The following is a 119,785-nucleotide window of genomic DNA, read 5'->3' as shown; positions in this document are numbered from 1 at the left end:
AATACTTTTTAAGTTATATGTCTTTTTAAGGTGTGGGGCTGCTTTGATCACATACAAATGCTACAAATTAATAATTTTAAGCGCTTTATTAGATTATTTACTTATTATAACGTAAGAACTTGACTTATCATCGCACTTAGCAACAGATTTTCGAATTGCAAGCTTTTCAGTATCAGTAAATTTGGTCCGTGCGCGGGTTTTTGATATATTATGTTGCCCTTTACTTTATACTTATTGTATAATGTTCTATAAGGAACCTTATATGCTTGCGATGCAGCAGGAATAGATTTTGTGCTCGCCATTATATCTGCGAGTGCATCATTGAGTAGTTCTTTTTGATCAATTTCACCACATATAGGTGATCAAAGAAATCGCGAGCCATGGATTCCTCGACTACGTGCGCATGTAGGTATAGATTGTCGAATTTTTGATATTTTTTTTTCAAACTTACGAATAAATACTGATTAACGTAAGATACCATAAAATAACATTGTAATAATTATTGACACAAGTACAGTCAAAGTTTTTCAGCTAATAAAATCAGCTAGAAAAGCGTACTCATTTTTATGTTTTTTTTTCTAAACAATATAATAGTACACGCACATCCCACGACCACGGCATTATGACCACGGCACCGCTTTACCTGTGCTTAGTTTTTCGCTCTCTAAGGTTACAATAAGCGGAAAATTAATTAGATTTGTGTTTAATTAGATGCTCAAGGGTACCAGTTATCAATTTAATCACATATTTTTAAGCCACTTGGATTGTTGCTACTGGCACAGGTACCCAAAAATGAGGCATGAAATAAAATGCAAATTTTTAGCTTACATTCTAAGTAAACGGATCAGAAATCGTTTTTATTCCAGTAAAATATTAATGAAATATATTTTATTAGGATTTGGTATGTATGGTTAATCCGATGATACATATGTACTATTAAATTATGATATCAGGTTTTGTACATAGCATGAGAAAAGTTGCCGGTGCCATACGGCACCCCTAGGCGCTTATGTAGTCTTATGAGATGACATGTGTTACATATACTATGTTTGATTTTCCCGTATTTCATTGCGTTTTAATCATGATTTTGGAATGTTATAGGGTTATTTAAATATCTCAAGTATAATTACTCTTAAATAAGTAAGAATTTTGAGTTTTGTTGCAATGATGAACCTCTAGTGCATACAATTCATCAAGGTTTATCAACCCACTTTGTTGGGTGTCTCTTCATTGGTAACATCGCTGGTTGTTATTAAATAACATGATATAATTCCAAAATCAAGGAAAAACATCAGTAAACACGGGATGACATTTTATTTTACACGCAACATACAACGTTAACGTCTGACGGTGCCGTTACATCACCCGTTTTTTTTTTCAAAAGTATTATCTTCACTAAAAGTTATTTAAAATGTACTCTAGATTCATTAGTAATAATATATTCAACAATTATCCAATTCTGCGAATATAAAATAATTCAGGCGCTAACTGGTTCAGACTACTTATTAGCCTAGCGGTGCCATATGGTTGGCACCCATTGTTTTTTCCAGAAGTAATAAATCAATTCAACTTTTAACGGTCAACAATGACTAAGGGGATATATAACTACAATATAACCAAAAATCATCAGTTTCTGGGATCCTAAAATAATTCAGGTCATAATGGGTTAAGTATCAATAAGTAATCAGTTCAATATACTTCGACCCGTCATTATGAAACAGAAAGACAAGTTTTACAAATTCGAATCGAACCCGGTACTTTGATGGATTGTGTATGTAGCAGAAATATAATGTAGGATACTTGAAGCAAGACTATTGGGATTATTTATTACTTATCTACACTTTTTTTACTTGCACAGGTCGATATATAAAGGACAGTAAGTTGCACAAAGTCATTGGAGAATATTATAGAATTTATAAGAAAAGCACAACTGCAGCTCAGGTGGAAAGTCAAACACTTACGGCCAAAAGTCTCCTGTGATGCCCTACAGTACATCCGTACATTTTTCCGTACCAAAAAGGTACAAATAAAATGGGAACCCCTAAGGTGCGACTCTGTCCGTCCGTCAGTCTGTCTGTCACGTTGACAATATCTTGAGAACTCCTTAAGCTATCGATTTGAAATTTGGAACAGTTTTAAACAACGCTAACCCAGACACATTGAAAGTGATATTTATTTATTTAATTTTTACTAATTATGAAAAATCCTGAACTTTAATTACACCCCAAGCAAACTACAACTTGGCACCCATCACCCATATAGTTCTCAATTATTTTTTCGGCGAAGTCAACAACGACGAATAGGTATTATTAATCCGACTGAACATCTAGCGACCTTCACCAAGGAGGAGTTTTGGCCGAAGGGTGTCAAGTTTCGGCGGTTCCGCGGCCGGTTCCCTGACACTGCGGGGTTGCGTAATGCATCGCAATCATAATGTGTTTTTTAGTGTTTACGAGGGGCGTTCAAAATATTCTCGGTATTGATATCTTACGACCTCTTCTAAAATTTCTTTCGTTACTGGCCGCTAAGGTTTATTCATTGACATTAAAAAAAAGTATAATTCGAACCGAGATAGTCTTTTGTTTTTCTGCAATTGCTGAACAAACATGAACATCCTGTGCGAATTGACAATGTTAACTAAATAAGAACATCGATGCGTGATAAAATTCTTGACAAAACAGGGTAAAAATCAAAAAACCATAAAAGAGGAAATGGATTGTGTTTACCGTGAGTCTGCTCCTTCTTTATCTACCATTCAAAAGTGGTCAAGCGAGTTTAAACGCGGAAGGGAGAGTATTGAAGATGACCCTAGACCTGGCCGGCCTGTAGTAGCTACTTCACAAGAAAATATTGATAAAGTGGAAAAACTTATATTGGAAGATGGTCGAGTGAAGGTAAAATCTATAGCACAAGTAACCAATCTCTCTATTGGTACCGTACATGATATTATACATGACCATCTTAATATGTCAAAAGTAAGTGCAAGATGGGTTCCGCGAATGCTGACTCGGCTTCAAAAAGACATGCGTGTAGCTTGTTGTTCCGATTTTATTGACCTGTGCGGTGAAAATCCTGATGAGGTGCTGCAAAGAATAGTTACTGGAGATGAAACCTGGGTTCATCATTATGACCCAGAGAGTAAACAAGAGTCCATGCAGTGGCACATTAAGGGTTCAGCTCATCCCAAGAAGTTGAAGGTCATCCCTTCAGCTGGCAAGGTCATGGCCACGATATTTTGGGATTGTGAAGGAGTATTACTAATCGATTATAAAGAAAAAGGTGTAAATATCACAGGACAGTACTACGCTAACATTCTACGTCAATTAAAGGATGTAATTAAAGAAAAGAGGCGAGGAAAGTTAACCAAAGGTATTCTGCTTCTGCATGACAACGCCCCCGTCCATACTGCTCATATTGCCAAGGCAGCTATTGTTGAACGTGGGTTTAAAACTGTTACTCACCCACCGTATAGTCCGGACTTAGCCCCCAGCGACTTCTTTTTGCTCCCCAATCTTAAAAAGGATCTGCGTGGAAATAAATTTTCTGACGATGAAGCATTGAAGGCGGCAGTGGAGGAGCATTTTTACACGAAAGATAAAAAATATTTTTACGAGGGATTAAAAAAAATAATTGATCGATCTTTTAAGTGTATGAACATAGGGGGGGAGTATATTGAAAAATAAAAATATCAAACTTTTCGTACTTGTTTGTTTTCATTCTCATACCGAGAATATTTTGAATACCCCTCGTAGTTATATTTTTATAATATGTATGCTAGTTTTAAGGTATTTATGTATGGGCCACTAGTTGCCTGAAATAAACGATTTCATTTCATTAATATGGAACTTGGCTCTCATTTCACATTTATGTTTTTGATGGGATATAATAATAATAATAATAAATAAATAAAATAAATAAATAAATATTATAGGACATTATTACACAAATTGACTAAGCCCCACGGTAAGCTCAAGAAAGCTTGTGTTGTGGGTACTCAGACAACGATATATATAATATACAAATACTTAAATACATAGAAAACAACCATGACTCAGGAACAAATATCTGTGCTCATCGCACAAATAAATGCCCTTACTGGGATTCGAACCCAGGACCGCGGCTTCACAGGCAGGGTCACTACCCACTAGGCCAGACCGGTCGTCAAGGATATAAATATTACCTACTGGAAAAATATAATTACACCTCTATCTTGATAAAATTTTTTAATTATCAAAACAAATTTTCTTGCGGGTACTTGACACTTTTATTACAACACCAACTTTCAAACAAATCATTTTTTAAATTAAAGAATTATACCTTAAAAACCAACATACATACAGGTCGCGCAAATTAATTAGCCAATTTGCCGATAGATGGCGCTGTACACAGTTATGCATAGTTAGTATACTCTTGGTCAAGTCTTTCGTGTGTTTTTATACGTACTTAACCTTTTCGACGCCGTGTCAAACACAAAAGCTGTCACGCTGACGCCACGTCACCGAAGTGTCAAAACTGAAATTGAACTTTATGCATATGCACGTAGGTCTATGTTGCTCTGTGATATGTGACCGATTAATCGGTCTTTGGCGTTGAACCTACGGTGCGGATATATCGGTCATTGGCGTCCAAAAGGTTAATGGCATCTGTCCAGTGGGGCAATTTTTATAGTGTCAAAGTTGGAAGATTAAAAGAGTTAGACCAAGATAAGTCTGCAACGATTTTGATAGCACACGCAGTGCAGGTTTTATTTATACGTCATATCATATATCATTGAAGTTTGACGTTTAAAATAACACTTGGACTGCATGTGCTATCAAAATCGTTGCAAACTTGTCTTGGTCTCCGACTCTATCAATTTCGCCAATAACAGGATGTGTTTAGCAAAAATGTGTCAACCCACATTGATTTTGCAATAAATTGTCAACTTTAAGCGTCAATTTTTTGAGTTGACATCTTTTTGCGAAATGAATGTGGGTTGACACATTTTTGCTAAACACCATCCAATTTACAAAAGTGTGTCCATAGAGTGTGACGTTCTGCGGTAATTGCTCTTAGTAAACTAGTATACAGGGTGTCCCAAGAAGTAGTGATATACTAAAGCTGGGAGGTAGAGGACCTAGAGGGCTATCTGAATCACCCCCATGTATGTTCCGCGATTTTTCGTATTTTCGGAGTTATGATTTTTTTTCATTTTTCACCTATCGCCGAGTACGATGAGATTTTTATTTATGGTGACGTGAATTATTGCGGTAGATGCTTGATTTTGTTTGTGTGCTAAGCTAATAGATAGGCCAATTCAGTATGGTAACATTTACTATCGTTAGATCTTTGAATGGAATTAAAAAAAAATTTAATGCCAAGAAAGATAAAATTACCCAGTATGTTTTATTTTTTTAAGCGCCCTTGAAGTTGTGAACATACTGGGTAATTTTATCTTTCTTGGCATTAATTTTTTTTTTATTCCATTCAAAGATCTAACGATAGTAAATGTTACCATACTGAATTGGCCTATCTATCAGCTTAGCACACAAAAAAAATCAAGCATCTACCGCAATAATTCACGTCACCATAAATAAAAATCTCATCGTACTCGGCGATAGGTGAAAAATTAAAAAAAATCATAACTTCGAAAATACGAAAAATCGCGGAACATACATGGGGGTGATTCAGATAGCCCTCTAGGTCCTCTACCTCCCAGCTTCAGTATATCACTACTTCTTGGGACACCCTGTATAATAGCTGGACTCACAAATAGCCACGATGGATTGCCGGGCGTTGTCTAAAGAATGGTTAAACGCGTTTCAAGAGTAGAGATTAAGTAGGTATTCTACACATTCCACACCACAGTTCTGCAGTTCCACATTAATATCCTGCATGAAAAGCTATCATTATTACACCCTAAACCACATAAATGAGCAAAAAAAAACTCAATGACTAGTCCAAAATGTCTGCAGCACTATGTATAATTGACCTATCCTCCTTTCTATTAAAAAACTCTAGTTCCGAAATTGCTGGTCAGTGAGCTTGTTTAAAATTCGAAATTCAAATTTGTAGCGTTAATTGTTTAAAATTCGAATAGAAATTGTAAAGTTACCTTACAGGCCTCGGATCTAAATATATTTGGTCATGATATTTTGAGTTTTATTCACCAGTACTGGAGTTCACTTTTATTAGCGATCTCATCAAGATGTAGCTTTATTGAATTATGTCATTGAGTTTTCCTTTATTGATTTAAATGCCATCTAAATGAGTGGCCATCTAAACCTTACGGTCTTATCTTATCTTATTGTTTTCGGGGGCCCTTGCGGATACACTTCGACCCATAGGGATCTTTTGTGCAATTACCGCCTAGAAAAGATCCGTCAACTACTCAAGAGCTTTTCCCGCCATATCCATGTGTCGGATGATGGAGCTCATGGGTAGTGTTTTAAAGTCCTTTGGTTCCAGATATCCTGCTTCAAAGTCCTTCATTCTTTGTCTCCACACATACGACAATCGGTGTTGTCAGAATGTCCCATCTTGGGCTCTTGGCCAAAATTCCTTTGACCCCGTAATGGCCAGTAAACACCCCCGTTATGATTTGGAGTTGTCTTTTGCTAAGTTTCCAAAGGTGTTTGCTCCAGCCGGAGTCTACTCCTTGCATAAAGAGCTTTGCATGCTTTAGACCCGTCAGACTGTCCCATTCTTCCTGATGTTTGGTCTTGGTATGGTCTTTAATAGCCGTTGTGATGGTTCCCTGTGAGAGCCCCACGAATGGTTCCGGACCTATAAGATTATTTACAGATCCGGTTCTGGCAAGTTCATCAGCATTTTCATTGCCTATGAATCCCTCGTACCCTGGGATCCATACCAGTTGCACTCTGTTTTGCCTTCCAAGCTGGTTCAGAGCTTGGATGCCATTGTATACCAGTCTAGAGTCCACTCTGGGCGCTTCAAGCACTTTGAGTGCAGCCTGACTGTCGCTGAGTATATAGATATTCTTCCCTTGGATTTGCCTAACTATATTCTCATGCACACAGGCAATAATAGCGAATGTCTCGGCTTGGAAGACAGTGGCGTAATTGCCCATGCTTGTACTACTACTAAAGTCATTGGCATAAATGCCTGCCCCCGTACCAAATTCTGTCTTAGACCCGTCTGTATATGTATACCATATGATGTCGTTTTCATCAGAGATTGGTGCTTCTAGACCTTCGGTCCATTCAGCCCTTGTTGGAATTTTAACGTTAAAATTCTTATGGAACACAAACTTGGGTTGCATCTTATCGCAGCCCATATTCGTAATCCCTTTCATGAAATTGTCACATTCCATGTTTGTGTGTTTGGTCTTTGGCTTGCTATCGCTCCAGAGGCCTGTTAGGGCCAACCTGTGTAACGATTTCCGCACCTCAGATTGTATCACTAGGTGTAGCGGCGGGAGGTCTAGCACTTCTAGCAGGCCGCGCAGCCAAAGTACCAATTACTAACGCTCCGTAGCGATCGAAACGCAACTGTCCCTGTCGCACTAATATGGAAGAGTGATAGAGAGACCCAAAGCGATTCGATAGCGAAGCGATAGCGATTGTCACCTTGGGTAGGCCGCCTGTACCTCCATCGCCGCGGTTAGCGTCGTTCTAAACGCGCCAGTAATAGCCACGCATGCCGTTCTTTGTATTTTCATAAGGGCATCCCTGCATGTGCTCTTTAGTGTCCTTGGCCACCATGCCAGGCATCCGTACAAGATGATTGGTCTTACCATCATGGTATAGATCCATCTTAGTACCTTTGGGTTTAGACCCCAAGTTTTGCCATAAGCCGATCTACACATTCCAACCACCCTAAGTGCCTTGGTGATTGTAAGTTCGACATGCTTTCCCCAGTTCAGTTCTTTATCTAGTGTAACGCCTAGATATTTCACTTCATTGGACATTTCCAGTACCCTTCCATAAAGCTTCAGCTGCTTCATGCCATTAAGGGTCTTTTTCCTGGTAAACGGTATTACCACTGTTTTGCCTGGGTTTATGGAGAGTTGATGACAGTTGCACCATCTCTCCACTTGCTTCAGTGCTTTATTCATGATTTCCGATACTGTTCCCGGGAATTTCCCGTTTACAAGAATCACTAAATCATCTGCATACCCTACCGTATGTATTGGGCCTTTGTTTAGTTCTTCCAACAGTGAGTTAACTACCAGACTCCAGAGAGTTGGTGAGAGAACCCCACCCTGTGGGCAACCCTTCGTGGCCGTAGCTAATATTTCATCTCCCATAAGGGAGGATTTTATTAGTCGGCTATTTAGCATAGTACCAATCCATCTACAGATTGTCGGCTCTATGCCATGTTTAGATGCTGCAATACTGATTGCCTGATACGTGGTGCGGTCGAATGCCCCCTCCACGTTTAGAAAAGTGGCCAGACATAGTTCTTTGTTCTCTATCGCCTGTTCCGCTCTGGTTGTCACCAGGTGTAGTGCCGTTTCAGTCGATTTACCCGGCTGGTACGCACACTGCAATTGGTGCAGCGGATGCCTCTTAAGAAGACCATCCCTTATGTGTCTGTCTACCAGTTTCTCCAGTGTTTTGAGGAAAAACGATAACAGACTTATCGGCCTGTATGATTTGGCTTCTGTGTAATCTGCTTTGCCTGGTTTAGGCAAGTACGTTACCTTTACCATCCTCCACACACGCGGCACGTGTCCGAAAGCTATACACGCTCTGTACAGTCTACCTAAGTGCGGTATTAGTACATTGGCGCCCTCTTGTAGTAGTATGGGGTAGATTCCATCTGGCCCCGGGGCTTTGTATGGTTGAAATGTGGATAGTGCCCATTTTATCTTATCGTGATCCTTTTTAGACGTGTCCCAGTTGTGCTAATGGATTGTTCCATGGCACTGGTTGCTACATCGTCCGTTACGCTCTGATGTATTATAAAGCCTGGGAAGTGTGTGTTACACATAACTAGTGATGTGCCGTTACCGTAAATTACGAGAACAGAGAGAATCGTCGGGTAACTTTCGCGGTAACGTTCTCCGTACGGGTAATTATCGAGTAAGTGGTCTAAGTTTAAATTTTTTTTAACTTTTTGTTACAGAATTGATTCTTATTTAGGTAATACAATCTGTATAGAAATTTTCAAAATAATCTGTCAAGAGGAACCAGTTTATTACCAAAATTACCGTAAATTACCGCCGTAAATTACGGGCAATCTTCCCCGCGAATGTTCTCGGGTAATTTTTCTAAGAGAAATTTTAACTTTTATCAATGAATTCAATGATGTAGGATGTAATTAGATGTTAGAGATTAAATACACAATAATATTACATTATTTTACTAATGTTTAATAAGTTTCGTTTGATGTGCGTTTTAAGTGTTTTTAATGAAAGTAGGTTGAATCAAACTTGCCTAACGAAAAATAATGTGAGTTCTTTATTATTATGACAGTGATTTTAAATACCTAATTCAAAATGTTGTGTAATCTAAAAAAAACATATCTTATACCTTTAAACGAGCAATACTTATATATTTATTTATATATATTTCGGGGATCTCGGAAACGGTTCTAACGATTTTGATGAAATTTGCTATATGGGGGTTTTCAGGGGCGAAAAATCGATCTAGCTAGGTCTTATTTCTGGGAAAACGCTGATTTTTGAGCGTTTATATGTGTTCCGAGCAAAGCTGCTCGGTCTCCCAGATATTATATTTCAATGTCATATGTAAGCAAGCATTGATACGTAAGGTAAAGTTTGGTTTGTAATGACTTCCATTACAACAAGTGTGTTTTAAGATACAATTTTATTACGTCGCGTGTTTATTTTAAGTTAAGTAGGCTGTTATATTGTAAACAGGTAAACGCTTATCAGCTGGGTTTTCAATGTACCCAGTTACCGCAGTAAAAATAAAACACGTGGAAAGTGCATTTTTGTACTGTGTGTACCCACACAGATTAAAATAGTTCCTGATGGCCCTCAAGATCCTGCATTTATAGCGTTCGACTTTTCTATGTCCTGTTACTTGTCTCGATAGCGCAATGAGCACGTGAGAGGATCTTTCAGAGTGGTCCTTTATTTATGACAAACTAAAAGAACTAAGCCTTCTTTTAGTTTGTCATTAATAAAGGACCGGTCCGGCCACATGAAACGTTTGATAGTTTGCCAGTTAAATCTCTTAAACATCCCCACAAAACACGAAGTCCACACAGTCTGCAGCCATTCATGCCCTTCAGGGCATGCTAAACCTTCCATCGCTTCACTACACATACAGCAAGAGGCCATCCCCCTCAGCGGACATCCCCAAACAGACAGTGAGTCGGACTCTGGAACCTTCTCAGAAGACCTGAACGTGTCCATTACCACTCCGCTAGGAGCCCATAACTCATATTCCAAGTTGAGTGCATGGGCATCATCAATGCGGCGGCTGCCATCACTGCAAGGAGGGTAGTAGGATCCTCCATCCACATGCTATCCGACAGTAGAGCACTCTTAATCGCCCTGAGCCATATAATTACATCAAAACGCATCAGGTGCCGAGGCGATTGGCCCGGAAACGATTCTCCCGATCCACTTTAGCAAGGTACGCTCACTGCTGCTAGAACGTACAAAGAAACAGCACACTGGCTAAACCAGGGTGGAGGCCGAAAGGCCATGCCTGGTATTAATGAAAGACTCACGAAGTCGCTCTTTCAGGATCCAGCAGGAGGAAGGGTGACCCTTCCTTTTGAGGGGTTGGGTTGGCTGGACTAGCCCCCACCCCCCGTCATGAAAAAAAGGCGCCCGTCGTCGAGTTACGGAAATCTGCCCGTGCTACAATACAGTACAATATCCTCACAACATTCCTGGGAAGACGAAGACCTCCCGGCACATGGTAGTTCAATATCAAGAGGGAGATGAAAGCCCAGAACCTAAACCCTATGGTAACATTGGTAACCCAGAATAAACCGGTTTGGCTCCGCCGCCGTACACAGAAGCCCAGATAGAGCTGGGACTAATATAAGGAGAAATAAGACTAGAAATGATTATACCAATCAACCACGTGTCAGATAACATAAAAATAATAATAACACAGAATAATAATATTGTAAAAAACATTTAAATACTTTTTTCTACTCCAGCACTCAAATGTGTCAATTAAATGACTGACAGTGATATCTAAAGCAATGTCATTTGAATGCTTTGTCTATAGGCTCATAAGATGACTGCTAGCAGTCATCTTATGAGTATAATACAACTGCTTTATTTTTTTTAAAGATACAAGTTCCGATCATCTTGATTGAAAGAGGTATGTTTTCATTTACAATAATAACTCTTTTTTTTTTAAATAATAACTCTTTTTTATTTTAAATAATAACTCAATTTTTTTTAAATAACAACTCTTTTTTTTAATAATAACTCTTTTTTTTAATAATCTCTTTTTTTTTAATAATAACTCCTTTTTTTTTTTTTTTTTTTTTTTTTTTTTTTTTTTTTTTGCTGCAGCTGTCATAGAAAAAGTAATGTATGCAACAGCTCATAATTGGTTCTTAAAATTCTCGGGTCTTTTTTTACAAAACTCGACTACGTCTCGTTTTGTAACTTCGACCCTTGAATTTTAAGAACCCTTATTATATCACTGTTGCATAAACTACTATAAAACCACAAAACTTGTAAGCAAAATTCAATCCTAATTTAATATACTTCATGGGTAAGTTACCGTAAATTCTCGGTAATTTACGGTAATTTTCACTAATGAGAATTACGGTAAGTGCGTAATTTCTCGGCGGCACATCACTACACATAACTTTAAGGGTTTCTAGCCCCGTTTCAGTCATTCCTCCGTCACTTCTTCTAATGGAAGTAAGTGGAACTGACTTCGTTGCGGCTAGTGCCTTTGTAAGTCTCATGCCTTCCGGTATGGACCTGATTTGATCGCAATGGTTCATTCATGCTTTCCTTTTTGCTTTCCTCACGGCTTTGCTGTATTCCGTGAGTTTCTGCGCGTAATGCTCAAAGTCATTGGTCCTTTTAGCATCATTGAAGACAGCCTTGGTTTCCTTCCGTAGTTTTGCAATCTCCGGGTTCCACCAAGGCACCTTCTTCGCCAGGATTTTCTTTTCCGGGCAGTTGTTTGACCAAGCTGTGTAGACAGCTTGTGCTATTCTGTCTGTTTCAAGTTCTATGTCAATAATAGAATTTAACTTGCCTTTAGGGTCTCCCAGTTCCACCTTCAGGTCGCTTTTGAACGCTAACCAGTTGGTGTTTCTGGGATTACGTTTGCGTATAGGTTCTAATTGGAGTTTAGTCTTATAGCTGAAGCATATATGTATATCTGTGGTCCGATAAAGAAATCTCCCCAGAGACATGGCATGAGCTAATCTTATTACTCGCGTTGTTGGACGCTAGCGTTATATCAATAACCTCACCCCGCCTTAATTGCATTGACGAATGTCGGTTCATTGCCTTTATTCAATATTTGTAAAGGTCACGTGATTGCCTTACGCTGTCTCGAGTTTATCATTTTTTTCCCACATCAAAAAGTGCCCAGCGCCGCTTAAGAAGTTTTCACTTCAAAAAACTCGAGACTCCTTTGACATTTAGAAGTTTAACCAGAAAATCTTCCCGTGATTAATATTATATGCGAGACACACTTGACACACAGTCTCTAACTAAACGATGGCCATTATAATAATAAACCTATACCCTATACCTAACCATACATACCTTCATCGATCGTTTTTCCTAACGAAGTATTTTTAATTTTTAACCAAAAGTAATCTTATCTTATCTTATATGTATCTATCTATCTAATACCTAATACGAGCAATTCTTGTTTTTGTTATTTATTTATATGTATATTTATTTATATATATATTTCGGGGATCTCGGAAACGGCTCTAACGATTACGATAAAATTGGCTAAATGGGGGTTTTCGGGGGCGAAAAATCGTTCTAGCTAGGTCTTATCTCCGGGAAAACGCATTTTTTTTTAGTTTTTGTTTTCCGAACAAAGCTCGGTCTCCCAGATATTAAAGTTTTAACGAGAACAATGCCACTGGGTTGCATTGCCTGCCGGTTTACTGGCAAAGGTATGTTTATTTCGTGGTTTATTTCGAGTTTAACACATTATATTAACCAACTCAAGGCTGGCGTGGCGTCTCCTCTGCCACTGTACGTCGTGCCACAATATTCTAACAGATGGCGTTAGCACGTTCTACATCGCGCTTAAGGAGTTTCGATTGTCAGTTACTAGGTATAAATACAACGCCTGACCGACTCTCAGTGGACTTCTGTCCCCAGGCGCAACACCCGGTTGCCGCTCTCCAGGAGTCCACTTTCCACAATTTATTAAGCCATCACCATCATCAAACTAGCATAGAATATTTAAGCACTCAGATTTTTTTAGGGTTCCGTACCTCAAAAGAAAATAAAACCGGCCAAGTGCGAGTCCACTCGCGCACGAAGGGTTCCGTACCATTACGCAAAAAACTGCAAAAAAGGTCTCGTCTTCGGGAGCCCCACTTAAAAACAGAATATTATAGCGGCAACAGATAAACATCATCTGCGAAGATTCCAACTGTCTAGCTAGCACAGTTCATGAGATGAGTACAGTCTGGTGGCTGACAGACGGACAGTGGAGTCTTAGATTACTAAGTCCCGTGTCTTTGGGTACGGAACCCTTATAGGATCACTCCTGCGTCTGTCTGTCTGTCTGGCACAGCCTATTTTCTCCGAAACTACTGGACCAATTACGTTGAAATTTGGTACACACATGTAAGATTGTGACCCAAAGACGGACATTTAACGTAAACAAATTAATTTTAAATATGGGGCCACATTTCGGGGGTAAATGAGAAAATTAAAACAAAGTTTTTCAAACTTGAACCTATTACATACGTATATATCAAGTGAAAGAGCGCCTTGTGAGAATCTCAAATATATTTTTTTATAATTTTCAGGCAATAAATTTAGAAGTTATTCAAGAAAATAGGCAAACATTTAATAGGAAAGGTGCAGTCAAGCATAAGTCGGACTTAATTACTTAGGTTTTGATCCGAACCCTTCGGGTTTTTAAAGACATTTAATTTAACTCACGTTTCACACAATAAAATACATTGTTAAAAAACATTGCATAATATACGGAACCCTTGGAACGCGAGTCCGACTCGCACTTGGCCGGTTTTTCTCTCATTGCACGAATAACCATTGTTTACTTACAGCAAAAAAGATTTATACGGATTCTGTGAAAAGAGAATAGGACCACGACCACCTTATTAATATTTCTGCTACTACCTAAAGGACAAGGGGCAACTGGGGCCGGTTGAGCTAACAGAAAATAAAAAGAAGATTACGCTACCGTACTGCGGTTTTACTTAGACCCCACTCTGCACTCCGTATAATATTTGTATTTTTTAGCAATCAAATATAGTTCAATTCAATGATATTAATAACTAAAGATACTCAGGTACCTACAAATTAGGTACAAATTGTACAAGTTGCATTTATATAGTCGCGTCTGGGCAAACGAGAAATGTGCACGTTCTAACGGGCTCCTGCGCACCGAAAGAGAAAGAGACGAGTCTATGTTTAACAACGTGTATGACAAAGATGAATGGAATACTAGGTAAACATAATCAATAATAACAATTTCTTCGGACAATAAATATGGAATGATTTCTTGTGCCCCTTATTTATGAGTATAACCTACCTAGCTATAGTTATATTTATATAATATCATTTTGGAATATAATTTTTTACAGTACATTAATGGTGCTAATTTACCACCTAGTACTTACGGTAATTACAAATTAATACAATACGTGCCTACTTATGTCAAAAATTTAAAGGCCATATGTACTGTAAAACGTTGTACAATATATACGTGCGAAATAGTAGTTTATGCAACAGTGATATAATAAGGGTTCTTAAAATTCAAGGGTCGAAGTTACAAAACGAGACGTAGTCGAGTTTTGTAAAAAAAGACCCGAGAATTTTAAGAACCAATTATGAGCTGTTGCATACATTACTTTTTCTATGACAGCTGCAGCAAAAAAAAAAAAAAAAAAAAAAAAAAAAAAAAAAAAAAAAAAAAGTTATTATTAAAAAAAAGAGTTATTATTAAAAAAAAGAGTTATTATTAAAAAAAAGAGTTATTATTTAAAAAAAATTGAGTTATTATTTAAAAAAAAAAAGTTATTATTAAAAAAAAAAAAAGAGTTATTATTGTAAATGAAAACATACCTCTTTCAATCAAGATGATCGGAACTTGTATCTTTAAAAAAAATAAAGCAGTTGTATTATACTCATAAGATGACTGCTAGCAGTCATCTTATGAGCCTATAGACAAAGCATTCAAATGACATTGCTTTAGATATCACTGTCAGTCATTTAATTGACACATTTAAGTGCTGGAGTAGAAAAAGGTAATTTGCCACTCGTTGCCAGTTAATTAATATTGAGCACATTTTTTAGGTAGGGTAACTTGTAGATCAATGAAACACTAAAAGTTCAAGCCTTCCTATCTCTGGTGTTTTTAAAGTTATTAGTGTGATATTTCGTATGAAGATAAAGAATTTAGTTGGCTATCGTATGGCATGCTTGGTTATTACATATCTTTAACAGTTTCGGTATTATAAACCTTTTTTCAAAAAATGAGTTTTGTTTTATTGTGTACCTGTGCATGTTTTCAATGAAACACTCTCATTTTAACAGTGAAGCTAGATATGAGCGCCGCGCCGGCGCGCCGCCGCCGCCGACAAAATTTTCGCGCCGCCGCCGCCGACGCTGCGTTATCGGCGTGGCATCGGCGTGACCTTGGTAGTTACTACTACTTTCAGAATCAGATAATATATTTTTAATCGAATTTAGATCATTAACGGCGCCACTTCGAATAGTTTATTGGCATTCAGAAGCTGTTTTAGGCCCATATAATTCAAAAATATCGAAGGCAAATGCAAACTTATCTGTCTAGTAACCGCGCTACTATAGTCTTGGGGAAACGAAATTATTTAATATCAATTTTAACATCAATATGCTTGTAATAAACATACTGATTTCCTTCCATTTTTATTGTGGTACGTTCCACATTACAATTTATAGATTGTATATACACACTAGACATATGTCAATCACAATGAAAAAATTAACTGTGATCAACTCTGGCTAACGTGAGACTCGAACCCACATCTTTGGATTACCGATCCAATGCATAACTAATTTTTCCAGCTAACCATCCGCCATTTACCGCGAATTTAACCATTGCAAGCATGGTTAAACGTCTTTAAAAGGTATAAAATGGGGTTAATTTTGAGATATTAAGCGTTTCCACGTCCAAATGTCCGGCCGTTGGCTTCGCACGGAAGGGCGTCGGAATCTGGTCTCAATTAAACTTGGCCACTGTTCAAATTTCAAGCTTTGCTCTCTCGCAGCTCAATCTTTGGTCTTGCATCGCTCGCGTGGAATTAAGCCACTATCTGAACCTGCAAGTTTTTGGCCCTGTTTGGAGCTCAACTTTCGGCCTGTTTTAAAACGCTTGAGCATTGGTCCTTATCCGATCTTAGCTCCATTGCAGCTCGGCCTTTGGTGTCGCACGAATGTGCCCGCAGGAAAGCTCCAGGTCTTTAACACTATGGCTTCAGTCTTTATCGGCCTGCTCCCTCGCTCTGCTCTCTTGCAGCTCGGCTTCGTACAGAAGCGCGTCTCAATCGGCGCTCCAGGCGTTCGGCCGTCAGCAAAGCTTACACTTGGCGTTCGATTCTTAGCTGTATGCTTACCTGCAGCTCATCCGCTGGCCTCGCATTGGGAGGCGTCGAAATCAAGTCTTCGATGTTACATGGAGCTCGGCGTTGGGTCTCACTTTTTGACATAAATCGGTTTGTTGGGTCGATATTGGTTAATGACGGAGCTCGATTTTCTTTGGACTGTCGACAAGACGTTTCCCTGATACAGTTAATCCGCAATTTTTAACTTAGCACAAAAGATAAGGGCCTCGCTAAGATCTTCCGGCCAGAGCCTCGCCAAGATTAAGACCGTCTCTGAGGCTCTGATGCCGCGCGATACCGCTTATCCACAGTTTATACGATATCAATTTTTTTCGTACCATTATTCAATAAATTATCCTTGAAAATAAAAAATGGATTTATTTAATAACTTTCTTACAGCAATAACATGGTTTTTCGGTAAAATTTTGGTTTAAATTCATTTTTCATTAATCGAAGGTGTTTCAAGGCCACGCCGCCGATACGCCGCCGCCGCCGACCAATTTTGACCGGCGCGCCGCCGCCGGCTAAATGCCTATTGGCGCTCATATCTAAGTGAAGCAGATGTAATAATTATAGTCTACCATGATTACCATGAAACATCAAATATACAACATGAAATATAATAAACATTGAAACGGTGTAATAAATCAGTAACTAAAGATAACACACATTATGCTTTCAATCAATTAATGAAAAAGGAAAGGAGAAAATAGTGGTAGGCTGAAATTGGTTATTTAAAAGGTTTCCGACATAAGGAATCAATATAAGATTGCTGAAATATCTAAAAGCGAAAGACTTGTTCCATTGTATACACACCTGAGTGAAACGAAAATCTGCTCGGCACGTATGGCATGCTGCGAGAAAGGTAGGTACGCCTTTTAGGTCCACGGAGCATAATCGCCAACTAGGTGGACCCGGGAGGGTTTTAAGCATCTCCATGCTGTATATCATCCACTTTCTTGCAACATAGTGTTTATAAACGACTGTTTCAATGTTAGACATGTGACCTTAACCTTACCACCAATGAAACATTCAACATATACCTGAACTATCCTCAGCCATCTCTAAAGTATCTTATATATTGTCATATGATAGACAAATTAGTATCCGTTTTCATGGTATTTTACTTTCACAAATGTCGCACATAGTCTTTAATTATTAAAAAAAAATAATGAGTTTGTTTTATTGTGTACTGGTACTGGCTTGGAGGATACAACTAAACGGAGTAGCCATTAACAGGCTTTCCCCTCTGTCGAAAATAGGCGGCCAACGGTCATACACAATGTATGGACTGACGTTTATCTGACATGGCTATTTTTACGTTACGCATACATTTGACGTTCCCCTCCCCCGCAAAAATCGGCAGACTGTTTTGTACAGAAAATTACAGACATGGCGTCTCCGTTTGATTATATCCTCCAAGGGTACTGGTGTTCAGTGAACATCATGTTTCATTGTTTACTACAAAAAAGTGTTTCATTGTGAGACTAGGGGGTGTTTATTAAAACAATTAAAAAAACTGCACCAAAGAGTGAACGAATTTTAAAAATATTTAGCTCTAAACAAACTTTAATACACATAGAACATAACAAAAAATAAATAACGTCAAACTCGATTCTATATCTTGTTAAAAAATTGTCAAACTTAAATGAAATAATTTACTTTTGTCCCACAAATTCAGAATAACGATCGTAGCAACGTGCTCCTTCTCCGAGGCGCGCTCGCGTATTGGGGAGGTGCTGGGGGTCCCTGAGCCTGCCCTTGTTTGACAGACGGCACTAGCTGGTAACATCTGGTTTCCGAGATATCGCAAAGTTTCACTGTGTACGATTGTTTCAATGTTGGACAACTGACCCTACTTACTAAATATTACCAAATACATATCTAAAGAAAAATGAGGATTTAAACGGATTTTGTTGACTTACCTCATACACCGTGTAGGTCTGGAGTGATCTGGATTGAAGCTGATAGGGATGATGACACATGTTGAATTTTATAACAAAATATAGTAAAATTGATAGCAAATGAGCAATTTATCACAATATTGTGGATAATAAAAAAAAATTGAGAGAGGCTGTGTCAGGGACACAGCCGCCATGGTTGACGTGAAACATTGGTGTGGATAGCTAATGCGAAGGCCGAGCTCCGCGTAGGGCCGAAGGCCCGAAGCGTCCAGGATGTTAGTGCTTAATCACAGAACAATAGTATAAGTGTCTAAGTGCGAAGGCCGAAGGCCGAGTTCCGCGTAGGGCCGAAGACCCGAAGCGTCCAGGATGTTAGTGCTTAATCACAGAACAATATTATAAGTGCCTAAGTGCGAAGGCCGAAGGCCGAGCTCCGCGTAGGGCCGAAGGCCCGAAGCGTCCAGGATGTCAGTGCTTAATCACAGAACAATAATATGTGTCTAAATGCGAAGGCCGAGCTCCGCGTAGGGCCGAAGGCCAGAAGCGTCCAAGATGTCACTACTTAATTACAGAACAATAATATGTGTCTAAATGCGAAGGCCGAAGGCCGAGCTCCGCGTAGGGCTGAAGGCCCGAAGCGTCCATGATGTCAGTGTTTAATCACAGAACAATAGTATAAGTGTCTAAATGTGAAGGCAGAAGGCCAAGCTCCGCGTAGGGCCAAAGGCCCGAAGCGTCCAGGATGTCAGTACTTAATCACAGAACAATAGTATACTTAAGTGTCTAAGTGCGAAGGCCGAGCTCCGCGTAGGGCCGAAGGCCCGAAGCGTCCAGGATGTTAGTGCTTAAACAAAGAACAATTGTACAAGTATCTCAATGCGAAGGCCGAAGACCGAGCTCAAAAGGCCCGAAGCGTCCAGGATGTAAATGCTTTAAACACGGAAGTCAAATCAGATATTTACAAGAATCAAAATTATTAGTTTAATCACGTTTACGTTTATACATAAATATTTATACTATTATTAATAACGGAAAATAAAACAAGCAGACCGACAAGTCGACAACAGATATATACAAATTCGCGTTCCTCTAATATTCAGGCAAGGCAGGCCATTGCCTGGTGGAGTGAAGTGACTACCTAACGGAGCAGTTCACGCGACTACGTACAAACTCACTGTCTTCAGGCAGGCCGGTGCCTAGTGGAGTGAAGTGACTACCTAACGGAGCAGTTCACGCGACTACGTACAAACTCACTGTCTTCAGGCAGGCCGTTGCCTGGTGGACTACCTATTTTAGACTACCGAATAAAAAAATAGACTTTAGCCTACTCCTGTGGTAGGTATATTTTCTTAGTTTCGTTCACTGTAGAAAAATACACGCCAGGTCTCCTTATACTTACCTTCCCTCCCTCAACGTGATTTTTTATCCCCTCTCCCGTATCGAACCTCGCGTGATTTGTGCACAAGCCTTGATATATTAAAAAAAGGTAAAAAAGCGGCCAAGTGCGAGTCGGACTCGCCCATGAAGGGTTCCGTATTTAGGGGATTTATGACAATTATGACGTATTAAAAAAAAACTACTTACTAGATCTCGTTCAAACCAATTTTCGGTCGAAGTTTGCATGGTAATGTACATTCTTTCTTCCGCGTGTACATCATATATTTTTTTTAGTTTTATCATTCTCTTATTTTAGAAGTTACCGGGGGGGACACACATTTTACCACTTTGGAAGTATCTCTCGCGCAAACTATTCAGTTAAGAAAAAAATTATATTAGAAACTAGAAACCTCAATATCATTTTTGAAGACCTATCCATAGATACCCCACACGTATGGGTTTGATGAAAAAAAAATTTTTGAGTTTGAGTTCTAAGTATGGGGAACCCCCAAAAATTTTTTTTTTTCTATTTTTGTGTCAAAATCTTAATGCGGTTCACAGAATACACCTACTTACCAAGTTTCTTAACAGTATAGTTCTTATAGTTTCGGAAAAATGTGGCTGTGACATACGGACGGACAGACAGACATGACGAATCCATAAGGGTTCCGTTTTTTGCCATTTGGCTACGGAACCCTAAAAATGGGCTAAAAACTACAAATCATTCACCTGTCCAACGATGAACACGGATATTTACTTTAAGATGATATTATGGGGCATTATCTATGAAAAGGGACCTTATTGTCGATGGCGCTTACGCCGCACAGTATTGCAGTCGCGTCGCGCGGTATTGTATTTATATCGGAGCATCGTTAGCAGAGTTAATCAAGTTGATAACGTGCTGGAATATTTGTTACTATTAGTACTATGCCTTATGGGAAACAGTAGAAGAGATAGTTCAGATCCGGAAACCACTACCAACCTTTAGTATGTTGTTGGGCATGGTATTTAGTCTCAAAAATGCCGGGAGACAGCGACGCCGGCCATCTACTTCAGCGGAATGACGTCATCAAAATGACTCCCGCTTCGTTGCGAATATTGCATATTGCACCCAAACACGTGTGGGGTAGTCAATGAAAGCCAATTAAATATACTATATTTAATTTATACAGTGTGTACCGAAATAAACGACAGTTTAAGAGAAATTTACAAAGAAATAAAAATGATGTAAAAAGATATTCGATTATTTGGGTTTTACAACCAAACCAAAAGTCGGACGTTAAATCAATGTACTACAACATTAAAGATGGCGTCTCGAGCCATATGTCGCAGTCGGATCGTATAATCCGCCGTATTACATTACGGCTAGCCGTTTTCTAAAACAGGGGCGTTTTGAAATGCGGCGGTTCGACGATTAGCCGGTTTGAATGTGGATGAATGAAAATCCGCCGGAATGTATTCGGCGCCATACGTTCTTCAACACGGCTAGCCGTAATGTAATACAGCGAGTCATTAGCCGCCGCTTTGACAGTTTTTAGTTCCCATTTTTAACACTCGTGGCGCTTCCTGACATAACAACAACAAACTATGAAAAACGCTGGGGTGTCCATGAAATCTGGAGTTCGTCGGAATATTTTTTGAAAATATCTCTTCAAATAAATAAATAAATAAATTTTATATTCAAATGGGATTACTAAAAACAATAGTTCCTCTAAAAATAAAACTTCAATATAAAAATAATTATCATAAATTGTTTAAATACTGTAGAATATTTAGTGTATATGATAAAGCAAAACTTGCTGTGATATTAGAATATAAACACTTATTGGGGCAGCTGGACAGGTATAAAAGACCCTCCCACCTCCGGACCCTAACCAATGAACCATACTTTAAAATACCTAATAGCACCAATGAATATGGGAAAAGGCTCTGGTCAATATACCTACCTAATATCCTGAACAGCTTACCCACACAAGTAGTAGAAACTTTAGAAAAATATCCTGATAAAGCAAAGAGTACACTTAAGAAAGCACTGATTAACATGAATTAATGTAAGATATAACTAGTATTAACATGTAAGCACTAACTAACTGTAACAAAACAATATAAGTTCACATATAAGGCTAAGCTTAGTTTAAATAATCTCCAAATATAGAGATTGTAACGGAGATTGATTGTACAACTAACCTCTTGATTGAAAATAAACAGATTAATTTTTTTTTTGTTCGCCACTTAACTAGACAGAGCCCCGCTTTGCGGCTTGACGGGGCTCCTATTTCTGAGGGGTTTGCCCTTCGGGTATCTGAAGCTACCTAACGAACCTAACCTACCTACCTATCAGTGGCGGCGCGTCAAACATATCCATAGGCAAGCTGGCATTGGCTTACTTACATATTTCCTATACAACTCTGCTCAAACGTCCAAAAACAGGCAAGCCGGTGGGAATCGGCTTTTATGGACGAGCCGCCACTGCTACCTATTGATTTAGTGAGACGTCCGTGAAAACATTACACTTTGGGGAAAAAGCGTAGGTAGGTAAGTAGGTTAGGTTCGTTAGGTAACTTCAGATGCCCGAAGGGCAAACCGCCCAGAAATAGGAGCCCCGCATTTGTGGGGCTCCGTCTATTTAAGTTGTGAAGAAAATGTTTTGGAAAAGAAACACATGTAGTGCGGTGGGACCATGGTAAAAATAAATTAAATTGCAAACATTGTCAAACTCCGGTTACGTAGGCAACCGAAAGAACTGGTCACTCTACAATCTAAATAGTAGATACGATGCGGCTAAACGTAGGCCGCCTTATTGAAGAACGTATCGCAATGACAATCCGGCTAATCGTCGAACCGCCGCATTTCAAAACGCCCGTTTTAGAAAACGGCTAGCCGTAATGTAATACGGCGGATTATACGATCTGACTACGACACATACACTGATATCAAAAAAATCAAAATTTGTCTAAAAATGTGGAAATTATGCAACAAAATGTAGGTATTTGTTAGTACAAATGCATTAAAGATAAAAAAATCGAAATTGCTCATTTTCAGGATAATCCGCATAAGCATCTAGTATGTTATTACTCTTATTAGCAACATGACCTGGACTCTAAAACCGCCGGGAGACCATCTCTATTGTCTCTGAGTGACTAATAATGACGTCATACAGCTAGCATTATGCTGAGTTGGGTCCATTTCGTGATGCACACTTATTGTTCTCTTCTGTTCTTGCTGTTGTTGTCTGTACATGTTCGTACATGTTTTGTGAACGTCACGAATAAAAATCTTTTATCTTTATCTTTATAATCACGACCGAAATTTGCAAAATCTAAATTGTAACTATACCATGAGTCATACATACACGTTTACATGGAACTACTGAACTGATTTTGATAAACGAGGTGCCAATCTGTTCGTCTGGTTCGTCATTGTAGCCCAGGTGACAAAAGCTACATTTTAACCGACTTTCAAAGGAGGAGATTATGAAGGAAAATAAATCGCTGTTTTGCTTATTAAGTAAATTCATTTTATTCATTATGATTCCAGTCAAAAATGTCGTTTTCATGTATTTTATGTAATGTCCTTCCATTGAATACCGGATAATTAGGACTACCTACTCTTTGCATAATATGAGCGCATTAAGGTAGAGTCTTTCACAGTTTTTATCGGAAATCTAAAATTAAAGCTGTGACGTTTAGTCGATAACTGGTTTCTTTAATATTATACGCAACATTGTTATAACGTTTTAGTTGAGCTATAAAATATGTATAAATGAACTTTTTTCATAAAAAGTGTTTTTTCTTTGTTTGTGGCTCTTAAAATATACATTATTTGTATAAATAATGTATTGACGAATCATAGTATATTTAATAATCTTTCGTTTGATGTAGCACATGTGTATGTATGACTCATGGTATAGTTATAATTCAGATTTTGCAAATTTCGGTGGTGATTATCTGTATGGCGTCATTATTCGTCACTCAGAGACAATAGAGATGGTCTCCCGGCGGTTTTAGAATTCCGGTCATGGTGCTAATAACATACTAGATGCTTATGCGGACTATCCTGAAAACGAGCAATTTCAATTTTTTTACTTTAATTTTTGTAAACCTATTTGTACTGGCAAATACCTACATTTTGTTGCATAATTTTCAAATTTTTAGACAAAAGTTTTGATTTTTTTGATATCAGTGTATGGCTCGAGACGCCATCTTTAATGTTGTAGTACTTAAATTGCTTTAACGTCCGACTTTTGGTTTGGTTGTAAAACCCAAATATAAAATATTTTTTTACATCATTTTTATTTCTTTGTAAATTTCTCTTAAACTGTCGTTTATTTCGGTACACACTGTATAAATTTAATTATATATAGTATATTTAATTGGTTTTCATTTAATACCCCACACGTGTATGTGCAATGCATAGTTTGGGTGCAATATGCAATATTCGCAACGAGGCGGGAGTCATTTTTATGACGTCATTCCGCTGAAGTAGATGGCCGGCGCCGCTGTCTCCCGGCAGTTTTGGAGACCCAATACCATGCCCAACAACATACTAAAAGTTGGAAGCGGTTTCCGGATCTGAACTATATTCCCATAAGGCAGTGCACTATATAAAACAGAACTTAAGTAGGGCAATTCGCCAGTAACTGGCCACCCTAAACTAAAACTGATTCTATTCACCTATAAACAGAATTCATTTTAGTATAAGTGGCTAGTTATTGAAGGCTACCTACTTATAGTTAGGGAGGCGAATAGGGGAATTTTCGGCAATACTCGAGCGTGGCAGTTTAAGATATGAGAGATACCTTAGACCTAATAGAACAACCTTGTAAAGTATTTAGCTCTATATGTAGTGACGCGCGCCTAGGATAGACGATCAGATTAGTAAAAAAAAATGGATAGTCTGAAATACTCGAGCGCGTCAGATTAAGATATTGGGGGTTGATTTTAGTGTTTAAAGACTAAATTTAACTAATCTGACGATAAGTCCTTGACGCCGCCGAGTTATAGGGTCAAGAACTTGTAAAAAAAAAACGTTAATCCGGCATTCTCGAGCGCGATTTTTATTTTTTTTATTTTGAAGAATATAATCTAAAACTTACTAAAAATACAAAATCTGCCGGTTTCCGCATGACCGGAAGTGTGGAGGAGCCATTTCGTCTTCCTAAGAACGCGTTGCGGCATATAAGTCGCGAACGATACATTTTACAAAAAAAAAGTTTAAATAAACAAAAAAGGTAATTTTATTTTACACAAAAAAGGTCTCTTTACATTTTTGTCCAAAGTTAAAACTTTTTGACTTGAAGCATCATAAAAACTCAAACTCCCGGTCAGATTAAGAGAACCCACCAACATTTTTGTCAGATTAAAAAAATATGCTTTCAGGATACCGAGATAAACCTCCCCTATGAAAATCTGACGCGCTCGAGTATTTCAAAAAACCTTTTTTTTTGCATTTTCAAAAATTTATCGTAACTTATCGTCACGCCGAAATCGTCAGTTTTTTTTAAAGGAAGCTTCCTTGGGGCCTACTTAACACCCCTTCCGAAAATCTGACGCGCTCGAGTAAATTTTTTTTTTTGCATTTTTGACTACTTTATATGCCTACCCCCACCACGCAAACCGGCAGATTAGTATACCGTTGTTATCAGAGGCACTCGGGGCATACGTAGTATGAATATCTGACGCGCTCGAGAATGCCCAAGTAACTGTTTTTTTTAACATTTTTGAAAAACCGTACACGCCAAACCCACCGCTAAAATGGTTTTTGCCATACGAGCTTTTCTTTTCGAAATTATTTTATCTTTCGATTTTGATAGGTCTCGACGGCGCCGTTGAATTACGCCATTTAGCTACCTCGCCTCCCTAACTATTATACTAAAATGAATTAAATATGTGTATTGGGACCGTGCACGATGGCAGCGCCGCCTAGCGTTCGCAACGTGGTCGGCGCTGTCAAATAACGAGCGCAACAAAATAAAGATTATTTCTTAAAAATATTTACTATAATGTACTTAACAATGTGCGGAATCTATTCGTATTTAATGTTAAATACAATTGGTTCTTGCTTTAGTGAAAACAGTAAGAATTATCTGTGTGTTTTATATTATTTGGTCAATTTCCTTCGTTGTTGTTTCAATGAAAAAACGCATGTTTCACTATGTTTTGATGACTCACTTAGTGGTCCTCTTCCTGGAGATACGTACGATGCTTGCAATTATAAAAACTTTGACCTTTTTCACAGGTTTTAATCAACACATTTCATGTTAAAAATTTATGTTCTCCCGCTTAATAGGCACAATGTCTGTTGTGACACTTGTGACAGACGACAGATAACCCTACATGCCAAAAGTGTGCTTTTGATGGACTTTCAACATGCTTTCAATAACTAATATTACAATCACTTAATGTTGGTACACTGTATTAGCCATACTATTTTATAAACATACAAGAAAAACTCTTGTGTTGACATAGACTAGATAAAATGTTTAGCCATTACGTTGTTAAGCCTGGAATAGTACTATATGGTATAAAAGGCTAATATCTAGCTCGGCGTTGAAAATATATAAAATTTACTATTACTGTTTCGTCCAGTATTATTGCAGTTTACCACACAATAGTTATCGTGACCCATTTTTATCGTAAGTATGATTATAAAGCTAAAATAACTGAGAAGTATGGGAATTTACAGAAACCCGGTTACCAATCTTGTCATTATTGGCCACATCAAGCGCTGCGATCGTTTCGGCTTCCCCAACCACCCGCTTTGCACGGAGCGAATAGGTGAATAGAATCAGTTTTAGTTTAGGGTGGCCAGTTACTGGCGAATTAGCCTATTATGTAATATTATGGATGACTGTTATGTAGCACTGCGAAACAGATGAGGACCTAATCGACCTTGTTCATAAAAACTTAAATCTGTTACATTTCGCCACTTTCTAACACAAATGTCAAAATGACGGGTAAGGACTCATCTCCCTCGCGTTGTCCCAGAATTCTGCCACGGCTCATGGGAGCCTGGGGTCCGCTTGGCAACTAATCCCAGTAACTGGCGTGGGCACTAGTTTTTACGAAAGCGACTTTCATCTGACCTTCCAACCCAGAGGGTAAACTAGGCCCGTATTGGGATTAGTCCGGTTTCCTCACGATGTTTTCCTTCACCGAAAAGCGACTGGTAAATATCAAATGATAATTCGTACATAAGTTCCAAAAATCCATTGGTACGAGCCGGGGTTCGAACCCGCGACCTACGGATTACAAGTCGCACGCTCTTACTGCTAGGCCACCAGCGCTTCTTAACTAGGGCTTGTTGGACTTGTGACAAGCGTTACGTCACTAAACGGTAGACTATTTTCGTAATTCATGTGTACTCGATAGGTACCCAGGCATTTTTATCCGTAGATTTAATTTTCGTTAATATGGATAATATTTGGCTGGTTTGAAGAGTTCCTCATTCTGGGTGGAATAAATAATGTAGGTATGTAACATTCCGTTAAGTTACGAAAATTCAGTGGAAGGTTTATAGACATACAGTTAAAATGCGCTTAATGTACACAATAAGAATTCTATAACCACCAAATTATATCGAAAGCAGACGAAAATTGGCCAAGAGCCTGTCGGGCCATGCTCAGTGTAGGGTTCCGTAGTTACCGTTACCATTATGTCAGAATAGGCTAAACGAGGGCTATTAGTAGAGGGACACAGTTTTTTTTCTTTCGGAGCGATTATATCCGAAAATATTCACTTTATCAAAAATGTTTGTTCAAGACCCCTACTCGTTTTGAAAGACCTATCCAACGATACCACACACAGTAGGGTTGAAGAAAAAAAATGAAACCCCGACTTTACGAGTAGGGGAGATACCCTAAAAAAATTTTTTTTCTACATTTTATTGTAAGAATTTGTCGGATTTATCGATTTAGACATCCATACCAAATTGCAGTTTTATAGCATTCACGATCACGGAGCAAAGCCTCGGACAGACAGACACACGGACATGACATGGCGATGGCATAGTTGACTACGAAACCCTAGACATCGGCACGGCCTGGGCACTTTTCATACAGGCCTTGAAGAAAAAGACACTTAGGGAGTGGCCAGTTACTGGACCAAGTGGTCATGATCACATGATACTATATATTTTAACCTTTTGTAATTTTCGAAAGATAATTTTGTGGTTTAAGAAATTGTCATTTTCAATTTTACGATTTAAATAATATTTATTTTGGTTAAATAAACTACAAAAGTATGTAGCTATAATTTTAATTCATTTTTGACACTCCCTCAAACTAGACCAACACCGGTAGTTTCATTAAGTAGACCCTTTTTTAATTGGAGAGGGATTAAATGTTTTTGTTCTAAAAACATGACGTCTAAACGATTTACTTACAGATATACAGAGCTCTGTTCCGAAGCTTAATGAATATACAAAATAGAGAAGACATTGAACAGAAGCGAAGCCGAATATAAAAATATTGTAGACCTTTATTGACCCGTGCATTATATAATTATCTTTATATGTACTTATGATTAAGTCAGCTTTAGCTAATGTAGCTTCACTAACACAAAATTACGTCACGCATCTATTAATGAGCTTCCCTTTAGTGTCGCTTACCAACGCTAACTTTAAATTTGTGTTATTTCGAGTAGAAATCCTATTACTATACAGGATGGATTTTCTTTTTGGGTCAGTGAGGGCAGCTACCAGATTTTCACGTTTTCTCCATAGTAAATGTATGGAAAAAGTTTTCTTTAATTTGTGGCTTTTTAGTACATTACCGTAAGTTGACCCCAAAGAAACTATTGATACTGGATAGGAATGGAATCGATTGGAATACAAAAATAGCATGTGAAAAATAAAAGTTTTCATTTTCATACGAATTGTATGGGAAAAGTTTTCCTCGATTTGTGGCTTTTCTAGCCCGAAATTTTTTTTTGGTTCCATACAAGCTTTTGATCCTTAATAGGAATGGGATCGATTGGCATCAAAAAAAAAGTTGGTCAAAAATTACCTTTTTCTCGCACCCTGTATGTTTTTTCCAAAATCTGTAAAAGCCAATCTTCATTAATTTGAAATCGAGGGAAGGTCTTCTTAGACCGTTTTCTCGTAGCAGCACGGGATCTGGTAGCTGCCCTCACTGACCCAAAAAGAAAATCCAACCTGTATAAAATAAAAACAGTGCCCTAGGCTGAAATCGAACCAGAGTCCTCTGCATTCGCGGCAGATGCCTAGACTGCACGGCCACCCGGGCCACGGCGGTACGGGTCGAAATTTCACAAGTAATAATCCCTTAAGAGTTTTTCGTCTTTTTGTGTTAGTAAGGCGTAACCTAAGCCTACATGTCATTATGTATACATATACCTATATTATATCAATATACTTATTTGGCATATCTAGCACACCGTAGTCTACAAGGGTTTGTGAGAATCGACCCTTTTTCAACGAAAACGGACACAATAGCCGTTCCATAAAACAGACAATTAAAATATATCTAGTCTGAATTTGAATTCGTAATCGAATAATTAATACTAATTTGCAACGTTACATTATTTTAGTAAACATTCAATCTTCAGTTTGTATGCGGTGTTCCGGTCGGTTATATAGAAGAACCGCCATTTCCCCCTAAATCAAACGTCTACAGGTTGTTCCTGGCCATTAGACAAAGCTGATATGTACATATGCATTAGGGTATTTACCACCAGTATGTATGTCACCGTAAAATTGTAAACACTCGTCATATTATAATCTCGCTAGTTACATTATAAACTGACGGTAGGGAGATTATAATCTAACCTAACCTACGTTAGATTATAAACTAACGGGTTCACAATCTTACGGTGTCAAGGTGTCATGTATATAGGTTACGGAGAAATAAACAAATTTCGATTTTTTACTTTGGAGCAGCCTGTATGTGTTAGTAGCTCCTGCGGTAATAAATAGTATGAAACCTTCTTCGACCTTTATGATTATCTTTTTTATTTATGATACTATTATGATTCTGACTTTTGACAAATGTCATCACTGCCGCACATATTCGAACAAATTGTCAAAAACACTGCTAATTATTAATACAGTATGTTCCTTATTGTTGTCGATTATTGCAAATAACTTTTCTATGAAAATTATTTTTTTATGTTTTGTTCTAATTAATAAAATATTAATGTTAGAGCATTCCTGAGAAGTAACCCTACGTGGGATTTCAGGGTTTATCCAATGGCTAAGGTCATCCTGTATACCTCTCGCGCCGAATGACGGTCCCTATGACAGTTCCTTTTTATATGGAGTACCTGTACTGTACCTAATGTAAACGTTTGTAGCAATTTTTTGAAAGTTTTACACATTAATTTATCAACAAACAAATATTTTTAGTTACTTTTTTTAAAATTAAATTCAGCCAATAGATATTTGAGAAACTGTCAGTCCGCACGAGAGGTATGACCTAACATCAGTTAAAATCAGAGATGGGCATCATTCGAATAAACTTTTATCGGAATAATCATTCGAATAAACAATAATTCAGGATTTTTTTATTCGCGGATGATTCATTCGCGAATAATTCATCCGCGGATGAATCATTCGACCACTTTTCAAATGACGAATGATTTATTCGTTATTTCATTCGAATAAATCCACGAAAAATATTTAAGTTTTTTGGCTTATTCCATTCAAATAAACAACACGAATAATAGCACTTTTCATATGACTTATTTTTACTGTATATTTGTTCAGAAGTTAAAGATTGTTAAGGGTTAAAAGATCTTCCCAGGTAGTATAATAAAAAAAGGATTAGCGTGAACAATTAATTACTCACAAAAAAGTTAGTAACTTTCTGGCCTGTCCTAGAAAGAGATAGTTGTATAATAAAAGAGTGAGAACACCAAATTTTCTTAGCAGTTGTTTGCTTCAGAGCGAATCTCACAACGCATAATTATATTTACAGTAACTATTTAGGTAGTTGCATTGCGCATCACAGTTGCCAATCTTTCTAAACCGTGAAAAATTAATAAGGTATTCGAATAAACAAATTATTCGTGGCAATTCATTCGACGAATAAATTATTCGCGAATAAATTATTCGACGAATAATTTATTCAATTAAGAATAATCATCCGACATTTTTATTCGTCAATCGCGATAAATTTTTTATTCTTATTCGTTATTCGTCATTCGAATAAATTTTGCCCATCTCTGGTTAAAATGAAATCGTGAACCAATAGGACTATTGTGCACGTATTAGATTATAAAGTCGGGATACTCATAAGTCGTAAGTGTCGTAACACTCGTAACTCAAAAGTTGTACAGTCGCCATCAGATATATCGGAGCGGCCAACACGCTCACAAATATCTGAACAGGCCTCTATTGTCAAGGCGCTAGTATGCGGGTTCAGATATTTTTGAGCACCTCGGGCGATCCGATATATGTGATGGCGACTGTACCAAAGAATTATAACTATTCAAAAAAGTAGTACAATGGAATATCAAGACATTAAACACTAAAAAAAATGTACAGTCGCCATCAGATATATCGGAGCGGCCGAAGTGCTAAAAATGCACTTTAGCGCCTTGACAGCGAGAGGCGTGTTCAGATATTTGTGACTTTTGTGAGCATCTTGGCCGCTCCGATATATCAGATAACGGAAATAAACGGGAAGAACTGATTTGAACAATATGAAACTTTATACAATATATAAAATACAGCGATTAAAGTAATAGAATATACAAAAAATAAACATAAAATGCTCCATAGACAACGCCCTTATTCATAAAACTTTACGGGCCTGATTTAGTTAAATTATGTTTTATCCGTTTCTTACAAATACATAAGTCAAAATTTCAGGTAAGGACAAACGATTATCAGCGAATATAGGGTTATAGCGCGTTTACGAATAAGAGGGTTAGTCTATATAAATGTGTGATGCATTTAAATGCATAACAAAACTTCCGTGAGACACAGGCATATTAAATACATTAAAAACGGGTCACTCACGTATTTTAAGTCGAAAAAGCTCGACATGTTTCACTCCGTGCCGTGGAGTGTCATCAGGAGCTCGCGTTGACGGCGACGGACCGGCGCAGAATGCGGGCCGCAACTCCCCGCGCCCGATGACGTGTTTGACCCGTTTTTAATCTATTTAATATGCCTATAGTATAACAATATTTAACTAAAATATTAAAAATATGAACACTAAATTGTGCTAAAATAAAAACTATATCTAATATAAAATTATTAATCCCTTTGTCACCCAGCCACGTCTCAAAAAATGTAATATGTATAAAAGTATTTATAGGCCCAGCAATTATTGACACAGATATATGGATATTTTTATAAGTATAACTAATAATGTCTGAAGTTGATCTCGCATGGTTTATCTAACATAAATACAATACTAATAATTATATTCTACAATAAAACACGTTTTTCAATTACAAAGAATCATGAATATCACTATAATTTTGTCACTGTCGAGTGTAGCGACACGACATCTCTGTTAAGGGGCCCACTGATTAACAGTCCGCCGGATGGTATCGGCCTGAACAAAATTTTGACAGTTTCGAACAACTGACAGGCCGATACCGTCCGGCGGACTGTCAGTCAGTGGGCCCCTTTACGAGCACAAACTCCCATCTTATAGTTCCGTCATCACCTTTCAATTAAAACAAATAGGCATAAAACTAAGTTAGCAGTAGGTACGACCAATACTTCAGTTTTCATCAGTTCATTACCTACAAAATTGTAACACATGTTTCTTAGCTGTCATCCTTACCACGAGTATGACACCGACATATTCGCTAGCGACGGCGTATACTAACTCACAATCGACAATCGGATCGAGTACGAGATGCGTTTAAGACCACTCATGGCACGGCACAGACAAGACATCCTCCAGGCTGAGCATAGTAGCGCTAGCCCCTCTGCCACAGATATACGGTAGTTTTACTCCATCTTCGAGTCAAAAGTGTCTTTGTGTGACGTCCGCGTCTTTGAACGGACCAATCACGGCACGGGACTCGCTCACCTCGTCCCCCGCACCCCAGTATTTTTGGCAGGATCGGTTTCATGAAATAATTGCTCTAAACTTCGTCTAGAGGATTCCTAGTCTATGTGGCACGGATACTGTTCGAATTGAGGGGGGATTTAAATTTTCTCGAGGCAAAGATCTAGGAACCAGTGTAGCTTTATTTGACGTTCATAACTTTCATAAGCGCATTGTAATATGCCTACTTGAATAAACTATCTTTTATCTGTATCTAACTTCTAAGTATACAGCTGTGAAACTTGCGTCCGTGCGTGTGATGTAGGCCGAAGGGACCCGACGGCTACCGAAGCGGACCCGAGCCGAGTCAGGCCTGTGGTGGTAGGTGACGTAAAATGGTGGGGGGAGGGGGGAGGTCGCTTTAGTCACCAACGCAACTGCCCGCAGCGCTGCGTCTCCTAGAAACGACATTATCTTACTACACGTAGTGTGGGGTCCCACACTGCCTGTTATACAGGATGGCTGAAAAATAACTGCATTCCCGTTGCCAGGGAGGTTTTGGGATTATACTGAGCCACTTTTACTATGGGACCAACCCGAAACCGCGTAAACATATTTGGCTGATTCATTCGTTGGTCCCATAGTAAACGTTGCTCAGTATAATCCCAAAACCTCCCTGGCAACGGGAATGGAGTTATTTTTTAGCCAACCTGTATAACGTTGGACCACATGATAGTATTAATAGTGTTTTATTAATAGTGTTGTCCCTGTCACACGTCCTGTATCCGTTGTATAAGGAGCGTGCATGAACTGTAGGGGGCAGCACAGGGGCCGTTTGTTTGGTGCTGTAAATGTCAACTTTAAGTTTCCAATGTAGACCACAAGATGGCAGAACCTACAATGCACATAAAAACGTACACGCGTGAAGTCACGTCTGAGTGTACTTTAGCGTCAAGTGTGTCGGCAATGTATAGTTTGATTCCGATTTAGGCCACAAGATGGCAGACCCTCCAACGCGCACTGCCTCTATAACATTTTTTAACAGCCAGTGTGACCACTAAAAACTCTAGTTACTAAATAACTAGCCCCTATACCTCGAACTTTTAGTGACGTCATTTTGCACACAGGAATTCCTATAATCTATATATATAAACGTGAAAGACCTGACTGACTGACTTAAATCAACGCACAGCCCAAACCGCTGGAACTAGAAAGTCCAAATTTGGCAAGTAGGTTCCTTATAAGGTCTAAGGGGCCACTAAGAAAGGATTTTTCAAAATTCATAAAAAAAAAACTCCTGCGCGTACTAAGCTGCGGGCAAAAGCTAGTATAATATATTATGTAGGTGACATTAGGTTACGGACAGCGGCACCCCGTACCTGTCAGCGGCCGCCAGCGCCTGGTGCGCCTCGCGCTGCGCCGAGACCTGCACCAGCTCGGCTACCGTCGCCGCCTGTTGCTCCGCTGGAACAACACAATATTCCTTTCATCACGCTTGCTCGCAAAGTATAGGGAATAGGCCCTTTGTGGAAGTGAACCGCGGACAATGACCCTAACAGACAGGAAGAGAATGGAAGCATTTGAAATGTGGTGCTGGATACGAATGGAAGACATTAGTTGGAGACCGGATAACGAAAGAGGTGTTACGAATAGTAACTGAGAGGAAAGCTATTCTATGAAAATAGAAGCGGGAAATTATTAGACAATTAATACTACACGACCATTTCTTTAAAACTGTCCTACGTATATGGCTGTACGCGCGCCCACCGCGCCTCGCACACGGCTGGCTGCTAGCGTCCGTGCCGTGCCCCTCCTATTGTACAAGTAGGGTCAACGAGGGGTAGTCACCTGACAGCGGGCGGGACAGCCGCCGCTCCAGCCGCGCCACCAGGCGCGCCCACCGCGCCTCGCACACAGCTGGCTGCTAGCGTCCGTGCCGTGCCCCTCCTATTGTACAAGTAGGGTCAACGAGGGGTAGTCACCTGACAGCGGGCGGGACAGCCGCCGCTCCAGCCGCGCCACCAGGCGCGCCCACCGCGCCTCGCACACAGCTGGCTGCTAGCGTCCGTGCCGTGCCCCTCCTATTGTACAAGTAGGGTCAACGAGGGGTAGTCACCTGACAGCGGGCGGGACAGCCGCCGCTCCAGCCGCGCCACCAGGCGCGCCCACCGCGCCTCGCACACAGCTGGCTGCTAGCGTCCGTGCCGTGCCCCTCCTATTGTACAAGTAGGGTCAACGAGGGGTAGTCACCTGACAGCGGGCGGGACAGCCGCCGCTCCAGCCGCGCCACCAGGCGCGCCCACCGCGCCTCGCACACAGCTGGCTGCTAGCGTCCGTGCCGTGCCCCTCCTATTGTACAAGTAGGGTCAACGAGGGGTAGTCACCTGACAGCGGGCGGGACAGCCGCCGCTCCAGCCGCGCCACCAGGCGCGCCCACCGCGCCTCGCACACAGCTGGCTGCTAGCGTCCGTGCCGTGCCCCTCCTATTGTACAAGTAGGGTCAACGAGGGGTAGTCACCTGACAGCGGGCGGGACAGCCGCCGCTCCAGCCGCGCCACCAGGCGCGCCCACCGCGCCTCGCACACAGCTGGCTGCTAGCGTCCGTGCCGTGCCCCTCCTATTGTACAAGTAGGGTCAACGAGGGGTAGTCACCTGACAGCGGGCGGGACAGCCGCCGCTCCAGCCGCGCCACCAGGCGCGCCCACCGCGCCTCGCACACAGCTGGCTGCTAGCGTCCGTGCCGTGCCCCTCCTATTGTACAAGTAGGGTCAACGAGGGGTAGTCACCTGACAGCGGGCGGGACAGCCGCCGCTCCAGCCGCGCGAGCCGGCCGTCGCGGCGCGGGTCGCGGGCCCGGCGCTGCGCCACCAGCCGCGCCCACCGCGCCTCGAACCACAACTGCATTGCGTCGCGCTCGTCTACGTCAGACGGCCCTGCTGTTAGTTTGGTTATGGGCGGTGAGTCTGATGAGAAAAGCGAATGTTAAAGCTATGAATTAACACCGAATCAATGATATTATATGATCGATATTAAACTTTCGTGAGACACAGTTTGATATTATATGACTATAGACATGTTCAATCATACATAAGGAGCATAAAATATACTTCCATATTTATTTCATTATATGAGTCGCAAATTTACTCGGGTAAATTCATGTCAGATTATGTGATTTTGGTATTAAGAAAAGGTAATGAAGTAAGTAGATATTTGCTGAGATGGTCGAATGGATATTCCCGAGTTTGAAGTTAAGCGACACAAATTGTATCCGTTACACTCGTTGTTGTACGTAAGCTGTCTGTTTTTGTTACGTTTTGCGGCAGCTCGTTAGCAACCCGCACATTTCTCGCTGATTTGGTGCGACTAAGGGCGCGTGTACACGGTGCCGCCTCCGCGCCGCCGCCGCACCTATGTACACGAGACGCGTAAAGCCCGCCGCCGCGCCGCGCACTTTCGCGCTATGTACACGAGACGCGTAAAGCTGGCCATACACACTAGGGTATGCTCCTTGACAGCAAATCTTAGTGTAGAGCAGGGCGGGGTCAGTTGTAACACTAGTCTCGCTCTTTCTCACTTGGCAGCTAGTTCTGCATCAACTCGCGTGAGGATGATCTTGGATAGAGTGGGGTCAGTTTTAACACTTATCTTGCCGTAAATAACTGACGGCCAGTTTGGGTACAGTATAACTATTACTTTTGGATGAAACTGGCACAGGACCGGAACAAGTGGCGTACAAGAAGAGAGGCCTATGCTCAGCAGTGGGCGACCGAAGGCTAAAGTGATGATGATGATGATGATAACTATTAAGGTGGTTCGATCTCCATACAAAAAACAATTGCGTTTTATTAATTCATTACACACTATCGTCAACCTACTTTCGAATATTCGTTTGATAGAAACCTTTGTTTTATACAAAAATCACGCAATAACCGTTATATATGTTTTTATCAACGTAACACCAAAATAACGCCTTTTGCGTGATTTCTGTATAAAACAAAGTTTTTCTATCAATTTAGCGCAGGCGAATATTCGAAAGTAGATAGATGCGCACATATTTATGAAGTAATAGTGTGTAATTACTCAATAAACGCAATTGCTTTGAACCACCTAATAGGGAAACTAAAATAGTGCCCAGATGAGATCGAACAAGCATCTGCATTTTGAGGTGTACGCCACAACCACTAGGCTACCAAAGTTATGGGTCGAAATTTATCCAGGACCTATATGCAACCGTTGACCAACTCAAGGTAGAATACATATAGTAGGTACGTGCTCTTACCACGTATCCGGAGCAACTCACATGATACCGAGATAGCGAGAGTGATGGCACTGTCTGGGGAGAATCCTGGGAGGAACGGGGTCGGTTGTGACACTAGTGTCACCTAGCAACTCTCTTGTGAGCGGGGGCGGCTGTAGCACAAGTGTAGCTGGTGAGCTGTACCGACTCACCTGGCAGCGGGCAGGGGGGACAGTAGCGCGCCGGGGGCGGCGGCACGGGAGGCGGCTCCTGCAGCGCCCCCGTCGACTTGTGGGCACTGTAGCAACTCTGTGGCGGATCCTGGGGGGAACGGGGTCAGTTGTTAGTTATTTCAGGTTGCCTTGAATTTCGAAACTTTTTTTTTTACTTTCGCATTTAACGTCGCATTTTTAGCGTTACAAATCACATATGTGACGTCCCACGGATAAAGGTACCTTAAGGCACTTGGCGCTTACGCTATTATTAACGCCGCTCCGCCGCCGCGCGCTATTATTATTGCGGCGCTATGCGACGTAAGCGCCAAGTGCCATAAGGTACCTTTTGCCGTGGAACGTCACATATTACTTACCTAAGGGTGTATTATTCTAAAATGAAATGTATAAGTACATAAAATATGGCTTTATAAAAAAACGGGTTTGGTCAAATGTAAGTTTTGCATATAAAAACATCGGGCTAAAGCTTTTCGGTCCCAATAGTTCAGTATATTTAACTAACGTCATAATCTCTACCCGCCCAGATGCCTATATAATAAAAAGGTCAACTATTCCAGACTATAATGATTTTTATTTTGACAAATCAAAATTTCATTTGGACGTAAGTAGTCGTTCCTTACTTTTTTAATAGGTATATTGTCAACCCTGTTACCCATTTTATCCCTTACAATTTTTATACAACCCCATAGCAATTAATATTAAGTACGGTCACGTTCAATTATTCACGTCACGTCAAATTAGACCGATTTTGTTACTCCAAAAATTACAAGCTTCAACCAAACATATATGTCACGTCAATTATATGTAGCCAACTGTACAAGAACAAGTACACCTACATGCAACATATAGGTACAGTCAGCTGCAGAAATAAGTGATCCCCTGCCCTACATAGAACATTGTATGCAAAGGTGCTAAGCGAATAGTATTGCTGACGGTACTTAAGCTTAAGCAAATGCACAAACAACAATAAGTAAAGTTAGTTTAACAGCCATACAACCCGCCGCCAAAAAGCACTCCCATACAATCGAATCTGCTCTCTCATTTTAAAACATGCTTAGAGGTCGTCTATTAATTACATTGACATCTCACAAATTTTAGATTGTTCAGCGAATTTTGAATATTTTGATGACATTCCCGAATGTAGTTTTAAAATGAGAGCGTAATACTTGGATCGTATGGCGGCGGCTATTAAGTTGTGTGACTTTTAAAATGATAACTATAAAAACAAGGCAAAACTATTTTTTTAAATCGTAAGCAAACAGGTACGACAGAATTGCTATATGTATTTGAAATTCAACCTAATTATGCCTGGTTTTTTTATTATTAGCAAAGACTTCAAGATCTTGACGTGCCTTGTTATCTAAGTATTTTTCAATACAGACACGTCAAGATCGCGATATAGCTTCTGCCCGCGTCTTTGTTTGCGTAATTAGTACTTTACCCACCTTTTAAAAAATCATTTTCGTTATTTTTTATGATATAGGATAGGAGGCAAGTGAGCAGACGAACCGCCTGATGGTAAGCAATTGCCGTTGCCTATGGGACACCTGCAACACCAGACGGTTGCAAGTGCAATGCTGGCATTTAAGATTAGTGTAGGTACGCTCTATTCTTGAAGGCTTGAAGGTGGTTTAAAAACTATCGTATGATATCTCCCGGGATTCAATGTATCTCGACCCCAAATCGGGACTTTTAAGCGGGATTTACATTATGAAAGTAGTTTCAATATAATGCGAATGCGAAGTAATTTCGTGAAATAATTAGGGTCGTGAAATTCACAGTAAGTATCGCAGTGACCATGGCCCCATCAGCGTCGAAACTACGCGTCAGCACAGCGCAGGCCCTTTCGCGACACTAAGTTCTCACGACACTAATTTCACCAAAAAAATCAGACAAGACAAAACAGGTATCAAGCGAATCGAGGACGTTTATTAACGCAAGTATAGCATTCCTGTGCCTACTCGTATCGACAAATTTTATTTTTCAATGTGATGCTTTGTAGTTTATTAAAATAATCATGAGGGCATTGATTGAGAAAATAACTTAAAATATTCCTTTTACATGCTAGTATAGTCCGTGTAGTGTGCATGTGTTTTCGTACCTCTGAATAGTTTTTCACACATTTAGAAAGGGATGAAGATACTTCAATACCGAAAGCGCATGCCATCACGTTCAAAGCACAACAGGTCTTATAAAAATAGGCTTAGAGTAGAAAATTGAAAGCACAGTAATGCAAGTACGAAAGAGACATTTTTTTCCGAAATTCACAAAAGCCGTGCGTTGTGTGCCACATGTTTTAACACTGAACTAACCGACGGCGAACTTTATGTGTAACAAGGCATTTTGATACGTAGATATGCGAAGACGAGTCACCACACATAGCCGCAAATTGGCATATAAACTCCTTCGAGACAAGCCAGCAAACTAGAGTACCTATGGAAGTCTGACTACAGCTAAATGTACATACCTACAGCGCGTAGTTACACAACAATTACAACGACATAGACATTTGTCGCTCACGAGTGAGTGATTTGAATGAACTATATCATTTATCTGAACTCACTTACTCTTCAACTTAGTGCAGGATTAACTCGCTCATTTCGCTCAGTAACGCATCTATCTCAGTGTTCCTTGCGCGCTCTTTGCGACTCACGATTCGAATGAGCCGACCGAGTGAGACGATGCGAATAGATTTCGGAGCGGGTCGAAAGAATTCGGAGGGTGTCGGGAAAACATCGGCGGGATCCACGGAAGAAAGAATGAGCGCGCCGTGTGGCGGGATCGTACCGCGTGATTCGCCATCTTGGTCGCACTTATGGCTGTGTATCTGATTGATTGACATCTCTCTCTACTCACTCGTGTACAATATACCTACTCTACAGATCTACTGAGCGAAATGAACGAAAAAGTGAAGCGTTTTGCGCATCTCTAAAGGGCACATACTTGTAATTGAATGCATGAGGTTTGACAAATAATTATAATTTTATTTTAGTTAAGGATGACTTACGCTAGACCGGGCCGGGGCCGGGCCGGAGCTTCCGAAGCTTTGTTTTCTATGGATAGCACCACGTGATCACTGATCAGCCGTCATAGAAAATGACGTGTCGGATGCCTCGGCCCGGGCACAAACAAGCCAATTGAAGCCTTATTGTTAAGAGTGGCCAATGATTATGTAGTGGCTAATAATTATAACAATCACCCTATACGCATTTGTGTGGTGACCGCCGTCTCATACCGTCGGTTCACATTGTGGACCTTAAGCCGTTACAACAAGGTTCACTAACGGTTAGCCAAGCGATATTTCCTTACTTGTAGTGTAAGATCCGGCTCCGAGTACCACTGTAAATGTAACTACGGTTAATCTACTGGTGTCCGTATAACTAGTGTTATATTTGTTGTGAACAGTGAGTTAAGGCTCATGTAGACGGTGCGCGAACTCGCATGCGATTTTACATTGCGGACTATTGGGGCGTTATCACAGCGATTTGCGGGCGAGTTGAAAGCGAATCGAACGCGCAGCGAGTTCCACGCGGGCGACGTGTTCGCCGCGAGCGTATAACGATGTCACCGCGCACGTGTTTGATTTCGCTGGGTACTAAGATAATGCGGGCGCAGCATGGTTCCATTTTTAATATTTTTATCGCCTGTCACTATGCCCGTCACTTTCGCACTTACCTGCGCGATCGCCTCGCTCTCACGGGTTGGCCACGACTTTACCAGAACGAACGAAAGGTCCAATCGCTGTGTCTTCCTCCAACCTATGGTTATCGGTGCCGCCGTCTTAATTCGCTCAATGTCGTGGCCGAGCCGTCAACTCGCCCGCAAATCGCCAGTGTGATAACGCCCTTAAGGTTGTATCCAAAGCACCCGACCGAGTCCGAGTTCTAAATGAGCCTTTAGACTGTAGGTAAACGAACAAATTATAAGACGTACAGAGTGGAATCCATTACTATGTATTAATGTTTGTGATAAATCAAAATGATACACAACTTTGGGAACAAATCAAATTATTTTATTCAATATTTTGATGTGTTTTTTAAGTAGTCGCTGTTGCGAACGCAACCTTTATATTTATATTTGTATAAAATCTCAATATTATATCAAATCTCTATATTCCTAATGCAGTAGCTAAACGCGGCCGTCGGGCTCGGCTAGTATTCGGAAGCTTTTTCTTAAGCACCAACAGGAGCGCTCCACATACCCTGTATCGCGGCCAATTAGAGGCACCTAAATCTAAACCATTTTGTACTGTTCAAATTATGCAAATCACTCTCTCATCAGCCTCCATACAATATCCACCACTTCTACATTTAACCGTTTTGGCAAGAACCCTTGTAACCAGTAACTTTGGAAGATTACATCAGTTTACTTTAAATCGAAGCTTTTTATTTGAGTCGTCGAGCTCCTGACCTGCACGGCGGCTACAGTCACAGCACTACTATCTTATACTCGTACCTTTAAACGAACAATTCTTGTATATTTTATATTTATATATATACATATTTATATCATTAGGCTCGTATTTAAATTCTGTATGATGTCTTGTTCCCTTGCTCCACGACCCCGAATTCCCCTGTATAATATGGGGTTGTTCCCACTAGTTACTGCCAAGTTGTCATTAGTGACAGGCCTATGGAACTCTCCGCGCGAGCTCGGATTTATACCTATGAATCTCTTCCCGTTCACGGTAATCCCGGTAGAAAGAAAAGCAAGCCACTGAGGGGCTACCGCGAAAACCGAATTTCGCAAATTGCGGGTATAGTATAAATATAAATAATAAAATAAATAACTGATCGTGATCTTGGACACGGCGCGGATAGTCCGCCGGTTCCTCTCTCTGCAGCCCTGACCACCGGCAGCTTGGGCCTTGCCCCGCTGCTGGCGGCACCCTAGGTTAGGTTTTTTTATAGTGTATTTATACAAAACAATATAAAAAAAATTTATATGCACAAAATTGTTTATATTGTTTTGTAAGTGTTTTTATATTTTAATTTTATATCCATAATATTGTAAAAAAACCCCTAACCTAAGAAGGGAAATAAATAAATAATAAATAAATAACTGTCTTGGTTCTGTTCTCTGGACTTCATTGTAAGACTCTGTAAATGAATTAGTCTGATAACTTTGTACGTCTTATTATTCTTTTGTCTATGATTCTGTTCAATTAAGAGCAGTAATATATATATTATATCATATAAGCATGTCGTGTTCGCAAATTGTCAGTAGCGGAACTTCTACTGTGTTTTAATGTATTTTTTCTACTCTCGTACTTTTATTTGTCATTTAAAGGGTCGTGCACACACCTTTGAAACCCTACCTTATAGTTGTCAAGACAAGTCTTTAGTCTATTCCCCAAAAAATAATTTGTGCATACACGCAGTATCTTTTTGGCGATTTTACGATACCTACTCCGTGTAATGACCACTTAAAACATATTGAATGAAATACAGTGTTGCCAATCTTATTTTAAATGTCATCTCTGACAAATAAGTGAACCATAGACATGTTTTTTTTTTAATTCCATTCATTCTTTTCCCACCCGTACCCTCCATTTTTGCTACTTCTTGAATTAAAAACATTTGTTAAATTTACAATTTTATTTCAAAGTAAGTGCTTGGTCGTAGAAAAAGTATTGTATGCAACGTTGCATGCAACAGGATTCTGACTCTTGGAGACCCTATACATCTCTAAGGATAATTTGATAAACTATGTTATCTTTTAGTTCTGACACTTAGAGACATATACACCTCTAAATAAGTTTAGATTTTTTTTTCCATGTATTTGTTTTGTTTTTATTTTAATATTACTATTATAGTTTTTTTTATCTAATTCGACATTAAGAGACCTTATACATCTCTAAGAAATTGTATTACGTTAGTTTGATTTGGTAGTAGCAGTTGTATTTTATAATTGTTGATGTATAATTTATTTTTTTTGCTTGTATGTAAATTCAATGTTGACGTGTAAAAGTGCCCTTGTGGCCTATTTGCTGAATAAATATTGAAGTTGAAGTTGTTTTACTGAGTCAAAAAATACTCGTGGCGTCTTTATTAACAGTTTTCGGCTTCGCCTCAAATTGTTACTCACGCCACTCGCCTTTTTTGACCTCTCTTAAACAACGGTTGCATAAAATACTATTTCATCACACTCGCTCGTAAAAGGTGTTATTGCACGTAAATAAGCGATGCGGTCCGTAAATCCTATTTTTTTACCTAGGGTTGTAATCTACTTTTACAGTACATATGGTGCTACTTTCCCGCACTAGTGCGTAAATAAGCACTTTTCGTTGCTGTGTCAAATATTTAAAGGGGCATATGTACCGTAAAACGTTGTACAATACGCGTGGGAATAGGTAATTCGCAACTCGTGTCAATTTAAAACAGTCTCTTCGGTCGTGTTTTAATTTATCGCCACTCGTTTCGAATTTCCTCTTTTCCGCACTTGTATTCGTAAATAACTATTTCATCACACTTGCTAGGCGTATATCCTAAATTTCGACCGTAATATAAATTAAATTAGGCAGAAGTTTGATTTTTTCCCCTTTTTCCTCACAAGTGTGATTAAAAACATTGTGTTTAAGCCCTCGCCTTCGGGCTTCAATTCACACTCGTTCGTAAACGCGTGTTTACCGCACTTAATACAAAACGCACTATTTACCTCTTTGTTTGCTCAACTTGGTGAAAGACGGAACACCAACGCATTTATTGTGAATGGAACGAATGCTGAATGATTGGAAATGTAAAGCCTGACCAGGAATATGATCACGCGCCATGTTGCGGAATTTCACTGGAACTATTTTTTTCATACTACATATACTGAACTGTCACCACATGAGAATAACAGCGCCCTCTTGACAATGATCATATATTACTGGTCAGGCTTTACTCTCAGGTGAGAAATGTATGGAGATAAATGTCGAATGATGGTCCCTTCGGCCGTTCCTTAAAATCTCCCTTGGGTGGTTTTAATTTTAAAATAATAGAAGAAATATGTTTTTACTGTATTTTTAATACCTACTTAAATCTTCGTTTCTTAAGTATTGTGCTAAACACCCAAAAAATGTCTGCAAGCATTTTATGTGACAGCCTACTCCATATAAAAAAACCGGATAAGTACGAGTCGGACTCGCCCACCGAGGGTTCCGTACTTTTTTAAATATTTGTTGTTATAGCGTAGCTTTTTTAATATAAATTTCAACTGTCTAGCTATCACGGTTCATGAGATAAGTACAGCCTGGTGACAGACAAATCGTTTTTTTAGCATTAGAAAAGGACTACGCGATCTTTTAATTGAATAATGCTTTTTATAAATCAGTAAAGTAACTACTATTATTTATAAAATCAAAAGAATGTAAATAATCGTATATCGTTATATAGTTACATATTTGCTGTGACCATAGAGAAATATATTAACACAAGAGTACTCACTCCATACATCAGTTTTGGTACCAAAAAGACTATTAATTTCAGTGTCTACATCTAGCATCGAGTAGCGGAACTATCAGTACTGCTACTTGACAATATATGTAGCACCGACCGGAAAGTCTTATGCTCAACAACATACTTATAACTTGTATGGAGTGAGCAATCTATGTATTTTTTTCTCTATGCCGTGACTTATTTTTCAGAAGTGTTTTCTCAATAAATAGTCAATAGGTATTGTTTATCCTCTAATGCTAAACAAACGAACCGAGATGTGCTAATCTCGGTTGGTAAAGAACTTGCGTATTCATTTACCAGTAGAAGAGAAGGTAACCGTTTTTGGGACGAGAACTAGGTTATATATTAATTGTTTATCTAATCTATCTAATACCTTTAAACGAGCAATTCTTGCATATTTATTTATTTATATATAATATTTCGGGGATCTCGGGAACGGCTCTAACGATTTCGATAAAATTTGCTATATGGGGGTTTTCGAGGGCGAAAATTCGACCTAGCTAGGTTTTATCTCTGGTAAAACGCGCATTCTTGAGTTTTCATGTTTTCCGAGCAAAGCTCGGTCTCCCAGACATTACTTATTATACCAAATACGAGTCAGCTTCACGTAGCCAAGCCTTCAAACAGACCGAAGCGAACTATTGTCAATATAATGTTAATTGTTAATATCCAGAGAGGAAAATGGGGACTACGTTTGTATGAAAAGGCGGGTCTTCCACTTTCGTCTTAAACGGTAAAACTGTAGAAACGACGATGACAGTATTATGCGCGCAACGTTTAGTTGAGTATTTGTGCGTAATAGAAATGAAAGAAATGGCTTTAATTATGCGACTTTAATTATAATAAGTAACTAACAGTAATTGACACTTAATCGAACAGAGTACAAGAGTAGAAGTGACATATACATGTCTATGCGTAGAGCGATCGTGTGCTAGGTGCAGTTTGCTCCTAGTTTCCAAGCAGGCGCTCGAGTGGTTTGTGTTTACATTCATCATCCTCTCCTGAACACAAACCCATTAAATTAGGACCCATTAGGAGCAAACTGCACCTAGCACACGATCGCTCTACGCATAGACATGTATATGTCACTTCTACTCTTGTACTCTGTTCGATTAAGTGTCAATTACTGTTAGTTACTTATTATAATTAAAGTCGCATAATTAAAGCCATTTCTTTCATTTCTATTAGGTTATGGGCGTCACGCTCAATAGTGCGTTATAAGATTTGGCTAAAAAATAAAGTGGTATTTCGAAAAGTAAAAGTACTTAACCTAAAAACACGCGGTCGCCGGAATTCTTTTCAGCATTTCAGATACCAAAATGAGTTCGCAAAACGGATTATTGTCAATTGAGAAGCTTACAGGACGAGACAATTGGTGTACATGGAGTTTTGCGGTGAAAGCATATCTACAATTGGAAGAATTATGGGATTATGTAGAAGGCACCGTCGTCGACACAAAGAAAGACTTGAAAGCTAAGTCTAAGATAATTTTATTAGTAGATCCCATGTTATACGTACACATTCAAGATGCAACTACGTCTAAACAGGTATGGGACAATCTTTCTAATGCTTTTCAAGACTCAGGATTAGTACGCAAGGTTGGTTTATTGAAAGATTTAATTAACACCACCTTAGAATCAAGTAACAGTATAGAAGAATATGTTAATAAAATTATGACATCAGCCCATAAATTAAGAAATATTAGTTTTGAAATTGATGATGAATGGCTTGGAACTTTAATGCTGGCTGGTTTGCCGGACTTGTATAAACCTATGATAATGGGCATTGAAAGCTCAGGAGTTAAAATAAGTGCAGATTTAATAAAAACAAAATTGCTTCAAGAAGTTAAATCTACATCTGCACAAGATACAACTACAGCATTTTTCTCCAAGTCTAAGTCTAAGCCATCTTATCAATCCGTACAAAATAAAAAGTCTAAGGGTCCCCGTTGTTACAACTGCAATGGCTATGGGCATTTAGGAAAGCAATGCTGGCACAAAAAGAATAATAAAACTGCAAATGATAAATCAAAATTTAATAATGGTTTCATAGCTGCTTTTTCAGCGGCTTTGTTGCAGGATCACATGAATTGGTATGTCGACTCAGGTGCAGCCAGAAATATGACTATGCACCGTGATTGGCTGGACAATATAAGACCATCACCTGTACAATCAATAAGGATTGCCGACAATACATTTCTCCGAGCTGAATGCTGCGGTGATGTGACCATAAAAGTCCCCGCTAAGGATGGATTCAACAAGATACTGGTGAGAGAAGTTCTTTATGTCCCAGACCTAGCTACCAATTTATTGTCAGTAAGCAAAATATTAAAAGCTGATTGCAAGATTGAGTTTAGTAAAGGCGGTTGTACAATATTTAACCAAATGGGCCAAGAAATAGCAAGGGCTGATGAAATAGATGACACATATAGGCTACAACTCTATAATGACACAGTAAATGCCATGTCAGCTATAACTGAAGATGATACCTACTTGTGGCACCAAAGAATGGGCCACTTGAATTTTACTGATGTAAATAAAATACCGGCATGTACTTCAGGTGTTAAATTGTCACAGAATAAAGAAAATTGCATATGTATCACTTGTATAGAAGGCAAGCAGACGAGGCAACCATTCCCGCACAATGGTTCCAGAGCTACAGAGTTATTGGAGCTAGTACATTCTGATGTATGTGGACCCATGCAGGCGGCATCTTTTAGTGGTTGCAGGTACATAGTTACTTTCATTGACGATTTTTCAAGAAAAGTATTTGTATATTTCATGAAAAGTAAATCAGAGGTACATGATAAATTTATAGAGTTTAAAAACAGAGTAGAGAATGAATTAAATAAGAAAATAAAACATTTTAGAAGTGATAATGGCACAGAATATATTAACAAAAATTTTCAAAAAACAATGAAAAAATATGGCATTTTGCATCAGACTAGTAACCCTTATACACCGGAGCAGAATGGTCTCAGCGAACGTATGAATAGAACCTTGATAGAGCGTGCTAAATGTATGATTCTCAATGCTAATTTACAGAACTGCTACTGGGCAGAGGCAGTAGCAACTGCGGCACACATCATAAACCGTTCGCCTACTCGAGCTCTCAATGACGTTACTCCGGAAGAAGTTTGGACCGGTGAGCAGCCTGACCTCAGCTATATGAAGATCTTCGGGTGCAAGGCCATGGTTCACATTCCAAAAGAACGAAGGCAAAAATTAGATGCAAAGTCACGTGAGTTAATATTCGTGGGTTACAGTGAATGTACAAAGGGCTACAGATTTATAGACCCAAAAAGCAAACAGGCCATAATGAGCAGAGATGTTGTATTCTTAGAAGCCACCGTGAAACAAAAGAAGGTCCCTCCAGCACCTGAAAAAGAAGAAAACAAATTAAATAAAAATAAAGGTGAAGATACCAACAACGAAATAAATAAAAATAAAATAAATAACTTACCATCTGACAAATGTGTACAGAAGAAAGTAGTATACTTACCAATACTGGAAGATAACGGAGCCTCCGTTGTTCAGGACACAGATGACATTGATGAATCCGATGAACAGAGCAGTTCAAGTTCTCCGAATGTTACTGTCACTGACAATTGTATTACTTCTGAATCTGAAACATATGAAGTGTGTGATGATGGAGTTGATGAAACATACATACCTAATGAAAGTGTAAATGTTACTCCACCGCGTCGAATGAACCTAAGACCACGACGACGGGAAGAGCCTGCTGAACGCGAACCTACAACATATCTTTGTATAAACGGTGAGTCAGCCATGAGTTTACTAGACAGTGATCCACAAGACCTTAATGAAGCGCTTCATAGCGACAAGGCTGAGAAGTGGATAGAAGCCATGAATGAGGAACATGAATCATTACTAAAAAACAATACATGGACTTTAGTTGACTTACCCGAGAATAAGAAAGTAATACCGTGTAAGTGGGTATTCAAAACAAAGACAGATGAAAAAGGAAATGTGACGCGACACAAGGCAAGATTAGTCATAAAAGGCTATAAGCAAGCAAGAGGTATAGACTACAATGAAATATATGCCCCTGTTGTACGGAACACTTCAATAAGATATTTGATTGGTTTGGCCGCAAAATACAAATTACAAATCCATCAAACAGATGCAATAACAGCGTTTCTACAAGGAGACATAGATAAGGAAATCTATATGTCACAACCGCCATACTTTGAAAATGGACAAAAAGTATGTAAATTAAACAAATCCATTTATGGTCTTAAACAAGCAAGCAGACAGTGGAATCTTAAATTAAATGCTGCTTTACTTGAGATAGGTATGAAAAGATCAAAATTGGATCCCTGCATATATTTTAGAATTTTAAATGAAAGTGACATATTATTTATAACTGTTTATGTTGATGACCTACTGTATTTTTTTAACAACTACAACACAGCCCTAGAAGTTAAAAATAAACTTAAAGATAAGTTCTTTATGAAAGATTTGGGCAAAGCAAAACATTGTATAGGTTACAGGATCACACAGGAAGACAACGGTGACATTTCTATTGACCAGTCGGCTTACATACAAAAAATATTGACCCGCTTTGGAATGATGAACTGCAAGCCGGTGTCGACACCATGTGAAACAAATGTTACATTTAAAAAGGCTAAAAATGAAAAAGATATTATAAGAAATAAGCCATACCAGGAAGCAGTGGGCTGCTTATTGTACCTCTCACAAGGCACACGGCCTGATATAGCCTATATAGTAAACACACTGAGCAGATTTAATAACCAACCTACAGAAGAGCATTGGATGGCTATTAAGAGAGTGCTAAGATATCTAAAGGGCACAATATACACAAAGCTTACATACAAAAGTGATCAACACAACAATATTGTTGGATATAGCGATGCTGATTGGGCCGGTGACTCTGAAGATAGACGGTCATGCACTGGATATATTTTTATTTTTCAAGGAGCCGCTTTGAGTTGGAACTCACGAAAGCAACAGACCATAGCCCTTTCGACATTGGAATCGGAATACATGTCATTAGCATCCGCTACACAAGAATGTATTTGGCTAAAACAATTACAAGAAGATTTTTGGCCTAATCTTTCAGGTATTCCTACGGTTTTATACTGTGATAACCAAAGTGCCATTAGTCTTTCAGGTAACGACATGTATCACCCGAGGAGCAAACATATTGATGTCCGCTACCATTTTCTTCGAGAGCGGATATCCACCGGACAAATATCCGTGCAGTACTTACCAACGCAGGAGATGATCGCTGATCTCCTAACTAAAGGACTACACGGACCTAAACACAAAATGTTCACTGATTTAATGGGTTTGTGTTCAGGAGAGGATGATGAATGTAAACACAAACCACTCGAGCGCCTGCTTGGAAACTAGGAGCAAACTGCACCTAGCACACGATCGCTCTACGCATAGACATGTATATGTCACTTCTACTCTTGTACTCTGTTCGATTAAGTGTCAATTACTGTTAGTTACTTATTATAATTAAAGTCGCATAATTAAAGCCATTTCTTTCATTTCTATTAGTGCGTGGCTCCTTTTAGGGCCACTTGCACCAATCACTAACCCGGGGTTAACCGGTTAAACATTGAGGTGCCATGGCTACCAGTACAATTTCACACTGAGTTAACGGTTTAACCCAGGGTTAGTGGGATGGTGCAAGTGGGCCTTACAGAGCTACTTTTACTAATAGAGCCCGCTCAGACAGCCAGCGGTCTGGAGTTCCGAGTTCTGACTCTGACCGCCTGCTGTGTGCGTTATCGTAAACACTCACGTATATTCGAAAGAACGCAGAACTCTGAACGCGGAACTGGGAACTCGGAACCGCTCTCTGTCTGCGCGGGCTAATACAGTGTATCTACGTGAATGTGTAAAAATTACAAACGTGACAGACAAGTCACGAACATGACATGACGATGTTAGGGTTAATTCGAGTAAAATTTAAATTATCAGTCTTTATTTATTATTATGTAATTAAATTTGGATTAAAAATCATTATGAATAAATCATGGTCAGGGGTTTAGAACCTTTATTCATTTACAACCAAAAACTTATAATATTTTGTGGGAGAAAAAGCGTAAAAATCTACGGGTTGATGTTTTGGTACAGTCAGCAACAAATAGAGAGTGACAGTAAGTGACCAAATGTATCGTAACACACCTTTGTTACTAGGTATAGAAATAAAGATGTTTTCCGATATAGAATATAATGGATTTGGCGTGGGCACTAGTATTTACGAAATATTGGTCACTAACTATTTGATGCTGACTGTGCATTAAATCCCTGGTCAAAAACTCCTGATAAACATGAAGGAAATAAATGCGTATGAATGATGCGTCCATAGGAATTCAAAAACCGGTAAGCTAGGTCGACCGAGGCAAATGCGGCACTTGAGGTAAATGCGTCTTTTAAACATTTCTTCGAAACGCAACATATTATGGCTATTATAGCCGTCTGCCTTAAAAGTTCTGTGACCACACTTCGAACAGAGAGGCTTGCAATAGTTCTAAAATGTTCCGTTTAGAAGAAATCTTTAAAAGTCGCATTTACCTCAAGTGACGCATTTGCCTCGGTCGGTTGACCTTAACAGCCAAAGAAAGTTTTAGTTTTGAGTGTTACACAGTGGGTCGCTGGCCAGCAGAGCAGTGTTGCAGCTATTGAGGCGTATCGTGCAGTCGACGTCCAACATGTGATTACATGTATGCCTTATTACAAAGGAGTAAGGTGCAAAATTGCAGACATATTTTGGACATCGACTGTACAAGGCTTTTCACTTGGTGTTATTCTGCATTAATTTCGGAATACGCGGAAAACGTTGGAGGAGTACGTGGCGTAAGTCAATTCAAAACGTTGATTTTCAAAAAACGAAACCCGCATTATCTACTTTTCTAAAATAGAAAACAAATTTATAGCCGGTCAACCAAATCTTGTCAGTAAAAAAAGGCGCGAAATTCAAATTTTCTATGGGACGATATCCCTTCGCGCCTACATTTTTCAAATTTGCCGCCTTTTTCTACTGTCAAGATCTGGTTGACCAAGTATAAACAAAAGTTACAACTTTTCTCAAAAACTAATCGTAAATCTGCTGCTGCAGAGCTCAGTCACGGAAATGTCTGGTTAGAATTAGAATATAAATAGATACGCATTTATTCCCTACCCCGATTTATTCCACTACATTGCCAATAGGTGGACACCCCTACGCTGCCACCAACTATATTATTTACATATACGTAAAATAATATAAACAGTTTGAAACACATACCTTCTGCCGCGGGCCGAGTCTCCTATTCAAATAGTTGGATATACTTTTCATAATACTCTTCCGCCGTCTCTCTCTAGCCAGCTCCGGGTCTGAGAAAGAGGGGGTGACTTGCATTAAGGGGGGCGCGGGGCGGGGAGGCGGGGGCGGGAACTCAGGGGGCGGCGGCAAAGGGGGCGGGGTCGGTAAGGTAGGGGGCGGGGGTACAGGCGGAGGCACATTTGAACAGGGCGATACTTTAGTTCTCCTCGTCGATTTCCTATTCAATCTAGGCCCGCTCCCTAACCGCTCTAAGACTAATCTTCTAACCACTTCTGTCTGTTCCTCTCTTTCCCTCTTTATCTCTTGGACTTTGTCTGTAGTGTTTAAAGGGGTGGGACTCACTGGCGACACGGAACCAGAGCTAAGCATCAACGACACTGATAGTTGTATGCTTCTAGACGGCGAATCCGTACTTGTCGAGTGGGACAAGTTGATGTTGTCGCTCGCAGATCTGCAGATAGCCGGCGAGTACACTCTTAAACATGGAGCGAAGTTGCTGGAGTTGTATATGGGTCCGTTTGGAGTTTCGGGCGCCAGCGGCGGAGACAAGGAATCTTCCTTTTTTGTCTCTAAAGGTGGCGATACGTCTGAGAGAGATAAGGAGTCTATCTTTATATCGGGAGATAGAGAGTCGTTGTTGTCGTCTAATTCGCTTTTATCAGGTTTACGCTCTTCGGCAGTAATTTCGACCTTAGGCTCTAAAGGTTCTATTTCTACAACTTCGGTCACGGCCAAAGTCGGTTTGAAGACCGTTTCAAAACTCCTCTCGATGAAGTTCATTGATCTATCATTGCTGGGTGAATATTCAAAGTCATCTACCAATTCCATATACCCTTGGTTGCGGGGTGTCACCGGGGTCTCAATAGAAGGATCCTGTTCACCTTCATCGGCGAATTCAAAATGCTCTAAAGCGTTAGAATATACCACAGGTTCTGGGCTAGTTCTACCGCAAACGTGTGAAGAGATCGTTGATATATTTTTAGCGTCGTGAACCGTTTTTAAACCGCTCAGTTTCCTTGGTTTATTTCTCTTATTGTCTTCTAGAACGTCTAAAACAGCGCTTTCTGCAGCCCAATCTGACAGCTCAGTTTCAGTCAAAGCTAACGTAGTTCCGTCTTTACAGGATTCTGAAGATTCCGAGTCGGCCGCGACGACTGTCGGGCCGGTGTCAGTCGCTGTGCCGGACGCTTTCTCCGTGTCTTCACTGTTAACTATAGTTAAACTGTCTAGCTGTATCAACTCGCCGCCCTCATCGTGAACTTCAACTCTTGGCACGGATTTAGGGGCTGTTTCCGTGTGCGATGAATCTGACAACGAATCTGAATCTAATTCCTTTTCTTTCTCTTTAATTGTCTCTTCTCTCCACTCTTTTTTGACCTCTCTAGACAAGAGATCAACGGGAGCATCGTCGCAGAGATTTTTAATGATGTCTGGCATGGGTTGAGCCTTATCTTCCGTCTGGTAAGCGACTACCGGGCTTCGAGTGGTCGTGGCGGGGTGTAATAATTTTTGGAATTCCGTTATAGTGGATCTGAAGGCTTCAAATTTGGTGTCGAGTTGGGAGGTGGAGTCTGACTTTCTGACAGCGGGAGGGGACGGTTCTCCGAGTAAGTATCTCCTTTTGAGTTCTAGAGCTCGTTTAGTGGCGAGTCCGCTGGCGGATTTAGTTTTGCTTAGAGGGTATTCTAGAGGGGGCGGCGGTTCGGTGACGAGGATGGCGGGCGGGGTGGGGTGGGGCGTGGACTCCTCGGCGGCGAACTCGCTGTCGGTGGACACCTCGGTGGCGGACGACACGCCCTCCTCGCTGGAGGAGCTCGCCGAGGACTCCACCTGTGACGGGGAGCTCTATAATAAACTACGGCCCGGGGGCCCGCTTTATAATAAACTACGGCCCGGGGGCCCGCTTTATAAGGCCATACAATCAAGGGAAGAGAGGTAAAGGCATGGCCATGATAAGGTCGCTTTTTAAATTTTATACCAAATACCTTTTATTTCATGTTACTTCATGCCTTCAGCGAATTCAATGAAAAAAATGAATAGGGAGTATTACTGCAATGTTTTGCCGCCAGAGTGCAGCACTAGTGCCTTTCGTTAACCATAGAGTAATTATACACACTGTGCCTTAAACTGTTTTTTGACAAGTTTTCACAGAAATAAAATATGACATTGATATAGTCGTACGGTTTTAAAATGTCGGAATCCACTTGAGAGAGTACCTGACAATGAATGGCATAAACCAAATGGCTAATTAAATTACCTGTGCAAAATGAAATGCAATAACAATAACAAAAGATTCTAAATAGATAGTATTTCAACCGCTTGAAGTATAGAGTTAACTTACAATAGCAAGAACTCGATATAGAACCTTTTGGAAATTAAACATGAAACATTACAAACACCTGGACGACCACGGTTCTATATTCCAAAGGTCCTATAGGTATCGAGTACTTGCTATTGTAATTCTCACTCTATTCTTTAAGCGGTAAAGATGTTATCTGTATGGAACCTTTTTTTGCGTAATATTCCCTATTAAAGCATGATTTTAGCTGAAAACTTCAAGTCATTTTCACTATTTATCATTCTTAAATAGCAAACAAGGCAATAAAGATCAATTTCCTTTACACTGCACTTTACTTAAGTATGAATTTATCATAAACAGCGTCAAAGGAAAATGAGGTTTATTCGATAGAAAATTGCGCCGCAGGCATCCACGCTAACTTACCGCCCTCCGCGATGGCTAATCTTTTATACCATACCAAAATCAAACTCTCGTGCACGCTAATAGGTACTCGTACGTATTGTGCTACTCTCTGTCACACTTACCTACGGCGGCTAGGTGTGACAGAGAGCACAGTACGCATTCGCGTGCAGCGAGTGTTATATTTTGCTATATATCCAACATCGCTTGAACACATTCCCAATATTCCCTCATCTTCCGCAGGATTTCAGCGAAGTGTCAAGCGATTTCGAACAAAAACGACCCGTATATAATACATAAATACAGTAAGTGTTATAAAAACACAAAAGACCGTTATTTACACATATATAAACATATATACATTAGTGCTTGTACATACATATTTATATTCGAAAGCAGTTATTCGGCATAAATATATATAACAAAATAGACAACACATAAAGCGCCATCATTTTTTTTTCTTGAGGTTTTTACACCAAAAAATGTATTCATAGGAAATTTTAGTTAGCTAGTTCCGAATGTATTTTTTTAATGTTGCTTTTATAATACCTATTCTAAATTTAGGAATTTTATACATAATCTATTTCGAAATAGAGTAGGTACCATTTTTAAATTTCTAATTTGTATATCAAAAATGTCAACATCAACAATAACGTTAAAATGAGTTTATAAAGAGTGTCTTTATTTCCAACAAAAAGTCAACAAAACAATTCTTTTTTGACGTGATAAAAACAACATTAAAAACAAAAACGAGACGCACAGAACAGGGTCGCAAAGCTCAAAACATCAAGTCTTCAGGACGGTAGTTAGTGTGGGCACACTACACTCACCGCGGCCGCCGCCCGTGTTAGCCCAGCGCGTACGGATGATACGGCGCAAAATGCACCGTGGCGTGCTCGAATTAGAGTCATATTTCGAACGCTTGTAATCGAATAGGTTGGCTAAACGATAGAAACATGATCTTTTCTGTAAACTCTCTGGTCGTAATAATGATCATGACTTATTTTTTGGAATGCGTGTGGTGTGTCGTAATCATTTCGTTTATTGTGCCCATTTTTTTTATAACAGTAAAATGTAGCGTTTCAATATGATATAAGGAAAACGTATAGAGCATTAAAATATGTATTCATAGAAAATAAAAAAATAAGTATGCGTGACTTAATGTCAGATAATTTCTTTGTTTTAATAATAGGCGCGGAACATCAAGAAAGTGTGGAAGTGTCACAATATAGTAATATTTTGATTGACGAAGATGGAAAAAAAATATTACGAATAAAATTAAACATTTAACATCAACAAAAGAACGAAGGGTTGCGAAGCATTCAAATGTTTGCTTAAAATTATAGTTCGTTTTTCTATACTTCGTATTTTTAAGCATTAGAAATTTGGTAAACAATCTTGATGTGTCTTTTAATTGAAAATACATTCTAAAAATTAGTTAGGGTAAATATGTAACAATTATCTTATCTTCTTTCAAGTTCATTCTAATGCTAAAAAAACGAAATCTGATATCTTAGCTAAAACGTCATCTGACGTTGAGCTTTGTTATCGATGAGTTTTCATAATAATTGTGACTCAAAATGTTCGCATGTCATGCCGAATATTCGGTATTCGGCCGAGAGAGGGGCCGAATATTCGGTATTCGGCCAAAACCACTATTCGGGGCATCTCTAGTCATAATGATTAGCCACTAAGTAATTCATATTAAAACTGCACAAGTGACGTCACGGTCATGTCACCTATTTTTTTAGTTGTATCCGATTTATTATACATATATACAGGGTGCTTCCTGTAACAGGAGCAATAAATTAAACTGTAGGCAGTACTCCTCAAACTGACCAACATTTGTCCAGCGACTTTTGAAAATAACTCACGTTTTGATTTTTATTACACTTTTAAGTTTATTCTAAGACGCAATGTATTGCAAATTTTGTTATGTTTAAAGCGTGACAAGCAACGTCAAGCAATGTCAGCGTACATTGAAGGCTATATTTATTTTGTATGAAAAAGAGGAAGTCTAAAGGATGCATAATTTTTAAAAGTTGCTGAACAAATGTTGGTCTGTTTGAGGAGTACAGCCTTTAGTTTAATTTAATGCTCCTGTTACAGGAAGCACCCTGTATAGAAATTGTGTAAAAAATGCTCTTTACGTTTTCCAATAATTAACTGATTATTTGTTTCGTGCATTGTGAAATAATTAATGTTAAACTCAGGAAACATCCCTTTTGACCACGTATCGCAACCGTCCACGGGCGTATTTATTTATAATGAATGTATTGTATTAATAGATGGATGAATGCCTATAGGGCGGCGGCACACGGGCGACTGAGCGCACCTCTCCACCGCTTCCTTGGGCGAGCCGGGCAGGGGACATGTATTAGACCTATTGTCGGCTGATCTTATAACAAGTTCTACCCATTTATAGAAAAAAAGTCTTAGACCTATTCAGCGACAACACAAATTTTGTTTTACAGCGATAAGGCCGCTGTTGCTACCTTGTATTTACATTACATTATAATTCTGTTATTAGATTAGTTTTCTTTGGGTGCACATATTATTTAGAAGTATATATTGTATTAATTCGAAACAAATAGTTGTTTTTTATTAATTTATGAGATACCTACTTTATGTGAGACAAGCGCTTTAATTTTTTATTTTTTCCTATATTTTCATCAGTATATTAAATTTCTTTTTTTTAGTCATTTGAAGCTTATAACTTTATTCGTCTATGATTCTAATTCATACATTTTGTTAGTTAGCTGCTTGAAACCTGTTATTACAATTTATTTTTCAGTGTAGATTTTTAATTATATTGATTTTCATCTTAGTCATTTTGTTTATCAATGAGCCCTATTGATCGATCGTCTATAACTTTGAACACTATTTTTACAATTGAGTAGCTAAATGTATTTTAGTAATGACACTAATGACTGAAACAGTAGGCATAATTTTTATAGTTAGGTATTTTTTTTTACCACGAGCTCGATTTTATTGTACGTAAATTAGATCATATACCTCATACATTTTTTTTAACTTATTGATCATATTTAAGCATGTTATAAATAGACTATACGTGAACACTTTTTTATTGTAGAATTTTTTCATCCACGATTTCTTTCCGCTGTAAAGCCCTAGCTAGTCCCCCCCCCTGCCCGGTCACGCGACGGTGCAGCGCGGTACCTCGCTGCTGTCGGTGGGGGGGCGCGCGTCGGCGGGCACCTCGCGGCGGCGCGCCTCGCGCGCCAGGCGCATGCGCGAGCACGACTCGCCGCCCGATGACTCGGCGGCGCCTGTAACAGACGTTCGGATGACCCGTTCACATCTATTCCAGTCGTTATCGACCATCACTTCAGCATAGAGAAAAAAATACATAAGAGTGCTCACTCCATACATCAGTTCAGACTATTAATTTCAGTGTCTACATCTAGCATCGAGTAGCGGAACTATCAGTACTGCTACTTGACAATAGATGTAGCACCGACCGGAAAGTCTTATCTCAACAGCATAAGACTTTCCGGTCGGTGGTGACATCTATTGTCAAGTAGCAGTACTGATAGTTCCGCTACTCGATGCTAATAGTCTTTTTGGTACTAAAACTGATGTATGGAGTGAGCACTCTATGTATTTTTTTCTCTATGACTTCAGTTAGTGGAATATATGTGAACGCGGCATAAAATATTGTCTAGCAAACAAGTTATATTACAAGTACAAGTTAAAAACGATTTTCCAAAATGAAATTCGCATGAAAACTGCACAAGTGACGTCACGGTCACGGTCAAGTTACCTAGTTTTGTTTCTTGTATCCGTTTTATTAAATATAAATTTAAATTTTTTTTTTTTTTTTAATTGTGTTAAAAAATAACTGCTGTCTATGTTTTTCTAACAATCATCTAACACTTTATTTCGTGCATGGTGTGAATTAATTTACATATTTTAAATACAGAAAACATCCCTATTAGACTATTTTCATTTATCCTTTCGGGTTATAATACTAGCATAAGAAAAATACAATATTTAAATAAAAAGCGGCCAAGTGCGAGTCGGACTCGCCCATGAAGGGTTCCGTATTTAGGCGATTTAAGACGTATAAAAAAAAACTACTTACTAGATCTCGTTCAAACCAATTTTCGGTGGAAGTTTACATGGTAATGTACATCATATATTTTTTTTAGTTTTATCATTCTCTTATTTTAGAAGTTACAGGGGGGGGGACACACATTTTACCACTTTGGAAGTGTCTCTCGCGCAAACTATTCAGTTTAGAAAAAAATGATATTAGAAACCTCAATATCATTTTTGAAGACCTATCCATAGATACCCCACACGTATGGGTTTGATGAAAAAAATTTTTTTGAGTTTCAGTTCGAAGTATGGGGAACCCCAAAAATTTATTGTTTTTTTTCTATTTTTGTGTGAAAATCTTAATGCGGTTCACAGAATACATCTACTTACCAAGTTTCAACAGTATAGTTCTTATAGTTTCGGAGAAAAGTGGCTGTGACATACGGACGGACAGACAGACGGACAGACGGACAGACAGACAGACATGACGAATCTATAAGGGTTCCGTTTTTTGCCATTTGGCTACGGAACCCTAAAAAGGACGTTACGTACCTGGACGAGGTGTACCCCGGGCGTACGTATGTGCAAGAACTCGTCTGTCATTGTTTACGTTAACCCAAGGGCTCTAAATATATGCAGTTTTTCCCCAGAGTAATAGCCCACAACTAAAAATTCGGTAAGCAGAGCCAAAGTAGACTAACTTAGAATCAACTGATGTAGAGCTCCATAAGTGCGTAGGGCTCCATATTTGTTATCTGTTTCTAACCTAAGGCTATATAGTAACTCACCCTCGGGCCCGGTGGATAGGTCGTCGTATCCGGACGAGTCGTCCGAGTATAACGCCGGACGGATGTGCGGTAACGCGTCCGGAGAGCACTCGCCGGACCGGTCCGACGCCGCATCCGTGTACTCGTCTGAGCTTGACTCGTCTTCGTCGCTGTACGATGAAACATTTTATGTTAGTAAGAACAATACTCAAAAGACTATTTTTTGTAGTGTCCACAAATTTTTAAGGTAAAAGTCGGCTTCAGCTTTGCCCCAAAATACTACCCCATAACGCAATATGCCATGACCCTACCCAAAGTAACGTAACCCAAAAAAAACCGGCCAAGTGCGAGTCGGACTCGCGCACGGAGGGTTCCGCACCATCAACAAAAAATAGAGCAAAACAAGCAAAAAAACGGTCACCCATCCAAGTACTGACCCCGCCCGACGTTGCTTAATTTCGGTCAAAAATCACGTTTGTTGTATGGGAGCCCCATTTAAATCTTTATTTTATTCTGTTTTCAGTATTTGTTGTTACAGCGGCAACAGAAATAAATCATCTGTGAAAATTTCAACTGTCTAGCTATCACGGTTCGTGAGATACAGCCTGGTGACAGACGGACGGACGGACGTACGGTCGGACGGACAGCGGAGTCTTAGTAATAGGGTCCCGTTTTTACCCTTTGGGTACGGAACCCTAAAAATGGCTTTCGGTTGAGCAAATACATATACAGGGTGCCCAGTAATTAATGGAAAACCTTCTAACCACCGACAGGGCACCTTAGGCTGGTCCAGAAAATGCACTTATAGGTCTAGTAAAAGTTTCGTGGTTTTCGAGATAATCGCACTTTTCTAAATTTGAAGTATGGTGCTAGCTATTAAAAAAGACAGAAAAGTTCGATTATCTCGAAAACCACGAAACTTTTACTAGACCTATAAGTGCATTTTCTGGACCAGCCCAAGGTGCCCTGTTGGTGGTTAGATGGTTATCCATTAATTACTGGGCACCCTGTATATTTATCTAGTCTGTGTAACCTCAGGCCGGGGGCGGCGCTCGTCTCGCTCTGCAGACAGTTGCGGTCGGTCCACTCGTCCTCGTCTATCTCCCTCGCTCCATCTGACAGCTCGATGCTGATCCGCTCGGGGGTGGGGGTGGGGGGCTCGGGGGCCGCGCCCGAGTGCCGGAGGCACACTAGGCGGCTGCCGTACCGCTCCATCAAGTAGCTCCTGTACAAAAATAATCGATCAATTAATATCGTAGAACAATCTCGCACAAAATCGAATTACTAAAATAGGACGGGGTCGCAATAATCGATGGACAAACATAAAAAAAGCGGCCAAGTGCGAGTCGGACTCGCGCACGGAGGGTTCCGCACCATCAACAAAAAATAGAGCAAAACATACAAAAAAACGGTCACCCATCCAAGTACTGACCGCGCCCGACGTTGCTTAACTTCGGTCAAAAATCACGTTTGTTGTATGGGAGCCCCACTTAAATCTTTATTTTATTCTGTTTTTAGTATTTGTTGTTATAGCGGCAACAGAAATACATCATCTGTGAAAATTTCAACTGTCTAGCTATCACGGTTCGTGAGATACAGCCTGGTGACAGACGGACGGACGGACGGACGGACGGACGGACGGACGGACGGACAGCGGAGTCTTAGTAATAGGGTCCCGTTTTTACCCTTTGGGTACGGAACCCTAAAAAGAATAACCACAACCGAATACACACACTCCTGCTCCTCGGCATTGACGACGATTTGAAATGCGCAAAAATGTTTTCGTAAGACACGTGTGTACTTAAGTGACTCTAAATGCGCGCTAGGGGCATTTTTCGTGGGTATGTGTAAATTTGTGTGTAAGTGATTCCTTCAGCACAACTTTCTCAGTATGTAGCTAATTGGATTGAATTATAGCCCAAACCCTCTCACGTTTGAGAGGTCTGTACACAGCAGGACGTATTATACATATATTGTTACTAGCTTTTGCCCGCAGATTCGCACGCGCAGGAGAGTTTTTTTAATTGGACCCCCATTTCACCCCTTTAGGGGATGAATTTTGAAAAATCCTTTCTTAGTGGACCCCTAGACCTTATAAGGAACCTACTTGCCAAATTTGGACTTTCTAGTCCCAGCGGTTTGGGCTGTGCGTTGATTTAAGTCAGTCAGTCAGGTCTTTCATGTTTATATATATAGATAATTGGATTTTATATGTGAGATTCTTCATATTCATAAGTGTGACTATAAAAATAAGGTATAAAATGACCTGTTCAATGAGTAAACTGCGACTTTTGTGTATGAGCGATCACTTGAGTGCTTAACTTTTTGTGTAGGCTTCGATCAACACGGAAGGGATGCGGCATTCGCACTATTTCCCCTCTGCCTAGGTACAAGATCAACTGATCTAGCGCGGGTAATAAAACTAGTTGCGCTCGGATTTTTAACTAGACCGAGTCCAGACGCGCCAGTGAACACAGCAGCAGAAAAAATGCCTAATTGGTCGGTTTTTTGTTGTAAAAAGAGGTCGGGGACATCAAATTCACAAAAAGAAGGTGTTACATTTCACTCGTAATATTTTTTTTTACATGTCATACGTTTAATTATATTTAAACACAATTATTATATTTTAGTCTCATGTAATTGCTGGATTTATGGATTTTTCTCGCCCAGTACAAATTGCGGATCGGTCGAGCAACAAATCCGACTTCTCATCTCTTGACGAAAATGTGTTAGTGTGCGTGTTGTGACACTTGTGACTCGTCCGTACACAAAAACAGATCGAGGTGTGCAAGATTTGTCTGTGTAGGGTGTCATTTTCTATGTATTTGTGTCGTCATTACAGATTGGATTTTGTATGTAAGTGTGTGAGAAGTGCGACTGTGTGCACGTTCCCCCCCGCGAAAAATGGCAGAATGATTTGAATGTCAAGATATCGCTTGGGCCTATCCCTTCCGACCTGTCGGAAGCCTGTGTTGATCGAAGTGTATAGGCATCTATAAGTGATTTGTTCGATGTCCAAGTAATTTTGAGATAGTGTGACTGACCCCGGCCGCAGCACAGCCTTGCACACGGCGCAGCGGAAGCACGCGCGGTGCAGTTGCAGGCCGTCGGCCGTCACGCGCTCGGCGGCGAACACGCGCGTGCCGCACGCCGCGCACTGCACGCCCGCTGACGACGGGCCGCGCCAACTCTTCTTCTACAAAACAAAAATATAATAAAAACCGGCCAAGTGCGAGTCGGACTCGCGCACGGAGGGTTCCGCACCATCAACAAAATATAGAACAAAACAAGCAAAAAAACGGTCACCCATCCAAGTACTGACCCCGCCCGACGTTGCTTAACTTCGGTCAAAAATCACGTTTGTTGTATGGGAGCCCCACTTAAATCTTTATTTTATTCTGTTTTTAGTATTTGTTGTTATAGCGGCATCAGAAATACATCATCTGTGAAAATTTCAACTGTCTAGCTATCACGGTTCGTGAGATACAGCCTGGTGACAGACGGACGGACGGACAGCGGAGTCTTAGTAATAGGGTCCCGTTTTTACCCTTTGGGTACAGAACCCTAAAAAACCGGCCAAGCGAGAGTCGGACTCGCGCACAAAGGGCAAAAATCAAGTTTGTTGTATGGGAGCCCCACTTAAATATTTTGTTTTTAGTATTTGTTGTTATACCGGCAACAAAAACACATCATCTGTGAAAATTCAACTATCTATAGACGTACCCAAAGGGTAAAAACGGAGCCCTATTACTAAGACTCCACTGTCCGTCTGTCTGTCACCAGACTGTATCTCATGAACCGTGATAGCTAGACAGTTGACATTTTCACAGATGATGTATTTCTGTTGCCGCTATAACAAATATGTACTAAAAAGGTACGGAGCCCTAGGTGGGCGAGTCCGACTCGCACTTGTTTATTCCTGTATGCGGCTAAACGGCTTTCCCGCATAGACGCCATGTTAACGATTTTGTAAGTTGCCATCCAAATGTTGGTATCACTACAGTAAGTACAGTATTCGATAAAACCTTGTATACGCTACACGGACAAAATTAACGCCGTGTGAACCTAGCCTTACTGTTTAAATGTAAATAACTTGGTCGACGTGGCATTCAAAGGCTCAAAACACCCCAATAATAATTTAGATTAAATTGTCTTAAAGGGCCTTTGCGCTGTTGGCTTCGGCCCCACGCACGCCTCCCAAAGGTCCGGGACCCCATGGTCCCGAGATATGGAAAGACATACAAATATTAATACTGTTTAAATAATTTGATGTTAGAGCTGCGTATTTACCTTTACGTATTATTCGATAACACCACTAGCTTAGTATGACTGATAAAGTCTTAACCTTATGACCGCTTCAAATTACGCACGCGGCTACAGACCAATATCAACCTTCGTGCATTCCGATAAGGTTCACGATGACGCGCCGCGCACGATAGGCGTGGCGTTCAAAGGGTTAAATATAGATTTTTGATTATAAAATATATAAATCTTACCTCTTCTTTAGGTCGAATTTTAGCGTCCGGTTCTTCCCTTTTAACAAATCTGGTAGCTAAGTTGGCGACCTAAAAAATAAAACATACATGAGAAATATACACGGTTTTGGAAGTTAAAAAAACTTAAATTTTGAAACTTTCAGGTCCTGTATTTTCGCTGTTTGTCTGTATAGTGGACCGGCTGTTTAGAGCTCGTGCCTAATTCTCTAAGTGACATACTCGCGTTTTGCCTAAACTTCAACTTTCAGGGGCGATAGGTCATTTCTGCTGTTTGTCTATATAGTGAACTGCCTGTTTCGAGTACCGCTGTTGTCCTAATGCGTGTTAGTCGTAATGCGATGTAGCTTAACAGCCATTTAGTCTTAATACCCTTTAGTACAAAAGCTATAATGGCATGTTGATAATTAGGAACTTGACGTTTTATGTCATGTGCGACATTGATATAGTATAAAGAACTGGATACCCAATCAGCCGCCAAAAATGGCCCCACAAAAGTGATGTCAAAACAGATCATTACTTTTTCGTTTAGTCTTGTTTGAAACGCTCAAATGTGAAGTTGTCAACAATTACGAAATGTGCCGTTAAAATATGTAAAAATAACAATGATAAAACAAGGAAAAAGGATGGAATGTATTTCTTTCGGTTAGTTCTTTGGATAGCATTACATAATTTATGTAATCTGGTGGTAATTTTATGGTTTTGAATAAATTAATTTGTTAGTACCAAAGAAGGGATGTTAAGGAACAAAAATCTAATGAGTCGATGTGAGGTCAATATTTTTTTTTATTTTTATATGGAATTCATAAGAAATAATATTATGTTTAAATTCAAGATTTCCAAGAAAACCTATGCGACGTGCAAAGTGGACTGCTATTTAATTATAGCAAGAGATAGGGGTGATGCAGTTTTAAACAAGGCAAAACGGCACTTGTGTGTTCGGCCCATTTCCCTGTTTCCGACATATACACCACCAATAAGGGCTTATATCGACTAACTGTAAATGCTAAACCTGTCGGAACACAGTGACAACCACAGGATTTTTTTTATAAAGTATAGGTAGAGATTATAAAAAAAATCCAATCAGTATCTAAATGTCCCCGTGCACCCGCGCTATGAGTAAATGTAGATCTTAAATACACAGTTATTTAATAAGTAGAATTTATTTCAAGGAAATTAGTATTTAAAGACGTATACTTACGAATTAAAAATTTAATTTGTTTGAATTTGAACCACGAATTAATTTTATTTGAGCTCCCGATTAAATTAAATTTGTTTTATTTATTACTTCAATTGGTTTTCCTGTACAGTAATACATATTAAAGTGTACCAAAGTGACTCCATTCGTTCATTATTCTCGTTTGACGTTGTTTGACGTAAATATGTTACGTTTAGTGCTAACGGACTAAATTTTTTTAACAGTGTTGGTACTTATGTTTGCAAATTTGACACTTAATGTTTACGACATTAAGCTCTTTTCTGTACGAAACATTTATCTTGACTCAAAATTTACGTAAGCGTTTTTATCATCAATGCAAATGGTGCGAAACGTCATTGGGATCCACATTTCTTGACGTGTTTGTTCTGCTTTGTGTGTCTATTTCTTTTATATTAAGTCAGTGATGTGCGATTTAGACTTGAGAGCTACATAGGCACAATCCGTTTTAGGCAGACGGAGAACAAAGGATTTAATAAATAATTATAAGTCGATTAGTGTTTTAGTAAACTGCCTTATAAGTGACCAAAAATATTGAAACAGTTTAACCGGTACTAGTACAAAAACTATAATATTACATATAGGATAAATGTATTAATTCATTTAGATTATTTTTCAAGTATTTAGTAATTAGGTAATTCAAAATCACTCCATATTTTATACTATATTATTTATACTGTTTTTATTAGTATTTAACTCTAACAAAATTTTGGTGGTAACTATTGGGAATTATTTTTCCCAGTAGTTACCAGTGGTAAAAGGTGGGAATGGGAAAATAATTCCCAGTAGTCACCGCTGGTAACAACTTGGTGGTAACTAGTGGGAATAACCCGGAGAAACGCACAGTTGAGGCCTGTAAAGATGGAAATGTTGTAGAGCGGAGCGGTGGTGGACAGAAGAGGCAGGGGTTAATCCGAACAAGTTACCTTCTTAGTGCCGTGGTCTGGGCGACCAGAGTCCTTGAGCTTCTGGTCGAGCTTCTGCAGAGTCTCGTCTATCTCACCCCACTTTTCCTCGTTGTCGCCCTCCTTAAGACGTTTCTGGCGGCCTAGGAACTGCGGAAAACAACATGTACACGTAATAAGCTTTCTCGCCAATATGCTTGGAAATGTTCACCTTATTGTAGCAAAAATAGTACGGGAAGTTCTTCTTTATTGTCAAACTCAAATTAAAAAAAACTATCGCTGTCCTGTTCTAGCGGACGGGAAGTAAAAAAACACTACAGTAATAAGTTATTACAGTCAAGTATTATAGTCATAGGCCGCGTCTACACGACCCGATCAGCTATCAAACTATAGGATAGAGTGAGATAGTAAGATAAACGACCTTATCACCATACATTACTCGTTCTTACAAGACCGTTGTGCTCGTGTATGATCGTGCGAATGCTTAATAAAATCAAAGATTTTTTTTTTATATGTTTTAAGGATGTCATCCGTGTTCATAAAGCTTACATTGCACAATTATATTGAATGAACGAATATTGAATGGTACTGAATGGTAGAATAAGTTTGTACCTTTAACTAGTTTAACTTTTACAAATTAATTAAAGAGGGAAATTGTTTTTGACATTTTTGATGTGAAGGTTCGATTTTAGTGATGCTTGATGCTTAAATAATTATTATTTTACCGTATTTCCTCGCATGTTTGGAGAAATATATATGCCTCGGCAGGAATCAATTCGTGGATTCGTCTTCTTTCTCGAAACTCATCCACGAATTGCCCTTTCCCGGCCTCTGCAATAATGTACTATTTCGGGTAATGATTTTGGCCGTGTCTCTATGGGGAGGGGAGTGCATTCGCGACATAACAGGGTCCCGAAGCTTTATCTCTACGTCACACGGGGTTTCCAAAAATTTGTGAGTGACACGGGGTCTCTATTGTTTCCAAAAATATGTGAGTGACACGGGGTCTCTATTGTTTCCAAAAATATGTGAGTGACACGGGGTCTCTATTGTTTCCAAAAATATGTGAGTGACACGGGGTCTCTATTGTTTCCCAAAATATGTGAGTGACACGGGGTCTCTATTGTTTCCCAAAATATGTGAGTGACACGGGGTCTCTATTGTTTCCAAAAATATGTGAGTGACACGGGGTCTCTATTGTTTCCAAAAATATTTGAGTGACACGGGGTCTCTATTGTTTCCCAAAATACGTGAGTGACACGATACGGGGTCTCTATTGTTTCCAAAAATATGTGAGTGACACGGGGTCTCTATTGTTTCCAAAAATATTTGAGCGACACGGGGTCTCTATTGTTTCCCAAAATATGTGAGTGACACGACACGGGGTCTCTATTGTTTCCAAAAATATGTGAGTGACACGGGGTCTCTATTGTTTCCCAAAAAGTTTTAAGTCATATTGTTTGTCCGCATTTTCGTTAGCCATAATTGCTTTGGTTCAGAAACCCGTCAATTTTCAGGATTGCCATAAAACAAACCTAAACTAACCTATATATATAGGATAACCTGACGAAAATCCTGAAAAGTAAACGGTTTCAGTTTTATGACTAATGATAATATGACAAACAATACATTATGACTTACAACTTTATGGGAAACAAAGGCACCGGCGAGTGATCCGTTTTAATAGGTATGATATGTAAAATCTGTGTCTCACGGAAGTTTAGTTATTAAAATTACCTGTTCCCTATCCCACTTCGGCACGCGCTCGGCTGCCCTCGGCTCCGGTCGGCCGAGCTTGTTTTCTAGTATTTTGCGTTCTATCTCCCTCACGTTCCAGTCGTCTCGCTCTATCTTGCCAACGGATCTGAAAAGGAATGGTAGTGGTACACTTATTTTTCAAATTTCGGAATTTTTATGTTATTTCTACTCAGAATTACGAGCTCTTTCTATCCTAATAGGAGAAAAAAAAAAGTGTCCTAAGGTTTTTATTTCCATTACGTCACCATTTCTCATAGACTTTGTATGGCGGTCGCGGAATGGAAAGATCGAAAAATGTATGGAAATTTTGGGACACTTTTTTTCTCCTATTAGGATAGAAAGAGCTCGTGATTCTGAGTAGAAATAACATAAAAAATCCCAAATTTGAAAAAAAAGTGTAGGGGACAAAAAAAAAACGCCCTCATATTTTACAGTACACATGGTGCTACTTTCCCGAACTAGTGCGGGAAATAGCACTTTCCGTGCGTATGTCGAAAGTTTAAAGTGCCATATGTACTGTAAAACGTTGTACGATACACGTGCGAATAGGTAATTCGCAACTCGTGTCGATTTAAAACACTCCCTTCGGTCGTGTTTAAATTTATCGCCACTCGTTTCGAATTTCCTCTTTTCCGCACTTGTATCGTAAATAACTATTACGTCTTTGGCGGTAAAAGTTTGTTCACGCAATGTAAGTTTTTATTCGATAATAACATCGAAATTTTGCATTTTATCCACAAGAGTGGCAAAGTTATATGATGCAAACGTTCTGTTGTTCCCTCATAGCCGTTGGTAAAAGTAACTTGGATTATCAAGTGACTGATGAAATGAAATGAAAGTTATTAATAACAGAGTTACAGGTCGGCACATTTAAAATAAATTAAAGATAAATATTTTTTCTACTCCCATACTTTTATTTCTCATATAAAGGTTCGTGCACACATCTTTAAACCCCTACCTTATGGTTGTCAAGAGAAGTCTTTAGTCTATTCCCCAAAAACGCATTTGTGCATACACGCAGTATCTTTTTGGCACTTTTCGATACTTCGTGTAATAACAAAAGCATGGCGATTTCAGAAAAACATGGCTGGATCGTATCGCGTTATTCGCCATCTTGGTCGCACTTATGGCTGTATGTATCTGATTGATTAACTTATCTCTCTACTCACTCGGGAACAATATAGTCTACAGACCCACTGAGCGAAATGAGCAAAATGGGTGATATTATATCACAGCGAGCGAAATATATGAATCACTCTTTTCAACTCAGTGAACGGTTTTGCGCATGTCTAACTGGCACCATGCCACTAACCCGGGGTTAAACGGTTAAACCGTTAACCCAGTGTCAAATTGTACTAGTAACCATGTATCTTTATCCAATGAATGCGGTGGAAAATACACCCTGACAATACCTCTTTTTTTATGATATAGGAGGCAAACGAGCAGACGGATCACCTGATGGTAAGCGATTACCGCCGCCCATGGACACCCGCAACACCAGAAGGGTTGCAAGCGCGTTGCCGGCCTTTAAGATGGGGGTACGCTCTTTTCTTGAAGGTTTGAAGGTCGTATCGGTCCGGAAATACCGCAGGCGACAGTTCATTCCACAGTTTGGCTGTGCGAGGCAGGAAGTTTCTGGAGAAACGCACATTTGAGGACTGTCAAAGTGGTGAAGATGGTAATGTTGTCGCGTACCTCATCAAATCCTTAGGTTTGGACGCCTTCGGCGCGCTTACAGGCGCCGTTCCAGAAAGTTCTGCCGCGAGCCTCGCGACCCGCGCGCCGCTGCCCGCCGTGCGCGCGCCCGCGCCGCCGCCCACGATGCGACCCTCCTCCTATAGCAAAACGGGTGGAATTAGCTTGGCTTAGGACTAAGTTGGCAGTAGATTATAACTTTGGTTTACATCGTCGACACAATGACCAGACTGAACAGAGACCGTACCGAAAACGATAATAGAAAAAAATATTAAAAGTGACGTCATAATCTTCATATGTACATACATTATTTATGTCTCGATTGACATTTTCTAAAGCCTGACAAAGTTAAATTTGGCCCTGAGATAGTGTCAAACGGCTTACATACGACAATAATGTGCGTATGTCATGTATAAGTCAAATAAAATATCAGTAGTCTGTCGATTCGGAACTGGCCCCGAACGGCTTATCCTTTGTCTAATGTTAAGTGAAACCGCACGTGCTTCTACCTGCCTAAAAAAACAGTTGGGCCGTTTTTTTTAAATTACCACTCTATGGCGATTACAATAAGGTTCAAAATGAACAAATGGAAAAATAATGTGCTAATTTTTGTGTGGCAAGGACCACCCATAAACTACGGTTACTGAGTGCCAGCTTACCCTTTTTTCGCAGGTAGCGCGGTACGTGCGGTTTCACTTACGAGTAACAGTAGACAAAGGATAAGCCGTTCGGGGCCAGTTCCGAATCGACGGACTATAACGGTCACGTCGATGACTAATTTCAAAACATTGTTTATTGGAATGTCTCGCAATTTTAATTGTGTTGAAAATACTATTTCTTGCTTCTTTGACAATTTTTCGAAATTTTTACTTCATTGTTTTATAACATCGGTGACATTCGATGATTTATAAAGTCTGTTGTCTAAGTCATGTCATCAAACCACAAGTAAGTAGTTGACATTTTATCTGGGAATATCTACTGCCAACATTAGATTGTGTTAGTACAACAACTGTGTGAATTCAAAACAAAACATTACAACGAAAACAGAAGTCTTACAAGTGTCTGTTAGAAGATGTGTTGTATGTAATAATAATAAATAAGACACGACACTTCATGGTTTTCAAATATCCACAATTAGTACACTCAGCATCAAATATATTGTAGCAACTTTACTTGTGTACAAACAGCTACACTCTTAACTGTCCATCGGTGGACCTTATTACAAAAGGCATAAGGTCCACCGATGGACAGTTAAACAGTGTGAGCGATGGTACAACACAACAACATTAACCTTTTAACCGCCGTAGACTGATATATAAGACATACAAAATCGGGCTCATTTCGCCTTGGAGGATAGAACTAAACGGAGTAGCCATTAACAGGCTTTCCCCTCTGTCGAAAATAGGCGGCCAACGGTCATACACAATGTATGGACTGACGTTTATCTGACATGGCTATTTTTACGTTACGCATACATTTGACGTTCCCCTCCCCCGCAAGAATCGGCAGACTGTTTTGTACAGAAAATTACAGACATGGCGTCTCCGTTTGATTATATCCTCCAAGCATTTCGCCGCTGTCTGATAAATAAGACAAACCTTCGTGTAACTTCGTAACACCCGGCGACACTAGCACGCTCGATGACGTATTCTATGGCGGTTAAAAGGTTAATGGCCTCCAAGCATAGGATGCATAAGATGGTTCGTCGTCTAGTGCCCAACACAAGCCATATTGAGCTTACTGTGGGATTAGGTCGTCTTGTGTAAGATTGTCCAATAATATTTATAAAAAAAAAAGAAAATTAAGTGACCATATTATATTGTAAAACGCCTCTACACCTTTGGTTATATTGGCCACTGTTTATCATTGTTTGCCAAGTATTTGAAGTATTTTCTTGTTACTAACAAACTATTGACGCTTATTCGTTTGAAAGAAATGCATTGTTTTTGATGCTGACTGTATCTTGGTTTAAAGTTTAAACAATGTACCATCACGCTCCGCGATTGTCGCGTCATTATCGTCCTAACTAAATTGGTTGTACAATACTTACACTACAGAATTTCCAATTTAGCAAGAACCCTAAATGGTACAACATTCCCGTGTGACTGTACGTAGTAGAATTTAATCAATTAATAAAAAGTATAAGTAATGTCTTATTTTATTACTTTTACAGAGAGTGGTGAAATCATGCATACGAAATAATAACCAAAATCTTTGAAATTCACGTCGGATCTCGTTTCATAGAAGGTTAGAAGACTTAAGTAACTTGCAATCCGGAGGTCGCGGGTTCAAACCCCGGCTCGTACCAATGAGTTTTTCGTAACTTATGTACGAAATATCATTTGATATTTAATTTACCAGTCGCTTTTTGGTGAAGGAAAACATCGTGAGGAAACCGGACTAATCCCAATAAGGCCTAGTTTCCCCTCTGGGTTCGAAGGTCAGATGGCAGTCGCTTTCGTAAAGACTAGTGAACACGCCAATTGCTGGGATTAGTTGCCAAGCGGACCCCAGGCTCCCATGAGCTGTGGCAAATGCCGGGATAACGCGAGGAAGATGATGACAAAAGTTCGTTAAATTTTCAACTATGGAATCACATTTAAGGCGAGATTCCACCAGTGTGCGGGACAAGCCTTTTTGTACCATAGATGGTAGGATCCTATAGATGTGCTAACGCGTGCGTCCGTGAAGGACAAAACTTACGCAATGCGACACTATGATTGGTCGAATGGGGTTGGCAACTGTCAAAGGTTTGCATAGATGGCGGGATTTGCATCATAGCTTGCCCCTTTTTCTATGAGATTTGGCTTAAAGGGTTGGCATCCAGGGCATTAAAAAAAAAACAAAAATTCGAGACAATTCTAGGGAATCACAGGGCAAGCTATGACGGCGCCATCTGCTAAATACTTCGGCCGGCCAACCCCATTCATTTGTTGCCCACCATACTAAATTTACGGTGGGCAATTAAAAAAAATGTGAGAGTGTGACAAGGACAAACAATAATAGCGCTTTAACAAAGTTAGTATACTTCGGCTATTTTCGTTGCATCTTGTGTTACGGGCTAGTTGTTTGGGGCAACACTACTGGCAGTTTCTACACAGTATAAGTATAGATCTTAAATACATCTAACCGCCTCAATTATTTTACTAGATTCCGTCTAAGCTAAGTCAGCACGAGTAGCAGGGCCAGCAAAATCGACAAATTCCAGTCAGCATTAAATAGATAGTCACGGCGAAAGTAGACAAATATATCGGAACACATCTTTATTTCTATAGTAACAAAGGTACGGTACCTACGATATATTTGACTGCCCAATGAGAATAAATGACGCATGTCGACTCAAGATAACAATCATAAATCGACAAACACCAAACAAAAAAAAGAGTCACGTGACAATTTCCGTACATTAAAGTTTCACGTTTTCTAACAATGGTTATGTTGGCCAGGTACCAGAGTTAACTTAGACGGTTGAACACTCCGTTAGTTGGCATGCCACACGACTCTCACATAATGCTGCAGTTGTTTCTCCAGCGTCTTGACTCGATCGTCGAAGTGCGGCGCGCTCGCCCTATACTGCTGCAGCCCATAGTCGTTCTCTAGGTCCGCCCCAGCGAAGTCCAACTTCGGTTCCGCCGCTAGCATCTGTAAACTCTTCTCGAATCGCTGCTTCATTATAACTCTGGCCGCCTTCCTTCTACCACAATTTTTCTTCTTCTCAGCTCTCTTCTGCATCATGTCCGACACGCGCTGCATACGAAAAGCTTGCATTTCCGACGATTTCTTAGTATAATCATCGCTTTCGCTCTCTTTCGGCTTCTGTCCGTGTATTAAATCGTGCACTCTCTGCCTTCTAACGGCCATTTCGCAATCTCCAATAGATTCCAATTTCAAACGCTCTGGATTAAAAGTCTGTTTTCCTTCTATCATATTAGCCATGCGTTGACAGCGGAGAAGCATCTCTGGGGTGGTTATAGAGCTCGAGCGTGTAGTCCTCGACTCTGGACTGGGAGTATTCCTTCTAGAGTGCCCTTCGAATATCTGCGCTATGCGTTTAGTGTTCTGAAGATTTTCAGATGAATCTATAGAGTTGGATCGCTGTTTTAAACTTCTACATTTAGGAGATTCTGTTGAAAACGATCGCGTGAACTTCTTAGTTCCAAGTTTCGGTGTATCTATCGACGCAGATCTGACAAACTTTTCTTGTCGCAGCTTCGCTAATTTCGGTCTGTGATCTAATTTAAAATCATTAACTAAAGTTACATCTGTTTCCGAGTTGTCTAAATCTGATAAATCTACGACTTTGACTGTAGACGCGTCTAAACCTTTTAATCTCCGCGGCGGTTTCACAGGTGTCTTGTCCTCTTTGTTAAAATAGCTAGCAACAGATTTGCTATCGCTAACTCTAGGTTTAGTGGTGCCGAGTAGTTTCCCTAGTGATTGTCTTACTAGCGCAGGATCTGGAGTGTCCTCGGGGTCGATGAGCGCTAGTATTTGTTCGTGCAGCTCTCTCTGTTTGTCTTCATGTATGTCCGCGGAGTCGTGGCCGTCTATGAGGCGTGCTAGGTGTGTTATGTCGTTGAGGTCGAGTTTGCCTATCTGCTTGCGGATGTATTCGGCCGGGTCGGTACTTACTTGGGGGGTGCGGAGAGCGCGCCGCTTCTTTCGGTACGACGAGTGCGATTTTTCCGCCTCGGCTGCGTCTGAAATGGTTGCATTTATAATAACTACAGTTTAAAACGAGGTAAGTAGGTATTTACAGTTACATATGCCATTTTCACGGAGTAATGGGAGACTTCATTTATTAATATAAAATGTATACTAACGCCTACTTGCACCATCCCACTAACCCGGGGTTGAGCAGTTAAACCATTAACCTAGTGTCAAATTGTACTGGTAACCATGGTAACTCCACGTTTAACCGGTTAACCCCGGATTAGTGGAATGGTGCAAGTGGGCCTAAGTATGTGTATTAATTACTTACTTGAGTACACAGATATGGCGTCATTCGCTGTTCGCGCGTGTTTCTCGTTCTGCTGACTGATTTTGATCTGTAAATACACTTTACGTTAGCTATCTGCGAGAAATTTAAATGTAATAAAATTATTTTAAACAACACCCCAGTTGGCAGTATGGATCAGTTTTTTTTTAATACTAAGTATTTTTTTAATGTACAGGGTCAAATGCGGATTTGCGTATAAACAAACGGTTGCACTCGCATACTAAATTGGTACGAGAGCGCCTATGTGGCTGCAGCGAGGTCTCGTTATGCTGAATCTTAAAATTCAGAGGATTTGCATCGGTTCGAACTCGTCGCTCTTGTGGTGCACGTGAGGCATTTCGCCCTTGAAGGCGTGGTACACCCTCATGAGGTATGGGCAGTGCTCCGCCTGGACCTGCTTGTATACCTCACCTGTCCGAACTCGTCGCTCTTGTGGTGCACGTGAGGCACTTCGCCCTTGAAGGCGTGGTACACCCTCATGAGGTATGGGCAGTGCTCCGCCTGGACCTGCTTGTATACCTCACCTGTCCGAACTCGTCGCTCTTGTGGTGCACGTGAGGCACTTCGCCCTTGAAGGCGTGGTACACCCTCATGAGGTATGGGCAGTGCTCCGCCTGGACCTGCTTGTATACCTCACCTGTCCGAACTCGTCGCTCTTGTGGTGCACGTGAGGCACTTCGCCCTTGAAGGCGTGGTACACCCTCATGAGGTATGGGCAGTGCTCCGCCTGGACCTGCTTGTATACCTCACCTGTCCGAACTCGTCGCTCTTGTGGTGCACGTGAGGCACTTCGCCCTTGAAGGCGTGGTACACCCTCATGAGGTATGGGCAGTGCTCCGCCTGGACCTGCTTGTATACCTCACCTGTCCGAACTCGTCGCTCTTGTGGTGCACGTGAGGCACTTCGCCCTTGAAGGCGTGGTACACCCTCATGAGGTATGAGCGGAGCTTCGCCTCGGCCACGTCTCGGGTCGAGCCCGTTGAGGAGAACGGCGCGATACCTTCAAACAAATGAACAGAGTATTGTCTTCGGTTACCGCGATAGTTACTCATGAAATAAAATTATTAAAACGGATTACTCGTTGACCACGAACGCTATAAAAGGTTCGAAACGTCGGGATGTAGTATAAATTCAATATACGCGGTATAATCCGTTTTAACAGTTTTATTTCACAAATTAACAGAGTTCAAAAACTGTTCCACCGAAATGTAGCACATTTTTAAAATTTCGTCAAATTTGAGAAGTAAAATTATGTGCCTCTGAGTCTATAGCAGACGATTTATGGTGTAAAACCGGAGCGACATCTTTTTGGTGGCTGAGTAGACGCGAATAGTGCGAGACTGACGCGGTCTACTGCAGGCCTGACTAGAGAGATTTGCGGAAAATGGCACTGAGACCTGTCGTCGTTTTTTGCCTCTTGTCAGCGAGTGCGGCGAACCAGGTGTCAGCACAAATCTCGCGACCCTCCACAGCACGTTTGCGACACTCCTTGCGAGCTTCATCCTGTCCCTCTTTAAAGCGAAGCAGTGGCCTCACAACGTTTCGCTTTGCATTCGCCACCGCACCAACAACACGGCGAGGTATTTGAGAGAGTTCCATCATGTGCACACGCCCTAGCCAACGCTGTGCTCTTTGTAAATGCTTTATAATGCGATTACGCGATATAACTCCTGTTTCAGTACTACGTGAGGTGTCTCGTCTGCTTTGTCTATTATTGGACTTGTAGCCTATTGTTCATAGAGATAGAGTCGATAATCCGTTGGACCTTTACGATGGTTCTAACAATTTTTTACTACGTAGTTCATTACCGTGTTTTGCGGTAATCCTTGCTCTGTATTCTTAAGTACCCTGTGAAGTGGATGGCCAAAAAGAAAAACGAAACACTATAAACGCTTCATAATGCGGTGTCTAAAGCCTGTGTCTTAAAGCAACACGGAAGGGAGACGGCATTCGCACTATTTCCCCTCTGCCTAGGTACAAGATCAACTGATCTAGCGCGGGTAATAAAACTAGTTGCGCTCGGATTTTAAACTAGACCGAGTCCAGACGCGCGAGTGAACACAGCAGCAGAAAAAATGCCTAATTGCTCGGTTTTTTGTTGTAAAAAGAGGTCGGGGACATCAAATTTACAAAAAGAAGGTGTTACATTTCACATGTAATATTTTTTTACATGTCATACGTTTAATTACATTTAAACACAATTATTATATTTTAGTCTCATGTAATTGCTGGATTTATCGATTTTGCTCGCCCAGTACAAATTGCGGATCGGTCGAGCGACAAATCCGACTTCTCATCTCTCAGAAAACAATAAAATTCTTTGACGAAAATGTGTTAGTGTGCGTGTTGTGACACTTGTGACTCGTCCGTACACAAAAACAGATCGACGTGTGCAAGATTTGTCTGTGTAGGGTGTCATTTTCTATGTATTTGTGTCGTCATTACAGATTGGATTTTGTATGTAAGTGTGTGAGAAGTGCGACTGTGTGCACGTTCCCCCCCGCGAAAAATGGCAGAATGATTTGAATGTCAAGATATCGCTTGGGCCGACATTTCGGAAGCCCGTGTTGATCGAAGGTCTGTGTGTTATACACTCACCGAACTCCTGTTGTAATACTGCATGAGGGGGTGTTTCGTCAGCGAGTAAGTCGGGTCGGTAGCGGGCCAGTAAGGCCAGCAGCGGGCCCGGGCCGCATGCCGCCCGCAGCCCGCCTTCGGTCACCTCTGCCCAGGACAGTAGGACTTCGTCGGACACGTCCGCTTCTGTAAATAACAATAGCCCACATTTATATTACAAATATATAACGCCATCGCCCACACTGTTAATTGTACATCGGTCATGGTCTAATAAAACATGGTCTTCTCTTCCCAGAGTGTCACTTGCCTACGTCACAATAACATTGCCACTTTATTTCAACATAACATGTTACATGGGTACATTATATCTATGGTTAATAAGTTAATTTATTTCTTTATAATTTAATAATTTTCATTTATATGTATTTTATCTTAAATTTTACAATAACACGTCATTTTTAATTATTCGTTAGCAATATCTTCCGATTCACGAAAGAAATTTCAGACGTTCTGGTAATTCTGTTTACACTATTGGCAACACAGGATAGCGCTGTCACATTTGACAATCCGCCATTTTGTCCCTGACCGACCGTCCTTGTCGAACGCGTGTTAATTGTTATTTCCTTCTCGCTCAGTGTCAGCAGTCGCAGTGTTTTCCAAACTTTTCACGTCGTAAGCTTGGTAATTAATGTTTTGTTACGAAAATGGTTGGCTGCTCTATTCGGAACTGTAAGAGTAGGAGTGAAAAGTGCAGTATAGATTTGTTTTATTTTACTATGTTTCTACATGAATAACTTAAAATTAATGCCGTTAAAAGAATTTTCACCGTTGGTTAAAATTCTCCCACATTTTAAAGTTTGAGAACCTGTAAACAGCATGATGACGTAGGCAAGTGACAGTTAGGTCATTCGCGAATCTCGGAAGAGAGTACCAGGCGGAGTATATTATTATACCATGTACATCGGTTATATGCCTTATGTAATAAGACTAGTAAGCTTAGAATAAATTTAAAAGTGGAAAAATTACTGTCTTGGGTGAGACTTGAACTCACGGCCTCTGGATCGATACTCCAGCGCTCTGCCATCTGAGCCACCAAAACCTCATCCATAGCCAGCAAATCTTTCCACCATATGGGTCAAGGGGACCCGAGCGACATCTACCGTAAGAGCGTTACACTTCCTGAACGGCTACCGGAGTTCCAAGTCATATTAGAAATTCACCAGTTACGATGCGCTATCCATACTATTTTTAATTTTTAAAAATTAAAAAAGACTAGTAAGGTCCACCGATATACCTACAGTTACGAGTGTCGCTGTTTGTCCTATAATATTTTATCAAATGTTTCTTTTAATAATTATGTGTATATTAGACAAAAACTTATTAGCTAACAACTGAGGATAAAAGTACAATATCTGGGAGACCGAGCTTTGCTCGGAAAACATATAAAAACTCGAAAATGCGCGTTTTCCCAGAGATAAAACTTAGCTAGATCGATTTTTCGCCCCCAAATACCTCCATATAGCAAATTTCATCGAAATCGTTAGAGCCGTTCCCGAGATACCCGAAATATATATACATATAAATAAATAAATAAATATGCAAGAGATGCTCGTTTAAAGGTATTAGATTTACTACATATACTCTATTAAAAGCTACGATGACACTATTCGATGACTTATTTGAAAATAATATACATATTTATTCCTAGAGTGGAATTCCTTTTGACACTATAACCACTGGCAACCGAGGATCGAAAGTGTATCTACAAATCCAGTGACATGTTCAAAATGTCATATGGTATATTGACTACCTGAATACAATAATTAATCTAGCTACAATCTATTCGATGGCACATCTCCATTAAAAAGATACGAATCACTGATTTAAACTTTCACGATTTTTACACATTATTAAATTGTACCTCGGGACTACTGAAGTGCCTAAGGAAACTTTCCAAAATTGGGAAATGTTTCGGAAATTTAACGTAGAAAAAATTCGGAAAATTTCTTACATTTTTGTATGAGAATTAAAACTTTCCAATTTTAAATTTCCCATATTCCCTAGTGAAAGTTTCATGAAATTTCCGAGAATTTATAGAATTGTATGGAAACTTTCCGCAACTTGCACATCTGTACTCGGGACTTAATCGCGTATCTAAGTTTTAAGATTTACCTCCGACGTTTCGAGGACGGCGTTGTCCCCGTGGTCTCGGAAAAGACTGGCTTAAGCATCAGCATATTCTAACCGCGCGAGTTTTTCGAACTACCCGCACTTGGTCTTGTTTATCAGCTTGAACGTTTTGCGCACAAGGGTTGTCTCCGAGACCACGGGGACAACGCCGTCCTCGAAACGTCGGAGGTAAATCTTAAAACTTAGATACGCGATGAAGTCCCGTGGTACAATTTAATAAAGATACGAATGTTACGAATTTCCCTAAATGGGAATGTCTAGATGTCAAAAGGAATATTATCCTGACAAGCGGGCAACGAAGTGTAAAAATATCCACATCCACTAAGGCACAATCGTTTGCGTCGTTCAAGGAGAGATTAAAGAAGCTATGGTTATCTGATTTGGCTGTTTAATTTGTCAATATTTCTATTGTATAGTTGCTTTATATTTTTCTAATTCTTTCCAATTTTTAGTGTATTTTCCCCATTCCTTTTTGTGTAATATATGTATGTTTTTCCTATAAATTTTGTATGTATTTACACCCTTTATCTTTTTGGTACCTTGTTGTACATTTTGCTGCATCCGTCACCCTCTTTTCACTTTCTCCTCTCATCTACTCAAAGGTTAACTGGAAGAGATCCCTCATAGGGATAAGTTCGCCTTTGTACTTCTCACTACTATGTTATCTTTAATATGTCTTTTTGTACAATAAAGAGTTTACTACTACTAAAACTAGTGTCATACCGCGGCGCCGCTTGCGCAGAGCCGTGCCGGCGTCGAGCGGCAGCGGCTCGTCCGAGTCGTAGAAGCCCGTGACGCGGGGCGCGGCGACGGCCGTCCGGTTCAGGTTCCGGTACCGGGTGCCCGGGTCCAGGGTGTACGCGCCAAAGTCGCGGTGCAGGTTCTCGGGGGTCGTTTGAGCTGGAAATCAAAGTTCAAAATATACTTTATTCGTGTAGGCCTACCAACAAGCACTTATCGAACGAGCGGGCGAAGCGAAGTGAAGTTCTTACATTCAACTTGGAACACACGGCTGGCTAGGGGCACGTCCCGGCATTTCGATGTTTTTAAGCTGAACTATCAGAGGATAGTTTGATACACAATAACTTAAGTAAATTTGTTCAAATTTTAATGAAGTTGGGTGAACGTAAAGTTGAGGGCATTATATTTTAGTCATTAAATTTTGAGCAGGCTCGATCAAGAGGTTATTGAGCTAGAAGAGCTTAAAATGCTAAAAAGCTATTTGTGAGGGGTCTTGCTATTCTGGTCAATTTAATTAAGAAAGTATGGTCGAGTTTGGTATCAAATGAAAGTGCTCGGTTTACACATTTATAATATTGTTTTTTAATTTAAGATTTTAAAATAATTAGCAAGATAAAAACGAAATAAAATAAACATAATATTAGTATTTGACATTTGACAAGAAAGATTACGGCTTACCACAGATACAGTTTATTTTAATTTCTATGGTGACTTAAATTTGTCAGTTTAGGGCTCCACAGATCTTGCAATAAATCACACGCGGTTTTGGATCCTTTGACGACTGCATTCAATTCAATTCAATTGATCTTTTTGGCGAACCGCGAGTTCTCGGTTCGGGGCGAACTACTAGTGAATAGTTAAATAAATATAAGATGACTAGCTTTTGCCCGCAACTTCGTCTGCGTGGAACTTGGAGGATACAACTAAACGGAGTAGCCATTAACAGGCTTTCCCCTCTGTCGAAAATAGGCGGCCAACGGTCATACACAATGTATGGACTGACGTTTATCTGACATGGCTATTTTTACGTTACGCATACATTTGACGTTCCCCTCCCCCGCAAAAATCGGCAGACTGTTTTGTACAGAAAATTACAGACATGGCGTCTCCGTTTGATTATATCCTCCAAGGCGTGGAATAAGTAATTTGGGTACCTTTACTTTTTTAAACAAAACTGCTTTTTATTAGTCCTTTTTTCACCCCCAAATTGGTCCACCAGACAGACAGAAACACTTTCGTATTTACATATAATATAAGTATGGATTAACATCTATACACCACATCCACCGTAAACCTATACGACTGACGTCTTTAACAAAATTGAACTTTCATCATTTTCCACGCTATCCGGGCATTTTTATCCACGGCCCATGGGAGCCTGGCGTCCCGCGTCCGCTTGGCAACTAATCCCGATAATTAACGTAGGCACTAATTCTTACGAAAGCGACTGCCATCTGATTTTCCAACTCAGAGGGGAAACTAAGCCTTATTAGTTATTAGTTTTATAGGTTTTCTCACGATGTTTTCCTTCGTCGAAAAGCGACTGGTAGATATAATTTCGAACATAAGTACCTGTACGAGCCGGGGTTTGAACCCGCGACCTCCGGATTAAAGTCGCACGCTCTTACCGCTAGTCCACAATTCAAATTCATGAGTTTACGTTACACTAACTAGTAATTTATATTATTAATAAAATATGAGTATGAGCATGTCCGTATTTGGGTCACTAATTTACAAACATTTTACGTCTACCAAATTTCAACTTAATTGGTCCAGTAGTTTCCGAGAAAATAGGCTGTGACAGACGGACGGACAGACAGACAGACGTACGAGTCATCCTATAAGGGTCCGTATTTACCTTTTGAGGTACGTCACCCTAAAAAAATCTATACTAATATTATAAAAGCGAAAGTGTGTCTGTCTGTCTGTTACCTCTTTATGCTTAAATCGCTGAACCGATTTAGTTGAAATTTGGTATAGGGGTAGTTTAAGTCCTGGGAAAGGACATAGGATACTTTTTATCCCAGAACTCACCCCTTAAGGTGGTGAAAAGCGCGGTGGAAAATTGTATGGGCAAACCATAACCGCTGAACCGATTTAGATGAAATCCTTTGTTCTCCGTCTGCCTGAAACGGATTGTGCCTATGTAGCTCTCAAGTCTAAATCGCACATGACATAAAACGTCAAGTTCCTAATTATCAACATGCCATTATAGCTTTTGTACTAAAGGGTATTAAGACTAAATGGCTGTTAAGCTACATCGCATTACGACTAACACGCATTAGGACAACAGCGGTACTCGAAAAAGGCAGTCCACTATATAGACAAACAACAGAAATGACCTATCGCCCCTGAAAGTTGAAGTTTAGGCAAAACGCGAGTATGTCACTTAGAGAATTAGGCACGAGCTCTAAACAGCCGGTCCACTATACAGACAAACAGCGAAACGGCCAGCAAACTAGATAGTCTTTATGCCCCTAAAGATTGAAGTTTAGGCATAACGCGATATAGGCACTATCCGTTTTAGGCAGACGGAGAACAAAGGCAAATTCCACGCAGACAAAGTCGCGGGCAAAAGCTAGTATATAAATATGTGTATTTACCCAGCAGTCTATAGACAGACTCCCGCTCCGCTATGACGTGTAGGGGGTGTAGGGCGCCGCTCCAGGCGCGGACGGCCCACGCCGCGTCCAGCGCGGAGAGGAAGCCGCGCGCGCAGCCCGAGCCCGTCGGCCAGAAGGGCTCCAGCAGGCTGTCGCCGACCAGCTGGCACAGCAGCCGCCGCCCGAGCCGCTCGTACACCTGCCGCACAAAACAGATACAGTACAGAAACACTGACAATCAATAGCATAGTCGCGCTACCCCCTCTGCCACACATACGGTAGCGTTACTCCATCTTCGAGTCAATCCCGTGCCGTGATTGGTCCGTGTCTTTGAACGGACCAATCACGGCACGGGATTCGCTCACCTCGTCCCCACGCACCCCCGTATTTTTGGCAGCATCGGTTTCATGAAAGAATTGGCCTAAGCTCAGTCTAGAGGTTGGATTGTCTGTGTACAGAAATCAATCTACATACAAAGTGCGCTCGAGCAACGCACACATAGACACTGCTCACAGACACGATATCTCGGACCGGTTGGGACCAGTGCGAGCGCGAGTGCCATCCGCTTGAGACACGCGTCTGTGAACTTTTTTGTGCAATAATGGAGAAACAAAAAAAAAGTTATTATAACTGTTCAGTGGACGGTTGTTTAAATTCAACATTAAACTGTGAATTGTCGTTTTAGGGTTCCGTAACCAAATGGCAAAAAACGGAACCCTTATAGATTCGTCATGTCTGTCTGTCTGTCTGTCCGTCTGTCTGTCCGTCCGTATGTCACAGCCACTTTTCTCCGAAACTATAAGAACTATACTGTTGAAACTTGGTAAGTAGATGTATTCTGTGAACCGCATTAAAATTTTCACATAAAAATAGAAAAAAAACAATAATTTTTTGGGGTTCCCCATACTTCGAACTGAAACTCAAAAAAATTTTTTTTTCTTCAAACCCATACGTGTGGGGTATCTATGGATAGGTCTTCAAAAATGATATTGAGGTTTCTAATATCATTTTTTTCTAAACTGAATAGTTTGCGCGAGAGACACTTCCAAAGTGGTAAAATGTGTGTCCCCCCCCCCCCCTGTAACTTCTAAAATAAGAGAATGATAAAACTAAAAAAATATATGATGTACATTACCATGTAAACTTCCACCGAAAATTGGTTTGAACGAGATCTAGTAAGTAGTTTTTTTTTATACGTCATAAATCGGCTAAATACGGAACCCTTCATGGGCGAGTCCGACTCGCACTTGGCCGCTTTTTAAGCTACCAGTGGTTTCAGAGAGGTAAGTTATTAGGTAAGTAGGTATCTGCTTGTAGTTCGAAGGTTCGTTTTAACGTTAAACAGAACAGTTAGGTAGGTAGGTATAGGTAAGCACCCCGCCTCGGCCACTACTAGATACGAGTGCCACTACCACGATAGTTTTTTGTGCATAAGTCATAGTTAACAACCCTAGAGCGACCGCCGAGCGTAGGTATGAAAAGTGAAGTACATACATGTGATTGACTTCTGTACTGTATCTGTTTTGTGCCTGCGGTCATTTCTCTTTTCTTACACCATTCCCTAACCCTGGGTTAACCGGTTAAACCTGGAGTTACCATGGCTACCAGTACAATTTGACACCGGGTAACCCCGCGTTGGTGGGATGGTGCAAGCGGCGCTTAGACAATATACGAGTACACACTTTACACCTCCTGAATCTCTAGGAAATCTCTAGTTCCATCTTCACTCGATTTAAGTGTTAGAGAAGTTACAAAATATAGTTTTCTCGAAATATTCAAACCGTCATTCTTTAATATATTGATAACAGCGCCATCTATCGTATTCTTACCATGCTAGCGTTTTCAGCAGCATACATCGACGTAAAGTCAAACAGCGCGATATCCGGCTCGCCGTAGTGGTTAAGCGCGAACTCGGAGAGTGGCAAGCGGCCCTCGGTTGAGAAGCGGGCCGCTTCTTGGGCGTATCGCATGAGGGCCGCTCGGTCAACGTTCTCGAAGGAAAGGAGGCGGGAGACTTCGGCGTAATCCTGGGTGATAATAATTCAGTCAAAAACTTACATTTACTACTCGTCGTGCGAGTTTCATTGTGTTACCAAAGATAAGAACACAATTAGGTATTAAAAAAATGTTTACGTATGAAGCCTAGCTTAAGTTTCCGTGCACAGCTTTGTAATAAATTACCGTCTGATCTGAGAGGGGCAGGCTAATTCAATGAGTTTTAAGCTAAATTATCGCAGTACATTTTAAACCACTACCCACCTTAAAAAAAATAGTTGCGTGAGCGGTGAGCGTGTACCTCTCGAGCGACTTTGTATATTATAACATTTATAACTCTGTTCTCGTGTAAGTGACTTGTATGTCTTTTATGAGAATAAATATCTTTAAACCTAAACCTACATTTCTCATGGCCTGCAGCGGTATCATTGGCGCGTTTTTATCACCTGTCATGTCATGCTTCCCTTTCGCGCTTACATACTTGGTAGAACGTGACAGGCATGGTGACAAATGATAAACAGCCGGCCATTATAGCCCTTAATGCGTCAGAGTTCATTTATGAAACGGGTAGAACGTAATACGTTTCGACCCTAAGGAATTTCATTTCACTTTTCAAGTATACGAGTATACTTCTTTTTGTTTTGATGTGCGATTAGCAGTAAAAATCGAAGTGACAATGATATACGCAGATGATATAAACAGAAAGCCCTTATCCAAAATACTAATTTTATAGACACGAAACATTTTCAATTTCAATACTAATCTAACAAACAGTGTGACATCCATCACACACCTCCATACATTACAACCGAGTACTCACATTTAGCAGCACTCCTTTATCCAGCAGACTGGGTTTTTTAGCCGTCATCACGAAGTAATGCGTGTCGTCCTTATAGTACACGATGTTCTCGAGGTCTATGCCAGTCACCTCGTATAGTTCTTTGAAGAATTTCTGATTGAATATGAACGCTACGCCGCTTATTTCTGGGACCTGGAACAATCGGTTGTAGAACATTTCACCTTTTTATGATATAGGAGGCAAACAAGCAGACGAATCGCCTGATCGAACGAGCGAGCGAAGCGATCTACGTATAAAACTATCGAATAAAAAATATATATGCATAAATTATTTTATTATTTGTATATCATTTTGACCCATGTTCTTTCACTGATACCTATCTGTTAAAATTGTTAAATATGGAACGGTGTCGTCAACGCCATCTAGCCGAGCATATTCCAAAGGTGCGTGCGCCATCTATCCGAGAATGGCTTTGTCTTGATTTCCGAGACACGTTTTTTCCTTAGACTTTATTCATCTTATACGGAGTTACATATGTCTTTGCTAGTACAGTGGGCTAAGAAAGTGATCTACCAGTTTTGACAAAAGTTTCTGCGAGAACGATCGCTAAGGTTGACAATTGTCACTGACATATGTCAATCGACCTTGTTGTCTCATGACGTTCAAACGAACCTCAACCGTAGGGTGGTAAACCACATTATTGGCCGACTGTACCAGGGGGGTGTCACTCCGCAGTTTAGGTACATTTGGCCGGCGCGCCCATCGGACAGGCGTATGGCAGTGGGCTGCCGCTCGGCGCGCACGATAGTCGTGTCACGCGGCGCTCGCGCAAAATTGAAAATACACAATGGCTTCGAAACTTACTTCCGTGAGAATCAGACATACTATCTCCGGATAAAAAATGTATGTTTACATAATCAACGTTTGTAATTCCTACATATTTATCTTAAAAATAATAAATCAGTGAGTATAGGTATAAAAACTTGTCAAGTGATAACCCCGTGCCGACACTCACAGCTCGGTCATAAAACTGCGGCGCGCAAAGGAGATTCACGGTTCGTGCGCGGTTATAAGTTTCAATTTTGCTTGCAGGCGGCGATATAGGTGTAATTTTATACCTAAATCTGACTTTTGTGAAGGAGTGAATTTTCTGTACGGTAGTACTATTAGTTATTCTGTGACTGTACATACTTTTACAAGGGGCAGGCTGTAACGATACTTTTACAAGGGGCAGGCTGTAACGTACCGATGCTTCCTGTTCGCTGTGCCTGTTTATGAAGTTGGCGGTGATCGCCATGGCGAGTTTCCCGCGGAACTCCTTCCGCTTGAAGCCGTGCAGCGTGTTGCGCTTGCCGTCCGCGCCGAGCAGCACGTCCAACTCGTACTGGGACACCGGGTGGTCGGGCGGCGACACGCGCGCTCGCCAGCCCAGGGCTGCAAACATCAACTTGATTAGGTTGATTCACAGACAAGGCATCCTCTAGACTGAGCATAGTAAAGCTACCCCCTCTGCCACTATATACGGTAGTTTTACTCCATCTTCGAGTCAAAGTGTCAGAATCCCGTACCGTGATTGGTCCGTGTCTTTGAACGGACCAACACGGGCCCGTATTTTTGGCAGCATCGGTTTCATGAAATAATTGCTCTAAACTCCGTCTAGAGGATTCCTAGTCTATTAACCTATTAACTGTTTCGACGAAACGAGGAAATAAGGAAAATAACAAAAATTATAGATGCGCTAAAACAAGACCTACAACTTAAGTGGAAATGGGCTGGCCATTTATCCCGATACTTGGACGGAAGGTGGACCTTAAGAGTAACAAAATGGCCAGGACCAAGGGGAAAAAGAGGCCGAGGAAAACCACAAAAACGATGGGCGGACGACATCATACAGATGGCCTACCGCGAACCACGTTCGAAGTGTTGCCTCCCTGTCACACTTACGTGCGAATTTACAAGTGCGACAGAGAGGCAACACGTCGAACGTGGTTCGCGGTAGGCCCTCAGATAGCTGGAAAGAACTGGATGGAAACAGCAAAAACATAGAGAGAAATGGAAAGGTACTGAGGAGGTTTCACCCAGCAGGGATCAGTGCAATCAAAAGTGCAACCAATTGAATAAAAACAACTTATATTAAAGCACTGAGCAAATAAAGCTATAATAATAATAACCTTTTCGACGCCGTGTCAACAGCGTGTCAAACACAAAAGCTGTCACGCTGACGCCACGTGACCGAAGTGTCAAAACTGAAATTGAACTTTATGCATATGCACGTATGTTGCTCTGTGGTCTGTGACCGATTAATCGGTCTTTGGCATCGAACCGACGGTGGGGATATATCGGTCGTTGGCGTCCAAAAGGTTAATACGATACTGCGGAAACGTGTTGCCTTCCTGATGCGCAGAGTACGAGAGAGTACCAATAACCTCCCGAGTGCTGTTATGTTTTTGATAAGTGCGAATGCATTGTTATGAGGCATTGGAACTATGTGCATACAGGCGACCGACCTCTCATTTGTAATGTTATAAATAGGAACGAATAATTGAATTTGACATGAATTTTATTATATAGTGTTTAACATGTTTTAGTACATGTTAATTAGTTTTGTTCCGTGGTCATTATTATTTGTATTCTTACCATATCTCGGGACCGTGGGGTCCCGGACCTTTGGAAGGCGTGCGTGGTGCCGAATACTAACAATTTTATGGACCTATGCAGTCTGAAATAAGTATATTGAATTGAATGAACTGGTTTGTAAATAATTAGCTTACTTTCAGAATTCTCTGTGACTGTGGGCTCGAGCAAGCCTTCGAAACTGACTCCCTCGTGGATCTCGACGCCGAGCAACAGCGCCACCTGTCGACAAACACGTTACACCATTCAGTTCAACTTTAATTTATTGTATTCAGTTTGTACCTGTTCAATTAAAATTAGTTTATTTCGAGTACTACCTACTAAAGCACCTGACTTAAGTTTCAAGATGACATGTACTGGTATCGCGCCATAGAGAAATAAAGACAAGAGTGCTCACTCCATACATCAGTTCAGACTATTAATTTCAGTGTCTACATCTAGCATCGAGTAGCGGAACTATCAGTACTGCTACTTGACAATAGATGTAGCACCGACCGGAAAGTCTTATCTCAACAGCATAAGACTTTCCGGTCGGTGCTACATCTATTGTCAAGTAGTAGTACTGATAGTTCCGCTACTTGATGCTAGATGCTAATAGTCTTTTTGGTACTAAAACTGATGTATGGAGTGAGCACTCTATGTATTTTTTTCTCTATGATCGCGTCGAGCACTGAAATATTAATATGTAAGCCTAAGAAAACAATGATAAACAAATTTCACAACCTTCAATGGTCAATGGTATGACTAGAGATGCCAGGAATATTCGGCAACTATTCTGTATTCGGCCTATACGAAAACTGTTTTTTGAGCATTCGTTTATCATGGGTCCGATTTTATTGACTATGACTACATTCACTAGTTCTGGGTAACAAAAATGAAATCTTAGCAAACGTTGTGCCTTGTTGGCGAACAGTTTTCATAATAAATGTGACTCAAATGTACAAATGTTATCGAGAGAGGGGGGCAAATATTCGGTATTCGGCCAAAACCACTATTCGGGGCATCTCTAGGTATGACACAAAACCTGTAAGTAAAACTTTGCCAAAAGGCCGAGGATGTGACCTTATTTACTGCTGTGGCGCGACGAGCCGAAGTGGATCTTGGCTTCCGACAAAAAAGATCGTCCATGCTTCTCTGTCCAAAGCTGTTTCCACCCAGTGAAGGTCTTTTGGCACTACATTTCTCCAGCGGTAGCTAGCACCTCCACATGGGTGTGGTGACCTTGAACGTGATCGTGCCTTCATGTAGTACCTTGAGCAGGATGCACTGCAGCTGCCTGATGCTGATGTGGTCGATGGAGCCGGCGCAGAACTTGCCGAAGAACTTCTTGGCGGCCAGCGCCCGCAGGTCGTGGATCACGAACGGCCACAGGTGCAGCACGTTGTTGCGCGACATGCGGTCTCGTTTCTCGACGACCACCTAAAAGGTATTAATAAGAATAATAATATATACTTGGTCAAGCAAATCTTGTCAGTAGTAAAGGCGGCAAATTTGAAAAATCGCGGGTTGGCAACACTACGTTTGAATTGTTTGAATGAAGTAAAGCACCAGAAGATTAATAGATAAGCGTAGACAGCAGTTATTTTTAGACACAATTTATATTTTAAAACCCGTATAAAACTATAAAGAGTAGGTAATTTGATTGTGACGTCACATGCTAGTGTTTCATATAAATTCAATAGTAGCAAAACCGTTCTGACAGTTTGAAAAGAGGAACTGATTTGACTAGTAATCAAATACCCTATTGTTTTAAAATCGCGTGTCATTTATATCTTATCTGTGGAACTGTTTTGTTTACACTTCATCGTTTCCTAGGGCTACCATACTTTAGTTTGCTTTACATTGCTACTGACATATCCAGCTTGACAGACTATAGCCATTTATTTACATCTCAATTTACATAAGGACAAATGTGGCTAATTCCGTCCACGAGCGACCTTATATTTCTTTGATTTTCTATCGTAGGAAAAAAACATTATGCTGAACTAATAGCAATCGCTGCTTTGTCGATGAATTTATCAATTTTGTTCGTTGTTTGAGATAAACGCTAATGGACGGAATGCAAATGCACTTCGCAAAACTTTAAAACTCACATGAGATACATGACAAATTTGCGTGATATCTGTCATCCTTCCGCCTTATTCAGCTTATAAAGATGTATGCATTCCACGTAATATGATTGAAGCGGCCGCCCCCTTTCCGCTTAATAATAAACTTGTATTATTTATATACGGCTGACTTAGTGGAAACTAAAATTTCCATACGCAATCTGTTTTGTTTTTAAGGTTTCCGAACCCAAAGGGTAAAAACGGGACCCTATTATAAGACTCCACTGTCCATCTGTCTGTCACCAGGCTGTATCTCATGAACCGTGATAGCTAGATAGATTTCTGTTGCCGCTATAACAACAAATACTAAAAAGTACGGAACCCTCGGTGTGCGACTACCTGTATCTGACACGTACCACTTTAGCCCCCAGTAGTTGGCACTCGACGGCGGCGCGCAGCCCGCACGGCCCGGCGCCGATGATCAGCACCTTGTTCTGTGCACATATCCGCCCCTTGCCGTACACCTTGTGGTTGGCCCGCGCGTCGAACTTCTTAAACAGGGCTTGCGCTTTCCATGAGCTGCTGAGTTTTGTCTGAAAACAAAAGACAGGTTTTTTTTATTATGATTGAAGCCAAGGAAAAACGGTAACTAGAAAGGAACAAAACATACAGCGCGGTTCGCGAAACTTGCGACGGGCGATAAAGACATCGCGCAGAAAAAAACGGGTTTGTTGGCATTACTCATATAGTTTTCGTTAACCCGCTCACCCGCTCCGTGCACCCGCGCCAGCCTTACCAATTATATTTTAAAATATACATACCTGAATCATATTAACAATATTTTCTCAATAGCTAAATGTTAATTTACTCTTCCTATACATGATTCATAACAGGGATCGGATACCGGTGTTTATTGTATGGGAACGAAAACGGTATTTTTGCGTTCTTTGTTAATTATTTCATTTCTATTTGGGCAATCTAATAATACGAAGTCGTTACCTAATAAAAAATGCAACTGAGTCCTACAATTCGAGTATAAAACAATTCGAAAAAAGAACCTGTATCGATCCTTGGTTCATAATGGCGTCTGCTGCGTAGTCTATATAATTAATTTTAAAAGTAACTGAACATTCCGCTCTTGCCTTGTAAAAACCACAACAAAGAGCAGTACTAATTACTAAAAAGGAAATACATAATCATAATACACAAAATAAATTATTGATAAACACTGGCTTGGCATGCAAAGTGGTCTGCCTACGTGCAGTACGCGAATCCTACGCGTTGCTTTATTGGATAACGTAAGACGATAATTTATTTCAGTTTTATGAGTAACGCCATAGATTTGTTGTTTTATATTATTGTATTAGTTAGATACAATCTGCTCTACTGGTTCCTAATATTATCCTCCTAAGGCCCGAGACCTATAGTACCTATTCAGTTCGATGTAATTTAAACCATGTTCAATTAGAACAGAGTCGCTTTTGCTTTGTTTCGTTCTATTATCAAACAAGGCACAATCAACTCTATTTTCTACAATTTAGGTTCAAATTTCAGTGGCAAATTTTGGATGTTTCGTTTGTATGGCTGGGCCTTATGAGGATATTATTGACTGAGCGAGAGGGAAATATCCCTCATTGTATGTCCAGATTCTCGCGAAATTTGGTGAAATTCGATCATTATACATCTTATGTTAACTCTTAGTGTAAGGCCTGAGTGGACGCTCGAAGCGGAGCGTTCGGCGGAGCGTGCAGCGTGGCGTCGGGCTCACAAGTGATTGAAGTGATTTGAGCAGAGTGTACTAAGGCCGCCCCTATACGCTTGCATTTGTTTAACATGCACGCTGCACGCCCCGCCCCGCTGCACGCCCAACTTGAGCGTCCACTCAGGCCTTACACTTACACTTAAGTACAACATTACAGGTAGGGAGAATTTTAACTTTCTGTGTATTATTTAAATAAATTTCAGTTTCGCATTTGCACATTGCCGGACGAAGGGTTAATTGTTATTGTATCAAATCGCAAAGCATAATTAGTAATACAATTACTTAGACGTATTAAGCAAAAAAATATTATGAACAATTTATTTAATTTTTATAATTAGGTAAATGAAAGTAGCAGCGCAGTCATGTTCAGTTATGCAGATTTCATCTGTTATGTATAAAACTTTTAATTAACGCAGCATATAATAAATACTTATATTTAATTGGGCGAACAGGCCCCAATTTCACATCGGTGACAGATGCGACAATTGTAAAACATCACTGTTGCTGACGTCACAGGCTTCCATGGGCTACGGTTACCGCTTACCATCGGGCGGGCCGTATTCTTGTTTGCCACCATCATTGTATTATTAAAAAAAAACTTTATTATATCGGAATAAAACAGATATTTCTCTTGTTCTTCTCTCTTCTACTTAGAATCCAACTGAGTGGAACTGAAATAAATTAAGGTTATCCCTAATCTAAACGCTAATATAACAAATGCGAAAGTATGTAACTCTGTCTGTCTATTGCCTCTTCAATTTGGTATGTAGAGTCTGTGCGGAAAGAGAAGAGTCGTGGATTGTATTGGGCCCCATACATTCCACGACTCTTCTCTTTCCTAACAAACTCTAGTTTGAGGCCCAGGGCCTTTCCCGGTAAGAGTTACAGAGGATAGTAATTCTCAAACCAACTTTCCACGCAGACGAAGTTGCGGATCCGTCTAGTATAAAATATAATACAAAATCAAATAATAGTCGACATTGTTCTACTTTCTATATCTAAAGCGTGAAATATATATGTAGAAAACGCGCCGTGATTATTGCAAATATGTTGAGTATTTCTTTAGAAAAACTGGTATTAGTTAGGCTTGATTCGGATAAAATGCTACCTACTGCTAGTGTATAGGTACTGTAAGAAAAACGCATAAAACGCTCGTATATACTTAAGTAGGTAATTTGTACTGTAATGGAGAATAGTCACAAATGCATTCGCACGCAATAACAATCTGTGTAATAAATTATTAACTAATTCGCAATGCAATTGAAATAGATAAAATGATATTATTTACAGTACATATGGTGCTACTTTACCGCACTAGTGTGATAATAAGCTCATTACGCAACTATTTCCAAAATTTAAAGTGCCATATGTACTGTAAATAGGGATTCACAACGCAAATCGTGTCAATTTAAAACACTCCGTCCGGCCGTGTTTTAATTTATCGCCACTCGTTGCGAATTTCCTATTTTTCGCACTTGTATCGTAATATATACTATTATTAATAGTATAACATCTTTAATAGACATACTTAATAGACACATGATTCATAGCTAATTTAGGTTTGTAGTGCGTTTATGAATAACGCCATTAATTAATCGAACGAGCGAGCGAAGCGAAGTGAAGTTCTAATTCTTACATTCAACTTGGAACACGCGGCTGGCTAGGAGCACGTCCCGGCATTTCGATGTTTTTAAGCTAAACTATCAGAGGATAGTTTGATACACAAAAACTTAACGAAATGTATTCTAACATATATGAAATTGGGTAAACGTGTAGATGAAGGCATTCTATTTTAGTCATTAAATTACGAGCAGGCTTGATCAAGGGTTTATTATTGATATTATTATTATTGAGCTAGAAGGCCAAAAAGCTATTTGTGAGGGGTCTTGGTTCTCTTATTTTGATGAAAATATGGTCGAGTTTGGTATCAAATGAAAGTGCTCGGTTTACACATTTTAATATTGTTTTTAAATTTACGATTTTAACATAATTAGCAAGATAACGATATAAAATACGATAAACATAATATAAGTATTTGACATTTGACAAGAATGATTACGGCTTTACCACGGATAACAGTTTATTTATGGTGACTCAAATCTATCAGTTAAGGGCTCCACAGACCTTGCAATGAATCGCACGCGGTTTTCGATCAAAGAATAGTATAAAATCTTCCTATTTACAGACATCGATTACTTTGTATTGTACCTAAGCGTCATTGTAGATCTGTGGCGATAACTGAAGATACGACATTTCGGCTTAGCGTGCCTCAGTACAATCGTAAAATCGTAAAAAGCAATAGTTAGACAGGTTAGCGTGTACGCAGACGCACTTTCGCTCGATGTCGGAGCTACATAGATTAACACCTAGATACATTCATGAATGAAATAGAAATATCGTTTATTTGCCAGAAATGTGGTAGGGTCGACTACAAAGAGATGTATCCACTTTTTCACCTTATTACAAGGCAGTAAGGTGAAAAAGTGGATACATCTCCTTGTAGTCAACTGTACATAAATTAGGTGGTAGCCTTCATCTTAAATCGAACATCTTCGATTTTACTTACAATCTAGCTGCTGTAAATGCTGTAAATAGTGTAAAGTGGTGCAAAATATTGACGCCGCCATTTCTTAATGTGTACGAAGAACGATATTAACACATTCGCGGACACGAAAGCTGTAGCATTCGCGCAGTTTTTTGTTTCCTTTGGCCTATGACATGACATATGACGTCACTTACAGTCCGCGGACGTGTTAAGATCGAAATACATGATATTTGTAGAGCCATAAGAGCGTGTCACATATTTTTGCGGCCTTAGAAGAGTAACATATTATTGCAGGTTACAATAATGTACTTAAATGTCAAAATTCTGAAGAAGCAAAGCTTATCAGTAGAAAAAGGCGGCAAATTTGAAAATTCGCGGGTTAGCAACACTACGTTTGAATTGTTCAAAAATCACGTGTCATTTTTATATCTTATCTGTAGAACGTAGAACTGCATTTTGTTTACATAATTTCATCGTTTCTCGATGTACATTGCTGCTTTTTGTTCGTTTCCTAGGGATACCATATGGGAATACTTTAGTTTGCTTTACATTGATAACAGACTATAGATGGAACTTCCATCATGGAAGTCATCTTGAGAGTATTTTTTTGTCTAGTGTACTTGATAGCTTATTATGCTGCAGACTAAAGTGGAAGGGCGAAAGGGTTTAACCATTTCTAGGCAACACATGCTGGCAATTCGTTGTATTGTAGCTGTTTATAAAATCCAGCTATCGCTTTACTGGGGCCTTACCATGATGTCCTTATTGCGATTCTGTTTAGGATCCGTACCATTACCATCACGCAAAAAACGGCAAAATAATCACGTTTGTTGTATGGTAGCCCCACTTAAATATTTATTTTGTTTTGTTTTTTGTATTCGTTGTTACCTATAGCGGCAACAGAAATACATCATCTGTGAAAATTTCAATTGTCTAGCTATCACGAGTTACTGTCTGGTGACAGACAGACGGACGGACAGCGGAGTCTTAGTAATAGGGTCCCGTTTTTAACCTTTGGGCACGGAACCCTAAAAAGTAGAGGATGCCTCTCCAGTCTCCAGGCTCTTGCATTAACCACCTCTTTCTAATTAGCACTGAGTGAAAGAGATAACGTATTGCCAGGCGCACGCTCGCACATGTGATAAAGCATATGTAAATCTAATACAAGAACCACTGTTTTAACCAAGTCATCGCAAAATGAACTCTATCCGTTAGTAATAGAGTCCACGGCAACCCACGCATAACACCATTTTAAACGCATACTTGAATAATTAGTTGCCAGTACTTTTCTTTCGCTTAAGCGGTGATCACACTTTCCAATGTAAAATATATCTGTACGCTTTGGTACTCAGAAATATCTAAACAAGAATTATGGCCTTCAGTGGCGTCTGCCAAGCTACTACATAAGTACATATTATAAACTGAAATTCTTTCGCAATTTGTATGTTTCTGGGGTACAGCAAATAGAAGTAGAATCGACCGTCATTTTTCAAAACCGTTCATGAAGCTAAGGGCCACTTGCACCATTCACTAACCCGGGGTTAACCACCTAAACCTGGAGTTACCATGGTTACCAGCGGTGGTAGATCGGTCGCATTTTTATCGCTTGTCACCATGCCTGTCACTTTCTAACAAGTATGTAAGTGCGAAAGTGACGGGCATGGTGACAGGAGATAAAAGTGGAACCATGCTTCGCCCGCAGTACATTTTGACACTGGGTTAACGGTTTAACGGGTTAGTGGGATGATGCAAGACTGCAAGTGGCGCAAATTCTATTAGACCTATTCAGGGATCTATTTATTAAAACCGACGAGTGTACAGCAAGCTTTAGATCAGTTTTAGCGCTGCCCACCTTTTAGCCTTGACGTCATTCGTCGTAGCCTTGGCCGTTCTATTATCGACCCTACGACATGGTTTTTTAATTCAAAATGGCTCGTCGATTTGTACGATCTATTTATTGTGCGTACAATTGAGTTGTTAGAACAAATTCGCATTGGAAATCTGTTGTGATTGAGTATAGATACAGTTCATACATTTCGTGCCTGTACCACTACCACCAGTTTGGCACTGACATAAAAGTCATCGAGAACGTAATTTACATTCTATGCATCTCGCTCGTATTCGCATAATAGTGCAAGCGAGATGTATAGAAAGTAAATTACGTTCTCGAAAGCGTTTATGTCAGTTTTGACACTGTCAATGACTCATGGTACGGGCTCTGGTCACAGTAACAATCAATATGAAAGTCGCTTATCTACTATTGTCACTGTGCCGAAGTACGAAATGGTGTTGAAGTTAAATTCCTTGGCCGTACATTATACAGTACCATTTCGTACCTCGTCACAGTGGCAATAGTATGACATCCTTAGCGACTTTCATATACCTAAACGGTAAATATTATACAGAGATTTACCGATTAACTGAGATGTCGTTTTGGTAAGAAAACTGATGTATGTATGTACCACTCTTTCTTTACTTATATTTCTCTATAATTATATTAAGTACTGTAAAATGGGGTGAGTAGGCGCAAAACTGACATTCAAACCTCGATAACATTTTATTTTTACATATGCAAACTGAATGTTTTAGGTATATAATAAGTGTTCCGGACGTTTGTATTTTAGTTTTTATTTTATTTTGGGTAGTTCCTTCATTTCATAACTTTGACGATAAGCAGGAAAACCCACCTCACCCCATAGTCCCTCGTATTTGGGGTGAGTTGGGTTTTCATACAAAGGTGAAGGTGAAAGGTGATTTTTTTTTATTATGACTATTACTATAGCTCCATTTTAAATTGGAATACATTATTTTTGTAGCAGAAGCCTTAAAAATCCATCTCACCCCCCTTTCATCCCTTCTCTCCCCATTCATAACCCTACTCACCCCATTTTACGGTAATGAAAATTTACTATGCATATAATAATATTAATTTGAGCCTATATACGTCCCACTCTGCTGGGCACAGGGCTCCTCTCATGCGCGAGAGGGCTCGGGCTATAGTCCCCACGCTAGCCCAGTGCGGATTGGGGACTTCACATACACCTTTGAATTTCTTCGCAGATGTATACAGGTTTCCTCACGATGTTTTCCTTCACCGAAAAACTAGTGGTAAATATCAAATGATATTTCGTACATAAGTTCCGAAAAACTCATTGGTACGAGCCAGGATTTGAACCCGCGATCTCCGGATTGAAAGTCGGGCGTCATATCCACTCGGCCACCACCGCTTATATCCGTGATTATTTCTCACTTGATGGTCTCATCGGAAGATCAGCGCTGGAAGTCGCCAGCAACATGCTGAGATGGGGCCATTTCGTGACACTTTATTTTCATTATGTTATTTTTGTGTAATTATGTGTATCATCGTCTGTGTGTTTACGAATAAAAAACTATTCTACTCTATTCTATTCTATATAAACTAGCTTTAGATCTAAAAATGTTCAGTGACTCAGATCCGCGAAGGAAAACACAATATGTACTTGTATAATTCTTGTGAATGTTGCCAAAAATGCACAGAATTTCCTTGAATAAACTAGAATTCTAAACATGTCTTGTTTTAGTATAACATCCCTTGACCATTGCCTAGACTGTATACATAACAGTTAGTTATGCTGGTCATTTTCGACCAATCGGCAACCATTGTTAAAAGTTACAAGCTTATTAGAAGCTTATAATAGGGCTCATTTAGACGGTGCGAGAAATCGCATTCGAGTTTCATTACATTGCGTTATTTGATCGGTCGGCTGAATTGATGTAACCTCTATGGTCCGCAATGTAACTAAAATCGTATGCGAGTTCGCGCGCCGTCTAAAGGAACCCTTAGTCTCCGACCGAAGTTCGGTTTCGGCAGTGGCGGCACTACCTACCGAAAATGCAGCATGCTATGCTGCATTTTCGGTAGGTAGTGTCCAGCCGAATTATGTTTCTGCCCAATAACGTTCGGGTCCGGACAAAACTAGAGCACAACCGAACCTCCGGTTTCGGTAAAAAAAACCGTTTTCGGTAGGACACTACTGATAATACGACCATTAAGAAGGTACTTAAGTGTTATTTATTTAAATAATGTAACGAGCAATATTAGCGAGTGTTTCCGAGTCACCCTGTAGTCGCGGTATCTGGAGCGGAAAATAAGTAATTGAGGCAAAAAGTAGAAAGTAAAATGCTAAGCAAACAGGCCGGAAGCCATGATGTCTTATAAATTACCCGGTTTGATTAACTCCGGTAATATAATTATGATGTAACTCGGATGTAATAGTAATAGTCGAAAAAGAAAACCATATTTTACGATGTCTATGATACAGGAGGCAAAGCAGCAGACGAATCGCCTAATGGTAAGCGATTACCGTCGCCTATGGACACCCGCAACACCAGAGGGGTTGTAAGTGCGATGCCGGCCTTTAAGATGGGAGTACGCTCTTTTCTTGAAGGTTTAAAGGTCGTATCGGTCCGGAAATACCGCGGGCGACATAATTCCACAGTTTTGCTTGGAAGGCAGGAAGTTTCTGGAGAAACGCACAGTTGAGGACTGCCAGCCATCTAAGTGGTGAATTGAAAATATCTAAGCACAGAAACACACGCTTTACACGCTTAGCTTAAGCACACTTTTATTTAGAACTAGCTTCTTCTCGCGACTTCGTTTGTGTTGTGTGGTATAAGCGAAATGTGAGACGCAAGACTAATTGGGCCGGTGAAATACAACCCTAAACAATGCACCGCCATTTGGATAAGATGTGAGACATGAAAGTCAAAGAATTTAAAGATACATTCGGCAAATAGCTATCGCGAATTTATTATGGTACCTTTATTTACCGACGTTTCGACACAGGTTTCACTGGTGGGGGTGGTGGTAAGGTTTAATATGTCTTCAAAACGAGAAAGTTATAAATGTTATATTTTTATTATTTATTTAGTTATTTATTACACAATAGTTACAACTTTTTTTGTTAAGGACAAAGCTCCACAAAACTACATTTGATATTGTAAATCGTGTAAGTATAATTAACTTAACAAAAAAGTTTAGACTAATAGTGTGGACGGTGAGCAACACTTAATATCAAACCTGACCAGCGGTGAACCTTATGTTGTCGCAATAGGGTTTAGGTACGAGGTGTCAGTTAACACGGACAATGTGTACAGGCCCGACTAATACTTAGTTCGGTGTAGACTTCTCTACGGATCAATACCCGACGTATTGCGCACTTTAGTTAAAAACCATTTACATAGGACGATTATTTATACATTTTTTCGTTAGTCGTACCCGTCGTACGTAGCATGTTCCTTTACGTCACAGACAAGACATCCTCTATATACTGAGTATAGTAACGCTACCCCCTCTGCCACTTATACGGTAGTTTTACTCCATCTTCGAGTCAATCCCGTGCCGTGATTGGTCCGTGTCTTTGAACGGACCAATCACGGCACGGGATTCGCTCACCTCGTCCCCACGCACCCCCGTATTTTTGGCAGCATCGGTTTCATGAAATAATTGCTCTAAACTCCGTCTAGAGGATTCCTAGTCTATGCTTTACGTATACCTATCCCTAGCCAGTATTAGGATATTGGACTACTAGCCAAATCAGTTTGTTTTTTCGAACTGTAAAAACGATTTGCCCCTATCAAAGAGAATTTGAGATAGAGGCGGATTTTCAAAGTAAATTATGTAGTCACAGTAAATTTACTGCCATCTTTTGACAGAAGATTAATTCGAGCGATGGCGCCATACCTTTGGCCTAGTGTCGAGTAGATGGCGTAAATTTTTGATATTTATCAAATTAACACATATCAGTGAAAGAATAAGGATCAAAGTCAAATGGCGTTCTAACAGTTGTAATCTTCTTTCGAAAGATGGCAGTAAATGTAAAGTGGCTACATAATTTACCATGACAGTAACTCTCTATACACTCTATTCTCTTTGCCTCTATGGAATTTATACCTATATTACAGAAAACCGGCTTGAGAAGATTCTGAAGGGATCACGTACGCCAAAAACATGTCTTAAGCGGAAAAGCGTGCAAACAGCAACACTCTGAACTGTCCATCCGTGGACCTTATGCCCTTTGTAATAAGGTCCACGGATGGTCAGTTAACAGTGTGGGCGATAGTATTAACCGTAAAAACATCCATGAAAAAATGTCACAGTCCTGAAAATAGTGTACTTATTACGCTGTAAGTAAATTATATTATACGTGATCGTAGAGTATCAGTATCAACATCAAATAGTAACGCCCAAAGTGCCAAAATATATCGTCACCTTTGTTACTATATAAAGTGTCATTCTATGGATGCCATAAACAAACCGCCATATGTACTAAAATTGACACTGAATGTCAATATACGAGGGGTATTCAAAATATTCTCGGTATGAGAATGAAAACAAACAAGTACGAAAAGTTTGATATTTTTATTTTTCAATATACTCCCCCCCTATGTTCATACACTTAAAAGATCGATCAATTATTTTTTTTAATCCCTCGTAAAAATATTTTTTATCTTTCGTGTAAAAATGCTCCTCCACTGCCGCCTTCAATGCTTCATCGTCAGAAAATTTATTTCCACGCAGATCCTTTTTAAGATTGGGGAGCAAAAAGAAGTCGCTGGGGGCTAAGTCCGGACTATACGGTGGGTGAGTAACAGTTTTAAACCCACGTTCAACAATAGCTGCCTTGGCAATATGAGCAGTATGGACGGGGGCGTTGTCATGCAGAAGCAGAATACCTTTGGTTAACTTTCCTCGCCTCTTTTCTTTAATTACATCCTTTAATTGACGTAGAATGTTAGCGTAGTACTGTCCTGTGATATTTACACCTTTTTCTTTATAATCGATTAGTAATACTCCTTCACAATCCCAAAATATCGTGGCCATGACCTTGCCAGCTGAAGGGATGACCTTCAACTTCTTGGGATGAGCTGAACCCTTAATGTGCCACAGCATGGACTCTTGTTTACTCTCTGGGTCATAATGATGAACCCAGGTTTCATCTCCAGTAACTATTCTTTGCAGCACCTCATCAGGATTTTCACCGCACAGGTCAATAAAATCGGAACAACAAGCTACACGCATGTCTTTTTGAAGCCGAGTCAGCATTCGCGGAACCCATCTTGCACTTACTTTTGACATATTAAGATGGTCATGTATAATATCATGTGGGTTAATCAACTTTTTCTTGTCACACGTTGCTATGGTTACGGTCTCCTGAGTCACTCTTAAAATTTTAGGTTATTCGTATTTAAATAAACCAAACTTGCATTTTATGGTAGTTATAAGACCTTTCCATAATGGGACATTTACTGAGCATGTTAGTAGAACATGGTACAGCAGTTCTTTTAACAATCTATGCTACTATTGTCTCCTCGCTGATGGGACAGAATAACAACAAAAAATAGTTGATTGACCCATGTACGGTACCAATAGAGAGATTGGTTACTTGTGCTATAGATTTTACCTTCACTCGACCATCTTCCAATATAAGTTTTTCCACTTTATCAATATTTTCTTGTGAAGTAGCTACTACAGGCCGGCCAGGTCTAGGGTCATCTTCAATACTCTCCCTTCCGCGTTTAAACTCGCTTGACCACTTTTGAATGGTAGATAAAGAAGGAGCAGACTCACGGTAAACACAATCCATTTCCTCTTTTATGGTTTTTTGATTTTTACCCTGTTTTGTCAAGAATTTTATCACGCATCGATGTTCTAATTTAGTTAACATTGTCAATTCGCACAGGATGTTCATGTTTGTTCAGCAATTGCAGAAAAACAAAAGACTATCTCGGTTCGAATTATACTTTTTTTTAATGTCAATGAATAAACCTTAGCGGCCAGTAACGAAAGAAATTTTAGAAGAGGTCGTAAGATATCAATACCGAGAATATTTTGAACGCCCCTCGTACTAGTAACTTTTGTTTACATAGTTAGTAAGTTCTATTTAACGATACTTTACCGACATATGTGGCCACTTTGGCCGTTACTATATATTTGATGGTGACTACTTACACTTCAGAATCTCACTTCGCCTAATAACGCACAGTCGAGACACTGTTCTACAGACCAAGTAACCTCACAAACTTGTGTTCGAAGTGCTTTTTCTGGCGCAGCGTGTAGTGGTCTCGGACAGGCCAGGCCATGAGTATTTTAACTGGATCAGGCATGAGGGGTGGGGGGAAATGACCGAACGGGATAGTCTTATGCATTTTTCAGTAGGAGTAGCAGCGAAAGCGAGTTTAAAATTTTTTCCTCACCTCAAAAATTGCACAGCGCCGCTAAAGAAGTGTTCACTTCAAAAACTTTTAAACTTCCAAATAGAAAAAAAATCAATGTTACCATTCGATTCCTTACATTGTACTTAAAAAATGTATTGTATAGCAACAATATACATAAACGCAATATTTCACCGACAAAATCGCAATTTCCTTGTTTTGCATACCTACATCGAAACGGCTTCTAACGTTACATGATGACGTCACGATACTCACGATGTATTGCCAAATTGTTAGAAAGGTTTCGTGAGTAAAGTGCGGGTGCCATACCATTCATAAAAAATTGTCAAAATTATTAGACAGTATTTTCTCACCTTAAGTTTGGGGTAGAAGTCCGGCAATCTGTTAGGCTTCAGTCCGAGCGTGTTACACATCTCCCTGTGCAGTGCGAGGATTTGTTTCATGGTGCCGGCCGCGCAGAAGTGGTTGAGCATGTCGGCTGCGAGCGCGCACTCGGGCGGCGTCGGCTCCGCTCGCCCGCGGTTCATGTTGGGGCTGGAAAGATACATCTGGTTAATGGGGTGGGCAACTGTCAAAGGTGTGCATAGATGGCGCCATCATAGCTTGCCCTTTTTCTATGAGATTTGGCTTAAAGGGTTGGCATCCAGGGCATTAAAAAAACAAAAAAAATTACACAATTCTAGGGATTGACAGGGCAAATCTGCTAAATACTTCGACCCCATTATAAGGAGTTATCCCTCAACAACTACATGTCATTGCCACCATCTTCATATGTAGTAATTCTGAACACATGTCGAATAGTTAGAAAATTCTTTCAAAATTATCTACAGCTCCTAACACCCAGAATCAACGTCCATCCGTAACACAAACTCTACCCGGATTACCGAACCAAAATGACCAACAATACTCGAAAATTAATATAATACGAAATAATGCACTTGGCTTAGGCCCGTGCATTCCATTACCACCAGTGTTTTACGAAATGCTGTGAACATAATAGAAACTAATAAAACCGGCAAAGTGCAAGTCGGACTCGTGCACGGAGGGTTCCGCACCATCAACAAAAAATAGAGCAAAAAATCGTGTTTGTTGTATGGGAGCCCCCCTTAAATATTTATTTTATTTTATTTTTAGTATTTGTTGTTATAGCGGCAACAGAGATACATCATTTGTGAAAATTTCAACTGTCTAGCTATCGCGGTTCATGAGATACAGCCTGGTGACAGACGGACGGACGGACGGACAGCGAAAAGTCTTAGTAAGTCTTGGGTACGGAACCCTAAAAAAGAATAATAATATAATAGAATTAATAAATCTTTATTCAGAAAAACATAGTCATACATTTAAAGTAGGTACCTACGGCTTTTTAATGACTTCCACCTGAACTAGGAAAATCCTGTATCTCAGGTTGAGAAAAGTAAATTACATAAAGTCAAACTTATGAGATAAATTTGTGTTTATTTATATAGGTAGGGGGTTGTGCACAAATCACGCGAGGTGTTTTCGGATACTTTTTAACGATAAAAATGCGACCGTGCTGCCGCCGCACTCAAATATGCCGTGCCATAGAGAAAATAGTAAGACAAAAGTGCTCACTCCATACATCAGTTTTGGTAACTGTGGACCGGAAAGTCTAATGCTCAACAACATAAGACTTTCCGGTCGATGCTACATTTATTGTCAAGTAGCAGTAACTGATAATTCCGCTACTCGATGCTAGATGCCGACTATGAAAATAATAGTCTTTTTCTCCAATATGCTCGGAAATGTTCACCTTATTGTACCAAAAATAGTACGGGAAGTTATTCGTTATTGTCAAACAACTCTAATTAAAAAAAATCAAACTATCGCTGTCCTGTTCTAGCGGACGGGAATGAAAAAAACACTACAGTAATGACTTATTACTGTAGTGTTTTTTACTTTTTAAAAATTAAAAACGCAAACAGCCAATTATTATAGCCGCGAGCCGCGTCTACACGACATCAGCTATCATTTCAAGCTATAGGATAGAGTGAGATAGTAAGATAAACGACCTTACTTGTCTCGTTCTTACAAGACCGTTGTGCTCGTGTATGATCGTGCGAATACTGCTTAATAAAATCAAAGATTATTTTTATATTTTTTTAAGGATCTCATCCGTGTTCATAAAGCTTATATAGTTTGTCAAAGGACTTTCTCATTTCAAACATAGACAGAGAGAATCATACTATCTTTGTCTTACACTAGTACTAGCACCCGAAAGTAAAGGATGGGTATAGTTCTTACTGACTGACAAATTGGTTTGACCAACTATATTGCACAGTTATATTGAATGAACGAATATTGAATGGTACTGACTGGCAGAATAAGTTTGTACCCTTAACTTTTAAAAATTAATTAAAGAGGGAAATTGTTTTTGACATTTTTGATATGAAGGTTCGATTTGAGTGATGCTTGATGCTTAAATAATTATTATTTTACCTTATTTCCTCGCATGTTTGGAGAAAAGCACTATATATGCCTCGGCAGGAATAGCAATTCGTCGCAATCGACACTCATCCACGAATTGCCCTTTCCCGGCCTCTGCAATAATGTACTATTTGGTACCAAAACTGATGTATGGAGTGAGCAATCTATGTATTTTTTTCTATGGCAGTGTTCACAAAGATACGGAATAGATTTGTCCGCTCTGTGACATTTTACAAACATTAGGTTATTTTCCGCAAGAGAAAGCCACTTTGACTCCCAAAACGAACATAGGAAAGTATAATAGCCTTTTGCCTTTATGCCCAACGCAGTTTGATATGCGCTTTCTAGATACATACGTTACATATGGAAATACGGGGTCCTCATAAAAGTTCATGTTAAATCATGTTTATTAATGAAAAACGTGTTGTTATGCTCTTTATTTTTATAAATCGTTTTCTAGAAATAGTTTTAGCTAAGGTTAGGTAAAGGTGCCCACTGATTACCAGTCCACTGGACGATATCGGCCTGTCAGTTGTTCGGAACTGGCAACTTTTGCTTTAAACTGACAGGCCGATCGATATCGTCCAGCGGACTGGTAATCACCCACTGATTACCAGTTTATTACCTTTAGAGAAACATTGAGCAAGGGAAACACTTGTCGGAGTTGTGGGGAATCGTCATAGTACTGTGTCTCTTGCCTCGAGCAAAATAAACTATATGTTTATCTTACCCAACATTACCTTATACTATAAGCTTATACTTAGATATAAATCCCAATGAGCAACTTTCACTGTGGGACCAACCCTGAATACCCGAAAAATGTTTGTCTGTTTCATACATTGCGGCTGCGGCTGAACAGGAAACCTAGCCACGATGACAATCGTTGATACAACACGCCGATCGAAAATCACATAATACATGTATGGAAGTCACGGGACTTTTAGTAGCATACATACAGTCAGCAGCAGAAGTTGCTAAGCGGGCGAAGTGTTCAAAATTACCTTGACACGCTGTTATTTTCTTAACAATAAAGTCGCGCCGAGATCATTTTGAACACCTAGCTCCGTAGACAACGTGCCAATCGCTATCCCCGGGAATTCCCGGTTCTCGCCATACAAACTCGGTACCGGGAGCAATCCCAACTACGTAGCGAACGAAACGCAATTGTCACTGTCACACTAATATGGAATAGTGATAAAGAGACACAAAGCGATTAGATGGCGAAGCGCAAGTGATCGTCTCCTCTTGGCTAGGCCGCCTGGCGCCGCTTTGCACATTCTGCTGCTGACTGTACGTTATCCCGATACATATTGCGTTTCGTTTGGCGATTCACTCGAGTTTTAATAGTTATAAAACCTATTACGGATTGAAGGTAATAGCCAGAAAATTACCAAACCAGTTTTATTACTGTTACGTGTCTTACTGTCTTAGAACGGACGTTACCTAAAGTCTATTTTTTTATTCGGTAGACTAAAATGACATTTCATTTTCATAGTATGAAATGACACATGATGTTCATACTGTGAAATGTCATTTTAGTCTACCGAATAAAAAAATAGACGTGCTGGTACAGTCAGCAGAAGAGTCTAAAGGGGCGATGTATTCAAAATTCTCTGCACACGCTTTTACTATCTCAACAAATTCAGTTGTGTTTGTGGTTGTACAGTCAAGTGTAAAAATATGGGTGCATACAACTACTCAAAAATATGTCCTGCATAGTTCTTAATTCGCTGACATAATACGAAAAAAATACATACAGAATACAGAACATAAGAGGCCTGGACGTCCGAGGAATTGCTTTTCCAATGCTAAAAAAAACTATAGGTTCGGTGAGTCTTAAATGAGTTTTCGGTTGCACGTTACGGTTGTTACATATATATGACTCAGACAAGTAAATACGTTTGCAAAGCGCCCGGTGAATATTACAATTAACGTTTCCTCTTACGCAAGAGCGTTTAAATTAACACGAGCCTCGGTCATAAATAAGTAAACAAGTTTACACCTTACCGCAACGACTTTAGGTTACAAGACCTACACGTATTTTGATCGTAAGTTATTACCGTGCCCTTTTGAAATTAACAGTGAAACCTAGGTATGTACAGTCACCTGCAATAATATGTTGCACAACGAAGGCCGCTAAAATATCTGACACGATCTTATTTGAGCGTGGTTCTACAAATAAGATCGTGTCAGATATTTTTGGCACTTTGTCCAAATTGTGAGTTCATTGAAAAGGACTCGAGTTCTACTAATAAAGTCCAGTGCCCTGTTTACCAAAAGCTTGTAACTTGTAATACAAGTGGAAGTCCCTTTCTAACAAAAGCTCTCAAAAAGTGTCTCTATACAAAAAGTTTTTGATAAACAGGGCATAGGTCTCTAACAAGTTGAAAAGTACTCGAGTTTCTACTTAGTTTCCGTCACACAGGAGCGTTTTACGGGCGGAGCGCGCCGCTTTTACATAAAACGCTCACGCCCCGCCCGGAAAACGCGCCTGTGTGACGGAAGCTTTATAGTTTTCAGGGCCCGTACCATGAGTCCACGACAGTGTCAAAACTGACATTTACGCTATCGAGAACGTAATTTACTTTCTATACATCTCGTTTGCACTAATATGCGATTACGAGCGAGATGTATAGAAAGTAAATTACGTTCCCGACGGCGTTTAAGTCAGTGCCAAACTGATGGTAGCCGCTAGCCGTACCGGGTATGTTTGCGTTCAGTGATCTGCACCATGGAACCAGCGAATAATTTAAATAGCCTTGTATAAACAGCGACACTCCTAACTGTAAGTACACCGGTGGACCTTATTACAAATGGTACAGTTCTCACAAATATCTGAAGACACACTGTAACGCCTTGACTATAGTGGCGTGTTCAGATATTTGTGAGCACCTCGGCCGGTCCGATCGATATATCTGATGGCGACTAGGTATAAACCTCGTAATGCCTGAATTTTTAAAGAAATCGATCGGGCAATAAATAGATGCAAGGGTGAATGCAATCACTGTCTTCGCACGGGATTTACGTACCGTACAGTCGCCATCAGATTGATCAGATATATCGGAGTGGTCAAGACGCGGCCCTCAGAAATATCTGAACACGCCTCTATTGAGTATATTGTCAAGGCGTTAGTGTAAGGCCTGAGTGGACGCTCATGTTGGGCGTGCAGCGGGGCGGGGCGTGCGGCGTGCATGTCAAACAAATGCAAGCATATAGGAGCGGCCTTAGTGAACGCTGCTTACATCACTTGTGAGCCCGACGCCACGCTGCACGCCCCGCCGAACGCTCCGCTTCGAGCGTCCACTCAGGCCTTGCGACTATACAAACAGCACTCTTAACTGTCAATCGGTGGATCTTATAATTTTTGTAATAAGGTTTACGAACCGTCAGTCATATGCAATAGTGTATACAAATCTTTGACGCCGAATGTACTGTCTGTTTGTAAGTATTAGAGATGGATCAAATATGGACTTTGCCGAACATTCGGTTCAGATCATACCGAACCGAATATTCGGTTGGGCTAAAACTGCCTAAACGCTGAAAACAAGTACATACAGGTCCGCGATCTGCACTCCGCTAGTGTTTTTGACCCTTTTCCCCTCTGGACCGACCGGGAATGTTTATGAAAAGAAACGGAACCGTCTCATGCCTGACCGCGATGTGCACCCATAAACAATACTTGGTTTATTCGGTAAATATTCGGCAGATAGAATCGAACTATTCGGCTGAATACGAACATTGAAAAATATGCCGAATACCAAATAATTATCGAATATTCGGCCCATCTCTAGTTTGTTTTGACAGATGTCTGGCACACAAGTCTGTCAGTGTGGAAATGCACACAGTCCGTGGCTTTCGGATACCTAAAGTCTGTTTTTTTATTCCGTAGACTGAAATGACAGTTAATAGTATGAACATGAAATGTCATTTCATACTATTAACTGTCATTTCAGTCTACCGAATAAAAAAATAGACTTTAAGTACCTACATAATTTAAAAATCCCACAACATTTGGGTCCATAGGCTACGGTAGTCACCGTCAGGCGGGCCGTATGCTTGTTTTGTTGTTTGTCATCGACGTGGCAATTGGCATAAAAAAGAGCATACTCTCATCTTTACTCCAATTGGCTGTAAGAGTGACAGAGATAGTTGCTCAAAATTTACGATCTTAGATGTCGCGGTTATAGCCCTGTATGAAATTTTATTACCTAACTACTCATTCGGGGTCTATATAACAGAATCATACTTGCGGATATTGTACATGTGTATATGTATGTGCGCAGGTCAATGTCGTTGTAGCACGCAAACCGAGCCCGCAGACAGTTGTCATCATTACAACTACGTTCGTTACGTCGGATATATGTATACATATACATATATTCACTATCACTGGTAATCTAAGCTCTAACTAATCTAAGAAATCAGTTACACGCTAAATCCGGCGTCGATTTAGTCATAAGTCTTATTCGAGTTCTGATTGGTGCTAGAATCACACAGAATGATGGAAAATAGACACGCTGGACTCGGTTTCACGATCAGTCCAGACTGACAACAGACTGATAAAATTCCGACACAGTCGCCGTTTGGACACAGAACGCAACACACTATATGATATCTATTTCAGTTTATAATCGCACATTTGCCAAGCAAAATCCAATCCACCGTAGATTTCTAAATCCTAAAAGATCTAAGAATAGCCGCGGCGAAGCGAATTTGTAACAAATTCCAGCTAAACAATCAGCTTCCCTAGTATTGCTATATTTAGGACACTCCAGTCTCGAGAAACTTGAAGCGCAAGTTTATTTGGGTCATGCATAGACAGAAAAACAATAGTACATTGTGCAACGAGGGAGGTAAGTGAAATCTTGGAAACGAGGGTGGTAATTTACGACAGCCGCAGGCCTAGTTACGGCTAGAACTGTAGCCGTGAAGACCAGTCCGGCAGTTCCAGGGCGGCCTATGCTGACGTCCCTCAGCTCGTCTGTCTCCCAACCCGCAGTGGCTCTGGCAGCTTCAGGGGAGTACGGCGAGGTGGAACTCACCTCGGAGCAAAATCAGTACCGGCTTAAAACGTACCCTATTATTCGTATGCTTGGCCGATATTTCGCGAGATTATATTCAGTTCCTTCGTTAAACCCTTAATTTAACTCTCTCTCCGCCTACCCGTAGCACGTTTGCAAAATTCTTACCCCCGGAGTTACACACAATGTTTTTCATCACACTTGCGAAGAAAAAGCTACATTTTAAGCGAAATAAAATATATGTCTGCGGCGATAGCACCGTCGCATTTTTATCGCTTATCACCATGCCTGTCACAGACAAGTATAATGTACAGTCGCCACCAGATATATCGAAGCGGCCAAGGTGCTCAATAATATCTGAACACGCACTCTAACGCCTTGATAATAGAGGCGTTCAGATATTTGTGAGCACCTCGGCCGCTCCGATATATCTGATGGCGACTGTAAGTGCGAAAGTGACGGGCATAGTGACAAGCGATAAAAATGGAACCATGCTAGCTTTCCGTTGCTAATAAAATAGAGCTAGTAGAAATTTTGTTTTGTAAAACGAGTTGTACATTTTATATCTACTGTATTGATGACTTCACAATTTATCAGGAATCTGATAGTTACTAATAACTATCAATTAAATTAGGCTGTCTGTAGATTAGGTTAGAATATTTGTCGTTATCAGCTGTTATCAGTGATAACATGACATTTGTAAATTTCATTGTTCATATTGCTGTAGCTAACAGCATGTAGATACACTATGTCTATCTAATAGTCACCACCATAGAGAAATTTAAGTAAACAAAGAGTGGTAACTCCATACATCAGGTTTTCTTACCAAAACGCGAGTTATTTCGTAGTAGATATCTAACGTCAAGTAGTGGAAACTATCATGCAGTACCGCTACTTGACACCAGATGTCACAAGTTTCGCTACTGATGAAAAATGTACTACTAAAACAATTTACAAATAATATTATAAGTAGAAATTAGTTTAGTTTGTGTTAGCCGCGACATCTATTGTCAACTAGCAGTACTGATAATGTCCGCTACTTGACGCTAGATGTCGACTACGAAATAACTCTCGTTTTGGTAAGAAAACTGATGTATGGAGTTATCACTCTTTCTTTACTTATATTTCTCTATGGTCACCACCAACGGCCACGGCTGATCATCCGTTTGGCTGTGTGTGTAATATGGCCATTTCAACTTGTTTAAGTTAGGAACTCGACAAATAATGGAATTTGTATGCAATATGGCAGTTCCGAAATCTAGACTGCAATTAATGTTCTTAACTAAGTATTTAATTTCTGATTAATCATTAACTACGCACTTCGCGATCTAAGTTTTAACCGGCAAAGTCGACATTAACGGCCAATTTTGAGAAAATAGGTATTGATGGATATAAAGACATATATGTAGATGCCTCTTGTTGTTAAGCTATCAGAGAATGGTACATACTTTTGACGCATATTCTGATACGCTAGTTTTGATCCTGACTGTCACTTATGACCCAGAAATGTGCAGTAGTGTCAGTGTCAGGTGTGAGGTTAGATTGTCAGAGTGGTGAAACAGGCCCGTTTCTCAAAAGCTTGTAACTTGTAATACAAGCGGATGTCACTGTTTGAAAGCTTTTGTTAGAAAGGGACTTCCACTTGTATTAAAAGTTACAAGCTTTTGAGAAACGGGCCCCTGTGCCCTGTTTATCAAAAGCTTGTAACTATTTTGTCCAATTTTATGGAATGTATAAATAAATAAATAGTAATGGACATTTTTTTTACACAAATTGACTAAGCCCCACGGTAAGCTCAGGAAGGCTTGTGTTGTGGGTACTCAGACAATGATAGATATAATATACAAATACTTAAATACATAGAAAACAACCATGACTCAGGAACAAATATCAGTGCTCATCACACAAATAAATGCCCTTACTGGGATTCGAACCTAGGACCGCGGCTTCACAGGCAGGGACACTACCCACTAGGCCAGACCGGTTGTCAAAAATGTATAGGTATTTATTTTATAGTTCGTTGTACATGGGTGATTGAAGTGATCTAATCCGTCATAGACATAAACACATATATACCTAGTACATAAGTACCCCTTACTCGTCAGTAGCACAAGATTAAACATAGACAAAAATAAAACGCGTGGGTTTTTCAATTTGTCATCAGTTTCGCGACGGTATGACGAATGGCCATTAATAATATATAATTAATTATATGTCCCACGTGACAGGAATGCTTTCCACCAAATTGGATTAACACTAAAGTACCTAACGTCAACGTTTGACCTTGAGGATAAAAGTACACACACGTCAAATATATAAATAAGCTGTTTTTAACTTTTTACCCCAGACAGGAACCTAAAGGCCAGTTCGATCGGCTAATTAAATTCTTGTAATTATGCCTACTTGAATAAACTATCTTTTATCTTAATAATTCTGTTTTCAACCCTTTGCGGCCCCGACGCAAAAAGAGGGAATTCTCATGAAAATGGAACTTGCTAATAACTTGCTTATTTCGACGACCGGTCAGGCCTAGTAGGTAGTGACCCTGCCTGTGAAGCCGATGGTCCTGGGTTTGAATCCCGGTAAGGGCATTTATTTGTGTGATCAGCACAGATATTTGTTCCTGAGTCATGGATGTTTTCTATGTATTTAAGTATTTGTATATTATATTTATTGTTGTCTGAGTACCCACAACACAAGCCTTTTTGAGCTTACCGTGGGACAGTCAATTTGTGTAAGAATGTCTCTATAATATTTATTATTATTTATTTATATATGATCAGACAATGTGAAAATAATGTGAAGACAGTGAATATATGAGTGCAAGTGTACAGTCAGCAGCAATAGTTGCTAAGCGGGAGAGGTGATCAAAATGATCTTGACGCGATTTTATTGTTAAGGGAAATTTGAACACCTCGCCCGCTTAGCAATTCTGGTGCTGACTGTACCTCGCTACACTGTTATGTTTACTGCAGTAATTATGTAAGCTCAGTTATAATTGAGAACTTCCTCAACCAATGCCTCCGCAATGTTACAGCATAGGTTTCTAAAAATACAGTAGGTACTCATATTTAATAACCCCTTGTTCTTCGTACATTACTGATGAATTGATTTATTTGATTTACTAATAATAGGTCTACTAATGAACTTATTTAAAGACTAATACAGAGGCCGTGAGTTCAAGTCTCACCCAAGACAGTAATTTTTCCACTTTTAAATTTATTCTATGCTTAATAGCATAGATTGCAGGCATTTCTGCTTGTTAAAAATTAAAAAAAGATAATTGACTTAGTAGGAACTATCCAAACAATAGAGGAAGTTTAAAAAAATGGGTGAAAGTATTTTAGCTAGATCTAGGTTTCACTGCAATTACTTGCAAATGCTTTAAATTATGTAGTTTCTATTGTTTCTAACGAGTATTTTATTATTAGTAAAGAGGAGTATAAAAAAATAACTGCCTTTTGTATGGTATATGATAATATGTAGGATTACCACCATGGGAAATCCATGAGGAATGCCTTTAAAAAGTAAAAAAATATATAGTGAAAAGAAATGATTTTTCTCTTTTATTTATAAACTTAGGGTAACCTATAAGTTATAGACAACTTACAAGTTTAAAGACTACTCAGGTTAAGTGTATATACGTAGGCATTCAATGTAATAATTCACACGAAAATTTATAATAGTAAATCGGGATTGTATCACTTTTAAAGCAAGTACAGCAGCAAATAAATTTTGAGTGTACAGAATTAAGTAGTAGCTTCAAAGTATGCGACAAACGCCATGCATTTGAATTAAACTACACTTTATTTAAACTATATTCGTATTCAGCACAACCAAAATGCGAGGCCAAAGTGTTACACATACTCCGAGAGGTGAACGCACGAAGTGTAAATTTAGAAAAATACACCTACTTAAAAACCTACAGTTAACTCAATTCTACACTAACCGTTCACTTACTTCAGTTTCAACAATAAAAGACTCACAAAATCGTAACTACCGCGCAACTAGAGCCAGTAAATAAACAAAGAAAAATAACCAATTAAAAACATAATTAAAAAAATTACCTATAAAATTAGGAACTCGGTATGAATCCTATGCGGGCGTTGACACAACACAATTAAGTTTATAAACTATTCTTTCTTTAATAGTCTTCATTGATATTGGTTCACTTTGTAATGTTTTAACACTGATTAAAATATCACTCACCTGTAATTCACTAGAAATTAAAAACACTCCCCTTCCGTGACTTTGATTTCGTTTCGTCTTTATCGCACCACAGACGCGGTATATTTTGTTCACTGATGATTTGATGAACTTTCACGCAACGTCGTTCGTTACGTATCTGTGGTTCGTACCATGTTTGGCGTGACGTTTTTATGAGGTTGGCAGCATTGAATGTTATATCGTTTTAATTTTTCACACGTTAATGATTTCCTTTGATAAAATCCTTATAAAATCAGACCAATATCATACAGACTTTCGTTTTTAGCACAGACTTGTCATTCTCGCGCTCGCGGTTTTTAGGGTACCGTAGTCAACTAGGAACCCTTATAGTTTCGCCATGTCCGACGGTCTGTCCGAGGCTTTGCTCCGTGATCGTAGTGCTAGAAAGCTGCATAGATGTGTAAATAGGTGTAAATCAATATCAATCAATTTTATTTAAGAATAGTATGTAATAGTAATAGGTAGTAGAGTAAAAAATATATACTGGGTCAACCAAATCTTGTCAGTAACTATAGTTCGTTTTTTTTAGCATTAGAAGGTAAGCGATCTTGACATGTCTTTTAATTGAAAAACGCTTTTTAAAAATCAGTTACTTATACTTATGAAAGCAGAAGAATATAAATGATCGTATTTGATTCATAATTGTTACATATTTGCCATTTTTTTTTAAACGTGTTTTTCAATAAAAAGACGTCAAGATTGTTGTTTACCTTATTTCTAATGCTAAAAAAAACGAACTATAGTACGTAACGTACAAAAAAAACTATACTCATCCTTTTCTTTTGGGTGCTAGTACTAGTGTTAGGCAAAGATAGTATGATTCTCTCTATGTTTGAAATCAAACAGACCTTTGACACACTATAGTTATTTACCAAAAAAAATTAGTAGGTGCAATGTGAAAAAATCGGAACGATCGATGTCTTAAAGTGGTATCTAAACACTATCGCACCGCACCGCGACCTTGGAGTGTCGCACCCATAATAACTATAAATACAGTTAGAAAAGAAAACAAAAGCATGCAGAATTTGTTGAAAAAAAAAATACAATAAATAAAAAAGAATTTTCTTTATTCTCAATTATCTATTAGGCAGTATTAGATGTACAGATGCGAGACTTAAAGCCGTGACAAACTACCGCACCGGGACCTTGGTGCGGTCAAATATATCTTTCTCGCTCTAACTTATAACCGCGTCCTTAACGCACGCATAGCGACCACCTTACCACACTATGCGGTGCGGGCCGGTAGTCTGTTACGGCTTTTACATATCGGTAGGAATTGACGCAAAATTAACCAAAGTATCACAACCTATTCACATTAGATTTTACAAAATAGTGCACGCAATATTTTCACTTACAATACTAACATGTTCAGATTCTAGAACATTTGTATGCATAATGACCATTTGATACTGTGGTAAATAAACTTAATAACATTTGTGTGTTAATTAGTAAGTACATTGCGATAAAAGTGCGAAAAGTAGCAAATTCGCAAGTGTATTGACAAAGTTTTACAGTACATATGGCCCTTTAAATTTTTGACAGGGGCACGTATTGTCCTTATCCCGCCCTAGGGCGGTAAAGTAGCACCATATGTATTGTAAATATTAATTATGGGATTTGGTGTAAAAATAAATGTAACTGGCAACGCTGTTCAGTTCAGATATCATGGACATCATGGCGCCGGCGGTGTGTGGTGCAATAACAAATTATTATAAATATTATAATTACACTCATTGTAATCCCAAGCATTATTGGATGGATAAACCAGAATTCATACATTACAGGACTAAGCAATGATTTAAAAATATATCGTTGTAAGTATAATAATGTTACATTATTTTCAAATCAAACTTCAAGAAGATATCGTTTGGCCATATCGTCCTTCTTGCTCGAAGTACAGTCCGACAACAAAGAATATAAATTAAATATAAAGGAGCTAATATAATATAGGTATAGCCGTATAGCGGGCTACATCGAATTGTCAAAAATGCGTCAATGCAAACAAATATCGTTGTTTTGATGTACAGTCAGCAGCAATAGTTGCTAAGCGTGCAAGGTGTTCACAATAATCTTGACGCATGACGCGGCTGTATTGAAAGAATAAGAGCGCGTCAAGGTAACTCTTAACTCTTATTAATCTTTATTTTCTATTCTTTATTATAGGACTATACAATATCTTGTTCTAATCTCTATGTTATTATTATAAGTTCTTAAATACATTAATTAGGTAGTCAATGAGTGTTCGAAATCCACGTTTTTTACGTTAAGGAATGTATTCGCGCCACTAAAAACTAATGACGGTCGGGCCAAGTGAGACCGAAGGGGCAATTGCGACTACCCCGTGAATACTAAAAGGTTAGAGCCACCGAAGTAAAAGTGGTAGGCCGTAGTTGACCCTATGGGCGCACTTGTCCCGACTGCTTATCTTTAACAATACATTAAAATTAACGGTTGACCAGTCAAAATCGATAACAATATTATCGTCTTTTTTCGTACTACCTTTAACTGTTTTGAAAATATGATCTAACGTCAGTCTCAGAGATAAGTGAATACTTGAATAGTAATTAATGGTGATATTTCAGTCCCATAAGGACAATGTGATGAAGACAGGCAAATGTTTGGTTAGGAAGACCGATACAGGATGATGTTATCTTAACTCTAATTTATATACATACGTCGCTCAGACACAGTCAGAAAGGAACAGCTTCGCTCCTTCTCTACCAACCTTCTGTAAGTGGAGTGTGCGTACAAACGCAAAAGTTAGATGCGACCAAGGAGCTTGTAGACGGTCTTACCTGATATACGGTGTTCAGCACATTGACCTTTTTTTTTTTTTTAATAAGTCTGGTGAGTTTTTAAAGCTTCAAATAATTATAACCGATTGAATCTGATCAACTTGACCATTCTAAAAACACGCATTTATTTAAATACGCAATGTCTTATGTCGTTGGAGCTTTTAAATGCTACAATCGATTCTACTGCATTTATTTAAGAGCCAACAGGAGTGGTTATTTCTCCATACAAACGTACTCGACTGTTTCCTCCGTGGGTTGTGAAGCTAGAGCAATGATTTTTTTCAACACAGATTAATATTGTCAATATCTGTGTCGGACCGTTTTGCTTTTTTTGATATTTTTGTTTCTTAAGGCGCTAGCTATTGATTAGATTTATATTATATTTGCTATTTGCGTTTAGTGGCTATTAATGTACAATCTCGTAATAAACACTAATCAATGTTTAAACATCCCCTTCAGATAGCCACACTAATCTCGCAGCAGTCGCAGCCACACTTACCCGTATCGGACTTACTTTGGTAATTTAGTTAAGATTTTGTCATAAGTACAGTCACCTGCGACAATATGTTACTGTAAAAAGGCCGCAAAAAATGTGACACGTTCTTATGACTCTACAAATAAGATCATTTCAGATATTTTTGCGGCCTTCGTTGTGTAACATGTTATTGCAGGTGACTGTACATAATAACCTTAAAAAGTAAATAAAAGCACCAAAGACATAAGACGTTTTAGAAACGGTAACACTAAGTACGTTCGTAGCCCTTAAACCTGAAATCGATCATTGCGATCTGGGGGCACGGTAGTGCCCCCGCCAAGTAGAGCAATTTATCATTTACCTAAATGACTAAACACTAAAATTCGTATACTAACAATTGAAGGGAGGTGGGTAGTCGCTTTTACAGTCACACAATAAAGTAGAACTAAATAAATGAGGAACAGATTTTTTTTTAAATATATTTTAACAATATTTCGTGTCACTGGCGCTTGAATTAAAGATTCTTAGGGGCTGTCACAAAAGGGTCTACTAAATCTGTATTATATACCGTTCAATTAAAAGCAAAGTTATCAAGCTTTATCATGCCAAATGTGACGTTACCTATGAAAAGGGACCTTACTGTCGATGGCGGTTACGCCATTATTAACGATGCTCCGATATAAATCCAATGCCGCGCGACGCTGTGCGGCATAAGCGCCATCGACAATAAGGTCCATTTTCGTAGATAAAACCGCCCTAGTGCGGTAACTAGCACTATACGTGCGTATGTCGAAAATTTAAAGGGCCATATGTACTGTAAAACGTTGTACAATTTAACGTGCCAAAAGGTAATTCGCAACTCGTGTCGATTTAAAACACTCCAACGGTCGTGTTTTAATGTATCGCCTCTCGTTGCGAATTTCTTATTTTTTGCACTTGTATCGTAATGTTCTATTACCGCTTCTTAACCCCTTACTGCATGAAAAAAAAATTGGTTAAATTTGAACTTTAATAGCTGTCAATAGAGTTGAAAATCATGTGCCATTTATGGCTTCCTATGCGGTAAAGGGTCTGGACGTAAAACCCTTCTATCGTGCGCGCCGCGGTGAGCCTTGTTGGAATCAGTGGTGAGACACTCCTGGCTTCGGCCAAACTCGGCTCCGCTCGGCTCAGCATTGCTCCGAGCAATTATTGACCGCAGCGTAGCGAAGGTCTACGTTTTGACTCGGGCATTTTGCTTTTGTATGTCCGGATGTTCTCCTCTACAGGTCGCAATTCTTAACCGATTTTCGTGAAATTTTGTGACCGAATTCTATGACTAAATAAAATTTTTTTGTCGATCCGGTTTTTGAAAATTTTTCAAAATGGCGGAGTCTTGATAGCTCCCGCCTAAACAAATAGTCGTATCGGTATCATAAGAGTTTTTTCTTTTTGAGACATATTTACATAGTAAATGGCAAAAAATGCAGAAAAATTGTATTGCTGGTTTAGGCGGTATTTAGATATTTAGTTTGTACTCGAGAATGAGTAGCCGAATTTCGTCAGCTTAGCTAAGAACTATCATGGCGCATTTTGTAAACAATCGCTTTTTTTGTTTGCACACAGAAAGTCTGGGTTCGATCCCCAGTAAGACATAGCTTTTTGTATTTTTTTTTTAATAAATTAAAATCTTTGTATTGTTGATTGATCAAACCGCTGTGTGGCGCTGTCATCGTGCACGGTCCCAATAAGCTATGCTCGCGAGGTCTACAGCTCACAGAGCCACTAGTTAGGGTTGGCACCACTTGACTTCCTTTTGCGTGCACGACCGCAGACAAGATAATGACTTGAATTTCGACAACCCTAAATAGCCGAACGGGATAGTGCCATAACTTAGAAAGGGATATCATGATTCGACCCTGACGCTGTCAAACTTCGGTTTTGTAGGA

The 119,785-nt window shown here is 39.8% G+C and overlaps 1 protein-coding gene and 1 long non-coding RNA gene across 2 annotated transcripts; both read right to left on the bottom strand.

The window, feature by feature from the left end:
* Nucleotides 1-33,334: 33,334 nt before the first annotated feature.
* On the bottom strand, nt 33,335-114,645 carry LOC134660932 (F-actin-monooxygenase Mical-like). Its single transcript, XM_063516816.1, has 28 exons — nt 114,570-114,645; nt 103,245-103,425; nt 90,787-90,963; nt 89,574-89,741; nt 88,460-88,544; nt 86,935-87,122; nt 85,710-85,880; nt 84,724-84,921; nt 82,895-83,093; nt 80,274-80,450; nt 77,382-77,546; nt 75,647-75,783; nt 74,766-74,832; nt 73,292-74,484; nt 69,785-69,924; nt 68,069-68,195; nt 66,353-66,481; nt 64,214-64,282; nt 62,762-62,913; nt 60,751-60,942; nt 59,739-59,887; nt 58,069-58,178; nt 52,152-54,020; nt 40,738-40,767; nt 37,408-37,516; nt 35,745-35,921; nt 34,338-34,422; nt 33,335-33,416 (listed from the first exon to the last, which is right to left on the bottom strand). The coding sequence occupies exons 2-28, from the start codon at nt 103,416-103,418 to the stop codon at nt 33,380-33,382; spliced, it is 6,474 nt and encodes a 2,157-aa protein (XP_063372886.1). The 5' UTR covers nt 103,419-103,425; nt 114,570-114,645; the 3' UTR covers nt 33,335-33,379.
* On the bottom strand, nt 48,183-48,501 carry LOC134660967 (uncharacterized). The gene is made up of 2 exons (XR_010097916.1): nt 48,369-48,501; nt 48,183-48,245 (listed from the first exon to the last, which is right to left on the bottom strand). It is a non-coding gene; the product is annotated as an uncharacterized LOC134660967 (long non-coding RNA).
* Nucleotides 114,646-119,785: the final 5,140 nt, after the last annotated feature.

This window comes from Cydia amplana, chromosome Z, assembly GCF_948474715.1.
Source record: "Cydia amplana chromosome Z, ilCydAmpl1.1, whole genome shotgun sequence".
In the NCBI taxonomy this organism is placed as follows: Eukaryota; Metazoa; Arthropoda; class Insecta; order Lepidoptera; family Tortricidae; genus Cydia; species Cydia amplana.
The sequence above is the reverse complement of the archived record's forward strand: the minus strand, read 5'-3'. Positions and strand labels throughout refer to the sequence as shown.

Excerpts from the sequence above, each read along its gene's own strand:
- LOC134660932 (XM_063516816.1), bottom strand. The coding sequence starts at position 103,418 with ATGAACCGCGGGCGAGCGGAGCCGACGCCGCCCGAGTGCGCGCTCGCA. Across the intron at positions 84,922-85,709 it reads ATAAAGGAGTGCTGCTAAAT|GATTACGCCGAAGTCTCCCG; the intron begins GTGAGTACTCGG and ends ATTATCACCCAG. Across the intron at positions 64,283-66,352 it reads CAGACCACGGCACTAAGAAG|GTCGCCAACTTAGCTACCAG; the intron begins GTAACTTGTTCG and ends TTTATTTTTTAG.